The following is a 144179-nucleotide window of genomic DNA, read 5'->3' as shown; positions in this document are numbered from 1 at the left end:
TCATTTATAATTCATTTTGGAGAAGTTCGAACAGAATAACAATAATCATAGTAAACTATGCATGTATATTTCATAGTTTCATAGTGTATATGCTACGTAATTTAATTGCCATACGATATTTTCAAACTGCAGAACTTTCCACAACAAATGACCTACATATTCTCTACTACACCTGTCTGAAGATAAGAAAAACATTATTGAACTTGAAATTTTAAATTCAACCGTTAGTTTCCAAGTTGAAAGAAAGATAAGATATAAAAGCGATAAGCGTTTTGTATTATCAATTGCAATAGAAATTATGTATATCGTGTATTAGTTAGACAAAGAGTTGTTGACAAAGTAGTATAACAAAATAACCAAGTCCGAAAATAAAACAGTAAAGAATTGACCAACTGCCATATCATATCACAAAAATGGGCATACGCTCAGTTTTGACTATAGCTCTTATTGCGAGCATTAGCGTTGTTGAAATCACACAAGCTGCTAAAATTCTTTCCATATTTCCATATTCTGGACCATCACAATACATTTTTATATCTCCACTGCTAAAAGCCTTGGCTGAAAAGGGCCATGAGGTGACGTCCATATCAACATTTCCTCAAAAACAACCCCTGAAGAATTTTCGAGATGTTCCAGTTATGGAAAACAGTAACAGTTTTGATGGTAAGTTTTTTTTAGGAAAAATTATTTTTTTTATTTCCTTAATTTAAAAAGTGTTTCCTTTTTAGAAATAATGACTGAAACAACATCCAGTGAAGGCAAAACAAAATCATTTTTCCAAGAATACGTTGAATTCACTGCTCTGGGTGTGGATATATCGTCAAATGTTCTGGAAAATTCAGAAGTGAAAAAATTATTTCAAAATGAAAAATTTGATTTGCTGATTATCGAAGTTATGAGCACCGAATCTTTGTTGGGTTTAGGTGAATACCTACAAGCACCAATGATTGCAGTCTCCACTTTCGGGACAATCAGCTTTATTGATTATTTGTCTGGAAATCCGTCACCGCCTTCCTACCTGCCACACATCAGTTTGCCTTATGACAATCACATGTCTCTATGGGAAAGGACTGTTAATGTATTGGCCTACCTTCTTGATGATTTGTGTTTGAATTATCTCATATTACCTCGTCAAGAGGCAGTCTACAAGAAATATTTCCCCAATGCCAAGCTGAGTTTGGATGAAGCCCGCAAAAACGTGTCCTTGGTGTTATTGAATGACCACTTCACTCTACGTGCACCACGTCCCTATGTTCCCAATATGATTGAAGTTGGTGGTTTACATATCAAACAAAATCCCGAACCACTGGAAGAAGATTTACAAAAGTTTTTAGATACCTCTCCAGAGGGAGTAATTTACTTTTCAATGGGTTCCAATGTCAAGAGCAAAGATTTACCCCCTGAAACCCTAAAGGCAATAATTGAAACATTCGAAGAACTGAAAATTAAGATTTTGTGGAAATTTGAATTGGAAGAATTGCCCAACAAACCCGATAATGTTATCATACGCAAATGGTTTAATCAACCCGGAATTTTGTCACATCCCAATGTTAAGCTATTCATTTCTCATGGTGGCTATTTGAGTACCACGGAAACCATATTTTATGGCAAACCTATTTTGGGTATACCAGTAATGGGCGATCAATTTATGAATGTTAAAAATGCAGTCAGGGCTGGTTTCGCATTACAACTTGATCTAAAATCTCTTACAAAGGAATTATTTAAGGAGAAAATTCAAGAGCTGTGGTCTAATCCTCGTTATACAAATGCAGTGAGAACGTTGTCTAAACGTTTTAAAGATCAGCCTTTAACACCACTGGAAACAGCCATCTATTGGGTGGAGTATGTCCTAAGGCATGAAGGGGCACCTCACATTCGTAACGCTGGTCAAGATTTGTCATTTATCCAATACCACAATATTGATGTTTATTTCATTTTAACTGGCTGTATTGTTGTTGTGTTATCATTATTTATTGGTTTATTATGTGTTGTAAAGAGAATTGTGTGTGGAAGTAGGAAACAAAGTAGAAAATCTCAAAACTCCAAAATAAAGAAAAATTAATGTGATAACAGCAGTGCAAATTACCGATATATTTAGACTTTTCGACATTTTTTCTTCAAAATTATTTCCTGTAACACGGATGAATGAAATTTTGCCTATTAATCACTAAACTAACGTTTATTACATTAAAATATAAAAAGTTCACGCACAAATCGATTTAAATTTTTTTGTTTTTGAACAAATGTATGAAATAAAAACAAGTAAGGCAAGGCTATAGTCGGACGGGGCCGACCCTGCAATACCCTACACCTTTACCCTTGGGAATTAGCTTTCCACATATCAACATTTCTAACAAAATAATTGTTTCGCTTTATTGCAATTTTCATCAGGGGGAAGATCAGTAGTTCTATTTTCATATGTAGTATACTTTGCCGGTATATGCCCTCCAGGAAATAAAATATAGACCAAAAATATTTTTTTTTGTATTTTTCATACATTTCACCCGCTAAATAATATAAGATCATCATCCAAAATTATAGGCATCTCCCTTTACCTAACTCCCAACCTCGTGCAAAATTTCGTGATTATTGGGCTATAGTTGCGACATCTAGTGTGTTTATCATTACACTACAAACAAATAACAGGGTATATTAGGCTGTAACTCTGTTATCTTATAATGGACACATCTCAAAATCGCTTTATCTCGCCGAGATATGAAGATTGGTATACCACATTGGGGGTCTCCGACGAATATTTCGCGGTGTTACATGAATTTTTACCAAAACAAACTTATAATACCCTTTCCACATTGTGGTGTAGGGTATAAAAATATCAAAAATTATATCCTGTTGCACAAATGAAAAAACTTAAGCCTACTAATAACTAAAATAACGTTTATTCCACTCAAATATTGAAAAAGGGCATGTACCAACCATTTTGAAAATTTTTTGTATTTTTTTTTTTTTAAGTCTGGAGTATTACCCCAATGGCTTAAACCTCATCATTACTTTCTGTTACAGAAAGTAAGGTTTTTCAAAACAAACAGACAGTGTTGGAAAATTTTACTGATCGCTACCAATATCATGGCTTCATCCCGGCGAAGGGAATTATCAATTGGCTTTTCGGTTTTTTGAAGTGATGACTTTTTTAGAGAAACCCCGAACTCTTAAGGTGCCTAGTATTCTGAAATACTCGTAAGTGAGAATCACACTCACTTTTCGGCTTTCCCAAAAAACATCAGAACAAAAATATTTGCAAACAACTATCAGCACGTACAAATTATATCTTTGAAAAAAAAAAACGCTTACTATATTTTTATTATTTTCAGAATTAAAGTAAATTAATGAGAAACAAATGTTATGTCAGTTAGGTTATCTCATGTGGAACCAACTTCACAAAATTGCCCATAATTCCGATAAATTCAAATTTTAAAATCATTTTGTGCGTGAGGTTTTTTTTTACCGAATTACCTTATAATTAAGATTTTATGTAATCTTATGTAGAAACTTATGTAGAAACACACTATGAAACAGGGTTATGATGTATTAAAAAAGTCATAACCATAATGTGCACAATAATACTACATAGTTGTTGTCCTCTCAGCCTTTACCTTAAAACTACATCTTTTTCACACAATATGAAGCCGGCTTAGCTATGTCCATCAGTCCTATCTGGCTGGCTGGTGCGCACGACAGCGATCGACAAATGAACCACGGCGCTCTTGAAGCAACTTTCAGTAAAAGGTTCTTACAACTGGGAAGTTTTTGCGGATTCTGAAACTACAATGTTCATATATGAGAAAAATCAAAAAACAAAAAAATCGCCGGAGCGCCTTTTAAATATATCGCGATTCAAGTTGGCACATTTAGGGGCTTTTTTAGGTTTTCACGATTTTGCTTGGAAACCGCAAGTCCTATCGAAATGGGACTAAAGAAAATATTGTAGCTATGAAAATTCTCTACGATAGTGACCTTTATGGTACTTACGTAGATTTTACCGTTATTGAGATTTAGAAGTTCAAATTGGGACAATGCACTGACTTTATCACTACCTTATAATACAATGTCATACATAGTGCGCCTTAACTAACATTAAGTGAAAACCGCTTACACCTGTAAAGTTTTTGTGGATTTTGAAACAGCAATGTTCATAGGTGAGAAAAATTCAAAAACAAGAAAAAGTCGCTGGAGGGATTTTTAAATAAATCGCGGTCCAAATTCACATTTTAGGTTTATTTTAGGTTTTCGCGATTTTGCTTGGAAACCGCATGTCTTATCGAAACGGGGCTAAAAAAATTTTGTAGCTGTGAAAATTCTCTAAAGGATTGACCATTATGATTTATTCCTATGTTTTACCATTTTTGAGATATATAGATGTTCACGTCATATGTTCAGTTTTTTTGTTGGGTTTTCACGATTTGCTTGACAAGGGTAAGTCTTATCGAAATGGGACTAGAGAGAATCTTTTAGCTTTACAAATTCTCTAAAAGATTGGCTTTTGTAATTTTTTTCTTAGGTTGTAGCATTTTCAAGATATATAAGTTTAAGTTGGCAAATTGCAGTCATCACATTGTTTTATAAGGAGGCGATACAGTCAATGCATAGTCCCAATTTGTACTTCTATATCTCAATAACGGTAAAACTTACGAAATTATAATAAAGGTCACTATTGTAGACAATTTTCATAGCTACAATATATTCTTTAGTCTTATTTCGATAGGACTTGCGGTTTCCAAACAAATTTTCGAAAACCTAAAAACCCCTAAAAATGTCAACTTGAATCGCGATTTATTAAAAAAGCGCTGTGGCGATTTGTTTGTTTTGAATCCGCAAAAACTTCCCAGGTGTAAGCACCTTCCATTTAAAGTTGCTTCAAGAGCACCGTGGAACCAATGTTGATCATGTTATCCTGACGGCCCCTGTTACGATGGTAAAATATTTTCGGAGCCACGTTTATACATGCTTCCAATGCTCTAAAATCACCAACTAAAATGACTGAAGAACACGATAACAAAGGAATTGAGTATCCGATTTGGATAAAAATATGCAGAGATGGGTGAGGATTTTTTGACTTTTTTCTCAAAAATTGTTTATTGCTGAATGAAATTTTAGTTACAAATGACTGAAATAAATTTCATTCTATTTAAATGTATACCAAATACCCTCCGCCATAAAATAATGAACCTCAAAGAAATAATATTTCACCGCCGATGCCTAAATTAGGTAAGACAAGTAAGAACGGCGTTAAGTTCGGCCAGGCCGAACTTGTTATATACGAGTTGTACTGAAGTTTAATGGAACAATTACTTTCCTTCCGTTTATGAAGAAGACTAAATATGAAATTTCAGCAAGTTAGGTAAAACAATGTGTGTCCTTCAAAATGCCGAAATTCGGGAGGAACCGTTTAATGGGGGCTCTATCAAAACGCCGATCTATATCTACAAATTTCTGGCGCAATATTTTTAGACTCAAAGAAAACTAAATACCGATATTTCGGTAAAACCTTCAAAATAGCGAAAATCAAGAGATACCCTTCTATGGGGGATATAGGAACCCGCGGACCTTACTGATAATAACAAATGTCAGTTTTCGGTGGGATATTGACGTCACAACCTTCAAAATTACGAAAATCGGGAGGTAACGTCCTATGGGGGCTATATCGAAACGTGAACTTATACAGACGATCTTCAGTCAGAAAGGCTTTTACCTCCAACAAACACTAAATACCAAATTTCAAGCATTTCGTGGGTTGCTGTGGCCACAACCTTCAAAATACCGAAAATCGGGAGGTACCGTTCTATGGAGGCTATATGAAGGCGTGGACCTATACCGAAAAATTTCTGAGAGAAAGTTTTATACCCCCAACGCAGACTTAGTACCAAATTTCAGCCATTTCCAAAAATGTCAGCCATTTCTTAGGAATATTGGGGCCACAACCTTCAAAACACCGGAAATCGGGAGGTACGTTCCACGGGCACGTGGACCTATACCGACAAATGTCATACGGAACATTTAAGAAAAATGCCAAATTTCAGCCATTTCGGTGAATTATTGTGGCCACAATCTTCAAAATACCGAAACCGAAAATATCGAAAATCTATGGGGGCTATATGAAGGCGTGGACCTATACCGACAATTTTCTGGGAGAAAGTTGTATAACCCCAACGAATACTAAGTACCAAATTTCAGCCATTTCGGTGTCATAATATATAATATAATTGTTCCACAAACATCCCAGATGGGACAAGGGAGACTTCTCTCATATCAATGAGTGCACGCCGATTCATATTGGCTCAATGATATGGGACCTACTTTTTATTGCCGAGTCCGAACGGCGTGTCTTACGACACCACTTGTAGAGAAGTTTTTTATGGCTTAAATACTCAGGAAATGTCGCCAGCATTACTGAGGGGGAATTTTGTCATCGTTGAAAATTTGATGTTGCTTGGCCTGGGATTCGAACCGCAGACCTTCTGAGTGCAAGGCGGACGTGCTAACCATTGCACCACGGTGTCATAATGAGACTAAAACCTTCAAAATACCGAAATTCGGGAGGTACCGTTCTGTGGGGGCTATATGAAGGCGTGGACCTATACCTACAAAATTCGAATGAAAAGTTTTATACTCCAACGAAGACTAAGTACCGTTCAATGGGGGCTATATCGGAACGTGGGCCGATATAGCCCATTAGCAATACCAAACATCCTAGGAGAAATAGAAACTTCTGTACCAAATTACAAAGCATTATCTTAAAAATTGCGGGCTGTATCTTGATTTCAACAGACGGACGGACAGACGAACATGGTTATATCGACTTAGAATTTTACCCTGATCAAGAATATATATACTTTTTGGGGTCTCCGATGAATATTTCGATGTGTTACACACGGAATGACAAATTCTATTATACCCTCCATATTATGGCGGAGGGTATAAAAATGTATAATGTATTCCACCGGGCTGAACTTAAATATGGGGGCTATATCAAAGTGCGGACCTACGTTGAAAATTTTTGGTGGACACGTTTTGGACCACTAGGAATCTTAAATTTCGTTTAAAAAAATTGCTAAAATTCGCAAAAGAAAAAAGTCGGGAGGTACCGCGTAATGGGGCTATACCAAAACATGGACCTACCGATTCCACGTATTTTGAAGCAAACTCGTGATACAAAATCAATATATTTTATTACAGTGTTTTATTTAACTTGCTTTGGTGTTTTGAGGATTTTGTCTTCATTTTTAGTCCGAATTGGCAGTAACTTGGCATTTCGAGTTCCCAATTGTGCAGAAACTTCCCCACCAAAAAAATTGTGTACATGGGTCAGATTTTGGTGTAGTCCCCATATAACGATACAACCCGATTTCAGCCAATTTAAAGTTTTTTATTTAATTTGGCTATGGACTTCTCAGTGGTCAAAAAGTTTATTTACTAAAAAGTTAAAAATAAAAAATAATTCAAAAATTTAGTTTCAGTGTTTTACTTATAAATGCACTTAAAACTAGAAAATAATTTGTCACTTAGTCTCAATAAGTATATTCTTCCACATGATGGAATATCTCAAATAAAACGCTTGCATTTAAATTAAAAATGGTGGCAAAATGAAACGGAAAGCTTTTTTTGAGAGAGAGATTTCATCATGTGGAAAAATATACCTATTGAGGCTAAGCGAAAAATTAGTTTCTAGTTTGAAGTGCATTTATAAATAAAACACTGAAACTTAATTTTTTAATTATCTTTTAAATACGGCATAATTATTGTATTTGCTTCTTTTTTTTTGACAGAGGTTGAGGAAATATCTCTGTTAGCACCGCTGACTGATACTTTCATATTGTTGATGGAGAAGTTTTGTGACCACTGGGAATTGCAAATGTCAAATTACGGGTAGTTCAGTCACAAACTTAGCTAAAACCCTAAAAGTACCTAAGACCAGGAAGTACCATTATATGGGGACTATACCAAAACATGAACCTATTTTGATAACACTGTGCAGCAGCATTTTTGGGGGGTGGAAAATTTCATTTGGAGATGAAAGCCCTTGATGAGTATACTAAGAACCCAAAAGGAAATTTTCGCCATAGGTCAAGTTAAGAATATACAGAAAAACAAAACATAGTTTAATTCTGAAGCAAGTCCGAATAAATGTCAAAAATGGCAATGAAAACGGGACAAAATCGATTAGTTGTCAAAGAGAACCGTACCTAAAATCTTCTGAGCAACATTTTTGTAGAATATTTGGATGCTGAAAAACCTCATCTTGTGGTACTTTCGCTACGGTTTAAGAAATAAAGGACGAAAAGGACATGAAATGCATTAAATTAGAAGAATGAAATCTTCTACTAAAAAAATCGCCAATAGATTTGACTGAAGGCATGTCATCGCAAAACGAAGCTACAACAACGCCAAACTGAGATATGGAGCTATTTTCCCAAGTATTATAGGGAAAAAATCAAAAACTTCATCGCGCGATATCTCAGACTTGACCTATGGCGAAAATTTCCTTTTCGGTTCATAGTATACTCATCAAGGGCTTTCATCTCCAAAAGAAAATTTCCACCCCCAGACTTTGAATTCCATTTTATGTCACAGTGTAATTTGTGATGCAGAAGTTTTGTGGCCACAAATATCACACAATAAGTAGTTTAGTCAATAAATGTACCTAACATTTTCTTCCTTCTTATATTGCAAGAATACCACTTGGGTGGGACTTTGGGAATATTTGGTCCATTATTGAGAGAAAGACCCCAAATACAACAAAATCTTAGTGTGAAAGGTGTATGAAAAGTAGTCCTAACTCAAAAGGATTATCTTCGCTTAGACTGCTGTGATCACCACGACCACCTGCTATTACCATTTTAACACGAAAAGAGGCCTTACTCTAGATTAAAGTACAAAATTGTTGAAGTTTTGCGGAGAAGGTACCTGAACAAATGGATCGACATAGTCCATAGTGGAACATTATCTAACTTTAGAAATCATACATATAAAGAGTTGACGTGGCAATTAGTCATTTAATTCAGTCACCAAACGATTTGGCATCATTATGTGAGGAAGCATGGACTTTCAACCAAAATCTTTACAACGCTGTAAACAGGATCGTAATAACTATCATTAACGAAAAATGCAAAAAAATCCTGATCAGGCCTTAAGCCACACTTAAACGAAATTTTAGAACTTTTATGAGAAGGTCCAGAGGCGTTCTATAGAGCCCATCTTCGAACTTAATTTAAGTTTGAGAATAACATTTCGATGCGTTAAGGTTAAAACAATACCAGTCACTCCCTTCGATATTTATCGTGTCTAGCAGCCATTTTATTTGGTCAGTTTAGGAATTGTTTGAGATGTAGAAACATTTAGTAAGGAAGTAAAAACTGTATAACACTTTAAACAGGTCCATAAGCAGTTCCTTACCTTCGGTAAAAAATTCTATACAATCCTGAAAACAGTCCTTAAGTTGCACTTGAACGGAAATTTTGAACTTTTGTGAGGGAAACACCAAATTTTGTCTTCAATGAAAATTAATGTACTTTAGGCAGTTGAGTGAATTTTCTGCCAAACCAGTCAAATCGGATACTCATGTCGTAAATCATTTTAGTTGGTTTCGGCAGAGATTAGTAGCGCTAGTGACCTATTTCAGGAAGTATTGACTTTATTTGACCCATTGTACCATCGTGATAGGAGCAGCAAGACAACCTGCTGCGACTTTCGCACTTTTAAGAAAATTTTTGAAATGTTGCCTGGAAGGTACCCAAAGGAGTGGACCTATATAGTCCACATTTGAACCCGATATGCGTCTGGAAGAAATATTTCGATGTGCAAAGTTTGGACTAAATAGGTTGAGGGTTACGTCTGTTCGGTTGATCGTGCGCATCGCGCACAGAGCTAAATAGACACCACATTTTCTGAAAGTTTTATTTCGACGAGGTATATTTTTCAAATCTCTTAAAATGAACCCACATCAACGCGGGCTATAGTCGGACGGGCCGACCATGTGATACCCTACACCACTTGCCCTGAGCATTAGTTTTACACGGAATTTATTTAACATTATTGCGACACGTTATATTTTGTTTTAAAATTTGTACCGCTGCACAGTGGTCCCACTTGTATGGTAAAGTGCGACAAAAACATTTATAATCGTCGGATCAATCTGATTTTTTCAGTATATGCTAAAAATAAGTATAAAATACTGTAGCTAAAAAATCATCAATATGGGTCCAGTTTTTCCTATAGTCCCCATGTAGAATTACCTCCCGATTTCAGGTATTTTGAAGATTTTATCAACATTTTAGGCCCGAATTGGTTGTAATTTGCCATTTGGAGTTCTCAATGATCAAAAACCGTCTGCGCCAAAAATTGTGGTCCTATGTTCAGGTTTCGGTATAGCCCTCATATTACAGTACCTCCCGATTTCAGGTATTTTGAAGATTTTATCAACATTTTCGGCACAAATTGGTTGTAATATGCCATTTGGAAATCTCAATGATCAAAAACCTTCTGCGCCCTCATATTACTGTACCTCCCTATTTCAGTTATTTTGAGGTTTTTATCTACATTTTCGGTTCGAATTGGATGTAATTTGCTATTTGGAGTTCTTATTGGTCAAAAAACGTCTCCGAATGGTATCGTGGACAGGAATGGACACAAATTATTCCGCTTGAGGTCCGAATATTTCATGGTAGGGGATATAATAAAGTTCGGTGCAACCGAACTTTACATTTTTATTGTTTTTCATATTATATGTAGCATCATACATCAAAAAAAAAAAATAATATATGTAAAGAAATGCACTCATAAGTAGATCCCAAAACAAAAATGACTAAAACAAACAAAAAACCAAAACAAACAATTAAAAGACGGCATATTCACTGTAACGACCAGAGGCATCGTCAGTATTTTTAATGTCACACATGGAAATGCAAATATATGCAGCTGGAACCAAATTTTTTGTAAACTGGACACTATTTCGAATATTCTTCAAAAAATTTTCAGAGTGGCGAAGGACGGCAAAGTTAGCAAAACTCAACTTAAATTTTTAGGACTTGGAAAAAAATCCACAAAAAAGTATTATAAAAAATTTGATTTCCAGCACATTTTATGGGAATAATGTGTAAAAATTTTTATGTAAACGTTATTAGAAAACCTTGTACTAACACTACCATTTCGAAAAAAAAATAATTTTATCCTTTCAATTTTGAGTTACTTGCCTTGTAAGAAGTCACAACCTAACTGATGTTTTTAAAGTTTTTAAGATATCATACGTAAATGTCAACTTCTTCTGTTTTGTTTTGTTAAATACCGTTATAAATTACAAAAACAGTGCTGGAATATTAAAATATGATATGTTTAGAGACAATTTGCTGAATTAAAAAAAAAAACTGGGAATTTCGTTATCATGATTTGAAAACTTTTTCAATAATGATTGCGAAATTTTCTAGCATGCGGTAAATGTAGTTATTTGCAAACAAACCAAAACGATAATGTAACCCACTTATATGTGCGACAATAGTAGTTCTGTTATTTAACCGATATATTGCTACAATATGCATCAACGGATAGGTCAAGAATTAGTTTTCAAGTTTCGCGTTCTAATTTGTCGGAACATGCCCCCAAGAATTCAAAATATGGAAAAAGAGCTAAATTTTAATATTTTTCCCACAAAAATTAGGGTCAATTTCACCCGCTATAATATTATTGTACAAGACGATTGACATTCTCCTTGACCAAAATTCGTACCTCGTGCAATTTTTTTTCCAGTATTGAGCTATAACTGCGATATCTAGCGTGATTGTTATTACACTACACAATTAAAACTGTGGGATCCCTGTATAAAATAGGCTGTAACTTTGTTATCTGACCACGTACATCAACATAATTTGAATCAATGGAAAGGTCAAGAGTTCCACTTTCAAATATAACTTACGTGGGTGGAACATGTGTTCCAGCAATAAAAATTATATTAAAAATTTTACCAATTTTCACAGAAAAGTTTTGGTCCATTTAAACCTCTAAATATTATCTGACCATTATCTACAACTGCAGGCATATTCTCTATCGTAAACCTAAACAATTTCCCGCCGATCAGACTACCATTGCGACCAATATAGCCGCTACAAAATTGGATACAAATTTCGTTTTTGGTCCATTTCACCCTCTAAATATTTCACGATCATCGCCAAAAACAAATTGGTTGTAATGTGCCATTTGGAAACCTTAATAATCAAAAACCTTCTGCGCCAAAAATTGTGGTCTTAGGTCCAGGTTTCGGTATAGCCCTCATATTACTGTACCTCCCTATTTCAGTTATTTTGGGGTTTTTATCTACATTTTCGGTTCGAATTGGTTGGAATTTGCTATTTGGAGTTCTTAGTGGTCAAAAAACGTCTCCGAATGGTATCGTGGACAGGAATGGAAACAAATCATTCCACTTGAGGTCCGAATATTTCATGGTAGGGGATATAATAAAGTTCGGTGCAACCGAACTACAAAATTGGATACAAATTTCGTTTTTGGTCCATTTCACCCCCTAAATATTTCTACGACGAATATTTCGCGGTATTACATTAATTTTTCGAAAAACAAACTTATAATACCCTTTCCACATTGCACAGTGGTGGCACTTACATGGGAAGGTGTGACAAAAATACTTCTAGATAACATATCGAAAGCAAATTTTTATCAATGGGTCCTCGTGGCCAAAAAACACTCCAACAAAAATATTGCAGTCCTGCGTCCAAAATTTCGCGTGGTCCCCATGTAACGAATCATCTTGAATTTAAGTATTTTATTGTTACCAAGACATTGTTCAACCAAATTTGCTGTAATCCGGTACCAGGAGTTATTATTGCATAGTAAGGATCCCCACGAAAAATTTTCAGTATTGGTCCATGATTCAGTTTACTCCCCATATGATTTATATCGATTTATTTGGGCATATGTCAACCAAATATTCTAACCGAATAGGTTTTAATAATGAACTCAGAGTTCAGAATACCACCTTATAAAGAAATTTTATATCGGTCCACTTTTGACTACAGCCTCCATATAGGGTTGCCATACTTTTTCGGTACTTTATAAACTTTAATCACCTTTTTCTGCAGCATTACTTGTAATAATGTATTTTTAGTCCTCAGTGCAGGGAAAATCTCCACGTTTTGGCGTGGCTCAACATTAGGGTGTCCCAAAAAAGAAAAATTATTTTGTTGAAGCGCGCACGCCCAAAACTTTGTCTTTTACTTTCACGAGTTTTTAATGCGGCTCTAAGCTACCATGACAATAGAAATCTCCAACAGCACAAAAACATTATATTGAACATAAATATAAGAAAGGATAATAAAAATAATTTAAAAAATGCAAACAATATAAATTCAGCAACTAAAAAAGGGAGTTAAACTTTTGGCCATAACTGCCAAAACCGCAAATTTGCGCAAAAAGTCTATACAGTTTTGAAATCAACAGGCGCTAGGCTACAATTTGGCACTAGTGGTCATTTGTTCGAATTTGTTGAAAGTGACTAAAAGTTTAAGGAAATCCATACATCTATTTAATATAGAATTTCATTTTTACCAATATTATAACCAAAATATTTGGCAACCCTTGCGAGCTAGAGGAATTTTCATAACTAGAAAAATGAAGCTTAGGCAATTTACTAAATGAGTCATCTTAAGTTAAGGCGTTAAAAATAGTCCTTTGTTTCATAAATTCGCTTAGAATATAAGAATTTTTTCTCATTTTTAAATACATATTTTTCTTCAAAATTAGTCATGTTCATGAGGAGTTTTCTCCTTAAGAACCGCGAAAAATGGAAAAAATAAGTTGAGTTTCGAAAAATTTGGAATGTTTTGAAGCTATTTGCATTTTTAAATTTTTGAAACGACGACATGAATTTTTTGATTTTTGTCGTTGGGCTCATCCACTGTGCATTGTGGTGTAAGGTATAAAAAATGTTAACGACAGCTACACCCAGTACATTTTGCAAAAAGTTGCTAAGCTACCCCATGCTGCAATATATGTATAAAAATCCAATTGGACAATTAATACACTGAGACTCCACGTAATTTGCAATAATGCCAAATCTGGGAATTTATCTGTCATGATAGAGACAGTTTGTAGCATGGGAGAAAACTGTGGTTCTCTACAAAAAACCCACTATATATTAGGGAGTAGGCCCATTATTTAGCAGACACATTATCGCAATTTGCATCAGGGGAAGCGTCAGTAGCCGGTATATGCCGGTATATGCACTCCAAGAATTAAAATATGGACGAAAAATAAAATTTTTATATAAAAGTAATAGTCCATTTCACCCGCTAAATAATATCAGATCATCGTCCAAAATTGTAGGCACGCATTACTAATTATTAAGGACATAGGCGTCGGGTGACGTAGGGGATGGAAGATACCAAGCAACGGTCCTGACCGGTTTTAACATGGCAAAGCCCAGTATTTATCTTGGTCCCTCTTTCATCTCAAGTGGACACTGACATCCCCGTGGTGTCACCTGAGGAACTGCCTTTAACACCTGTTAAAGGTAGTGAGCTAACATGTGCCGCGCGTTCTCCCATAAGAACGTTAAAAACTTGGGTTTGGGCGTCGGGTTAGTAACCCTCCCCTAGAAAAAACAGCATACTATGAAAAAACGAAAGAAAAGAAAAACAACCCCCTCTAAAGTTGACGAACCCCGCAAACGTTTTAAGGACCATGATCTGCGAATCTGCACCTGGAATGTTCGGACTCTTTATAGAGAAGGTGCAGTCTTCGCATTGGCAGACGTACTTGAAAAGTACAAGGCCGATATTACTGCCATACAGGAAATACGATGGATTGGGAAAGGCGTCGCAACAACACCTAAAGGTGACGCACTGTATTATAGCTGCCATGACGAAAAGCATGAGTTTGGTTGCGGATTTGTAGTTAGTCGGAGACTAAAACATCTGGTATCCAGCTTCACTCCAGTGAATGAAAGACTTGCTGCAATTCGAATAAAAGCTAAATTCTTCAACATCAGCTTTATTTGCGCTCATGCTCCCACTGAAGAAAAGGACGAACAGACCAAAGATATATTTTACGAGCGCTTAGAAGAAACATATGACAGTTGCCCTGCCCATGACATTAAAATCATTCTAGGCGATTTTAATGCCAAAATTGGAAAGGAGAATATCTTTGGCCCAACAGTCGGGAAATTCAGCCTCCACAGTGAAACATCTGACAAAGGTATGAGGCTGATAGACTTTGCAGCTGCAAAAAACATGGTAGTTAGCAGTACCAGATTTAATCATCTCGATATTCATAAGGGCACCTGGCTGTCTCCAGATCAGAAAACAAGAAATCAAATTGATCATGTTGTGATAGATGGAAGACATTCATCGAGCGTGTTGGATGTACGATCGTTCCGAGGCGCAAACATTGATTCGGACCACTACCTTGTTGCAGCAAAGGTACGCACCCGCTTAAACGTAGCAAACAAAGTACGAACAGACACAACACGAAAGTTAGACATCGGTAAGCTGCAATCACAACAGATAGCCACAGCATATTCCACTCAACTAGCCCAATTGCTTAATCAAAGCACTCCTCATCCCGATAACATATCAGCGCAATGGCAAAGCATTGCCCACTCCATGCAAACAGCCGCAAAATCCATACTTTGATACCAGAGACCTCCACCAAGGAATCCATGGTATGATCCGGATTGCCGTGCTGCCACCGAAGAGAAAAATGCGGCATATAAGGCTACTTTAAAATCCGTAGCAACGCGTAGCGCACGAGAGAGATACAGAGAGAAAAGGAGAGAGGAGAAACGTATTTTCAGCAGGAAAAGAGAGAGATGGAAAAGCGGGAGGCTGAAAAAATCGAGATGTACAGGAGCCAGAATGAAGTCCGAAAATTCTACCAAAGAGTCAAGCATCAAACTGATGGCTTTGGTACAGGCACATCCTCCTGTAGAGACCAGCAAGGTAATTTGGTAACTGATACAGATAGTGTACTCAGGATATGGAAAGAACATTTTTCAAAACTGTTGGTATCCAATAGCAGCGAAGACGACGAAGATACCACAGTCCCAATCCCAGAAGATGGTATTGAATGTATACCGCCCAGCCAAGATGAGGTAAAGACAGCAATAAATCGGCTGAAGAATAATAAGGCAGCAGGAGCCGATGGCTTACCAACCGAGCTGTTCAAAACCGGAGGCGACACGCTGATAAGGTGTATTCATCAGCTAGTTAGCACCATTTGGCAGGAAGAACGAGTATCCACAAGAAGGGAGATAAGACTGTATGCTCTAACTATAGGGGCATAAGTCTACTCCCTATTGCCTACAAGATCGTGTCAGGGATATTGTGCGAACGACTAAAGCGTATGGTCAACGAGATAATTGGACCATACCAATGCGGCTTTAGACCTGGCAAGTCCACCATTGACCAGATATTTACCTTGCTGCAAATCCTGGAGAAGACCCAAGAGATGCAGATCGACACCTACCACCTTTTTGTCGATTATAAAGCAGCCTTCGACAGCCCGCTGCGTTCAAAGGTATTCCAAGCCATGTCTGAATTTGGTATTCCCGCAAAGCTCATCCGTCTTTGCAAAATGACTTTAACTGACACGAGGTCCTCTCCGAAGTGTTTAGTACCAAAAGAGGTTTCAGACAAGGAGACAGCCTTTCGTGTGATCTCTTTAACATCCTGCTGGAAAAGGTTATACGAGAGGCAAACGTGAAAAGAAGTGGCACAATCTACACCAATAGTCACATGTTACTTGCTTATGCTGATAATATAGACATCATAGGCCGATCAGTAAAAGAAGTAACTGATACCTTTATGAAGGTCGAAGGAGAATCTGTTAAAGTGGGTCTGGCGGTAAACGGTGAGAAGACCAAGTTGATGGTGTCGACGCGCAATGCGTCCATTGAGCTCGGACCGACTGTGGAAGTTGGTTCCTATAATATTGAGGTAGTAAAAGACTTCGTCTTCCTCGGCACCTCCGTAAACACAACAAACGACATCAGTTGTGAAATAAAAAGAAGAATTATATTGGCCAACAGATGCTACTTTGGTTTAAGTAAGCAGTTCAAAAACAAAGCCACATCTCGTCAAACAAAAATAACGCTCTACAAAACACTGATACTACCCGTGCTGATGTATGGCTCCGAAGCCTGGGTACTTGCGCAAGCAGACATGGCAGTGCTTGGTGTGTTTGAGAGAAAAATTCTTCGAAAGATCTACGGACCAATCTGCGTTGACGGTGAATATCGACGTCGCATGAACCACGAGCTGTATCTGCTGTACAACGACATCAATATTGTTAAACGTATCGAGATGCAGCGATTGCGTTGGCTAGGCCATATCATAAGAATGAGCGATGATGACCCCGCTAAAAAGGTGTATAAACACGGACCGCTTGGCGGTGCACGCAGAATTGGCAGGCCAAGGAATAGATGGCGCAAACAAGTGGATGATGAGATGAAAAGGCGCGGTATTCCAGAAAGCGAAGCAACAAATAGAGAGAATTGGAGATCTTTTCTTATTTCGGCCTATAGAACAAATGTTCTGTAATGGGCCAGGTAAGTAAGTAAGTAAGGACATAGGCGTCAATTTACTTCACCTTAAATGCGCACGACAACTTATAAAGGAGTTCTGAAACAGACATATCCAGAAGTGAGTAACATTTTTGGATATCCCGAGTGGAAATTTCATCACGATTTTATAAACTTTTGTACACTTCGAGTCATCAAAATTTAAATTTTTGAGAAGAAATGGGGATATCCTAAAGGGGCCGCCATATTCTACAGTGGTAAATATTCTCTAAAATGTATGGGAATGACTTATGCGTAAAATATACGACTAAAGGAGACAGCACGCTTCCAAAAATAAACTTGTTGAATGAAAAAAGCAAGCTTTGTTGGGCATACATCAGCACGGGTAGTATTTAAAGAATCCTTGCCAAAGCAGGATATACGGGTGTATCCTTAATCAGGAGGGATATACTTTTACTGAATATTACTGAAAGTACTTCGTTTTGAATATGGAGTGAATATGCATCGATATTATAATACAATCTTTCTGTATTCCCAAGTTTCAAAGGAGGGTTCTATTCAAATGAGCTAAATTTTTTACTTCAATTTTTGACTTTATTTTGTTTTCCTTGCATAGTTCTTACACAAATTGGATTTGAATGCAGATGAATGACTACGTTTACTGCAAACACATGAAGCAAAATATAATAAAACTTAAAAACTTCATATCTTGTATAATTCGGAAAAAATTGAGGTTGAAAAAAATTTTGCAGGGGGGTTCTATTCAAGTGAGCGGCAGTGTATTAAGCTATAATTGCGACCTCTAGCGTCTTTATGATTACGTTGCAAACAAATAACTGGGTATATTATGCTGTAGCTCTGTTATCTGACCTCGTACATCAACATAATTGACATCAATGGAAAGGTCGAGAGATCGTCTTCCAAATGTAACTCACGTGGGCGAAATGTGTCTTCCAGAAATAAAGATTTAAGCTGTACATTAAAAATTTTCTGACCACCATCTCAATTTGCAAGCTTCTTCTTTGATTGATTACAATTTATAATGGACAGACGGACGGAGGGACGGACGGACACACATCTCAAAATTGCTATATCTCGTCGAGATATGAATATTTCGCGGTGTTACATGAACTTTTACCAAAACAAACTTATAATACCCTTTCCACATAGTGGTGTAGGGTATAATAAGCAAACATTTTTCTGTATCCATATAGAACCATTGAAATTCCTTTTACAACATTAAAATCATGAATGCTTTAAAAACTATTAATGAACGATTTGGAAATGAACTAAATAATTTATATTGCTGTTTTAGCTTTTATTAGACAACATCTTGTTATCCTGTTGACGACGTGATTCTCATTATTATTTACGGACGGATGACACTGTTGTGGGATAAAAGCCACACATAGTAGTTATTGCTGCCACCTTGAACTTAATGATTCAGGTATTCCTATTGTTATTTACACAACAGTAAAGCTATACCTATGTTTGTACACATGTTCCTTAATGACCATTACAGATAATTGGCTATTTGGGATTTATTGATGTTATCAATATTTTTATGACAGATTTGTTGTGAATTTCGAAATACATGGTCAGCATAACATTTTTCCGAATTTATGGTTATTAACAAATACGATGCAAATTGAGGGCGGAATTTTGTGGCAAGGAAGAAGTGCAAAAACATTTGTATCAACCTGACGCTGGTTTTGGCCATGGAAAAATTAAGTAATTGCGGGTTAGTTCATTGAGTTATTAGTATACATAAATTATGTTTTATTCTACCTTTTTAACCCATTTCGAGAACATTTTTTTTATTTTCTTTTTAAGAAAAACAAATCAATTTTTTAGGTTAATTTGGACTCAAAAAATTTCAGACTTTTCGTATTTTATCATTTTTAATGAAAAATCTGTTGTTGCTATTGAGTCTTATTTGGGCCTACAAAACTTTTCAGTGATTTAGCTGCATTATCCTATAGAAATGGTTGTAATTTAATACATATTTAGTCTTCTTTGGGGCTACTAAACTTTCCTCCAGAAATTTGTCAGCACTGGTCCGTGTTTTATATAGCCTTAGTATAACGGTGCCTGCCTGCTAAATTTTAGTATTTAGTTTTCTATGGGACTATATTAACTTTTCTCCCTAATTTGTCAGTACAATTCTACGTTTTGATATAACCGCTGACATATAGGATAAGAACCAGTCTTCGAAATTTCGAACAGTCAACTTTGCACATATGTAAAGTCGCGCTTGCGCATGTAAATCATGTTCATTATATTTTGTAAAACGGTTACATATATTGGCAATAATTCCCCATGATTACTTTTTAAATTTCATTTTTTATAATTTTTTAAAATTGATTTAAAAAGTATCCAAAAATATAGGTTTCACAAATATACGCCTACCATCGACGGGGAGTTTTCAAAGGAATATTTTTTATTTGCTGCCAGATGAGACTTAATATACATATATATATATACTAAAAATTGTTTACAATTTTACCTTTTTCATCCATAAATATATATATATATTTTTTTTTTTTTTGAAAAAAAAGTGAGTTTACTGTTCGAAAAATCGAACACCATGTGCGATATGGTTTAATACAATCTTAAAAATAAATAAAAAGTTTCCTAAAACTGTGAGTGACTGTGCAGTACGTATAACCTTCAGTACAATATTTACAGCCGACAATAGTAGTGAAACTACTTTAGTATATAATTAATATTGGACGGAGTTATTTGGTAGTAATAATCACTATATGCTATGACTAATTCCCATCTTTGAGTTATCTGTAAAATTAATTTTATGCTGTCGGAAAATGTTTTAATAATATAAATTTCTAATATAAATTTTTGTTATCAACGCTATTTTGATTCCTTTTTTCTATAATTATTGTTATTATTTACATATTTGAATTTCTACATAACATTTGACCAATAAGCCGAACTAAGAAAAGATTTCCATTCCTCCATATATGTTGCTTTACTTTTCCAATATGGCAAATCGTGTTTTTCGATCTTGTCTTCCACTTGTTTACTCCATCGAAGCCTTGGCATTCCAGTTCTGCGTGTACCTCCATGCGACCCGTATTTATTCATTCTTATATTTAAAGGTGTTAAAAGTACTTCATCATATGACAGAACAGTGAAGCCAGTAACCACTTTGTGACTACGACCCGGACTTTGCGAACTTAAAGCCAATGAAGGCCTATACTTTGTACATTGTATCCCCTACTACTTTCGGTATCTAATAAATAGTATTGGGAATAAAATAATATTCTACCGTAACTGGACAAGAGCCAAGAAATTGGTAATAAAATACAATTTCCAACTCCTCTTCCTATATGTAGTGGGTACATTTAAACATCTAAATGCTATCAAACAAATATCTTCCATAACTGACAAAGTAACATCCATTGTATTTGTGGTTCTCGGTATTTTCCACATACATCCTGCTGTTATGTGGAATTTTACATTGCTAAGAAAAAAACACTCTCTATCAATGTTTTGCAGAATACAAAACGAAAAATACTTCCGGGCTATAAACTTTTAAAAAAGGAAAGAAGAAACAGCCAACACATATGGACGTACAATTCATGTAGTAAATACTATAGAAGGAAGTCAGCTATAGAAATGTATGATATATGAAAAGAAATGCTGGTCGGATTACAATAGGATATGCCGATAAGATGAGTATGGAAAATATTTTTAGAAAATATGTCAATTCCAAATAATAGAACTATACAATTTATATTCATTTAGAAGTTAATACTTCTTATGACACTTGAATACGTTTTTTGTATATTTTGTGTAATATTTTATAGAGCACCCTATTGTAGTCAAATGATATGCACAAGCAAGTACATTGCAAAATATTTTCTTGTATAATGTTGCGTTTCACAACACAATTTCACAATATTCCTTCTATCTTGACAAGGTTAAACGTTTACCAAGTCCATGTCAGCGGAAGTATTTACTACCGCATTTGTAAACTCTAAAATTAAATCTTAAACGAAAGCCAAACTACAAATCTGTGTTTAATATTACAACGTGTTTAACTAATTTCAATGTTATAAATTGTTTTCTTTTTAATAATTGATGTTTCGTTTTGTTATGTATATAACAAGTAAAAAAGTATCAGTCGGTTTGGCCGACAGAGATATACCCTCAGCCTCGGACCTAAGGAAAAGAAGTAACACACAATACTTCTGACGTCTATATAATACGATGTACAACGTTTGGACAAAATCGGTATCTACCCAGTTCAGTTGGTGCTGGCAGGCTTTCTTGAAGATTTTGGGCTATAATCCGGTCGATTGAACTAGATTGGGAACGAACTTGATTTTAACAACTCCAGATGGTAGTGCAACTGAAAGAGGGTAAGAATAAATGAAAGAAGTGTGTTCGCCAAGCCATGATAGATTTTTGGTACATTTAAACTGTGTAATGGGATCTATATATTGTTACGGAATTAAGTTTAACTTAACTCCGTTTAAATAAAGTAAATGCTTAATAAAAATTCAAGCTAGACATCAAATTATTCTCAAATTAGCGGAAATGAAATCCACCAGTTACTTTCATAACAATATGATAAGAAGGTGAGAGTACCTGTCATATATCTACCCAGTCATCAGTGTCTTCTTCTGTGCCGCAATGTAGATACTCAGCATTTTCTATGTCTTCTGGATCTCCACATAATCTACAGTAGTCGACACCACTATCAGCCCTAACTCATATAGTGAGAGTAGAACATGTTTCAGAAATCAGATATATTGGAATATCGAGGTAGTACGAGGGCGGTTCGGAAACTTCTTAGCCTATCAATGAAAGAGAATAGTTAGTTTTTCAAAAATATTTTTATTTTCAATATAATCTCCTGAAACTTCAATACACTTAGTCTAGGTGCTAGCACACAGGCAAATTGTGAAAACGTACTCTTAGTTTTTTGTGAACAATAAACAATTAAAAGTTTATGCAATTTTTTATTTATATTTTTTTAATAATTTGCATTGTGGACGATTTTAGACAACATTAATGTTTCAAAAATATAGAAATAAGCAATGAAATATCAAGAATAATTCAAATTAATTCTCCCTTAAATTTGCCTCTCTCTCGATTTTGCTCAGCTATGACTTAGTCCAACGATTTTCTAGCAATCCCTTGATATCCCTTGATTAAAATAGTTTTCCTCAAGGTCTTCAAAATAGTGGTTTACAACTGTAATTGCATCTTTATTTGAGGTAAAACGCTTGCCAGCAAGGAATTTTTTAGATTTGGGAACAAGTAAAAGTCACTGGGAGCTAAATCAGGAGAATAAGGTGGGTGGTCAAGCAACTCGTACTTTAATTCGTTGATTTTAGCCATTGTTAAAACATTCTTGTGCGTTGTCTTGATGAAAAATTATTTTTTGTGTTGTAAGCCAGGGCGTTTTTCTCGAATTTGTACATTTAATTGATCCAAAAGGTTGCAATAGTGCTCTGAATTTATTGTTTTACCCTTTTGCAGATAGTCAATCAATAAAATACCTTTGAAGTCCCAAAAAACCGTTGCCATAACCTTAACAGCCGTTTGAATTGTTTTTGCCTTCTTTGGGGCACTTCCTCCAGCTTCAGTCCATTGTTTGGATTGTTCTTTTGTCTCTGGAGTATAGTGGTGGATCCATTTCTCATCAACAGTTATGAAACGACGCTTAAAATCCATTTTATTTCGCTTAAAACGATCCAAACAAGCTTGAGAAATGTTCATTCTTATGCGTTTTTGATCGACTGTTAACAAATGCGGCACCTATCTTGCAGAAAACTTTTTCATCTGTAGTTCTTCATGCAAAATTAAATGGACTCGATCATTTGAGATGGCCATGATATTAGCAATTTCACGCACTTTTATTCGTCGATCATTTAATACCATATAATGCACTTTGGCTACAATTTCTGTTGTTGTTGCTGTTTTTGGACGTCCACTACGTGGTTCATCTTCAATGCTTGTACGACCACGTTTAAATTCAGCAACCCAATTTTTTACTGTTGCATATGAAGGAGCACTTTCACCTAACACATTCACCATATCAATATGAATTTCTTGTCCCGATAAACCTTTTTTATGTAAATATTTAATGACAGCACGCATTTCTAATTTTTCCATTGTAAAAAAATTGCGGATGCGTCTTTTTTGAACACCTGTTTCTATATGAAGGAGTTTCCAGATCGAAACAAAATTTAACATGTGTTCATAACAGAGATGGAAGTTTCCAAAACACTTAACTTTTTTCTGTTTATACCGCGCTTTTTGTGCTAGGCTAAGAAGTTTCCGAACTGCCCTTGTACTTTAGGTAATTTGCTCTGCAAATAAATGTGCCAAATTATATTGAAATTAGTTCAGATTTTTATAAAGCTCCCATATATATTTTCGGACGAGTTCATAAAATAAATAATATATAATTTTAATATTTCATATAATTAATTAAGTATATCATTTCTTATTCATTATTTATTGCGGAGACTTCGAAGCCAATATCCTCAAACTTAAGATACTTAAACTTAGTGTTATTCCGAATTTAATTCTTATAGTCGGAAAAGATGTATCTTCTGCAACATACATAAATACCATCTCAGTGATCACAAGTTCCATACTCTGAACTTAACGGCTAGAGAACGCTTTAACATCAAATGTATCTACTTGGAATAGTTACGGAAGGTAAATCGAACCTAAAAGCTCAAGTTGGCTGTCATTAAAGTTCAAAGCATTCGCATGTTCAATGTGTGAAATTCGCCAAGGTTGTAAGATCACGTTCAAACTAGATTATGGGTGCTTTTTATTATACCCTCAACCTTTAGGCTAGAAAGGGTATATACACTTTGATACGACGAAAAATGTGCCTCATCGAAATAACGGTTTTAGACCCCAAGTATGTTTGGACGAAATTCATTTCAGACAATTTGAAGTCGATTCAGCCATGTCCGTCCGTCTGTCTGGGTGCGCACGATAACAATCGAAAGTATCAACCGATTCAAACCAATTATCGTAATATCTTGTCCAAACTTAGTTTAAGTTCGAAGATGGGCCTTATCGGTCCACTCCTTCCGTTTCCTCCCCCACAAAAGCTCAAAATTTGTCTGTAAAATCGTGTGAACGATAACTCTCAAAGGGAGCAATCGATTTGGTCCAAACTTAGCACATCGTATTATTCCTTCCAGATATATATCGGGTTCGAATATGGACTATATCGGTCCACTCCTTTGGGTACCTCCCACACAAAATTCGCATAAAGTGAAGTTTAACAGCTCCTCTCGGATCGTTTTGAAATTTTTTTCAGTAAGATGTCCTCGCGGCTCCCTTCACGACGGTACAATTTATTTCTTCCGCAAGTCTATACTTCCTGAGATATTGATCTATAAGCTGAAAGATGGTCTATAAGCTCAAAGATGATAATCAAGAATGGCAAATCCGCAAGATAATTCTCGCAGGGAGTTTATGACTGGTGCAGGCTTTGAACATCATATTATTTCATCCAGACATGTATCCGGTTGAAATATGGATTGTATCGGTTCACTCCTTCGGGACCTCCCACACAAAATCCGGATAAAGTGAAGTTTAAGAGCTCCTCTCGTATCATTTTGAATTTTTTTTCCAGTAAGTTTTCCATGCTGCTCCCTTTACAACGGTACAACTTTTTTCTTGAGCAACGTAATTTAATATTTCGAGTCCTTTATGAAGAAGTTTGGTTACTAAAAATATTTGGTATATGTCAACGATTTGGTAAAGCCCCACATTACGGCACATACATATTTTAAAGCAAACTCGTGATACAAAAGCAATCTATACTTATAAAAGAGTTGAGTAACGATGACTCACTGATTCACTGATTCACTCACTCACTGACTGACTGATAATCAACGCCCAGCCTAAACCACTAGAGCTAGAATCTTAAAAATTTTGGGTGAGGGTGACTCTTGGTCCGAATAGATCGGATAAGGCTGGGTTTTTTGAAATTCGAACTAGAACGGTACGAAAAGTACTAAATATGGTACCATTTGTATTTGGCGAACCGGTAGAGCTAGAATTTTGAAATTCGGAATGAGGGTCACTGATGGAGAGTAATCGTACGAAATGTACTAAAAGTTACTAAATTTAGTACAAATTGTATATTTTGAAAGGATATAGCAAGAATCTTGAATCTTGGAATAAAGGATGGGAAGTTATAGTGACATAAGAAATGGTTTTGGAAATTGGTTCTTATGTTTACGAAAAGTACTAAATGGTACTAAATTTGGTACAATTTTGAATCGGATGAACGGATAGAGCTATAAATCTGAAATTTGAATTTAAGATTACTGTCGGAGTGTCTGTTCGAGATATGGAGGCGGTTTTGGGAATTCGTACATATGGGTACGAAAAGTACTAAATGGTACTAAATGTGGTACAATTTGGATTTGGGTGAACGAATAGAGCTAGAATCCTAAAATTTCGAATTAAGATTAATGTTTCAGTGTAGGATTGAAGTAGTTTTGGAAATTTGTACTTATGGGTATGAAAAGTACTAAATGCTACTGAATTTAACAGAATTTGGATTTGAGTGAACGAACAGAGCAGGAATCCTGAGATTTAAAATGAATATTAATGTTGGAGTGTAGGAATGAAGAAGTTTTAGAAATTCGTATTTATGGGTACGAAGAGTACTAAATGGTACAAAATTTGGTACAATTTGGATTTAGGTGCTGGAATCCTGAAATTTGGAATTAAGATTACTGTTGGAGTGTAGAATTGAGATATAGAGGCAGTTTTGGAAATTCGCACATATGGGTACGAAAAGTACTAAATTGTACCAAATTTGGATTTGGGTAAACGAACGGAGCTGGAATCCTGAGATTTGAAATTCAGATTACTATAGGATTGAAGTAGTTTTGGAAATTCGTACTTATGGGTGCGAAAAGTACTAAATGGTACCAAAATTTTTATAATTTGTGTTTGGGTAAATGGATGGAGCTGGAATCCTGAGATTTGGAATTAAGATAACAGTTGGAGTTTAGGATTGCAGTAGTCTAAATGGTACCAAATTCGGTACTATTTGGTCTTAGGTGATCGAATACATTTAGAATCATGAGATTTGGAACAAAGAATGCTTTTGGAGTGAAGGATTGAGATAGTTCGCCTAATTGTACCAAATTTTGGTACAATGTGGATTTGGGTGATCGGATACAGCTATAATAATGAAAATTGGAAATAAGATTACTGTGGAGTGTATGACTGAGGTAGTTATGGAAATTCGTACTTATGGGTAAAAAATTACTAAATGGTACCAAATTTGGTACAAGTCGGATTTGGGTAAACGGATAGAGCTGGAAACCATGAGATTTGGAATAAAAATTGCGTTTGCAGTGTAGGATTGAGATATTGAGGTAGTTTTGGAAATTCGTACATATAGGTCAGAAAATTGCTAAGCGGTACTAAATTTGGTACAATTTGGATTTGGGTGAACGAACAGAGCTGGAATCTAGGGATTTGGAATTAAGATAACTGTTGGAGTTTATGATTGAGACAGTTTTAGAAATGCGTATTAATGGGTACGATGAGTACTAAATGATACCAAATTCGGTGCATTTGGGTGTTAGGTGATCGGATACATTTAGAATCCTGAAATTTGGAATTAAGATTTAATTTTAATTGATCCAAAAGGTTGCAATAGTACTCTGAATTTATTGTTTTACCCTTTTGCAGATAGTCAATCAATAAAATACCTTTGAAGTCCAAAAAACCGTTGCCATAACCTTACCAGCCGATTGAATTATTTTTGCCTTCTTTGGGGCACTTCCTCCAGCTTCAGCCCATTGTTTGGATTGTTCTTTTGTCTCTGGAGTATAGTGGTGGATCCATGCCTCATCAACAGTTATGAAACGACGCTTAAAATCCATTTTATTTCGCTTAAAACGATCCAAACAAGCTTGAGAAATGTTCATTCTTATGCGTTTTTGATCGACTGTTAACAAATGCGGCAAGAAGATTTTTACCCCTTGATAAATTGAAATACCTCAAAAATGAATACCTCAAACATTTTTTGAATAAAGATTTTCTACCCTGTCAAACCACAAATTCCGAAGGTTGGGTGTTCGGAAATTCTTATTGGAAGGGTACGAAAAGTACCAAATTCTTTGAAAGGATAAAACAAGTAAAGAAGTATCAGTCAGCTTTGCCGACAGAGATATACCCTCAGCCTGTGTATATTGAAACAATTTTTTCCCAAAAACGTATGTATTTAGGGGGTTTTAAAAATTTTGGATGTATGAACCGACAAAAATGTTTATTAGAACTAAAGATCATTAAAGAGGAGAAACTTAAAGGAATGGATCGACATTGACCATTATGGAAGTGGATCTCCAGCCAGTATATATGGTGCCATAGGGGGTTTTTGCACCCTTCGTGCTGTTTGCTCAAGAGGTATGGACTTGCCCCTGAACTACGGTTTTCGTAAAAAACTTAATACCCTAGACAGACGGCAGCGTTAATTTGCATTAACTGCCTTAATTCAAATTAATTCGTGCATTATCCACATTCTTAATGCACAAAATCAAAGGAAATTTAAACTGAATTTAGCAATTTCAATATGGCAATGCTGTTGAAAATCAATTGTCTTTAGTCAAATTTCCATGTTTAAGAAAATAAAAAGGGAAAGCAAATCAGCAATTTTCGCGTTTCTTCAAAATAAGTAGTAGTCTTTCGCGAGTAGAATTACAGCTAATCGTTTTTCACGCCTTCTAACAAATCACTTTTTCAAATATTTATTTTCACAAAAAATTTCATTACCCACCACAAAGACATAAAATATAACAAGATGGGACATTTACATTGCTACTATACATCGGCGGATGGCGCTGGAGGTCTAACATACTGTTATGTTCCAATATGGTGACATAAAATTATGTTATACTTGTTTTTGTTGCCGTCGTGTTCTGTTAGTTGTCTGTTATACACAAACACCCTCTATGGTTTAATAGTAAAATTGAACTGCATTATGCACTATGTCCAATCTTTACAGTTCTATGTCTTTGCCCACCATACCAATTCTATCGAAAATGATATCTTCCTCAAATGTTTTTTTAAAGTTTTGAAATATTTTTATAATATTAAAAATACTCAAAAACATCACGAATAAATTAAATTTATTTTTGCTTCATAGTGGTGAAAAGATCAAAGGTAGAAAGTGTATTTGTTTCGCATATTTTGGCGAACTTTTGTTTGTACCATTTCTGACCATTTCTGCTGGGTACAAACAAACAACACAAACAGCTGTTTCATAAATGCAGATACTATCGTCTGTCAGGGTGAAAAATTAATTCAAATTAGGACATTTTTAATGCAAATTAACTCTGCCGTCTGTCTAGGGTATAAAACTCGATTTTCGGTTAGTCGATTATTTGAGAATGTACTAAAAGTCTACTTTCGATTATTCCTTAACCGCCGAAAACCGATTATAATCGACCATTTCCATTGATTTCCAAACGCGGTTTTAGCACACCCAATAGTTAACTACGACTAATAGTCGTCCACGTTTAATAGTCGACTACGAATAACAATAGACTACGACTAATGGTCGACTACGAATAATAGTTGACTCCGTCTTTCGAAAGTCGATTAAGAATAATCGATTATCGATTTTACGTATCCCTACCCTGAAAAAAATTTACCTTCGTAATTGAGGCAGCGAATGCAAGTTGCTTCAACAAAAATCAAAGTGATTCGATAGCAGGTCTTAAAGTGAACTTATCCGAAAATTTGTATGGGAGGAACCGGATGGAGTGGACAAATATAGTTCATATTTGAACCTGATCTATATCTAGTAGATATATTAGGATGTGTAAAGTATGGACCAATTCGGCCACTCCCTTCAACAGTTACCGTACGAACAATTTTTCCGAATATTTTTGAACTTTTGTGGGGGAGGTAACTGAAGGAGTGGACCGATATGGCTTATCTTCGAACTTAAACTATGTTTGGACAAAATATTACTAAGGCCAAATTTTGAACCGAATAGGCAGATCCGTTCGAGAGTTATCTTGCGCTCCAACCACCTCACACGGTGTCATAGGGGTTCTTTTTTGCAACTTTCAGGCTATTTTCTCAGGAAGTGTGGACTTGCCCCTGATGAAATGTGTACCGTCGTGTGGGGGGCAGTGAATACAAGTTGCTGAAACAAAAATCGAAGCGGTTCGAGAGCAGGTCCTAAACTGAACTTATCCCAAATTTTGTGTGGGAGGTACCCGAAGGAGTGGACCGATTGAGTCCATATTTAAACCTCGTCTAAGTCTGTTAGACATTACACGATTTGCAAAGTATGGACCAAATCGGTTACTCGCTTTAAGAGTTATCGTACGTACAAAATTTCCGAACATTTTCGAACTTTTGTGGGGGAGGTACCGGAAGGAGTGGACCGATATAACCCATCTTCGAACTTAAACTAAGTTTGGGCAAAATATTACGAAAGCCAAATTTTGGATAGAATCGGTTGATCCGTTCGAGAGTTATCTTGCGCTCCAGCCAGCCAGACAGACAGACGGACGAACATTGCTCAATCGACTTCAAATTGTATGAAACACATTTCGTCCAAACATACTTGGGGTCTAAAACCATTATTTCGATGAGGCACTATAGCACTAAATTTTGGCCTTTGGCAGTGGATTACTGTGATGCTGTCTGGGCTACATAGTCAATATTCATATCAAATTATGCATAATCGCGAGTACTTTGATACTATTATATGTTTTCTGAAATACCCTAATGCGCGTCGCTGTTAGACCAAAAATACAAAAACCACCTAAAATCTGGCTTCAAGATGTCAGCATCCATAAAAGGTGGATGTAGTGGAGATTTTGAAATGTGATACATTAGAAGTGTAATGTTCATTTTGTATTCTTTTACTTTTAGTTTGGACAGATATCCGTAATTTAAACGGTTTAACCGCCAATCGATTAACAACGTAAAAAAACTCGTTTGCTTCAACGCGTTTTTATCTATTTTTATTCATTTACGCGGTCATCGCTTCCGCGCAAATTAACTTTTTTAGCCACATTTTTCAGCTTTGGTTAAAAACACTACGTTTGATTCAACTATGGTCATGTTTCGTGGTACACTGTAATATTTCGCAATTTATAACAGTGCAAACCTTGGCTTCATCAATGTTAATTTTTTTTTTGACTTTTCGTCATATACCCTCATTAGCATAAATGCTGAGGGTATAACCAGAATTCTGAAATTTTCAACGTAAATCACTGTAGGTATGTATCTCTGAAAAAAGGTCGTACTTTTGGAAATTCGAAGTAAAAGGGAATTAAATACTGTGCGATTTTTAGAGAATGGATAAAGCAATAAATCAGAAATTTAAGATTTGGGCGCTGATGGTGTGTAGTGGTTACATACTACGATTTCTTGGAAATCCAACTAAAGTTGAACGAACATTACTTAAATGAAATGAAATAGAAATTAAAATAACTATTAGTATACAAAAATTCCGCGTTCATCATCAGTGTTCTCTAATTGTATTTTATTCCCTTTCCGCATACGAAGTAGCGGGTACTTTGATAGTATATTTTATATACGGCATAATTATTGTGTTTGGTTCTGTTGTTGTTTTGTTTTTTGTCTGTGGCTGAGGGTATATCTCCGACAGCCCAGCTAACTGATACTTTCTTACTTGTTGCAGAAGATTTTAGATTTAAATTGTTATTGTTATGTTGTCATTGTCCTTTTTATACCTTCCATCATAGTATGGTATTAGTACCGCCCGGCAATAGCAACACCGAATTAGCAATAATTTTATACTTAGAGTTATATATTATCTATCTGAATTTTCTGAAATTTGGAATTGAGAGTACAATGTAGTAAAAGGAACATCTCCACCAACAAATGTATGTCTATGTAGCATTTAGTAGGATTCCCAGTGATCAAAAAAGTATCCGCCAAAAGTTATGGACATAGATAATCGTTTTGGAATAGCCGCCATAAAATTGGACCGCCCGATTAAATGTACTTGGATGTCATTTGGCATTTAGGGTTCAAAGTGTAGTAAAGTTCTACCGATAGCAACAGTGTTGTCAACTTTTATTTAAACTTTTCCGTCATAATTTTGCGTTTTAATGTTACCGTTTTTTGTTGGTAACTCAAAAAACAAGTAAGAAAGGGCTACATCCCTGGGCCGACCATGCGATACCCTACACCATTTTACCCTGAGAATTAGTTTTCCACTGAATTTATTTTATATCATTGTGACACGTTATATGTTGTTGTAATATTGTTATAAAAAATCAAAAGCATTTAGAAATAGCTCTAGGTGATTTTTTATCGAATTGACCAAAGAACAAATAAGTACCCTCAGCCTCTGACCAAAAAAAGAAACAAACACCATAATTTTTACGTATGTATATAAAATATATTGATTTTTGTATCACAAGTTTGCTTCAAAATAGTAGGTAGCTTAATGTAGGGCTATATCAAATCACCGACAAATACCAACACATTTATGTTTTGTTGTTATTTCTAAATGTTAGTATCCAGCATGGCATAATCATTACAAGGTAGGACAAAAACCATTGTTGTAGGCTAATTGCATTTCTATCACCTTAAATATGGAAATGAGGTACATATGTCTTACTCCATGCTGACGTCAGTTTTCGTTGTAGGAGATGAATTAAAACTTAATTATTATCCGTAACAAGAAATTTACTTTACAGTACTTTATTCAAATGATCTCGTGATTTGCGACAAAAGTGTATAAAAAAGCATTTTATAAAAAAAGATGAAAGCGTTTTAAAAATAGAAAAAAAATTTATATTTCCAATTGAATGTAAATAAACCATGACAATAAATATTTCAAATAAAATAACTTGTTGCTTTTGTTATTAGTCATTTGATGTTATAAGCAAACCGGCATCAGAGTTGTTTTTTATAATTTTATGAACCTGACCAACGTTCTAATAATTGAACCATGGTTAGTATCAACAATTATTTAAACATTTTACATTTTATGATAGGTGGTTTAAAACATATAGTATTTACGCGGACTTTTATCTTCGAGAGTTGGAGGGAGAAGGAAGAAATAATACTGATACTGCAGATTACAGAAAATACTGGAGTTGAATTGAATTTGCCAAAGATAATTGAGAATTGCGGTGGAACAAATGCTGAATAAAAGCAAGGCACGCCTACCAACACAGTTTATTCTTTGTTGGAAAATACTTAGAAAAATAAGTATAACAACATTTATTGTACATAAAATTGAATTAATTTTTTTACGTATATATTTTTGTTAAAATGAATGAATAATGATTGTCTAAGTCTGGAGTATTCCCCCATTGGCTTAACTTCATCACTTTCCTCTTTGCAGAGAAAAATGTTTACAAAACGCACTGACAGCTTGCAAAATTTACTGATCGCTACCAATATCATGATTTCATCCCGGCGAAGGGAATTATCAATTGGCTTTTCAGTTTTTGAAATGATGATTTTTTAGTGAAAACCTGAACTCTTTAAGCATCGAGTATTCTCATGTTAATGAGAATGATGCTCACTTTTCGGCTTTCCCAAAAAACACCAGAACAAAATATTTGCAAGCTGACGGCACGATTCAACTAAGAAATCATCGATTTCTGTTAAGTTGAAATATGAATATGATGTTATTTGCAAGCTGTCAGTGCGTATTGTAAACATTTTTCTCTGCAAAGAGGAAAGTGATGAAGTTAAGCCAATGGGGGAATACTCCAGACTTAGACAATCATATGATTGAATCTTCAACTAAAACAGAACAAACAAAAAACAGCGAAGGCATGCGCAAAACGGAATTTTGTAAATAAAATTCCAAAAACACACTCACAGGTAACTGTGCTGATGTTATTTCAACTTAACAGAAATCGATGATTTCTTAGTTGAATCGTGCCGTCAGCTTGCAAATATTTTGTTCTGTTGTTTTTTTGGAAAGCCGAAAAGTGAGCATCATTCTCATTAACATGAGAATACTCGATGCTTAAAGAGTTCAGGTTTTCACTAAAAAATCATCATTTCAAAAACTGAAAAGCCAATTGATAATCCCCTTCGCCGGGATGAAATCATGATATTGGTAGCGATCAGTAAATTTTGCAAGCTGTCAGTGCGTTTTGTAAACATTTTTCTCTGCAAAGAGGAAAGTGATGAAGTTAAGCCAATGGGGGAATACTTCAGACTTAGACAATGAATGAATAATTTAAAAAAAAATTGATATTTTGTTTTTACATTGTTTTTTTATTTAAAATCTTTTTTGACAAACTTTTAAAGCCACTGTAAGCAGTATAAGCAATGTCATTGCCGTTTTGTTTCATCATATCATTTCAGATATATCATTTTATATCATATATAATGATACTTCATATATCATATCAATTAAAAGTGGTTTGTGCGGAACCTTTTTCAATATTTAAATGGAATAAATGGCCATAATAGGCCAAGAAGAATTTTTCATTTCATTGTATTTAAAAAATTTCAAAGTGGTTTGTGCGTGACCTTTTTTAATACATAAATAGAATAGACGTTATTTTAGTCATTAATAGGCACAGGAAATCATTTTTGAGAAACAATGTCAAAAAGTCATAATCCTTGTGAACATATGTATATAGTTGGTCTTATAGCTCATTTATTAAAATGTTAAATAAATTCAAAGATTTCTTAGGATAAATATTCGAATTCATTGCTTTATCATTTAAATCCAATTTTACCTTTACAAACAGAAATAGCTACAAACAAAATAGAATAACAAGGCAAAAATATATTAAAGTACTATTTAAACACAAATATTGTATGTCGATAACATTCGCTAACCATTTTTGAGAAAAGTAAATAAACCACGTTTATTTCTTTATTAGCAGCATAATTAATTCATAGTTCATGTAGGTTTGTGCAAAAATTTATGCAAATGATTATGATGCTGTTCAACGGCAGTGTGATAACAATGTGTGAAAGTAAATATTGATATTTGAATTCCAAATAGTAGCTGAATTTAGGCAAATAGAGAATTAATTTGTTATCTCAAATAGAGGCGATAACATCACATGTAGGATTTTTGAAAGCTTTTTCTTTACAATGGTGTTATGTGAACCAAAAGGGTGTTATTTCAACGCGAACAAAATTCACAAAATATTAAAATGGCCATGAAACGAAAGGGCATATGTATCACTTTAGTATCTTCCTAAAATACATGTTGAACCTCGAAAAATGTATGCACAGGGATTATGGTGTAGCGTATCAAATGGTCGGGTCTCCCGATTATTGCCGTTGCTTACTTACTTAAAGATATATATTTTTTTTATTGATCGGCCCACGATGTCGTCATCGGCATAACCAAGTATCATGTCTCGGAATATCTTTGAACGTATATAGCCCTCGACAGCCGTGTGGTTTAAAATCGATAAAATACACAAGATTAATTTCTGGTCAACGGTGGATTTTTCAGAGCAACTTTCTTCTGATAATTTCAATAATGCAATTCATGGCAAGTTTTAACATAGGGCACTCTCTGTTAACGAGAAATTACAGGAATCCTTGGACAAGCACATTATTGACGTTCTGTGCCGCCTCCAAAATATTCAGGAACCCCTAATAAGTCACATGAAGGATTTTTAAATGGTCTGATAAATGGGTCCATACCATAATAGGTCTAATTACCTTCTTGTAAATTAGTAGCTTAATGTTGTTACTAAGACCGGCCATTGTAGCAATATACATTGTAGTTAACCTAAATCACGTTAGTCCTATTCAAGATAAAGTCGAAAGACTTAAAATTGGGCTATATGGAATAATTCACTTTCACAATGTTTGTCAAATTACAGGTAGTTCGGTCAATAAATGTAGCTTAAATCGGGAGATACTATTATATGGGTGTCGAACTGAAACATGGACGCATGTCTACAATTTTTGGTGGAGAAGTTTCGTAACTGCAGGGATCCTCAAATGTCGTTTTACGGTGATAAATAATTGTTCTACAAATATCCCATACGGGAAAAGGGTGACTTCTCTCATATCATATTAGCTCAATGACAAGGGACGTACTGTTTATTGCCGAGTCCGAACGGCGTGTCCTAAGACACCACTTGCAGAGAAGTTGTACATGGCTGAAATACTCAGGAAAAGTCGCCAACATTACTGAGAGGTATTTTGCCACCGTTGAAATTTTTGATGTTGCTTGGCCTGGGAATCGAACCCACGATATTTAGTGTGCAAGGCGGGTGTGCATACCATTACACAACGGTCAGTGCAGTCAGAACATGCAGCTAAAACCCTCAAAATACCGAAAATATGGAGGTACTGTTATATGGGGGCTATACCTAAACATGGACGTATGTTTACAATTTTCTGTGGAGACGTTTCGTGAACATCAAATTACGGGTAGTACAGGCAAAAGATTTAGGCCAAACCTTCGAAATACCGAAAATCGGGAGATACTGTTATGTGGGAGCTATACCTAAACTAGTTATATGTGGGCTATAACTAAACATGGACCTAGCTGAAAATTTTTGGTGTAGAAGTTTTGTGACTGCAGGGAACCGCAAATGCTATATTTCGGCCAGTTCAGTCAAAAAATTCAGCTAAACCCCTCAAAATAAAGAACATCGGGAAGTAACGTTATATGGTGGAATACCTTAACGTGGACCTATATTAACAATTTCCTGTGGAGACGTTTCTTAACTGCATGGAACATCAAATATCAAATTTCGGGTAGTTCAGTCAAAAAATGTAGCTAAAACCCTCCAAATACGGAAAATCGGGAAGTACCGTTGTGAGGGCCTACCTTCGAACTTGACCTGCCTATAAAAAAGGAACTCGGGTACAAAATGTATCGCTCTAGCTCAATTTTTGCGGGCCTAGAGTAATTACATCAGACGGACATGACTAGATCGACTTAGAAGAGGGTATCAAATGATTATTTCAATGCGTTACAAATGGAAAAAGAAATAACCCACTTAGCGCCGAGAATTTATTTTTTTTTTGCGAGAAAACTTAAAATTGTTTATGAAAATTATATGTATTTCTGAGATTTTTTAATCATTTAAAAAATAACGTTTTTCTAAAACCTATAGATTTCCTGCAATCGGACCTTCTTTTAAAAGTGCCAAAAATTTTGGACGGTAATATAGGTGTATCCCTATATGCCAATCCCTTGGTTTTTTTATTGAGAAAATTACTTACTTACGTAGCTGGCCCATTACAGAACATTTGTTCCATAGACCGAACTAAGAAAAGATCTCCAATCCTCTTTGTTTTTCGCTTCGCTTTTTGGAATACAGCGCCTTTTTATTTGTTCATCCACTTGTATGCTCCATCGAAGCTTAGGCCTGCCGATTCTGCAGGCACCGCCATGTGGCATGTACTCATACGCCTTTTTAGCGGCTTCATCATCGCTCATTCTTATGATATGGCCTAGCCGAGGCAATCGTTTTATCTCGATACGTTTAACTATACTCATGTCTTTATATAGCTGATATAGCTCGTGGTTCATACGACGTCGTTATTCACCGTCAACGCAAATCGGCCCGTAGATCTTTCGAAGAATTTTCCTCGCAAACACACCAAGCAGTGCCTTATCTGCTTGCGCAAGTACCCATGCTTCGGAGCCATACGTTAGCATGGGTAGTATCAGCGTTCTGTATAGTGTTATTTTTGGTTGACGAGATGTGGCTTTGTTTTTTAATTGCTTACTTAAACCATAGTAGCATCTGTTGGCCAATACAATTCTTTTTCTTATTTCACAACTGATGTTGTTTGTTGTGTCTATGGCAGTGCCGTCTTTAACTACCTCAAAATTATAGGTACCAACTTTCACAGTTGGCCCGAGCTCTATGGACGCTTTGCGCGTCGACCCCGTCAATTTGGATTTTTGTTCGATGAAAATTTTAAATGAAAAATATTTCCTTTATAATTTTTTCCATTTGCCAGTTTTCTCCTTTATAAAAGTTTTTATTTCACATTTTCACAGAAACAGAATTAATCCCCAGCTTATGTACACAGGCCTTTAACCCTGCGTTTACACATGACAGGACAGTTGAGTTCATGTACTGATTGTCAAAAACCCAAAATTTGACTGTGTGACGTAGGCGTCCAGACAACTGCAAAAACAGTTGTAAAATTATGAATAAAAATCGTCGATTTCTTTTTGTTTTCCGTTCACATATTTTGGTTTTGTTCATGTTCTTTTGTTTTCAACGCATTTTAATTATCATTTCAATTTTCACAAAATGTCAAAAATTTGTTAACCCGACTGTCTATGACAAAATTATGGACAGCTGGAAGACAGCCGACAGACAGTCTGTCTTGTGTAAACGCCTAGTAAGCATCTACAGGTTTTATAGTTTTTACCCTTTTCTTTTCCTTTCTAACCCCCTGTTTTTGTAACTATTTTTTGTTCGTTCGTCTATATTCGTAATAATTTGGGCATCCATGGCTCAGCCCCTAGATGACATACAGACCTAATTCTTCGTATACTCGTTCTATATATAGTTAAGAATTCCTCATTCAAAAATCAGCGTTCCACATTTGCGCTAAGGCGAGTAAATCGATCTACAAAATTTGACAATTCGTGTGAGGACAAAAAAAAAATTGTTAGAAAAACAGGGGGTAAATTTGAAAGGAGTGATTGTGCATTTTTTTGTCAAATTTCAATTTAAAAAAATATGGAAAAAATCCAAATTTGCGTTATCGGTTCGGGCAATTTGTACGTTATTTGCTATTCAATTTCAAACAAAAACCCATTAAAAGTTTTCCCTTTTTTTGTTTTAAAAAGGGGCACCGCTTTGGGCAAAATATTGGCTGAAAATGCACCCTCTTTGGATGACGTTGAAGAACGTGTAAATATGTTTGTCTACGATGAACTTTTCGAGGGTGTTCGGCTCAGTGAATTGATCAATACGCACCACATAAATGCGAAATATTTACCACAACTTCAATTACCATCGAACCTGGTGGCCTGTACAGATTTGGTGGAGACGGCGAAATATGCCGAAATCATTGTTTTTGCAATGCCAAAACAATTCATTGAGGACTTTTGTAAAACACTACTGGGCAAAATAAAGCCAAATGCCATGGCAATTTCGGTTATCAAGGGGTTTGTGGACAAGAATTTGGATGCTGGTGGTAATGGTGGCATTGAATTGATTTCACAAACCATTATGAAATATTTGAAGGTATGAACGAGTTTCAAAGAAAGGTAAAGAAAAACTTTTGTTTATTTGAAATTTGCATTTCTTTTGAAACAACAAAAACAAAAGATTCCATGTGCCGTATTGATGGCTGTTAATTTGGCCAGTGAATTGACATTGAATCGTTATTGTGAAGCCACTTTGGGTTGCCGGGATATGAAACATTCCAAACTTTTAAGGGATCTCTTTAGCACGGCAAACTTTCGTGTAACTGTTATTGACGATGCTGATTGTGTTGAAGTTTGTGGTTATTTAAAGGTTGGTCTTCCTTTCCCGTTTTTTGTGTGCCAATGTTCAAATATGTACATATGTATAATGGATATCTTTATTTATTCCGTTTATTTGTTTTGGTTTTTTAGCATTTAATTGCCTTTGCTTCGGGTATTTTGGATGGCCTGCAGTCGAATGAAAATACCAAATCCGCTTGCATTAGATTTTGTCTCATTGAAATGTTACGCTTCATTGATGTCTTCTATCCGGGCTGTAAATTGTCGACTTTATTTGAAAGTTGCGGCATTGCTGATGTTTTGACAGTTTGTGCTGGTAGTCGCAACAGGCGTTTAGCAGAGGCATTTGTTAAATCCGAAAAGAGTATTGAACAACTGGAGGCGAGTTTAATGGGTGGTGAGCAATTGTTGGGTCCACTGACAGCAAAATCTGTTTATTTTATGCTTCAACAAAAGGGTCTGCAAGAGAGGTGAGATGATTTAAAAAAAGTTTTTAAACCCTCAGCCTTTAGCCTTATACACACTTTCTTACACCCAAAATGTGCTTTATCGAAATAATTGTTTTAGGTTCCAAGTATGTTTGGACGAAATCCGTTTCAGACAATTTGGAGCAGATTTAGCCATGTCCGTCCGTCTGGCTTGAGCGCACAATAACTCGAGAACGGAACACCAGATTGGCCAGAAATGTTGGCCTCGTAATATTTTATCCAAACTTAGTTTATGTTCGAAAATGCTCCATATGGGTCCGTTCCTACCGTTACCCCTCCCCCCCCCCCCCAAAGTTTCCAAATTGTTCGCTAAAATTGTGTGCACCATAACTCTCGAAGTGCTTAACTGACTTGGTCCATACTCTGCACTGCGTAATATTTTTACCAGACATAGATCATGTTCGGATGTGGACTACTCCTTTGGGTACCTCCCACATAAAATTTTAAAATTTTTGCCTGCGGTCTCTTTGACGACAGTAACATTTTTTCGGCGGCAAGTTTATATTTCCTGGGATAATGAAACAAAAGCTCCTTCAGACACGAACTAAAATAACTGATGAGCACCATAACTCACGAATTGAGTGTTCAATTAGACGACGATTGTGCCAATCGTGGAATTTCTTCTAAACCTACATCAAGTTCCAAGTTATTGGACAACTTCATCAGGTACCTTCCTCACAAAAGCTCAACATTTTCACCTAAGTACCGTTTACGGGGTGTTCAAAAATCCTTTGGAAAAATTTACTTAAGATATTATGTGTTTGGTGGGGAAGTCCATACTTCCTGACATAATAGTCCAAAAGCTCTAAAGCCTACGGTGATCAACTCATATGGCTGGTGAACCCGAGCTATCGAAAGGAATGCCCACAAAATGGTCTATGGCAAACCATTTCTACATATGCATACTCCGCAAAGTTCAAGAATTCTGCACTTTAACACAAATCAACATTTATTCTATACGTCCACGGATTTAATACCCGGTAAAGGTAGTGAACAAACATTTTCCGTGCGTTCACCCATAAGAACGAAGAAAACTTGGGTTGATAGTTGGCGTGTGAACCTGAACCTGTAGTGAGATTCTCTAAGGTATTTTTTTAGTTACCGACAAAAAACGTTAAGACCTCCACCAAGGAACCTATGGTATGATCAGGGGTGTCGTGCTGCTACCGAAGATAATAATTCGGCATATATGGCTACTTTACAGTCAGTAGCAACGCATAGCGCACGAGAGAGGTATCGGGAGACATGGGGGGAGAAATGTCTTTCCGTAGGAAAAAGAGGGAGATGGAAAAGTGAGAGTGTGAAAAATAGAGATGTTCAGGAGCCAGAATGAAGTCCGAAAATTCTACCAAAGAGTTAAGGCCTGCGTACATAAGCTGCCTTGCCTGCTTACCTTGCTTACTTCTGATAAAAGAATAAAAAAGAAAAGGGCAACCCAGTTCGAAATTTCCTCGGCCTTCTTTATTCTTTTATTTTTATTATGTCAAAAAATGAAGCAGGAAAGCAAGGCAAACAGGCAGAGCAGCTTATGTACGCAGGCCTTCAAACATCAAACTGATGGCTTTGGAAATTTGGTGTGTGCTCAGGGTAGGGAAAGAGCATTTTTCCAAATTGTTTGTATCCAATAGTAGGGAAGACGACGAAGATACCACAGATCCAATCCCAGGAGATGGTATTGAATGTATACCGCCCAGCCAAGATGAGGTAAAGTCAGCAATAAACCGGCTAAAGAATAATACGGCAGCAGGAGCCGATGGCTTACCAGCCAAGCTGGAGGCGACACGTTGATAAAGTGTTTTCATCAGGTAGTTAGCACCATCTTGCAGGAAGTACGAGTACCGACGATTGGAACCGGATTATCCTGTGTCCCGTCCACAAGAAAGGTGATAAAACTGTATGCTCCCTATTGTCTACAAAATAGTGTCAGGGATATTGTGCGAACGACTAAAGCCTATGGTCAACGAAATAATTGAGCCATAACAATGCGGCTTTAGATCTGGCAAGTCCACCATTGACCAGATCTTTACCCTACGGCAAATTCTGAAGAAGACCCAAGAGATGCAAATCGACAGTGGTAGGTGTCGATTTGCATCTTTTTGTCGATTATAAGGCAGCCCTCGACAGCCAAATGGTGATACTAGGTCCTCAGTTAAAATAGGAAAGAACATCTCCGAACAATTCAGTACCAAAAGATGTTTAAGACAAAAAGACAAAATAGTAAAAGACTTCGTATACCTCGGCACCGTCGTAAACACAACAAACGACATCAGTTGTGAAATAAAAATAAGAATTGTATTGGCCAACAGATGCTACTGTGGCTTAAGTAAGCAGTTTAAAACAAGGCCACATCTCGTCAAACAAAAACAACGCTTTACAAAACACTGATACTACCTGTGCTAATGTATGGTTCCGAAGCTTGGGAAATTGCGCAAGCAGATAAGGCAGTGCTTGGCGTGTTTGAAAGAAAAATGATTCGAAAGATCTACGGACCAATCAGCGTTGACGGTGAACATCGGCGTCGTATGAGCCACGAGCTGTATCTGCTATACAACGAAATCAATATAGTTAAACGTATCGAGATGCAGCGATTGCGTTGGCTAGGCCACACAATTAGAATGAGCGATGATGAACACGCTAAAAAAGCGTATAAATACGGGCCACATGGCGGTGCATGCAGAATTGGCAGGCCATAGAATATATGGCGCAAACAAGTGGATGAAGAGATGACAAGGCGTGGTATTCCAGAAAGCGAAGCACGAATCTTTTCTTAGTTCGGTCTATGGAACAAATGTTCTGTAATGGGCCAGCTAAGTAAGTGAGTAGGACAGCCTGTCGTGTGACCTGTTCAACATCCTGCTGGAAAAGTTTATACGAGATGCAAATGTCAATAGAAATGCCACAATCTACAGCAATAGCAAAATTTTACTTGCATATGCTGATGACATTGACATCATGAGACGTGCCGTAAAGGAAGTAACAGATACCTTTAAGAAGGTCGAAGGAGGATTAGCAAAAGTGGGTCTGGCGTCAACCGGCGAAAAGACAAAGTTGATGGTGTTGACGCACAATGCGTTCACAGATCTCGGACCAACAGTCGAAGTTGGTTCCTATAATTTTGAGGTAGTAAAAGACTTTGTCTACCTCGGCACAGCCATAAACACAGCAAACAATATCAGTTGTGAAATAAAGAGAAGAATTATATTGGCCAACAGATGCAGTTTTAAACAAAACCAAATATCTTCAAATGAAAATAATACATACTTTACAAAACACTGATATTACCCATGCTAATGTATTCCTCCGAAGTCTGGGTACCTGCGCAGATAAGGCAGTGCTTGCTGTGTTTGAGGGAAAAATTCTTCGGATTTAGGTATCAATATGTGGGGCTTCACCCTGGCTACCTTGGTACACAGGCTGAGGCTATATGGTAAAAACCAAATTTCTTTTGCAATTCCATTTGAAAATTTAACAAGTGGGAAAAGCGTTAAGTTCGGTCGGGCCGAACTTTTTATACTCTCCACCACAAATTTCAGCCATTTCGGTGGATTAATGTGGTCACAACCTTCAAAATACCGAAAATCGGAAGTTACCGATCTATGAGGGATACGATGGCGCGGACCTATACCTACAAATTTCTTGGGGGGAAGTTTTATATCCCCAACGAAGACTAAATACCAAATTTCAGCCATCTCGGTGTGATAATGAGGCTAAAACCTTCAAAATACCGAAAATCGGGAGATATCGTCCTATGGGGGCTATATCAAAACATGGACCTATATAAACATTTTATGGTAGAAATGTTTCTTAGCCTCTGGAAACACAAAATACAAAGTTGCAACTGATTCTGTTGTCAAATGGGACTAATACATTCAAAATATATTAAAATGACGCGTAATTTTTATGGGGCGTTATATGGGGGATATACCAAAACGTGGACCTATATAAACCAACTTTCGTAGGAATGTTTTTTGATCTCTGGAGACACAAAATACCAAATTACAACCAATTTGGTGGTAAAATGGGACAAATATCTTAAAAATTCCTTAAAACGACGACGCGTCATTTTGTATGGGGGCTATACGAAAGCGTGGACCTACATAGCCCACTTTCAATACCAAAAGTCCTACGTACAAATAATAGATTTTCCCAAAATTCCATTCACCTACGTCAATCCGTTCGGACGCTAGAGTGATTTCCACAGACGGACAGACGGACGGACATGGCTATATCGATGTAGAATTGCACGCTGATCAAGAATATATATAGTTTGTGGGGTCTACAATTATTATTTCGAGTTGTTACAAACGTAGTGACAAACTTAATATACCCCCATCCTATGGTGGAGGGTATAAAAATTTTTTTTGCAAACACATTTACGACATTTGGTATAGATGTTAAAGAAAATATGGTGGTTTCAAAAAATTGGGCGATGCGCGCAAAAGTTATAGCGGTTTTAATTCCCATATAAAGGAAAAACATTTAAAAATTTCGTTATTTGCTTTTATTAGAAAATGTATGCATAAATCGTTTACAGCATTCCATATCTATTCGTAGATGTTTAAGAATTTATAACATTTATTTTTTTGGCAGAAAATCAATAAATAATAAAACAAATCTTAATGTAAATGCAAATTATCCTTACAAAGCTTAAAAAATAAATTAAAAATATCTACAGAACCTAGACAATGCGTAAAAAATTATGAAACCAAATTCATAGAAATTGGGTATATAAGTCGCATATTATAGCAAAAACAAAAGAGAACAACTTATTGTTGGAATATTGTTCCAAATATATTTTTTGGTTTGATTAGAAAAATTAGAAAAAACATATTTGGGAGTTCTCCAACTATTTCACTTAAATCCCATACAATAATGAATGTATTCTACTAAAACTTCACCAAGAAATATAGTATACAATCACGAAGGCTTACAGTCAGTTTCACTATGTCGAACGAAAATGAAAACGAAAGAAAAACAACTGAAGTCGTATATGATTTTTAGTTGTTGTAAAGCAAACACAAATCAATATAGCCATGAAAACCAAAGTTTAGGTGTTTTTCGTTCGCCATCATTTTCTTTCGACATAGTGAAACAGGCCCTTAGTTGCTTAACGTTTAACGTCGTTTTTGCAGATTACTATCTTATTAAGACTCTCCAGATATTCCGCCACAGCAATAAATCTAGACTAGTACGACTTAAATAAGTTTTCACAAAGTGAGAAAATGTCGAATAACCCAGCCTTTCTATTACAACATAAGTTGCTGTCCTATAGAAATGTCGGTAATGGAAAAATTGAAAATGTTCAAAAACTCAATAAGAAAGGTCAAAAACAACGTATCCAAATAGGGTGATAGTTTCTACTCGGCCAAAATTGTCTAGCAGAAAAAGAATGGAGCTAGAGTTAATCATCGCAATTTTTGTTTAGATAAAAGCGCAATTTTTTCTAGTTTTGGAAAATGGGAAAATGTAATAGAGTACAATTTAGGGTTTCAGGTTCTGGAATATAACTATTATTATAAGTATTCGTTTTGAATAGCCACATATTAGATTTGAATATATTTTATAGTTCTTAGTCCTTCATTCAGTGTATACATACATAAATTGGCAATTTTTGTTCTCTGTGGTCGAAAAGCTTCTGTGTAAAAGTGCTCTAAATGCCACTTTAATAACCACAGAATTGGGAAAGGTTCACTCCTCGGCGAAAAATAATGGATTATTCTTATATCCATGACGAATATTCGGAAAAAATGCAATCATTACTAAACGACAGAGTTACATATAAAACAATTCGAACGGACCCAACAGAAAAACTACAAAAGGCAAACAATAATATAATAACAGATTTACAAAAGTGCAATTACATAACCAAAAACGAAAAATTTCGAATGACATGTCACTCTGCTGAAGTCCCTTCATTATACGGACTACCAAAAATACACAAGGAAAGTGTACCCCTCAGACCCATATCGTCCTCAAATAAAGTCCCTTGCTACAACTTATCGCAATACATAGGTAAAATTCTAAAAAACATTATCTCCGAGAAATACAATATAAAAAACTCGATGGAACTTAAGGATAAATTAAACACATTAAGTTTGGATAAAAACGACATATTTGTCTCTTTTGACGTGGTATCATTGTTTACCAATATACCTATACACTTAGCAATAAAAAACATTCTTGACAAATGGGAAACCTTGCAACAATTTACGACGATTCCAAAAAGAAGATTCCTGGGTCTATTGCAATTTTGTCTCATTGACAACAACTATTTCAAATACGACGAGAAAATTTACACACAAACATACGGCATGCCTATGGGCAATCCATTGTCACCAACAATAGCCGATATTGTTTTGGACGCCCTTTTAGATGACGTGATCCAAGAACTAGAAACTAATAATATAAAAATCAAACTAATGTCTAAATATGTAGATGACATATTTGCCATCATAGACAAGCAACACGTAGACACAACCCTTACACTTCTAAATGCTTATCACAAAAGGTTACAATTTACGGTGGAATTCGAACAGGACAAAAAAATACCATATCTTGACATGACCATTTCAAGAGAAAACTCCATCATAAAAACAAACTGGTATACAAAACCAACTTCTTCGGGAAGAATGATAAATTATTATTCTAATCAACCCAAATCTATGAAAATTAACACGGCTAACAATCTAATACAAAAAATATTTTGTCTCAGTGATATGGAAAATACAAAAGAAAACACAAATAAAATCAAAACAATATTGCTAAAAAACAATTATCCATTACCCATGATTAACAATCTAATAAAAAAACATTTTGAACGGATGATAATCAAACAAGTAAAACGCAAAGATACAGAAGAGAAACTCTTTCTGAGTATACCATACATACCAAAGCTTACTGACAACAGTACCATTAGAACAATAGCAACAACACAACAGAACAAAGTAGCAATAGCATACAAATCCAACCACACATTGCAGAGAGTATTTACTAAGAAAAGAAAAACCGAAAAACTCAAACAATGTGACGTCGTATATGAAATAACTTGCAAGGGGAAGCAAGGGGAGACGTGCAATAAGGTGTACGTCGGAACAACAAAAAGGATGCTGAGCATAAGAATAAACGAGCATGAAGCCGATGTAAAGAAAGGCAAAGAAAATACAGCTCTAGCTCAACACATTAAAGAATTCGGACACAATGCAGATTTTACGAATATAAAAATATTAGACAAGGAAAACAAAGAGAATAAAAGATACACTCTTGAGAGTTTGAGGATCCAAGAGAGATTATACAAATCAATAAACACTAAAGAAGATAAAGACAACACCAAACTTCTATATTCAGTTGCGATTATTTAAACAACGACGGCTCTGTGATGTAGATTAAGGATTTTTTTGCTGCAATATTTTTTATATATTTTTAGTAATTATTTTTAAAATTATACAAATTTCTGTGGTGTGATGTCCAGTTTTTTATATAATTTAAGAAATAATTCTAACAATGGTATTGAAAACTAATTGTAAGTAAACAAAAAACGATAATCTGAAAAATGTATTTGAACAACAATGTAATTTTGTCGTAGGATTTTCTAATAAAAAAACTCCTGAAGAAGTTGGAAAAAGACCAACGAAACGTTGAGTTAAATATGAAATAAATTAGTTTTTATTTATTCCATAAAAATAACTGACCGAATCAGCCCGGTGGAAACACTTTTTATTAAATGAAAATATAATATACGGTCATAACAATCAAAAATCAAGCAAAATGATTAGTGTAAATGACATCACTTAGAAAAACCACACAACAGCGTGGTAGTGGTAAAGAAATCAAAACCTTCGAATTGTCTTTAACATGGCAAAACCACTCACGTATTTCTGCTGGAAAAGCATTTGGAATGCTAAAAAATATAGTTTCAAAAAGGTTTCTACGTGACCTTTTTATATTTAAAAAGAATAAACGTTATTTTAGTAAATAATATTCAAAAGTTCATTCATTCCTTCTACAGGAAAACAATTTTGATAACACAGTCGAAAAGTCATAACCCTTTTGTATACTCAATTAATTAATTTATGACACATTAGTCTTGTGGTATGGGATATAAATAAATATATTAAGAGAAATATTCGCCACAGTCTCGTCATTAAAGTTACACCTGAAAGGCAAAGATTTCAAAGAATCTTAATTTCCAAAAATATGAAATTTCACACCTGTCCCCTGTTTTGCTTACATCCTGATGAAAACTTTAAAAGCGTCATATTAAGTGCGTACGATAACTTTCCCAGCAATAATTACTCAGAAAGTTCCAGCAACTTCTGTCAATGAATTTTACTACCTCAAGCAAGAAATTGCAGAAAGTTATCGAACAACATTTTGCAAAAACTTTCAAGAAAGTCAGCTGTTTCCGAAAATGTATGAAAATTGTTTTTGTTTCTTTTGATATTTTAAACCAAATGGAACAAAAACATAAATTTTAAAATTGCATTTGACTTATTTAAAGCAGTAATCCTATCCACAACGCTTTAAAATCTAAAAAAATGTGAAATTTTCTTGGTCACAAATGGTAGCATTTCAAGTTGTTTACATTTAACAGCTGATTAAAAGTCAGCTGGCCGAACTTACAAATTTTTACGGGAGAAATTTTCCCCGCAAAATTTGTAAGTTCTCAGTCACAAAACTCTCCAAAAATCTCTCCAAACTCGCTCTCTTTTGCTGGATAATTTTGTTATCGAACAGCATTCAGTAAACATTTGTTATAATTTGTACAAATTTTGGGGTTATCGTACAGACTTATTTTAAGCTCTTCTTTCACAATCTGATGGCTTTTTCTGTAATTTGCGAATGCCATTAAAAATGTCCGGATTGTCGAGTAGAAAAATCCCACTATTTTTTACACGTAGAGCGGTTCGGTTTTACCAATTACAATTTAAACCAGTAAGGAAAGGATCAAAGTCGGGCGGGGCCGACTATATGATACCCTACACCACTGTGAATATGTAAAATATAAATCGGAGCTATATGCAGATCTTAACAGATTTCGATATAGTTTGGCACATTTATTTCCAGACCGAATTCAGTCATACGTTCCTAATTTCATCGAAATCGGAACTATGTAGCGTGTTTGGTACAGAAAATACGTGAAATCGGCCGAAAATATATATGGAATCTATATCCAAATCTGAACCGATTTCGATATTATTTGGGACACTTATTTCTAGACCGAATTCAGTCAAACATTCCAAATTTCATCAAAATCGGACGTATATAGCGTGTTTGGTGCAGCAAATACGTGAAATCGGGCGAAAATATATATGGGAGCTATATCCAAATCAGAACCGATTTCGATATAAGTTGGCACATTTATTTCTAGACCGAATTCAGTCACACATTCCAAATTTCATCGAAATCGGACATATATAGGGTATGTGGTACAAAAGATACGTGAAATCGGCCGAAAACATATATGGGAGCTATATCCAAATCTGAACCGATTTCGATATAATTTGGCACACTTATTTGTAGACCGAATTCAGTTACACAAGCAAAATTTTATCAAAATTGGACGTATATAGCGTGTTTGGTGCATCAAATTCGCCAAATCGGGCGAAAATATATATGAGAGCTATATCCAAATCTGAACTCATTTTCACCAAAAGCAATAGCGTTCTTCCTATTGCTAAAAAAATTGTAGTCCCCAATTTTCAGCCGAATCGGACAAAAAATGCGACCTCTAGGCTGCGAACAAAAATACATGGACAGACAGACGGACGGACATGCATAAATCGACTCAGAAAGTGATTCTATGTATATCCCTCAAAGGAACTATATGTCTATCTCGCTTCCTTGTGCACGTTACATACAAATACCAAAAAAAAAAACAAAAAAATCGCCGGAGCGTTTTTTAAATAAATCGCGATTCAAGTTGAAATTTTTATGGGTTTTTAGGTTTTCGCGATTTTGCTTGGAAACCGCAAGTCCTGTCGAAATGGGACTTAAGAAAATGTATTGTAGCTACGAAAATTCTCTACATGATGGACCTTATAAAAATTTCGTAGGTTTTACCGTTACTGAAATACAGAAGTTCAAATTTGGACAGTGCATTGACTGGTTCGCTCCTTATGAAACAATGTCGTGAGGGGACGTTCATTTTGGAAGTTAAACTAAATTTGGTTGCCCCTTCAAGAGATATCTTACATACCATTTAAGTGACATTTGTTTAATTTTGTGGGGAAGTACCTGTAGTTGTGAACAGGTATTGGCCATCTTCGAACTAAATATGACGAAGGTCATACACTACATATGGTACCATAGGGGGCCTTTCAGGCTGCTTTCTCAAGAAGTATACTTTTACCGTCGTAATTGAGGCAGTGATTGCAAGTTGCTTCAACAAAAGTCAAAGTTTTTTTTTTTTTTTTTTGCGAAGGTCATTTTTAGTGATATTTGAATTCATTCTTTTTCGAGTTGAGCTATTTTGACCTAAGAGGTATATTGAAAAATTAGGAATCCACCGAAGCCCCACACATTCAACCACTATGCTACGTTTCACGGGTGGTTAGACCGATCATCAGGCATATTGAATGGTGTTTTAGAGGGTGGACGAAGGCTAAGCATGGAAACTAGCATTTATATCACAAATCATTCGAAATTTGTATATTCGAATTATTTATTTTATTTTAATATTATTCATTTAGGTACAAACCTTTCCTATAGTCCGACTTGGCTGGTAACCCTATTTTTCAATGCTTTATTACAAATACTAAGGCAGCTTTTTTCCACCTTTATTTTATTTGTCCTTCTGTATCAGAAGATTTTGAACATCAATATTTGTCAAAGTCAAAGTAAATCGAGAGAATGTCCTAAAATCAACTATTCCGAAATTTTTTTTTGGGATGTACCCGAATCGGTAGACCGATTGAGTCCATATTAGAACCTCATCTAAGTCTGGTAGAAGTTTTACGATGTGCAAATTATGGACCAAATCGGTTACTCTCTTCAAGAGTTATCGTTCGCACAAATTGTACGAATATTTTCGAACTTTTGTGGGGGAGGTACCAGAAGAAGTGGACCGATATAACCTATCTTCGAACTTAAAGTGAGTTTGGACAAAATATTCGCCAAATGTTGGACCGAATAGGCAGATCCGTTCGGGAGTTACCTTGCGCTCCGACCACTACACACGGTGTCATAGGGGTTTTTTTTACACCTTTCAAGCTATTTTCTCAGGAAGTATGAACACGCCCCTTATGAAACTTGTACCAACGTATAGGAGACAGTGAATACAAGTTGCTGCAACAAAAATCAAAGCTATTCGAGAGCAGGTCCTAAAGTTAACTTTTCCGAAATTTTGTGTGGGAGGTAACCGAAGGAGTGCACCGATAGAGTCCATATTGAAACCTCATCTAAGTTTGGTAGAAATTTCACGATGTGCAAAGTATGGACCAAATCGGTTAATCCCTTCAAGATTTATAGTGCGAACAAATTTTCCAAAAATTTTGGGACTTTTGTGGGGGAGATACCAGAAGGAGTGGACCGATATGATGCCAACACAGCTTCCACGTAAATTAATTTTAATGGTCAACATTACGGGATCCCTCCTAAAACACTTCATTTTAAAGAATTACAGTCATACTATACATAATATCTTAACTGTCCGCGAATGGTTTTTAACAAATATGTGTATATCTGTCGACAAATCGTCTGATACGTTTTTTACTTGTTACAGATTTCCTTTGTTTTCAATCATACATAAAATATGTGAGCGGGAAGAAAGCCCCGAGGTGTTACTTACTTGTATAACAAACATACCAAATATTATGTAAGTCAAGACGCTTTTATTATCTTGCATTTACAATTACATTTGTTATTTTTTTAACAGTTACCATCCTACACAATTATTTCCACTTTAACACCAAATTGATGTTAAGTCTAATTAATATTCATTGAATTAGACACAAGAGGATACAACCAACTTGGCTTCAACAGTAAGCAAATTCATGGAACCGTTTTAGCAAAAGATAAAATTCAAATTTGACTTATTGATATACAGATATTGGCTTTAATAAATCAACATGTTACTCGAATTACTTGCTACTTTGTCATAAAAGCACACAACGTACCGCAAAAAACACCTAACCTAACAGGCCTAACGCACACAGCCTACACCAATTATTATATCAAATTATTTTTAAACTGCAGTATTAAAAGCCAAGTTTGTGTGGTATATATGAATGCTTCTTATCGCTAATGCTAAAAAATTAAAATTTTCATAAGCCATATGTTCGGTAGTCAATTTCAATGGTGTTTTATGGTTGTTGTTTTATTATTTTTTTATATCAAAATGTAATTTATATGTTAATCGAAAAAGATATTCTACAAAGCTATAACCCGAAAGCGTACAATCATAAAAATGCTTAGCTTAAATATCATAGCAACGTGGTGTGTGCCATCTGGAAGAGAGGATTTAAGATAACAAACAAATTATTGCTTAGCATTCTCAACCTGTCAACAAATTCAAATACATTTGACATCTATCACTTGTACGGAAGTCGACGAAAACCTTCCTTTGATATATAAAAACTCAAAGGATTTTTATGATGAAGATTATTTTCTTCAGTGGAAAATATTGTTTTTTTTTTAAGAAACAAATCACTGAAAATGAAAATTTCGAAAATGTGAACATTTAAATATTGTAAATATTGTTACCGAATTAGGGTTTAACTTAATCCCGTGTAGACATTGTTTTATTCCCAGATACGTTATTCGTTATTCGCTTATTCATGTAAGACTTTATTTCGTTACTAAGCGTAAAACTTAACACTAGGATGCATACAACTTTATTCAGATTACTCTTTATTAAGTTTACACTGGCGGTTGAAAATTGCGGTCTGAATTGCAACTCAATCGTCCAATCGTTAGGCATCGTTCATCTGGGAGGTTCTCAAATGTTCAAACCAGATCCAGATGTACATTCCAGTGTTGCCTAATTTCACGATTTATCGTCATTTTGACGATTTTTTGACCCAAAAAACAAAGAGACGATTTGAGGATTTTACCCCTTTATTTTTGGCCTAAAAAAAATAAACTATATATTGCCTATTTACACTTAAATCTCACCACGAGTACGTACATTATTCGAATTTATCTCGATTAACAAGATTTTTCTATAAAAGTGTGTTGCATAAAAAACAATAAAACAGTTTCTTGCAGTATAAACGTGTATTCATACTAATATGAATGGTGGACGTATGTCGCCCCCATTTAAGTATGGTTACATGTAAGTGTTTACGACACCTTTTGCAGTAATTGCAATGTTATTTGTTTACATTTCATTCATCTCATAGTAACGTATTAGCTGGCCGCAGCCGAAAAATTCAACTGAGAAAAGTAGAGTTTCTACGGAATTGTGAAGAAAGGTTTTAAATAAAAGAAAGCTTGTGCTGAAAACATCACAGGAAACAGAAATATGTATAGATATTTAAAAAAACCACGTAAGTTTTGATGGTATGAACAACAAATGTTTTGCTAAAATCTCAAAAAAAATATTTCTTCAGAAAACACAGCAGCAGTTGGTAAATCAAGTAAAACCTTATGACAAAAATCAATATAAAGGGGTAAGCGAAGGAAAATCAAAACCATGGGCTGAAAAAAGAGAGGATTCTGTGTATTGAACTGTCTGCAACGTCGTGTTAAAAGTTTCGTCAGGAAAAGCAGCAAAAACGTAAAACATTGTTCAATAATGTACACTCAGTACAAATAGCACTCTTCATCTTCAACACATCATCGCATGTTCTTCTGCTGATCCTTTGGTGAAATTATGCCAAAATATATGTACGGACTCAGTGGTGGCATCCTCGATGGCAATGGGTAGAACCAAAGCAAATGTCATTATTCGGAATGTTGTTGGGAAACATCAGTTTTCCACTATACGAAGTCTTATGGAGAAAAATTAATTTTCTTTATGTGTAGATTTTCGGATTACTGCCTATTGTTAAAAGTGATGCCCTAAGGGCCATTATCATATCTTTCCTTTTGCTAAAAGTTAGGTTAGAATTTTTGTGTCTTTAAAATACAAATTTCACATAAAACATTAATGATACAAATGTCCTCCATCAAATTTAATGTTCACTTTTAATTTTAGGGTAACCAGAAAGCTAGAAATCTGTTCGTTAAATCGAAAAAATAACAAAAGACCAGTTGTAATAATGGGGGTAAGTCTGAATAACTCGATTGTGGAATACTTTAAACGACTATAAAACAATCGTGTATGTTTTGCAGCCGATGGAGATGACGTGGTGATCGGAAAGAAGCACTCAGTTGCCCAACTCTTAAAAAAAGATTGCACACATCTATTCGTTATAAAATGTATTTGCCATTCGTTAGCCTTATGCTCATCATATGCATGTGAAAAGCTGCTAACTGAAGTAGAATCTTTAGTAAAAGATATGTATAATTACTTAGGAGGAAGTCCTTAAAGGAGCAAATGAGCTGAATGCAGATTTAATTTGTTTTAAAAATTAAACCTAAGAGCATTAGAAGCATTGGTAATCCGTTTACTAAACTTATTTGAACCATTAGAAACGTACTTTTCCAAAGAAGCTAGTAATGAAAATCAAAAAACAACTAAACGAATTTTGAAAAATTTAAATGAGACCAACAAAATTTATTTATTTTTTTTAAAGTACATACTAACAACGTTAATAGAATTTTTCAAAGCGAAAGTACTACAATACACATTTTGTATTACGAGATTTTGAAAATTATTATGAGCAATTTCATAAAAAACAAGTAAAAAAGTATCAGTCGGCTTTGCCGACAGAGATATACCCTCAGCCTGTGCAAATTAAAACATTTTGGTCGTATGTTCTAAAGAAGTATGGACTTGCCCCTGAAACAACTTTTACCATCGTAATTGAGGCAGCGAATGTAAGTTGCTTCAACAAAAATCAAAGTGATTCAATGGCAGGTCTTAAAGTGAAGTTATCCAAAATTTCGTGTGGGAGGTACGGGATGGAGTGGACAAATATAGTCCATATTCGAACCTGATCTATATCTGGTAGATATTATGAGAATATCGGTCACTCCCATCAAGAGTTATCGTGCGCACAATTTTTCCGAATATTTTTGAACTTTTGTGGGGTAGGTACCTGAAGGAGTGGACCGATATGGCTTATCTACGAACTTAAAGTAAGTTTGGAAACAATATTCGAAGGCCAAATTTTGTCCGGAATCGGCATTTCCGTTCGAGAATTATCTTGCGCTTCCACCCATAAACATGGTGTCATACGGTTTGTTTTTCAACTTTCAGGCTATTTTTTCAGGAAGTATGGACTTGCCCCTGAGGAAACTTGTACCTTCGTATAGGGGACAATATGTTACAACAAAAACCAAGGCAATTCGAGAGCATGTCCTAAACTAAACTTTTCCGAAATGTTGTGTGGGAGGTACCCGAAGGAGTGGACCTATTAAGTCCATATTGGAACCTCATCTAAGTTTGGTAGAAATTACACGATGTGCAAAGTATGGACCAAATCGGTTATTCCCTACAAGAGTTATCGTACGCACAAATTTTGCGAACATTTTAGAACTTTTGTGGGGGAGGTACCGGAAGGAGTGGACCGATATAATCCATCTTTGAACTTGAACTAAGTTTTGACAAAATATTACGAAAGCCAAATTTTGGATCGAATCGGCAGATCCGTTCGAGAGTTATCTTGCGTTCCAACCACTACACACGGTGTCATAGGGGTTTTTGTAACTTTCAGGCTATTTCCTCAGGAAGTATGGACTTGCCCCTAATGAAACTTACAGCGTCGTTTAGACGACAACGAATACAACTTGCGTAAACAAAAATCAAAGCGATTCGAGACCAGGTCCTAATCTGAACTTTTCCGAAATGTTGTGTGGGAGGTACCCGAAGGAGTAGACCAATTGAGTCCATATTGGAAACTCATCTAAGTTTGGTAGAAATTACACGATGTGCAAAGTATGGACCAAATCGGTTATTCCCTACAAGAGTTATCGTGCGCACAAGTTTTGCGACAATTTTTGAACATTTGTGGGGGAGGTACCTGAAGGAGTGGACCTATATGGCCCATCTTCGAACTTAAATCGAATCTGGACAAAATATTTCGATACCCAAAATTTGAACCGAATCGATTGATCCGTTCGAGAGTTATCGTGCGCACCAGCCTGCCAGACAGACAGACAGACGGACGGACATTGCTAGATCTACTCAAAACATACTTGGGGTCTAAAACCATTATTTCGATGAGGCACATTTTTGGTCGTATCAAAGTGTAAATACTCTCTTTAGCCTAAATGCTGAGGTATAATGAATCAATAAAAAATAGTTGTTTTAGTGTAACAAAATTTAGAAATTCTTCAAATTAGCTCAATTCTACTGAAGTCTTTTTGGGTATTTATGTTAATAAAATGTTGGAGACAACACATATCCCTCCGGAAAATATGAATGAAATAATTACAAATTGTATTAACTTTTATGTAAAATTTTGCGATCAACTTTTGATAAGATTTAAACGTGATAAACACTTCAAGGCTTTATCTGCAAAAAACCCACACCTTATAATAAGTGCAGAAGTGGAAACGTTTCATGATATTGTTAAAGAATATGAATGCCTAATAGATCAGGATGAAAAACAGAAGCTAGATTCTGAAATCAGCGAACTTAAAAATTTTAATTTTTGAAGTTTATTTGGGACAAACTATGTAGATTTGGTATTTTTTTGGAAAACCTTTTCCCAGTATTTAACAAATTTATTGGAAAAATGTTTACCTTACCTCATTCATCTGCTAATATTGAGAGAATATTCAGACAAGTTAATTTGAAATCTAAAGTAGGAAAAACATTAGAAAATACTAAAGATTTTTTAGAATTACATGAGACCACTTGTGTTTATGCCACTATTGAAAATAAAAGATGTGTAAGTTTTTTAGAATTAAAAGATTAAAATAATTTTATTGCAAGCACTGCCTTTATGTATGTTTACATACAATTTAAAAGTACAAACAAATGCAAGTGCAAAATGTTTTAAGCCATAATTTTAGATTGCAGTAAACTTGTAGTAGTTGTTGTTGCAAAAACTGATACAAATAGACTAAATGCTTAATCATTAACATTTCAAAATCATAAATGAGCAGAAATTCATATAAATTTACTTAAATCTACCGGTTACATGCGTAACAATATAAACGAATTGTCCCACAAATGTCTTCGTACTCCCATAGCATTTTCCTTTATTGAAAAAATCGAGATGAACAGCAGCCAGAATGAAGTCCGAAAGTTCTACCAACGAGTGAAAAATCAAACTGCTTTGGTACAGGCACATCCTCCTGTAGACACCAGCAAGGTAATTTCGTAACTGATACAGATAGTGTGCTCAGGATATGGAAAGAACATTTTTCCAAACTGTTGGTATCCGATAGTAGCGAAGACGGCGAAGATAACACAGATCCAATCCCAGAAGATGGTATTGAACGTATACGGCCAATCCAAGATGAGGTAAAAGCAGAAATAACCCGGCTGAAGAATAATAAGACAGCAGGCGTCGATGGCTTATCAGCCGAGCTGTTCAAAACCGGAGGCGACACGCTGATAAGGTGTATTCATCAGCTAGTTAGCACCATCTGGCAGGAAGAACGAGTACTGTCAACAAGAAAGGAGATAAGACTTTATGTTCCACCTATAGGGGCATAAGTCTTCTCCCTATTGCCTACAAGATAGTGTCAGGGATATTATGCGAACAACAAAGGCCTATGGTCAACGAAATAATCAGGCCATACCGTTGACCAGATATTTACCCTGCGGCAAATCCTGGAGAAGACCCAAGAGATGCAGATCGACACCTACCACATTTTTGTCGATTATAAAGCAGCCTTCGACAGCCCCCTACGTTCAAAAGTATTTCAAGCCATGACTGAATTTGGTTTCACTGCAAGCTCATTCGGCTTTGTAGAATGGCATTAACTGATACTCGGTCCTCAGCTAAAATAGGAAAGAACCTCTCCGAAGAGTTTTGTACCAAAAGTGACTTCAGACGTGGAGACGGCCTCTCGTGTGACTTATTATTCAACATTCTGCTGGAAAAAGTTATACGAGATGCGAAGGTCAAAAGAAGTGGCACAATATATACAAACAGCCATATGTAACTTGCTTATGCATACGACATTGACATCATGGATCGATCGGTTAAGGAAGTAACTGATACCTTTGCAAAAGTTGAAAGGGAATCTGCTAAAGTGGGTCTGGCGGTAAACGGCGAGTGGACTAAGTTGATGGTGTCGATGTGCAATGCGTTCATAGAAATCGGACCAACTGTTGACGTTGATTCCTATAATTTTGAGGTAGTAAAAGACTTCGTCTACCTCGGTACCGCCGTAAACACAACACACAACATCAGTTGCGAAATAAAAAGAAGAATATATTGGCCAACAGATGCTACTTTGGCTTATGTAAGCAGTTTAAGTACAAAGCCACATCTCGTCAAACATAACAACGCTTTTCAAAACACGGATACTACTCGTGCTGATGTATGGTTCCGAAGTCTGGGTACTTGCGCAAGCAGACAAGGCAGTGCTTCGTGTGTTTGAAAGAAAAATTCTTCGAAAGATCTATGGACCAATCTGCGTTGACGGTGAATATCGACGTCGTATGAACCACGAGCTGTATCTGCTATACAACGACATCCTCATAGATAAACGTATCGAGATGCAACTATTGCGTTGGCTAGGCCATGCCATAAGAATGAACGATGACGAACCCGCTAAAAAGGCGTATAAATACGTGCCATATGGCGCTGGCTAAGACGCATTAGCTTAGATGGAGCAAACAAGTGGGTGAAGAGATGAAAAGGCGCGGTATTGCAGAAAACGAAGCAGCAAACAGAAAGAATTGGAGATCTTTTCTTAGTTCGGTTTATGGAACAAATGTTCTATAATGGGTCAGCTATGTAAGTAAGTAAGAGTCTAAAACTGTTATTCTAATCATTGACGGAGCTTTGTATAATTTAATTTCATCCACCAATATAGAGACTGTGCCGGTTCCAATCATCCTTTAAAAGATTCAGAGATTTTGGTTCTTAAAATGTTCGGGTATGTTTTCTACTTGTAAAATTGCACATGAGAGTGAGTAATAATTCAATTTTTGTAATTAATTTTATACAATAGAAGTATATCACTATCATTTCTGGAATCTTGACTTTGAATATAATCCAATGACATTTAAATTTTTCATATGACTGCGTTGATAAAGAAAACGGTTTAAAGTATTAAAGTACCTGCATAAATTTCAACAATTTCGGTAAATTGGTTATTATTTTTTTGTAAATTATTTTTTAATTTAAGCCTTAATACGACTTGCACATAACTTGTGAAGGCTTATGGTTCCTAGAAAGAAAATATTTCTTCAGTCAACTAAACTAATTTAGATATGGTAGCAATTCTCCTGTGCGAAGTTGCTCAAGGAAAAATAAAACAATTTACCAAATACATTCATTGAAACGTTGCGCATAAGGCGAATTGTTTACCTTTGTTTTTTTTTTTAGTTGATATCCCAGACATCACTGACTACCAGTGATAATGACAGCTGGCAGTCACTACTACTAAACCCACGTTTTTGACTTTTTTGTGGTGAAAAGAAATCGGCATGCAGACGGTAAACCACGTGTCTCCAATAAAATTTTATAAAAATGGTTAAGTTAAATGTTTTGTGATACACGCTTTTTATCGAATTTAAAGCTAGCTTTAAAAATTGTTTGCATACTCCTACACAGTAGAGTTGGTTTTTTATTCTTCATAGACACATGCGAAAGAATTACATCATTCGACGATACCTGAATCGATTTTCTCCGACTTGAAAGCCCAAGGGTTTAAAGCTATTACGGCTGTAATAAACTTCAATGGAAAACGAGAAAACCACAAAATATGTTTAGAGTGGAATTCGAACCTACTGAAGATGTTAAACGAATATATGAAATCGATAATGTTCTGGATATGAAGGTCAAAGTTGAACCAGTGAAGCAGGAGAAATTACTACCCCAATGCAGGAAATGTTTGTCTTTTGGACACACAAAAAATTACTGCAATAAACAACCCCGTTGTGTAAAATGTGCGGGAAAACATAGTGCTTTAGAATGCAAACAGGAAATAAGCCAACCGAAATGCTCCAATTGTGATGGACCTCATCCAGCAACTTATCGAGGTTGTATTGTAGCAAAAGAGTTACTAAAATTGCGAAATACTTCTCTCAAGTCGCGTAACATTATTAGAAAAGAAACTGGTACGCCAAGACCAGAAACTAATGTAACTAAAGGACCTCAACATAGGAGGACAATCTACGAGCCAATTAATCAAAACGGAAATAGAATCCAAGTAAATGAGTCTGGGTCAAATACTTACGCAAACGTTTTAAAACCACAAAAAAATGAAAATCCAAACAATGATGTTTTGTCGCAAATTCTAATAAGACTAAACAAACAAGAAGATTTTTTCAAATCGATAGATTATCGATTAACCCAACTAGAACAGATAACACAACAATATTAGAACAACATGGCTCTAAAAATAATGTTATGGAACGCCAATGGCTTGAAAAAGAGTCAGAGAGAATTAGAAGCTGTTCTAAACAGTGAAAAAATATATGTGTGTCTCATATCGGAAACCCATTTTACGAGGGAATCCTTTATAAGATTCAAAAACTATGAAATGTATCATACTATCCATCCACAAAACACAGCCAGAGGAGGAAGTGCTGTGATAATAAAAAAGAAAATTAAACACTATGAAGAAGATAAGTTGAGTACTGAAGAATTTCAGGCTACTACCGTTAAACTGATATCAGGCTCACAGAACCTTTTATTGACTTCCGTCTACAGTCCGCCGAGGCATACAATCAAATCCAGTGAGTATAAGAAACTTATAAACAGACATACATCAAGATTTATTATGGGTGGGGACTTCAACGCCAAAAATACATTCTGGGGATTGAGATTAAACAACTCAAAAGGAAATGAGCTCTATAAGGCAATTATAGAAACCGGATGCGATGTTGCGTCCACAGGGCATCCAACATACTGGCCCACAGATACAAGTAAAATAGCTGATCTTATTGATTTTTTTATAATTAATAAAATACAGAAGTCTAATATAAAGGTAACAAATGGATTTGATCTAAACTCCGATCATTCGCCAGTATTTATGACTATTTTTGAGAAGACTACCGATATAGCAGAATCACCATTTCTAACAAATAAATATACTGATTGGCAATATTTTAAGTATGTGCTTCAAACTTCTACCATACCTAATCACGAGCCGAATACACCTGATGAAATCGATGAAGATGTTGAATTGGTCACCAACTTAATACAAAAAGCTGCTTGGCAGAGTACTCCAAATATTCACAAGAAAGAATCTTTCATTTCATACCCGGCACATATCAAAGAAATGATAACCAAGAAAAGAAAACTGAGAAAGATATGGCAACAATCAAGATTTCCAGCAGACAAAACGAGGCTTAATAGAATATCGTATGAGTTAAGCTTAGAAATTCAAAAATATAAAAATCAGAGCCTTAGCAAATATTTACAGGGTTTGGATAGTGGCAAAACTTCCGATTACTCTCTGTGGAAGGCAACAAAGAAACTAAAAAGACCAGTGAATCAAATATATCCGATATATATGGCAGACGGTAACTGGGCTAAAACTAATGCACAAAAAGCTGAATTGTTCTCTACCCATCTTGCAAATGTCTTCTCTCACGATACAAGTGATCACAATGTTAGAACCCAAATCGATACAATTATTGATGATGATGACGATGACATAGTTATTCCAGAGGTGACGCCAAATGAAGTTCTAGAACAAATTCATAAGGAACTGAAATTGAAAAAATGTCCCGGTTTTGACCTAATAACGACCGAAGTCCTTAGACATATGCCAATAGAATAATAATAAAGATAACGCAAATTTTTAATGCCACGTTTAAAATCATGTATGTACCGTCATTCTGGAAAGTTGCTGAAGTTATAATGATTCCGAAACCTGGAAAACCACCTACTGAAGTTAAATCATATAGACCCATTTCACTTCTGCCCATTTTATCAAATTTATTTGAAAAGCTTTTACATGCTCGGATAAAACCCATAATAGAACAAAAAAACATTATTCCTAAGCATCAATTTGGTTTTAGAAATGCGCATTCGACAATCGATCAGGTTCACCGTATTACTGATGTTATTGAAAGGTCTCTAGAAGAAAAAAACGTATGTTCTGCAGTATTCTTGGATGTATCGCAAGCGTTTGATAAAGTCTGTCATACTGGTCTTCTTGAAAAAATTCGAAAACAACTACCAACGAAGTATTGCACCTTGCTAAAATCATATATTCAAAACCGACAATTTCGCGTTAAGTACGAAGACGAATATTCTCAACTGAAACTGATACAAACAGGAGTCCCTCAAGGAAGCATTTTGGGTCCACTTCTGTATTTATTATACACAAGCGACGTACCAGAACTTGATGGTACAACAATGGCGACATTTGCAGATGACACAGCCATCTTAGCAGTAGCCAGAACGGAACGTGAAGCAAAACAAAAACTCCAAGTATCCCTTAACTCAGTAGTAGATTGGACCAAAAAATGGAGCATCAAGCTAAATAGTTCTAAATCTACACATATTGATTTTACAAACAAGGCAGTGGCGTGTAGCCCAATATTTATAGATGGTACACAAGTCCCCTATGCAAATACAGCTAAGTATCTTGGTATGACATTGGATGCAAAATTACGCTGGAGCGAGCACGTAAAAATTAAGGTTATTGAATTACAGCTTAAGTGGAAGAAATTGAACTGGTTGATTGGAAGAAAATCCAAGCTCTCAATAGAAAATAAGCTCATGATATATAATCAAACTCTAAAACCCGTATGGACTTATGGTGCACAACTGTGGGGGTGCACAAGCAAGAATAATATTAATATAATACAACGCTTTCAAAACAAGGTTCTTAGGTGCATAGTAAATGCACCATGGTATATCCGTATGGAGGACTTACATCGAGATCTTGGAATAAAGACTGTTATACAAGAGATCGAAAATATTGCCATAAAGCACAACAGCCGATTGAGAAGACATGTCAACAGTGAAGCATCGAACCTTGCTAATCCTGTTGGTGTAGAACGCAGACTGAAAAGAAGAAAGCCTTGCGACCTAGTTGCAGCTTAAATTCATCCAGAAAATTGATGATAATAAATTAATGAAAATCATTTGTATATATTAATATAAGTTTTGTTGTAAATTGCTTGTTAGTTGATTATAACTAGTTGCAGTATTTATAAATAAATAAAAAAAAATGCGGAAGAAGTCAGACATTCTCTTTACGCCATTAAAAACACACATCCCCACACACACGCACACAAACTTAACCATGTTATGTGTAATCTCTTGACACTTCCCAGCAAACCAAATGTCGGATGTCCGACACATCTGAACAATTTCGGAAGCAAAATCGTTCAGATTTCGTTCCGATTTCTATACGATTTTTCGTAGGGGAATTCGCTCAGATTTCGTTTCGATTTCGGAGAGAATGTCGGAAATAAATTTCCCTTCGAATATACCAATGTTTTTCTTCCGATTTTGTATATATCTAACTCCTTGCTGTTAGATATAAATAAAAGGTGGTTGGTTTCATTTCAGTTTGTTGTCGAAAAGCAAAATGGCTGGTTATAAAATTCGGATATACAATTTTTAAATATTTTAAATATATGTAAATGCAACATGAACTGCCTGTTCCAGAACCTGCAAGAAGCTACTATATTTTACTATGTTATCGGAAAAAATAGTAAAAATTAGTAGATTCTTGCAGTTCTGGAACAGACCAATAATAACACTATGCAACACGAAAATTATTAACCATATTCTGACACCGCAGCGTGAATTTGGGTTTACTCGTGGAAGCAACGTTGTATCTCTCGTCTTAAAGAATAATAATTGTGAACATATAAATCCATTCAACCTCATCTTCAAGGTCAAAATCGTCAAGCTTAAATTTCCTCTATAATTTTTTCTCGGATTTTAGCCTACCGATATCAAACCGAGCAGAATTGAAGCAAACCACCATCTGCAAAAATGTACCTTAGGTCTCAATAAACAATTTTCTAGAACATACGACCTCTGTAGAAACGGTTCTTAATGGCCAAAATAGCAATACAATTGCGATTTTTATCCTCTTTTATCAGTTTATTAAGTTTTGTCCCACAAAACTTCATTCTAGATAGAAGACGTCAAAGACAAAAATATTCTCCATAAAATTTCAATATAACTCACCGAATAAATGAAATATGTATTTACAATATATATCAAGAAAATATATACATCAAATTTGCTTCTTCAAATTTTGTTCTTTTTTCGGGTTGATGCATGAAAGTAACATGAACTTTAGTTGTAGACGAAAGTTGTTAAAAAGAGAAATATCCTACACAAAATTTCACTATAAGTTCCAGAACAAACTATATATCTAAGTAAAACACTTTGTTAAGAAAATGACGTTACAAAATTAGATATTATAGGTAGAAATTATTTGTTAAACTTTTAGACTCTTAATTAAAGTGTATTCCATACTGAGTCAAAATCTCCTTCTTCTTTTAACAACTTTCGTCTAAAACTAAATTTCATGTTGCTTTCATGCATCAATCCGAAAAAAGAACAAAACTAATTTATTCAAAAAATATTTGGGTGTTTTGTTGGCAAATTTGATGTATATATTTTCTTGATATATATTGTAAATACATATTTCATTTATTCGGTGAGTTATATTTGATGGAGAATATTTTTGTCTTTGACGCCTTCTATCTAGAATGAAGTTTTGTGGGACAAAACTTAATAAACTCAGATAAAGCACAACATTAACCCTAAAACGTGATTTTACTTTTGGCAGATTCCTGGCCTTTAGGTACAATTTAGAGTTTTGGTGTATTCGGGGACCTATAGTAAAATTTTATGACAAATAATTTTGTAGAATATTTTGATACCATCTCATTTTAAAGGACTTTTTAAACGTTTTAGAAGAAATGGACCAAAAAGACCCCTTTAGTGACTCGCATGATGGTTAATTTTTTTCATAAGAAGATACCCCGCATTGTTGCCAGTAATATTGCCAAAGACACTTTATACCTAAGATGCAAGGATTCCAAGGAATCTGATGTCAAATATTTCAAAACCTGTAGAAATGGGCGAAACTTGCCACGCCTATTTAGGTTACTTCTCGACGTAAACTTTCAAAACGCCGGTACACGTGTCTTCTTTTTTTCGGTCCTCTTTCATAATCTGGCCGAATTATATTGTAATTATTTTTTGTGTTGTACAGTGAAATAAACTGTTTAAAACTCAAGGAAATTTGAAAGGTTTGTTATTTACGGACCTGATCAGGAAAGAATGATTTAAAATGGTCGAATTTTGAGCTTGAAGGACCGTTCATTCATATGTTCTAGGAAGTTGTTTATTGAGATCTTAGGTATATTTTTGTAGTTGATTGTACTCTTAATTTTTGAGCGGTTCGCTATCTGTGGACCAGAATCGGGGAAAAAATATAAAAATCAAATATTTTCAAAAGTTTTTCGCCATTTTCGCCAATAAGGAGCATTCAAGACAGTTCGTATGTTTCAGAAAGTTGTTTACTGATATGTTTGCTACACTAATGTGGTTAATTCTTTTCTTCAATTTTCAAGGGTTTAGTATCGATGGAGCAGAAACAGATAAAAGAGGATAAAAATCGCAATTGTATTGCGATTTTGGCCATTTAGAACCGTTTCTACAAAGTTTGTATGTTGTAGAAAGTTGTTTATTGAGGCCCAAGGTAAATTTTTGTAGGTTGTTGTTTGCTTAAATTCTGATCGGTTTGATACCTATAGCTTAAAATCCGAGAAAAAATTATAAGGGAAATTTGACCTTGATGATTTTGACCTTGAAGATAAGGTTATATGTGTAGGTTTATAGGTAGGTTTTATGTGTTCAAAATTGTTATTCTTTAAGACGAGAGCTACAACGTTGCTTCCACGAGTAAACCCAAATTCTCAGTAATTTAGAAGATATGAGCCCCACAAAAATGATCCCTTTTGACATCAATGCCTCAGGTCTTTGTGGGCCCATAACCGCGAAAGTTGAAGTGATAGGAAAAATCGCCGGGACACGTGTCTTCTTATTTTTGGTCTTCTATCACACTGCGGTGTCAGAATATGGTTAATAAACCATGACTCAAAAAAATGACACACAGTGTAATTCATGCTAGTGATGATAGACTCAACATATTCGTACACAAAGTTTACATTGTTCTACTATAACTACAAAATAATAACAACAGTGAAAAAATTCCCCTTCCGAATTTCCCAAGGATTTTCTTCCGATTCCGTTCCGAATTCTGACCGAAATCTATCCGATTACGCTCCGACATTTCGTTCCGAAATTATGTCAACCACTTCATAAAATTTTCGTTAAGATTTCGTTACGATTTCGGATCCGACATCGGACGTAGCGTCCGAATTTTGTTTCGATTTCGTTACGATGTCGGTACGATTGGTTTGCTGGGTTGTTTCTTATGGTTTTATTCCTGTGCCACATATTGTAGGAGAGAAATCTGTGAAAGGGACTTGTGAGGATGGAAATTATATCAATAAAAATGGAAATTTATTCTAATTTTTGACATCCTCAACATTCAAAATATGCGCCACAGCAGTAGGTATTAAATTTCAACACATAACAAACAACAATGGGGTATATAATTAATTATCCACTGAAGAAAGTAGTGAAAGAAACCAATAGAGACAGAAGAAACGCCATAACGACGAGTTTCAAATTGGTTTTTGGGATAAAACCAACCTTTGCATTTCACTTCAATTACCCTTTCCATCGTTGGTAGCTACTTGAAACTTTTTTAAAGCACGTGAAAATAAACAGACAGATATTAGGATAATGAATTCATTCATCCATAAAATTGTGAAAATTTGTTGGTGGGGGATTTATAAAGTTGTTGCTAATAGATTAACAGATTTACTTAACAAACACCAGACAGTCTATTATAAATAAAGACTTTCGTAAAAATATTATTATCAACGTACTCCATTAAAGCATAAAGTTAAAGTAAATAAAAAGATTTTTAGCTACGCAAAGTCGGGACCGTGGAGACGTTATCAAGCCTTTCGTTCGTGAACGTATTAACGGCTAGTTTCCCAAAAGGTAAGGTCACTTTAGGCAAATATTTGCTCCAGCGACCGGCAGTGTGCGCTTATTGAGAGCAAGTGAGCATAAATTTCCATGCATTATTTACCCTCACTTGCTCTCAGTAAGCGCACATTTCCGGCACATTTCGAATTTAAATTCGTTCGAATTACAACCAAAATCCTGTTACTGAACACATTTTTTTTTAATAAAAACAAGTGAGCAGTGTCTATAGTCGGAACGGAGCCGACTATGGTCTATTGCTGGTCTTCTTGATTAGCATTTTACATGCTCTAAATTCACCAAATAGAATCAAAGGTATTTTATTAAAACTTAAAAATTTTTTGGGTCTCCGACAACTGAGTGTCAAGGTTGCCGGCGTCTTAGCGTTCTGAGCCACCATCAACTTGTCAAAACCATGGAGCAAGAAAGAAGGTGATACAACAATACCAACTGATGTCTTCATTTGCTGTCAAACAATTTTTTAATCAAAAATAAATAACAATATTTTCACTTCTATCAAGAATTTGTGTTTACAACATCATTATTTAAGCTTAATGAAGAATATTTTGCCGTTTTCTTCTAAGTTTTGGGGATATTTCGCGCAAAAAAATTTGACAGTAAATGAATACTACAGCCTGAATTCGCCTATTGGATCACCTTGTTAAATTCGCCTTGGTCAAAACTTTAGTAAACAATAATTGATGATCAAAAATCTTCTGATATATGAGAGCAATTACTAATGACGTGGGAATAAAAAACTTACCATAGTATTTGTAAACATTGAAAAATGGGAATACCAAGCAGGACTATAGGAAAAGTTTGGAGTTTCAATTAACTGACATAATTTCGCATATGCATTTATCTAATGAAGTGCGATATATATATGTACTAGTTCCCAAGCTTTGGCTTCGTCTGCCACAAAAACAACATTCAATTCGCCTGAAGATCGGCTTAACCACCCGTGAAACGTAGCGTAATGGTTGAATGCGTGGGACTTCGGTAGACTCCTAATTTTTCAATGTATATAATAGGTCTAATAAGCTCAACTCGAAAGATAATTAATTAAATATCACTATAATTGACCTTCGCCTTAATAAGGCAAAAATAAAAAAATTAAAAATTTTAAATTGGGATAGCTTAGCGTATTTTGCAATAACGCAATATTAAATTGAAGCTCAGATGGTCGCCTTGGAATATGTCCAACAGAAGCAGAATTATCCGCCATAGAAATAACATTTCACAAACTAATAATTGGGTAACTGGTCGCCTTTTTCTTATCTTATCTTCTTCCATTGATGGGGTTTCCTCTTTGAATACTCTTACTAGAAGCGGAGATATTCACATAAGAATAAAACGTTGAATTTTCTTTACATAAGTTTTTTTCCTATTCCGACCTCTGAACATTACCCGACCATCTCTGGGACCCCCATTAAGCCCCAACATTTCGTGACGATCTGATCAAAATTGCGACCAGTATCGTGATTAAACAAATGGAAAAATGGGATGTATTACCGACTATTGTGATATCTCAGTTATTTGGCCACCTACGCCAACGTACTTTGCATCATTGCTCGATGGGGCCAATGGCAGGTTTTTGAGGCAAAAAGTAATTTTTTCAAGACAGCGATTGAAATCAAATAACAACGGAATTATATTCTTAACAATTTCAAACCTACAAAACCAAAAAATTATAATCTGGCAACGACCCACGGCGACATGCCAAGCTGTCAAAGATGTCATAATTATGATTCCGTTTATTTCTGACATTCAGTCGTAATTAAACAATTTAAGTATTTTGGCGCCAAAACCTGATCTGTTGATATTATCTATTTTTTAAAAATGGAAAATACGGGTAACGGTATATAAATTAAGATTATTATTAAAAGTGTAAATGTAATATTAGATGTGGTTAATAATTTGTTGTGTCAGTAAATGATGTTTTTTGATGTAGTCTGTGGTATCGTCCATGTGTTCTTTGGAGTAGAACTTTCGGCTTCAGGGTGCTTTCTCGTAAAAATATGTATCTGGTGAAAGGTGACAATGTCGGCTAACAGATTTTGAAAACAATTTTTGCGTATACTTGCGAATAAAAAAATTATCAACTTCCAGATTTCGTAAAACTTAAAAATTTGGATATTTTTTTTATTTTTGGTTGGAAAATCAGCGAAAACCTAAACACCTTATAGAATGGATTTCTGCAAAATTTAATCGAGGTGTCAAAGACAACTTAATGACGGAAGTTAAAAATGTGATTCATGCCGCCTCTGTTTCGGCCAATTTGTCAAAAGAAAGATATTTAAACTATGTTCTGAAGGAAGTTCGGTATCAACCAACTAAACTGAGAAAACAATTAACGTCGACAGAGAAAAATTATGATCGATATATCCAAATCTGAACAGATTTCAATATGATGTCTCAATAATGTTTTCTAGACCAAATTTCGTCACACACTTTAAATTTCATCACAATTGGACATATATAGCGTGATTGCTGCGCGAAATATCTAAAATCGGGTGAAAATTTATATGGGAGCTATATCCAAATCTGAACCGATTTCGATATAATTTGGCATACTTTTTTTCTAGACGTAATTTCGTCACGCATTTTAAATTTCATCGAAATTGGACAGAATTTGCGTGTTTGTTGCACCAAATACCTAAAATCGGATGAAAATATATATGGGAGCTATATCCAAATCTGAACCGATTTCAATATAATTTGGCAAACATATTTCTAGACTGAATCCTGTCACACGTTTCAAATTTCATTGAAATTGGACAAAAATTGCGTGTTTGTTGCACCAAATACCTCAAATCGGGGGAAAATATATATGGGAGCTATATCCAAATCTGAACCGATTTCAAAATAACTTGGCAAACTTATTTCCAGTCCGAATTCCGCCACATATCCCAAATATCATCATAATTGGACAGCATTTTCGTGTTTGGTCCATTAATTACTCAAAATCGGGCGAACATATATATGAGAGCTATATATATATATGAACCGATATCAACCAAATTTGACAGATTAGTGTCTAGTCCGATTATAAACATCTGCACGAAATTTTGAAGGTCTAGCTAGCTCCTGCGATTTTTTGCCTCAAAAACCTCTCATCGGCCCCATCGTGCATTGTAAAGATGGGAATTTCTATTTTCATAGTCACGCGTTGCTTTTGGAAGGACCCCAACCAAAGCTGTGATATAAGTTATTATAATTAAAATCGAAAAAATTAAAAGTTGGGTTTCGTTAGCGACTATTGCAATATATTCACTGTTTGATCACCTACGACAACCTATTGTACATCGTTAGAAAGGTACAATTTTCTACTTTCATCGCCAGTTTTCTACTTTACGCCTTACAGACGCTGAGATATTTTCTTTAGAATAAATTTAAATACGTTTTTTGCCCATTCCAACCCCTGAATAGTATCCGGCTATCACCAAAATCAGTAATCTTTTCCTCTCCGGGACTCCCATTATCCATAAAAGTTTGTTGACGATACGATTAAAATTGCGACCTGTAGCGTGATTTCAACAAAAATGTAAAAATGGGATGTACTACCGACTATTGCGGTATCTCCGTTATTTGGTCACCTACGCCAACCTACTTTACATCATTGTAAAGCTGGGATTTTCTACTTTCATAGCCAGGCTTTGATTTTGGAAAGTCCTCAACCAAAGCTGTGATATACGTTATTAAAATAAAAATCGCAAAAATGAAAAGTTGGGTTTGCGACCATTATGATATCTTCGTTGTTTTACCACCTACGGCAACCGATTGTACAGCGTTAGAAAGGTGATATTCTAATAATAACACTTAAAAAAAAAAAAACAGAAGTTTTGTAGTAGATCGAACGAATTTGAATTTCTTTTCGGCAACGTCAAGGCATACTTCTAGAAGAAGTGGACTATGCTAACTGAAAACTTTCTGGCCTAGGCAACACGCAGTCGCCAGGCGTCATTTGTCATTTTTTTTTTTTTTTTTTTTTTTGGAAAATTTGATAGTTTTTAGCCTAAACGTCTCAGGACAGTTTGTCAGCTGTTACAGTTTTGACAGTTTTGAGCTGTTTACAGTGGCTTGATTGAGACATCTCCAAAACATGGTTTTTGAACGCTTTTTTCCTTGATGTACTGGAATCAAATGCAGTCATTGGATTCCCAGTCAGGGTTGTACTGCGCATGACCCATCAATTCCACGTTTTGTCCGGTCAAACAGAACGTTTCGTCTTCTCTTGTTCGTTTTTCGAATTTCCCAGAAAATTTCAAAACATCCAAAAAGAATCATCATTAACACTGCAAAAAACCTCATATTTAGAATCCTATCATTAAGCGATGATGAATTTCACAAAGAAAATAAAACCAAAATTAAGAACATATTATACAACAACAATTTTCCAACAAATATAATAAATTCACTAATCAAATATATATATAACAATACAACAAAAAACAATAACGAAAGCAACATCAAAAGCGAGAAAATCTATAAATCGATGGTTTATGTTCCTAATATATCGGAGAGGTTCGAAAAGTCAAACATATACAATAACAGCAAATGCACAATAGCACATAAGTGCAACAACACATTAAAAAAACTGTTCACAAATACAAAAACACAATTAGACAAAAATGAAAAAACGAATGTTGTATACCAGATACCATGTTGTGGAAACGACAAAGAATCATGTCAAGAAGTTTACGTTGGTACGACCAAAAACAAACTAAAAACAAGAATATCAGCTCACAAGTCAGATATCAAATTAAGGCAACAGCATGACAAACCCAGAACTGCACTTGTGAGCCACTGTGCAAGCAAAACTCACCATCCCGACTTTGAGAGAGTGAGAGTGTTGGAGAGTGAATCACATTACAACAAACGTTACACGATGGAAATGCTGCATATACTCAACGTGCCAACAACAAAAAGAATGAATTTTAAATCAGACGTCGACAACAGCGCTTTAAGCTACAGAGGTTTAATTAGCAAAGCCAAAAATATAAACAGATCGCAATATGAACAGAAACAACAGTGCAATATTTTTAACTGATGACGATGGTAGTGAGTCTACTGTAGTTCTAAGAAAATATAAATGTATGTTTTACGTGTTTTTGCGAATCTTTTTATATTCCTTTTTGTGCGTGTTTTATAACCTCTGTGGTAAAGCAATAAAATTGTATTTATTTATTATTTGTAGATTATCCTGAGGATGCAATTCATGAAAATTGCGAAATATTGATTATGAATAAATAAATATACAAATCAAAAACATGACCTCGAGCTTGAATTAATTTATCAATTGACATAGCAAACAAATTGTTGTGTAACACTCAGAATTAAGCGTTCTACATTTCTCAAGCCGTATAGTCGCCACACGGTCAGCCGAAGAAACAGGCGACTATTTGTTTCGTAGGTTTCTTCCATGAACAACTTTCGTTTGATTTGTCTCGCTTTCGAAGACTGAAACGGTTGATTCCTGTTTTTTCGGGCTCCTAAGCACAGATCCAAGATTCGTCTGTGACGATCTTACAAATATCGTTTGAAGCACCGTGATTGTTTATACCCTCAGGATTTATGCTAACGAGGGTATATCAGCAAAAATGTCTAAAATTGTCTTTTCCATTTCAAAAAAATCAAAAAAATTTTTTGATACTACATCAATGATTTTTGGTCCATAGATTAAGAAAAAAATCGTCATTCCAAATCTGTTTTCGTTACCAACTTTGATTGTTGCGCGCAAAAGATATGACCGTTTTAATTATGCTAATTAGATAAAATGCTAAAAAAAATCGCGGCTTAATATAGTAAGCTGTTATATCCTATTATCGTTAACTGAATTCGTACCCTTTTCGATGATGCAAAAATAAATTTGAAAAGTCTCAATGGATTCGCGAAAAATTAAATTTGTTAAATAATTTCACGTATTTACAAACATATTTTGAAACAATAGCGCTTATACTTACAAAAAAATATATATAAAAATTATAGCAGCATCCAGACTTTGTGAGGAATAAAATGAAGTTTGGAACTACAGTATTCATTTTATTTGCAAAAATACAAAGAAAATATGACGAAAAAAAAAATAAAAATATGTTATTCTAATTTTATTTATTTGTGGTTTTATAGGAAAGGTTGAAGAAAAAATGTTTGAGTTCTTCGTCATTTTCGTCCAAATATCACGCAATAATGAAGATATTCCATTGCAAAAAATTGTTCCCTTATAGTTTTCCTATTGGCGAATATTTTTAGAACATTATATTAAATCACAAGGAATTCCAATTGTGGCATAACATTAAAATAATGTTATATTGAATATTACAACATTTGAAACGCATATAAACCGCGTAATAGTGAAAATGACATGATGCGCATCCGATTTTCCAAAACAGCGAATCAATCCATTTTATTTGGTGTACAGTTTGTGAAATTTCATTTGGCGACCACGATGTAGCATCAGTTGCATGTTAGGGTGCAAAAAACAGTAAAATGCCCATAATTTCCACGAAGTACATTTGCATTTTATGCGCATCCGATTTCAATGATCACCATTAAAAAATACATCATCCTATGTCATTTCAATGCGATCCATCAAGAACCGTGGATGTAGCATCGCACTCAGTTTTTAGAAGAAATCTATTATATCTCCGGATTCGCGAAAGTTTTTGAATATCTGTTTTCGCACATTTTAAATATGCGTTTCGCTCTATTTATCTAAGTAGGAATAACACATCTGAAACGCGTCTAAATACGCGATATTTTCAAAAACATTTTTTTGCAGATTTTCGAAATTTGAGGGGTATCATATCCGCCGATCTAGTAGATGGATTTAGACGCGCAATGGCTTGTTGGATTCAGAACGTAAAAAAACTAAATCGAATGGCATTTGTAAATTTTGAATCCAAAAAACTGGTATTTTAGAAAAGTTTACGCACAAAAATTTCGACTTTAAGCTGAGATTGTTGTGAACCTTTTAAGGCTACACGCCCGAGTTATACATCAAAAAATGCGTAATCGCGAGTACTACAATCTCATAATCAGTTTTTAAACGTGTACAGTTGCGCGTCCCTGTTAGAGCAAAAATTCAAAAAACCCAATTTTTCAGTCTTCAAAATGTCAGCATCCGTTTGAGGTTGATGCATTGGTTATATTAAAAAATCATACATTAGAAACTTCATCTCTGAAGTGTATTCTTTAACTTCTTCTTTGGACATTATACTCCACATTGTATTGTAAAGCCACTAATTGAAAATTGACTTAAAAAAAATCGTTTCCCTCAACGATTTTTTCCTATTTTTTTACATTAAAACGACCACAGCTTCCGCTCAAATTTATATTTTAAGAAACCCATCGGTGAATCGGGCTAAAACAGTTTATTTTACCTGAATGCGTCCAAAAGTTATGGTATAGTACAACTGTTCGCGAGTTACAATACCCCATACCTCAGTTTCAACATAAGTAAATTTTCTACAAAAAGGCCGATATACACTTTCATACGGGCAAAGTGTGTGGTTTTAGACCCCAAGTATGTTTGGACGAAATGTGTTTCAGACAATTTGGTGTCGATTTAGCAATGTCCGTCTTTCTGTCTGTCTGGCTGGCTGGTGCGCACGATATCTCTCGAACGGATGAACCAATTTGGTCCAAAATTTGGCTTTCCCAATATTTTGTCCAAACTTAGTTTAAGTTCGAAGATGGGTTCCGGTACCTCCCCCACAAAAGTTCGAAAATGTTCTGAAAATTTAGTCAATACTTTGCACATCGTGAAATTTCTACCAAACTTAGATGAGATTTCAATATGGACTCAATCGGTCCACGCCTTCGGGTACGTCTCACACAAAATTTCGGAAAAAGTTCAGTTTAGGACCTGCTCTCGAATCGTCGAATCGAATTTTTGTTGTAACAACTTGTATTCATTCCTAATATAGATCAAGTTTGAATATGGATTATATTTGTCCATTCCTTCGGGTACCTCCCACACAACATTTCGGATAAGTTCACTTTAACACCTGATCTTGACTAACTTTGATTTCTGTTGAAGCAACTTACAATCGCTGTCTCAGATACGACGGTAAAAGTTTTTTCAGTGGCAAGTCCATACATCTTGGGAAAACAGCCCGAAATTTGTTAAAAACCCCTATTTCACCATATGGAGAGCGCAATAACTCTCGAACTGATAAACCGATTTGGTCCAAAATTTGGCCTTCGTCATATTTTGTCCAAACTTAGTTTAACTTCAAAAATGGCCCATATCGATCCCCTCCTTAAGTTATCTCCCCCACAAAAGTTCAACATTTGTGTTCAAGTGCAGTTTAGTGTCTGTTCGGAGATCCTTTGGAAATTTATATGGCGATTTTTTATTTCTGGCGATTTTGCATTGGCCGTTCACACACGGCTTAATTTTTTTCTGGCACAACGGAAATTTTTTCAACGACCCTCACGACCTTCGTTGTTTGGAGAGTGTCAGTCACGATTGAATTCATTTAACCTATTTTTTTATAGTACTATATGATGGTCTTTTATCGACACACAAAGATTTAATTTGATCGATGCACTCTTACAGTTTATCCACGTTGAAAGTTGTGAATTTTTCACTACAAGTAAATTCCATTTTTTTTGCAAAGAGATTTTTTCAATTCACTGTAAACACTGTAAACCCAACAAACACATGGTTGTATGTCAAACTGTCCTGAGTACGCTAAGATTAAAAACTGTTAAACTTTCCAAAAAATTTTGATTTAATTTTGTTTTTTTTTTCGCTGGTAATTGAAAATTTGCAAATTTGCAGTTGTGTGGTATTTTTGCAGCCTTTTTACTATCAAGTCAACGTAGTGTCTCTGGTCTTCCTACCAACGAAATGATCGATATGAGCATATCGGTTGGATGTGCGTGGACTTCGCTAGATATCACTTTGTCAATACAAAACTCCTTAGGTCATGATAGCTCAATTAATTCAAATTAATAAAACTCTCACAAATAAATTATCTAATAAGGCAATAATTAAATAAAAATTCATAGCATGAGCCCAGCTGAGGTTTGAACGTCTTAGCGTTCTAAGCCACTGCCAACCTATCAAACTTCCGAACTGGAAGGCATTACAATTCATGAAGAAAAACCTCTTCGATTTGCTATGTGTGTGCATTAAAGAAGGATTGTGGGAAGACCAGAGACACTAGGTTGACTCGATAGTAAAAAGGCTTCAAAAATACCATTACAATTCATGAAGAAAAACCTCTTCGATTTGTTATGTGTGTGCATTGAAGAAGGATTGAAGAGACCAGAGACACCAGGTTGAATTGATAGTAAAAAAGGCTTCAAAAATACCTCACAACTGAAAATTTTGCGATAAGTTTAGTATATATACAAGTTTTCAAACTCAGCCTTTATCTAGCACCACATATAAATATGCTGAATTAAACCACCAGCGAAACGATCGTAGCATATTGGGTGGATGTGTGTGGACTTCGCTAGACACAATTTTTTTTATTCGATACTCCTTAGGTCATGATAGCTCAATTAATTCAATTAAATAAAACTCTCACAAATAAATTATCTTCGTCCTTATAAGACAACAATTAAATAAAAATTTCCAAAACAATGTTAAATAATGCCTGGCGACACTGCGTGTTGATTAGGTCAGAAAGTTTTGTAATTCCCATCGTATCACCTTCATGTAAAAATGTTTAGTACCAATGCGACATCGATGTTTTCTACCCATTCAGAATCCGAAATACCATTTTACGGTCCATTCAATTTGGCCGTCCCCGGTACCTTTATATTGGGTGTATAACAACAATTTAATTTCAACATAAAGAATTCCTAGCCATTGATGATCTGAAAAACCAAGTTACAGTCACTACAGTAGACAGTAACAGTAACACATCGAAATATTCATCGGAGACCCCATAAAGTATATATATATATATATATATATATATATATATATATATATATATATATATATATATATATATATATATATATATATATATTCTTGATCAGGGTAAAATTCTAAGTCAATATAACCATGTCCGTCTGTCCGTCTGTCCGTCCGTCCGGCTGTTGAAATCAAGATACAGTTCGCAATATTTAAGATAGAACTCCTAGGATGTTTGGTATTGCAAATGGGCTATATAGGTCCACGTTTTGATATAGCCCCCATAGAATGTACCTACTGATTTTCTGTGTTTTGAAGTTTGCGGCCTCAATATTCGTAAGACATGGGGGACATTTGGTATTTGGTCTTCATTTGGGGTATTAAACGCTCCATATAAAATTTGTCGGTATAGGACCACGGTACCTCCCCATTTCCGCTATTTTGAAGGTCGTGGCCTCAATATCACTGTGCAACATTTTTAAGGTGATCTTGTGCAAACAATTCGAACTGAGGATTTGTTGAAAGTACAGACCCAAACGACAAGAAACCCTAGTTGGGTTTTATTTTATCAGATCCAGCTCGGATTTTATGGCCAAATCTAAACATGGTTAAATATTGAGTTTTTAAAGAAATTCGGGGCTATATCTCTGAGACCAATTCGAATTTTCTTCTGGCCTCTGAGTCAAATTTGTAGATAAGGATATGAATAAAATATTTGGAGAAATAATGCCTCAAATTTCAAAATATGTGCAAAAATTCCACCATTTTTATACATTTCGCACCATATCTCCAAAACCGTTAATTTTTTCTGAACATTTTCTTTTGGAAAAATATTCCCTGGAATGTAATACACAACTCTTCAGAACATGTCATTGTTGTAAAATGCCTCTATGCCGTTGTTTTCAGTACATTTTTCAACGACGATTTAATAAAAATGTCAATAATGTAGTGAAATCCGAAATGCGAGAATAAACTGTTGGTGTGAACTGTGTTTGAAATACGTGATGTAAAAGATATGATGCAAAATACCGCTGAAGCAACATGAAGTAAGCTTTTTAGAGTTTCAGAATGTTCTAAAGAATTGTTGAGAACTTTATTTGGAAGATTTTTGCATAAGGTTATTTGGTTCAACTCCCAATAGTTTAGCTGATACGGACCAGAATTTCAGCAATTATGTAAAATTTTCTATATTTCATAGATTTTGATGCCCTAGATGGAGTTTCTTATGTGGTTTTTTCAAAAGATAAGTTCTACTGGTTTAGGGCTACAATATTTCTAAAGACAGCATGGACAAATTCCTATTCGTTTCTAAGATAAAGGCCTGATAAATGCAAAAAAGTGTAGATTTATCCCGGTTTAGATGAGGCCATAAAATCCGAACTGGATCTGACAGGACAAAACCCTACTAGGGTTTTTGGCTGAAATTTGGTACTTAGTCTTCGCTGGCGGTATAAAACTTTCTCCCAGATATTTGTCGGTGTAGGTCCACATCCTCTCATATCCTCCGTAGAACGGTACCTCCCGATTTTCGGTATTTTGAAAGTTGTGGTCACAGCAATGGCTGAAATTTGGTATTTAGTCTTTGTTTGAGGTAATAGGTCCACGTTTCGATATAGCCCCATAGAACGGTACCTCCAGATTTTCGTAATTCTGAGGGTTGTGACGTCAATATCCCACCGAAATGACTGACATTTTTTAATTAGTCTTCCATGGGGTTATAAAATATTCCAGAAAAGAATTATCACTATAGGTCCACGTCTTCCCCCATAGAAACATCTTGATTTTCGGTATTTTGAAGGTGTTAGCCACATTTTCTTACCGAAATATCGGAAGTTTAGTATTTAGTCTTCTTTGAGTCCAAAAACTTTCCGCCAGAAATTTGTCGGTATAGATCGAAGTTTTGATATAGCCCCATAGAACGGTACCTCCCAAATTGCAGTGTTTTAAATTGCTGAAATTTGGTATTTAGTGTTCTTCATAAACGAAAGGAAACTAGTTGTTCCATTTTACTTCAATACAACTTGTGGTGGAGGGTATAACAAGTTCGGCTCGACCAAACTTAACGCCGCACGGTGGTCGAAAGCACTGATCTAGCGGCGCGAAATTAATAACTTGCAAACGAATTGAGATACGTCACTGAAATTTCGCACAAACTCAGCTCGTACCTGTGGGTAATAATGGGCCAAATATGAACAATATCGGCTGATGTTTCGGTATAGCCCCCATATAACGGTACCTTAAGATTTTCGGTATTTTGAGGATTTAAGCCACAATTTCGTAGCAAATTACCTGTAATTTGGTACTTAGGGTTCCTAGTGGTCATAATAATTTTTCACCAGAAATTATGGACATAGGTGCCCGTTTTGTTATAGCTCCCATGTAACCGTACCTCCCAATTTAAGGTATTTTGAATATTATGACCACATTTTTAAACCAACTTGGATGTAATTTTGCATTACGTGTTCTCACTGCGTATAAAATCTTCTTACAAAATATATTCAACATGAATATATGTTTCGATGTAGCCCCTTGTATGGTACCCCCGATTCGTTGAATTTTTACTTGTTATCCCATATTTAATAACATATTTAGCTTTGCCAGTTGGGTGCCACCGTGGTGCAATGGTATGCACACCCGCCTTGCACGCTTGCATCAAACACTTTTCAACGGTGGCAAAATACCCCTCAGTAATGTTGGCGACATTTTCTGAGTATTTCAGCCTTGTACAACTTCTCTACAAATAGTGTCTTAGACACGCCGTTCGGACTCGGCGATAAACAGTAGGTCCCATATCATTGAGCTAATATGAATCGGGGTGCACTCATTGATATGAGAGAAGTCTCCCCTGTCCCGCCTGGGATGTGTGTGCAACAATTATAATATTTAGCTATAATGTGGTATTATAGTGTCTCCGGGGGTAGAAATCCTCCTTGCAAACATTTCTCAAGATAGGTCCATATTTCGATTTAGCTCCCATACAAATGCACAGCTAAATTTGTATGAATTTCATGCAAAATCCCTTATTTTAAAAGTGCAGTAATCAAAAGATTTACAAATATTTGCAGTCCTAATGTGGTTGTTCCGTATCCAGAGAGTCCAATTTCATTCCCCAAAAAATAATCGGCGGAGTTTACAAGATGCGCTCTATGGAACAAGCGCGTACAACCCATAAAACACAAACAATTGAATTTTTTGAAAAGTTATTGCTATATAACTAAGTACCTCCAGACCCCAAACTAATTTTTATAATTTAAATCTCACCCTCTGCTATTAATTGAATATAAATCTTGTCCAGTTTCAATACGAATGCATTTAACATTTAAACAAATATGAAGTTAATTTTTTTGCAAAACATTTTTAAAATCTGATGCAACAAAAACACTTGTATTTGATAGTGAATAACTGAGTGAATATTTACAACAACAAAAATTAAAAAACAAAATTTTTGTCTGCAAAGTGTCTGTAATCGATACAATGGAAAATATTTCGCAATTTTATAGTTGGACTTTTTGACTTTCGCGCCGCTAGATCAGTGGTTTCGACCAGTGTGCGCCGTTCTTATTTGTTATTATATGTAATTTTAGTCTTAGATCGCAATATCTCTAGAATGGTAACTCCTTTGTAAAAATCAAACGAACCATTCTTGTAGTTTTACGTTAGGCAATTTTTGATACGTTTAAGAAATCCCCCAAAAAACTGCATAAGACCTCTAAAAAATAAGCTTTGACGCCTGTTAAGTCAGATTTTGCTTATGCCATTTCAGTGGATTGTTGTGGCCACAACCTTCAAAATACCGAAATTCGGGAGGTACCGTTGCAAAAATTGCGTATCTTGATCTTATATCGACTTTGATCGATATAAGCAAATGACTGCTGTTAATATTTAGCACGGATCTGAACACCAATCGACAACTGAATTCTTGTCCAAAACGATAATAAAGGTTTGCAAAATATTAGCCGCCCACACTTTTATGTTATGTTAACAATTCAATATACTACGCATAAAAATCGATTAACCTAACGAATAAATTACGGGCAGCACGTTTTTCTTCTATTTGCATGGCATGAAAATGCAGGTACATTGACTTTATTTTAGCTCAAAAATTATGATGATTAATATTTCCATTGATTAATCAAATTTTAAATTCAAGATACCACCTGCAGTCTTTTGGAGAAATATTCTATTTTATTTAAATTCAAGGTGAATTGCCAACAACATCGGCAGAAAGAACAACAACAATGAAAATTATGGCAAAACTTTAGCTATTTGCCTAACACAACAAACATGACCCTAAGGCGTTTTTATCTCTGAAAAAAAAAACTTTGAAAAATTTTTATGGTTCAGGCTGTGTCACTTTATAGCTGCCGCAATGGAAGCGTTCTATGGTTGTGGATAGATGTTGGTATTCACGTTTACTGGAAAATATTATTTATGAACAAGCCAATAACAACAAGAACAAAGTTTTGCATATATTATATTATAATTGACATTTTTTCTCGTTCTGGTTTTTTTCATTTAAAAACTTTTAATCGATTTAATCAAACTTTGTTGTAACAAAATTAAAATATTAATAAATATTAATAATAACATAACATGTAACTTTGGTTTATTTGTGTATGTCAAAATGCAGTTAAAATTGTATATTAAATACAAACATGTGTGTTTGAAAGTTTAAACTAAAAAGTTCAACGTTCTGTTTTTAAACAAAAATGTCTTCTTTTACGTAACCACATTTCTACCTTACATAAAACAAACATTTATCAACAACCATGGTAGAAACAATAAAAAAATTATATATTTATTTTTATTTTGTTTAAAAATTATTAGAGTTTCCAGCTTCCCCCAGGGCGGACACTGAGGATGTGCCGTTATCAACATCTTTAAATTATTTCATGAAAATAAAACAGTCATATCTTCCTTCCATTCCATGAACAAGATACAAAAAGTTCAATGTCACCAATGTGTCACGAAGTGATAAGAAATTTTCTTCCCTTCTAAGGAATTTTATGATACGTGTAGACTGTATTTGGAAACATGCATTGTTGTGTCTGTCTACTATTTTCCCGCCTAGAATTTATGGAATTTTTGACACCACTAAAACTCGTCCCCAATGCCATTGGCGGCATAAAATTTAATGGGCAAAGTAGTTAAAATTACTCCACCACAACAACAACAGGGAGTATGTTAGGTAAACTTTAAATTAGAGACATTCCAGAATAGTTTGGCAGGTTTGAAGTGAAACATTATTGAAAGTGATTAATTTATAGGGGGACGGAAATAGAGTTTAACTTAATCCCCTGTAGACGTTGTTTTATTCCCCGCTACGATTTGTGCCATAGAAAACGAGGGTTCCTTTTTGGATTACGATTCTACAATGTTTCATTCACCACTTTCTCATTAGTAGAAAGTTTTTGGGATGCCAGATTTATGTTAAAACTATAAGAGGAGCAGGCATCTAAAGTAATCATCAGCTCTTAGTTGGAATTCGATCGAGTATTTGCTCGTGAATAAAAAAATCGAACAAATTTCCAAAAACATTACATTTTCAACATCCGTGTCAATTCCGTCTTGTTATATGGATGCAAGATATGGAAAGTCACTACATCTATCACATCTAAATTACAAGTATTTCTTAACAAGCATATGAGAAGAATATTTTCTGGCCGCTACAAATTAGTAACCAGAACCTGATGACAATCTGCAATATGAAGCCCCTCTATACCGAAATCAGGCAAAGAAAATGGAAATGGATTGGACATATATTTAGTCCGGTCAAAATAGACATGCGTATAAGGGGGAAATAGCAAAAATTCCCACAAAGCGGTTTTTTGGTGGAGAGCTAGGGTTAACCATTAGAAGCAACGTCCTAAAAGTCCCCATCGATCCCATGTGTGCAAAAGAAGTTATTCGGGGTCAAAGGTCATTTTTGGAGGCATTATTTAGTTTTTTTAATTTTTCTCAAAAACGGTAAGACTTAGCAAAAGCCGGCTAAAATAAAAGTTGTAGATTTAATAATTGTCTACAAGAGTGGTCTTTATGATTTTTAAAAAAGACTTACCATTTTCGAGATATCGCGATCTAAAGGTCAAATAAAAAATTAGCCGCGTAAGTACATTATGAGGCGAACCGGTTAATGTAATGACACTATGTGTTAGATACTTTCATAAGCTTTCAAACGATATCCACTTTGCAGTAATCGGTTCAGTAGAACCGGGTCTAACCCGGTTTTTAAATTTGGCCTTTCGGGTCGAATAGCCGGCGAACCGGATCCGCAGCCGTTGAAAATTATACATTTCCGTAATCAGCGCAACAAACCCTACCTTCTGACAAAACTTGAAAAAAATCGGATTGTTTTCGTTGGGGTCGTTCCCGTTGGGCTTACAATTACAAATGTGGGTTATATGGGCTATTTTCGCATAAAATGACTCTAACATTGAATAACTCTACAAAACACGCTCCGATTTTGTTGGATTTTTTTTAGAAGATAGCTATAATTTCGCTCTTCAAGAAAATATATATTTTTTGGGGGGACAGACCCGATTACTTCGCTTATTATAGCCGGTTCGTCTGAATATGTGCATATTTCCCTTATAAGTGTATAGAAATCATGTGTTTTTTAGAACAGCTATATCTCAAGAATGGTTCCTCCTAGGAAAAAAAATATAAAAGTCAAACTTGTAGATAATTTTCCTGTCTACAATATTTACTTTAGTCACTTTTTGATTAGATCAACCGTTTTCAAAAAATAAATCCGAAAACATAAAAAACCCATAAAATTTGACCTTTGACCCCGAAGAATTTTTTTTGGATCGATGGGGACTTTTAGGACGTTGCTTCTAATGGCAAACCCTAGCTCTCCACCAAAATTCAGCTTTGTGGGAATTTTTGCTATTTCAATGTCTATTTTGACCGGACTAATTACGCTAAAATGAATTTACAATGGAATACACAAGGTAGACGGAACAGGGGCGCCCACTAACAACTTGGAAAAGATCAGTGGAAGCAGAATTCCAATCAAAAGGAAAAACATGGCCCGAAATAAGACGAATGACACGAAATTACATTTCGTAATTTTGTACACCCCATGTAAAAATTCAAAACATCACATATTTTTAACTTTTCATGTAATAGCTAGATGCTCCACTTGCGAGCGATGGTTTTCTTATTATGTACTTTGGAATTAATAAATAAATAAACATCAACTAATACAAACAAAATTTTTATTATCGTTTTTCACTTATTCACGCAAGACTTTATTTCTCTACTAACACATAGATAACTCTAGTAAGCACACAGTTTTACTCTATTCAGGTTACTCTCTTTAGATTACACTGACGGTTTTATGTCGCGGTATGAATTATTATACCAACCCGATACGGTCGCGTATTTATACCCGCTTGTGTATGTATAGACTGTTGTAGCATATTTCATCTGGGAGGCTTTCCAATGTTCAAAATATATCCTGATGCACATACACACATACTCCTATACAAACAGACAAATTAATAGGTCTGCCTGGTTACTCAAAAGTTTGCAACAATTGTTACAGAAAATTGTCTGTTAACTCATTGTTCTCTGTTAACTCTCTGTTCTTCATTAAAAACTTGCAAATTTTTGCTGGAGAATTGTCTTCTAGCAAGAACTTGCAAGTAACCAAACACACATAATGTAAACAACTGGTAGGACAGTGGTAATAAATACGCCTGAACAGAAGGGGTAATAATGAATGACGTCACATTGTAAGCTACAACTGAATGCTCAAAACCTATGAAGAGAGAGAACTGAAAGCGTACAACAACAATAGCAAAACAAACATACAAATTCTATACAGTAATTGCTGTTGTAAATTTGATTTAAATAAACTAAATTCTTAATGAAAATTTACGTTACAATTTAAATTCTTTAATTAACAGAAATTCATTTAAATTAACTTAGATCTATCATTTACTTTCGTAACAGTACAATCAACACAGACAAAATTGGCTAAAACTTTAAAAGACTGAATTCCAAATTTCAACTATTCCGTTGGAACTATGAGGGTAAAACCTTCAAAATACCGATAACACTGTGCAACAAAATGGAGCTCAAAGTCTGGGGGGTGGAAAATTCCTATTGGAGATGAAAGCCCTTGTTGAGTATATACAGAACCCCGAAGGACAGATTCGCCGTGAGTCGAACTTTCGCGATATGGCGTGATGAATATTTTGCTGGAGACCCTAAAAGCCATCTGAAATCAGCGTTATATCTTTGTTCGCTGTTGTTTAAGCTTATATTTAAGATGACATGTCTTCAGTCAAATCAAATGAGGATTTTTTTCGTAGAACATTTCGACCTTCTAACTCGCTTCCTTCAATGTCCTTTTCGTCCTTTATTTCAAGAACCGTAATAAAAGTGGTACAAGATGACATTTTTCCGCTTCGAAATATTCTACAAAAATGTGGCTCGGAAGATTTTAGGTACGGTTCCCAAAGACATAAAATCGATAAAATCTTGTTTAAGCGGTTGTTTTTCACTTTTACCCGAATCTTGCTCAGACAGCCCTATATCTATTTATTTCAATTAGGGTGTCCAAAACCGAAACCGGTTAACCGGTTACCCGGTTTTGAGTTACAAAACCGAAACCGGTTTTCACCAAAAACGTCATTTTCGGTTAACCGAAAAACCGGTTATTTGTGTCGGTTAACCGGTTTTAAAAAAAATAGTAATATTTATAATATTTATTTAAAATTGTATTCTTGAAAGTAAACTAAACTTAACTAACTCTTATGTTACAAGCTAAAACTTTCATACGAAACTTTCCCATTATTTTGGCGTTCATAGAGTTCCATACAAAAGTAATTTTATGAAATTACTGTAATGGGAAACTCGGCCTAAGAACGCCAAAATAATGGGAAAGTTTCGTATGAAAGTTTCAGCGTGTGGCTTAAGAGTTACACAAGGTACGAGACAAGTTGTAAATGTCAGATACCTTTAAATTTGAAAAATATTTTGTGTAAAATGTATGGTTGTGGCAATCTAGTTCAACTGAACGATCTAGGAAACAACTGCGCACACGTAATATCACAAGGTACTTTGAATGACGTTACTCATACGTTTTTTAATTAGTAAAGTAAACGAAGAAATTCCCCGCAGTAATGTTGGCGACATTTCCGGAGTATTTCAGCCATGTAAAACTTCTCTACAAAAGTGGTGTCTTAGATAAGCCGTTCGAATTCGGCGATAAACTGTAGGTCCCATATCATTGAGCTAATATGAATCGGTGTACACTCATTGATATGAGAGAAGTCTCCCATGTCCCTTATGGGACGTTTGTGGAACAAATATTATAAGGGTTTTTACTATTCTTAGAGCACAATTTCAGTCTAAATTTTTCTGTCCCCACTTCGATGTTGAATATCAAATAACGTGGATATTATGAGATAATTATATAATAACGAAGTCGTTATACTTAATTTTCCCCTTTCCGCACATTTTTAATCAAATATTTACCAATTATGATAAATTTTCTACCTCTTTTGCAAAACCGGTTAAAACCGATTAACCGGTTTTGAAAAATTTTGAAAACCGAAAACCGGTTTTTGGAAAAGTTGAAAATTTCGGTTAACCGAAAACCGTTTTGTTTGATAAAACCGGTTTTTTGGACACCCTAATTTCAATATATTATTGTTAACCTATTGGTGACCGAGAAAGTTACGTAATACAGGGACATAGACCCATTTTCAATACCTCCATAGACCCATACCAATACAAAACTTTCTAGGAGTAATAAAAACTTCATTTTCTATTAATGCTAAAGTTGGAAGGGGAATATATCTTTGACCGTACGGTCGGCAAGTTCAGCCTTCATGAGCCGTTTTTGCAGCGGCAAAACATGATAGTGAAACACTTTGCAATCTTGAGTGGAAAACACCTGAAGGAGTGTACCGATATGGCACATTTGGCAACGTAAATTAAGATTGGCCAAATTTTGGATCCAATCGGTTAATCCGTTCGAGAGTTATAATGTTATCCAACAAGCCAAACAAAAAATAAATAAATAAATAAATAAAAAGAACCAGGCTGACAAACAGGGCTAAATCACATCCAATTTGTTTGAAACGAATTTCATCCTAACATACAACTTCCCAGCAAAAATTCGGATAGGTTAGTCATTACGTAACCCATTACATTACTAAGTTATGAGTACGGTGCACAGAGCGTTTAAACAACCCTTAATGTTCCTACCATGACCTAGTGTTTAGTGTGTTCCGCTACAAATCAGAAGTCCACATGATCAAATCCCATAGAGAGCAAAATAAAATAAAATATGAAGTCAACATACTCCATTAATTAAAACAAATTCCAACCTTAACGGTTTTAAAAATAGAAAGACATATGTACATTAGGGATATAACTTTTTGCACTTTTTTGCAAATATCAAAAATACCACCACATAGCCGTGTAGAACATGAAAAACTATTATGAAATACGGTGTCAATTTTTCTCTACCGCGAAAAAAGTTTCCGCACCAAATGCATTGAAGTTCTGTAATGCATTTTTTAATTTTATCTGTCATAACAACATATTTGCTTTTCATTAAAATTTTTATTTTTTTGTAATCTAATTTAAAATCATTATCAAAGCGTTCTGGTCCAATTTGTTCTCAAATCGCGCCATTTCGCACCATATTAGGATTTTTTGACACTATTGCAATTTTTGGTTTTTCTTTATAAACTCTTGAATTTTATGTTTATATTTTTTTAACCTATCGGACAAAATAATATGGGGTCATTTGCAACGAATTCGCGAAAGTTACTGGCTGTTTTTGTTGACTTTGCCTGTGAGAATTGTATTTTTTTCTATAAATATTTATTGAAACAAAGCAAATTTAAAATTATAAGTAGAAAAAGCATCAAAAGGGTTTTAGTAATCAATGTTGGTGCGGAGACATTTTTCACCGAATCGATCTTAGAAACGCGTTTTCATTATTAGGACAAAATTCCCCACATGGTACTGGTGTTGTATTTTTGTAGAAAACAAATACGATTCTCACAAGCAAAGTCAACAAAAACAGCCTGTAACTTTCGCGAATTCGTTGCAAATGACCCCATATTCTCTTGTCCGATAGGTTAAACAAATATAAACATAAAATTCACGAGTTTATAAAGAAAAACCAAAAATTGCAATAGTGTCAAAAAATCCTAATATGGTCCAAAATGGCGCGATTTGAGAACAAATTGGTCCAGAACGCTTTGATAATGATTTTAAATTAGATTACAAAAAAATAAAAATTTTAGTGAAAAGCAAATATGTTGTTATGACAGATAAAAATAAAAAATGCATTACAGAACTTCAATGCATTTGGTGCGGAAACTTTTTTCGCGGTAGAGAAAAATTGACACCGTATTTCATAAGAGTTTTTCATGGTCTACACGGCTATGTGGTGGTATTTTTTTTGGTTATAGCCCTAATGTACATATGATTTTTAGCTTATTTTTATACCCTCCAACATAATATGGTAGGTATAATTAAATTTGTCGTTCCGTTTGAAACACATCGAAATATTCATCGGAAACCCTATAAAGTATATATATTAGGCCGGGGCGATTTGAAAACCTTAATGAGCCCTTCGCGTTTCTGATTCCTGGGATTAAACTGAGCAAAAAAGTCCATAGGTCTACCGCGAAAATCGAGCCTCCCGATTTTGACTTTAAGTTTTTTATCCACGTTTTTTGGACATTTTAGCATATAACGGCCAAAACATTGAGATTTTCGATCCAATACAAAAACAAAAATTGTAGCAGTAGACAGTGATTAAGAACTCTCTAATACATCGCAAAAGCATTGGAACGCGCCTTCAGGCAGTTTTGTCCTTGAGAAGGTGGAAACTATTCGGAAAATATCGATAAATGGCATTGTGCTACAAAAGTTGAGCAGAAAAATATTCAAGCGTTTTAATGCAAAATTTTATCGTGTTGGGATCCATGGACAACGTAAGTGCCTTTAGTTCGTTTGGGTCACTTCGTTTCATTTTTTATAATGGTAAAAGTAGTGAAAATCTGGGTTTCTTATATTTGCAAATTTAAACGGGCATATCTTATTTTATCCACAACAGATTCCTTTTGATCCTTCTTCCTTTTAAAGGGATGAATAATATCTTTCGAACAAGTTATTATTTTTTTAATCGGTTCACAAATGGCTATGTTATAGTGGTTTCTGTCTGAAAACCCCCCTAAAACTATAACTGAATTTCTCATAATTTTCAAAAATATAATGTTTTTTTGTTTTGTTCAATATTTATTTTGAAAATTGTGAGAAATTTAGTTATAGTTTTTTTGTGGGGGTTTTCAGACTTAAGCCACTATAACTTAGCCATTTGTTAACCGATTTAAAAAAATAATAACTTGTTCGAAAGATATTATTCGCCCCTTTAAAAGAAAGAAGGATCAATAGATGTCTTTTGTGAAAAAAAGAAAATATGTCCGTTTAAATTTGAAAATGTAAGAAACCCAGATTTTCACTACTTTTACCGTTATAAAAAAATAAAACGAAGTGACCCAAACGAACTAAAGACATTGTCGTTGTCCATGGATCCCAACACGATATAATTTTGCTTCAGAACGCTTGAATATTTTTCTGCTCAACTTTTGTAGCACAGTACCATTTATCGAAATTTTTCGAAAAGTACCTTCTCAAGGCCAAAAGTGCCTAAAGTAGCGTTCCAATCCTTTTACGATATATTAGAGAGTTCTTAATCACTGTCTTGGCTACAATTTTTGTTTTTTGTTTTTTATTGGATCGAAAATCTCAATGGTTTGGCCGTTATATGCTAAAATATCCAAAAAACGTGGATAAAAAACTTAAAGTCCAAATCGGGAGGCTCGATTTTCGCGGTAGTTTTAAGGTTTTTTTCCTTCCATACAAATCGCACCGCCCTAATATATATTCTTGATCAGGGTATAATTCGATATAACAATGCCCGTCTGTCCGTCTGTCCGTCCGTCTGTTGAAATCAAGATACAGCTCGCAATTTTTAAGATAGAGCTTTGTAATTAGGTATAGAACTTTCTATTACTCCTAGGATGTTTGGTATTGCAAATGGGCTATATCAGTTCACGTTTTGATATAGCCCCCATAGAACGGTGCCACCCGATTTTCGGTAATTTGAAGGTTTTAGCCCCATTATCACGCCGAAATGGCACCACCCCATGTTCGGTATTTTGAAGGTTTTAGTCTCATCATCTCACTGAAATGCCTAAAATTTGGTACTTAGTCTTCGTTGGGGGTGTAAAACTTCCTCCCAGAAATTTGCCGGTGTAGGTCCACGCCTTCAGATAGCCCCCTATAGAACGGTACCACCCGATTTTCGGTATTTTGAAGGTTTTATTCTCATCATCACGCTGAAATGCCTGAAATTTGTTATTTAGTCTTTGTTGGGGGTGTAAAACTTTCTCCCAGAAATTTGTCGGTATAGGTACACGCCTTCATATAGCCCCCATAGAACAGTACCTCCAGATTTTCGGTATTTTGAAGGGTTTGCTCTCATCATCACGCTGAAATGCCTGAAATTTTGTACTTAGTCTTTGTTGGAGGCATAAAACTTTTCCCCAGAAACTTGTCGGTACAGGTTCACACCTTAGTATAGCCCCATAGAACAGTACCTCCCTACTTCCGGTATTTTGAAGGTTTTGGCCTCAATATTCCACCGAAATGGCTGAAATTTGGTATTTGGTATTCATTTAGGGTATTAAATGTTCCATATGAAATTTGTCGGTAAAGGTCCACGCCTTAATACAGCCCCAATAGAACGTACCTCCCGATTTTCGGTGTTTTGAAGGTTGTGGCCTCAATATTTCTCAGAAATGGCTGCAATTTGGTATTTAGTCTTCGTTTGGGGCAGAAAACTTTCGGTACAGGTTCACACTTTAGTATAGCCCCATAGAACAGTTCCTCCCTATTTCCGGTATTTTGAAGGTTGTGGCGTCAATATTCCACCGAAATGGCTGAAATTTGGTATTTGGTATTCATTTAGGGTATTAAATGTTCCATAGGAAACTGGTCGGTATAGGTCCACGCCGCACAGAGGGGAAATTTGTGTTAAAAGTTTATCAAAAGTCCTAGAAAGCTCATTTATACTTCGATTGATATAATATTTTGCACAAAGCATATCTTCTGCACAAGGATTAATCCTATAGAAAATAATGAAAATCGGTCCAGATTTGGATGCAGCTTCCATATATATTCGCATCTGATATGAGATAAAAATGCACCAAAATCACTGAAATTTGACACATGCAACCTGAACTAGCCTTAAAAAACATTGAGCCAATTTTCAAACAAATCAGTACAGATGTATATATAGTCCCATATACATATATTTCATTCCAAATTTTATTTTTTGAAATTTACTTAAATTAAATTTTTCTCAATTCACATGACAAAAAGCCGTGAATGTTTCTGAATAATGCAAACATATTTGATAGGTGTTGGTTTAGTCTGATAAATTAAAGCCCCGGTTATAACGCGGAGCAAAATTTAGTGTGAGTAAACCTTTCAATTGGATATAAAAATATTTCATATTTTAGTTGAGAAAAATTAAATTTTTTCGGAATGGCGCAAATATGCGCAATTTTTTATGATTGAATCTGATATTTGAGGCTCAATCGCATAAAACATTATAAGAAACTATGGTCGGGAAACGACGGGGAAATAGACTTTTTCACTATTGAAATTGTAGTAATCTTAAAAATGAGCATAAACAATTTTCATAAAGAGAATATGTATTACCATTATTAAAGAGCAAAGATGTAAAATCAATCTGAAAATTTTAAATGCTAATCTTGTTCGGAGACTGTACAAAAACAATAAATCGTGAAAAATATAAGTTTTCGCGAAAATAATGTCATTTTAATGTTCACCTAATTTCTTAGTTTTCGAAAATTTACTTTTTGTTTTCAGTAAGGCAGAGTTCAATCGACTGCTGCATTGGATTGGTTAATCTTACAAAGTCGAGGATGGTTATAGCAAATGTAGAAAAGAGTCTGGTTGCCGTTTATCAACATTTTTTCATAAAAAAACGATTTTCATATTTTGAGTTTTGAGCAACTTTATGCCTATGTTTCCCCTCTGTGCGCCGTGGTATATGTCCCATAGAACTGCCTATCTCCGGTATTTTGAAGGTTGTGGCCTCAATATTCCACCGAAATTGCCGAAATTTGGCACTTGTCGGTATGGGTCCACGCCTTCCTATAGCTCCCGTAGAACGGTACCACCCGATTTTGGAGGTTTTAGCCTCATTATCACACTGACATTTGGTACATAGTCTTCTTTGGGGGTATAAAACTTTCTGCCAGAAATTTGTCGGTGTAGGTCCACGTCTTCATATAGCCCCCATAGAACGATACCTCCCGATTTTCGGCATTTTGAAGTTTGTGGCCACAGCAACCCACAGAAATGGCTGGAATTTGGTATTTAGTCTTTGTTGAAGGTAAATGCTTTTCTGACTGAAATTCGTCTGTATAGGTCCACGTTTCTATATAGCACACATAGAACGGTAGCTCTGGATTTTCGTAATTCTGAAGGTTGTGAAGTCAATATCCCAACGAAAGACTGAAATTTGTTATTTAGTCTTCCGTGGGGTTATAAAATATTCCAGAAGAGAATTATCAGTATGGGCCCACGGGATCCTATATCACCAATAGAAGCGTATCTCTTGATTTTCTGTATTTTGAAGGTTTTACCGAAATATCGGAAATTTGGTATTTAGGTATAGATCGACGTTTTGGTATAGCCCGCCATGGAACGGTACCTCTCGAATTTCGGTATTTTGAAGGTTAGCCACATTTTTTACCGAACTTGCTGAAATTTGGAATTTATTCATAATTGAAAAGAAACTAATTGTTGCATTTTACTTCAATACAACTCGTGATGGAGGTTATAACAAGTTCGGTCTGGCCGAATTTAACGCCGTTCTTACTTGTTGAAATTAAAATTGAACGAACGTTTAGGTTACCTGTCCAACACAAACATATTTTAAAAATTCTCTAGCTGGATGTTGCATTTGGTATAAAACGAATTGTGTCAGAATCGTTTTTCTTCGCTGTAAATTGAGGTCCCTTATTATTGACATAAAATTCGGAGATTAGAATTGTGCCAATTAAACTATATTGAACGACCTAATTCACTGCGACAAACTGTGTATACGTAATAGCACACGTTAGTTTGTATGTCGTTTCTCATTCGCTTTCGGAGAAATTCGTAGAAAATAGTTTTTCATGAGTATGGGCTCTTAATATAAGCTCCATGTCTGAACAGCGTCGATCTATACAATAGTCACTAAATGTTCATAAAATTAAAATATGAACTTTCCCAGCTCCTTGTTTAGATTTTTGTGTTACAACACATGGTCAACATCCTTTCTTCTGAATATCATCCCTTCTTCTTAACTCAATTTCTATGCCGATTTCTGACGCAATATAGGTATTTCAATTCCAAAGTTTGTCCTTGGCTCAAAATGTGTAACCTTAAAAGGTCACAGGCAATCTACCGGATATTGGTCACGCTATTGACCATGACCCTTACTTAATTATTTTGAGTAAAATGTGTAAATATAACACAATTGGTCACTGTATTTCATTTCCTCATAAATAATTCATGGGACAACGTACAAAAATGCCACACATTTCATCTTAACTTTTCCTCTTGACTCGCTCGTATTAGGAATTATAATGAAATACACCATACAAATTTGTAAGAACACAAAATAATAACAACAACAAGGTGTGAAGTATACTTCATAAAAACGCACACACATACGGGCAAATCAAAATACCCCAACGGATTAAAACTTTTAATATCTCACATCAAGTTTTATGGCCAAGCCATGTAATTTTGATGAGGCGAAGATGTCTTCAACAGCTCATATGTATCTAATTACCACAATAATATACAGTTTGTTATGATAGTCTGTCATGTTTAATAAAACTATAATACTTGTCATATCCATTATACTAAAATAGGAAAAATTACATGGTAACTATTTATGAAAATATGTATTTACATATGTGTGTGTACATGCCTCCATATAACAATGATGTCTGCTATTTGTACCATCATAAATTTCATAAGGTTCTGCTGCAGAAAAACTTTGCCACATGCCGCCATCACATCATCAGCAACAAAAAAGAAATCAACGAACTTTTCTTTTTTTCTTTCTTTTTTCAATTTTTTTATTTTCACTTAATTGTATGACAGGCAGGCAATGATAATGGACCCCCATACTATTTGAGTAATTTGTTTTTCTTGTTGTGCTTATCGTTTTTATACAAATTTCTTGTTAAGAATCTTAACGCCAATAAAAGAAAAAAAACCGAAACCCAACAATTAGGTGTTAATATGGCCTCTTATCAGCGTTAATCAAAAATACCGTCGTACCACAACAAGATAAATAACAACTAATCGTCAAAGAAAAGTGAAAATACGATAAAAAAAGAGAGATAACACGAATAAGATAAAAAAATAAACTTTAAGAAGAAGTTTGCTACACATGTGCCGGTTTGTTTACGAATATCTGGATAAAAACATAGACTTAACGAGGAGAATATTATTTTTGGCGCATGCCAAATGGAAAAATGTTAACGTCACTGTAAAATGTTAGCAAAATATAAGAGAAATTAATAAAAAGCAATCTTAACATAACGTACATTAATAGAAATGTACATAATATGTAATGTAAATTTAAATATGTTAACTTAAAATGCAGAAACTGTAAAAACATAGAAAATGTTGTTCAGTAGTGGGTTTTTCTAACACATTTTTTGAATTACCCACACAAAATCGGTAAGATTAAAACGCAAAATTATGAATGAAAGGTTCAAAAAAAAAGTGGACAACACTGTTGCGATCGGTAGAACTTTTCGACTATTTTTTTATTGGTCGCTAACTTACCAAACAACATCGTTAATTGTCGAAATTATAAGCATTTTATGTATTTGAAAATTTTGCCTACTAATGCACAGTGGATCCACTTTTATGGAGAAAGTGGCCAAAAATATTTAGACTGTAAAAATTAAGTCAATGCCAAAATGACATATCTTACGATGCAAAAATAGGCTTGGGGAAACAAAACAATTTCCAAAACAACATAAAATGCAACCAATTTAGCGGATTAAAAAATCAATATTTTTGTCTGAAAATTGGTAAAATTTTTAATACAGATATTATAGCGTTCTTCCTGAAAGGCACGTACCGCCAATGTAAGACTAATTTAGAAGAAGATTTCTTCATCTTGCCACTGATGCCATTTATGTTAATGTACGTGGTCAGATAACAGAGTTATACGCTAATATATCCATAGAAAGCCTATTCTAGGGCAGCTTTAGTCAGCGACCCACCATTTATAGTCTGGCACTAGATGGCAGCTGATTTTAATACTGAATAATCTTAAACCCATGACCTACTTTGGAAAATTATTCCCTAGGTGTGCTTGGTGGGCATCATGACTAAAACCTTAGGTCAAATTTGAGTATATAATAGAATTAGCATTACAAAATACACTAAGAAAATATGCAGCTAACTAGAATTCCGCAATACGCTAAAACACTATTTAAATTAAATTAATCTATTACCTCCTCCTTCAAAATCCACTATAATATTTTGCAATACGTATTAGTTTTGCGATATTTTGAATATATTTACTTGCACTTAAAACATAGGTTGTACTCACAACCAAAATATTAGCTATTCTTAAGATGATCGCGTTCGAATGAAACAAAAACTAATGCATTTTTAAAAATGTCCATGTCATAGCTGTCAGAGTTGCCAGATGTTGTACCAAAATTTTGACAATCATTTTTTTATTTTTGGCCAATGTGCAGTGTGAAGATAATTTTCAATATTAATTTTAATTAATTTCTCGTTGGAGTCGAGCCTAATGACCGATGATTTTTGCAGTGAAAAAGGAAAGCCGAAGATTCAAACCCACACAACCACCACTATGTTGTGACATGTTTTGACTTTGGTAAGTGCTCTTGAACCAACTTTAAATGAAAGAAGCTTACACCTGGGAAGTTTTTGTGGATTCTGAAACTACAATGTTCTTAGATGAGAAAAATTAAAAAACCAAAAAAAAATCGCCGGAGCGCTTTTTAAATAAATCGCCGTCAAAGTTCACATTTTTAGGTTTTCGCGATATTACTGGGAAATGGCATGACCTAACAAAATGAAACTAAAACAAAATGATGTAGCAGTTAAAATTTTCTGCAAGATTGTCCTTTATAATATATCATAAAGGATAATCTTTCAGATTTTACCTTTTTGGAGATGTAGAAGTTCAAATTATTATAAAACAATGTAATGACTGCAGTTTCCCAACTTGAACTTATATATGTATATCAGAAACCGGTAACACCTACGATAATATCATAAAGTCAATCTTGTAGAGAATTTTCACTGCTACAACATTTTCTTTAATCCCATTTCGATAGTACTTGCGGTTTCCCAGCAAAATCGTGAAAACCTAAAAAAACCCTATAATGTGAACTTTGACCGCGATTTATTTAAAAAGCGTTCCCAATTACTTTTTCGGTCACAAATTTTTATTACCCTCTGTCCTCACTTCCCCCTTAAACAAAAACAATAAAAAGCAGCCTCGATGACGACTACAGCAAGGGCCATGTTGTTAGCCACGTAATTTACACTCGTTCAACTCTTGGCCTGAGACGGGCAAGTTCGATAGGAAATTTCCCGAAGTGGAGAGCGTTTCCATCCAATCTAACGGAACTGAAAGGGAGATCTCAGCTTTATATCTCTCTCAACACTATAGATAAAATCCTCAAAATGCCGAAAATCTGGAGGTACCGTTATATGGGGGCTAAACAAGGACTGTCAGTCAAAAAATTTAGCTAAAACACTCAAAATACCGAAAATCTGTAGGTACCACTACATTGGGGCTATACGGCAGGGACGTACGCAGGGGGGGGGGCACGGGGGGCCCGGGTCCCCCCGAAATGGTTTGGTCGAACAAAATTTTTTAAGCTACTGTAACTAGTTATTATATTTTTTTCTCATAAAAATGTTTGTATATTTGAAGATTTCAAATTAAAACTTATATTTTCTTAAGTTTCTGAACAGAAAATGTACATCATTAACAAGTTTTGTAAGAAAATATTTTAAAAATTGTTGTTTGTAAGCTGTTTTTGAGAGAAACTTCCAATAAAATCTGAAATCTGTGTAGAGCTTTCGAGGCTTAAAACTCATCCGGTTATAACAAAAATAACGAGTTCAGTATTATGGGAATGATAATATATAAAAAAAAATCTATTGAATAAAATGTATGAAGGGTCGGTCCTTCGTGGACTACATATTGAAAGCCAATTAGAAATTTGTTTTACTGCCATCGCCAAAATTTTGTTGTTCTGTTTTAGACAAATTTGCTGCTAAACAGTATGAGAAAATAATGAAGACAAATGCATTTTTGTGCGTCACTTGATTTTTACTTATCATTACCGAATTATAATTATAACCTCAGACTTTAGATTCCGAGATTATATACACTAGGATTGTATAGATTTCATCAAGATAATGATTTAAGACTTCACATATGTTTGGACGATATTCGTTTCAGCCAAGATGGAAGTACTTACCACCGTCCGTCCGTCTGTATCTCTGTTTGTCTGGCAGGTTGGAACTCATGATAACTCTCGGTCCAAGTTATGGATCTCGTAATGTTTTGTCCAAATTAAATTTAAGTCATATCGGTACCTCCGCCATAAAAGTTCAAAAATGTTCACTAAAATGGTCGAAAGGACTAACCGATTCGGTCTAAAATCGAACCTAATATGGCTCGCAAGATTACTTCCAAAAGTACATCAAGGTCCAAGAGAATATGTTTGGACAACATCTTCAGGTCTCTTATACAAATCTAACATAACTGCAGCTTAAAGACTGTTCGATGATTCTTTGGACATTTTGTAGTCTTGTTTACAGCGATATCCTACTTTTCGTGGACAAGTTTATGCTTCCTGACAAAGCTCTAAATACTACGGTGGCCAACTAAAAAGCTTATGGGCGCAGTAACTATCGAGAGGAGTGTCTCTCAAATAATTATTAGTGAATAATTATGTGGGGTTCGATAGTTATTTGTCAAAACTATATAGAACCAAGTCCATCAAAGAGTTTGTCATCGAGTCCAAAAACTTCTAACCGTACAATTAAGAAAACAAATTATAACGCTTCTTTTGTAACATAATATTAAAAGTAAAAATAATCCTGGTATCAGAATCTATCTCTTTCGGTAAATAACACTGTGCAACATTTTTAAGGTAATCTTGTGCAAATAATTTGAAGTGAGGATTTTTTGAAAGTACAGACCCAAAGTACAAAAGCCCTAGTTCCGTTTTGTTGAGTCAGATACAGTTTGGATTTTATGACCCCATCTAAACATTGTTAAATATCGACTTTTTAAACAACTCGGGGCTATATCTCTGAAACCAATGCAAATCTTCATCTGACCTTTGCAGCAAATTTGTAGATAAGGGCCAAAATAAAATATTTGGAGAAATAAAAAAAATACATTTTATAATATATCTAAAAATTCCATAATTTGTATACATTTCGCACGATATCTCCAAAACTGTTAAATTTTTCTTAATGTTTTCATTTGGAAACATATCAACGACAACGACAGCCGATATTAGGCTAAGATCATCGAAATAGTGAAAATCTTGCTATAGCAAAGACAACGGCAATTCTTTGTTGTTGTAAAATTCTGCGATAAACCATAATGTGGACCTGTATGATTAAAAACTTCAATATACTTCAATAAATTTTACATGGCGACATTACCGAACATGGCCCGATATTGTCTATTTTCAATTCTAAATATCCTACTCTGTAAATATTTAAAATTGTATCCTTAGTCCCAATTTACATTAAGCGATTTTTCTTGCGGCAATTTTTCTCGTTCTCTTTTAAACTTGCCTTTTGCGTTTATACAGGCAATTCTGTTTCTGCAAGTTTTGTTTTCAAAACAATGAAAATAATGTCAAAAACGAAAAATATAAAAGGAATTGCCTGAAAATTGCCGGAACGAGCAATTTTTTTCCACTTCCATACCCCTTACTTGTCTCTCCTACAAACTGAGACTTGCCGCAAGTAAACTCGCCTAATGTAAATTGGGACTAAATATTATGAATTCTTTCTATTGAATTTATATACTTTGTACCATTATTTCATATAAAATATGGAATAGAATATAGAATAGAATATGTGCCAAAATTTCCAGTCCATCGGACAAAAATTTACCGAGATATGAGCTTTCGAAAGGAAACATTTATTGTGTTTTGTATGTAGCATAGAAACTAAAAACGTCTTTTCCTCGAAGTGGCACTTTATATGTTTTTGTGGGACTATTGTACACATAAATCATGTGCTTAACCGAGAGAGTCTTAAAAAAAACTGCTGACGGAGTCAGAAAAAATATCAATTGTGTACGGTGTTTTGTTTTTGTTAAAATCGATATTCTGATTTTAACTGTTCAAAATTTTTAAAAATTGATTTTTTTAATTCCTTTTCGATAATGGACAAGATTATTAGGTACGTAATGATCCCACAAAAATATATGCTGATCGGTTTATTCTTTTTCAAACTACAGTGGGTACCGCAAACTGCTTTAGTAAAAACAGTGCTTTATAAGCGGGCATTTGAATGTAAAATTTTCAAAAAAAAAATATAAGGTAACTTAAGGTTTAATATATTTTTTATAAAAAAATCATGAAAATTGCTTTTCTCATGCTTATAAGTGGCCATAACCCTTTAAAATAGCTTTACGTAACGCTACACAACATTTGAATTTTTCATGATTTTTGGTCAAGTTGTGCCCCCCCCGAAATGAAATCCTGCGTACGTCCCTGCTATACGGTAACATGAGCCTATAAAATTTTTGGTATAGAATTATTGTTACCACTAAATTACAGGTAGCTCTGGTAAAAAATACTCAAAATCGGACTATATTCGAAAACATGGACTTATATTAAAAATTTTTTTAACAATTTCTGTTGAGGAAATTTCGTGCCTACATGGAACCCTCAGGGAGGGCTATAACAAAATATGGACCTACATTGACAATTATTGGTGGAGAAGTTTCGTGATAGCAGGAACCTCAAATGTCAAATTACGGGTAGATCAGAAAAAAATAGCTAAAGTGTCGTGACCCCCAATAACCTTAAATGTTATATCTAAACATGGACCTATGATAAAAAAAATTAGCTAAAACCCTCAAAATACAGAAAATCGGGAGTTACCGTTATATGGGGACTATACCAAAACATGGACCTATGTTGAAAATTGGAGAAGTTTCGTGACCGCAGGGAATCTCAAATGTCAAATTACGAGAAGTTACAGGCAATTACGTCAAAAAATGTAGCTAAACCCCTCCAATACCGAGAATCGGAGAGTGCCGTTATAAGGGGCTATACCTAAATATGGATCTGTGCTGACAATTTTTGGCGGAGAAGTTTTGTGACTGCAGGGAACCTTAAATCCCAAATCACCCGTAGAAATAAAGCTAAAATCCTCAAAATACCGAAAATCGGAAGGTACCGTTATAGGGGGGCTATACCAAAACAGGGACCTATGCTCACACTTTTGTTGGAGAAGTTTTGTGACTGCACGGAACCTTAAATTCCAAATTACCGGTAGAAATGAAGCTATAACAAAACATGGACGTATGTTGAAAATTTTTGGTGGAGAAGTTTTGTGATTGCAGGAACCTCAAATGTCAAATTACGGGTAGTTCAGGAAACAAATTTGGCTAAAATCCTCAAAATACCGAAAATCGGCAGGTAACGCTAAATGGGGCTATAACAAAACCTGGACATATTTTGACGATTTTGGTGAATTGGTGACCCCCAAGATCCTTAAATATAAAATTACAGTTAGTTCAGACAAAAAATGTAGCTAAAACCCTCCCGAAAATCGGCAGATACCGTTATATGGGTGTTATACCTAAACATGGACCTATGTTGACGATTTTTCGTGGAGAGACTACAGTGAACATAAAATGTAAAATTACGGAAAGTTCAGTAAAAAAATAGCTAAAACCCTCAAAATACCGAAAATCGGGAACTACCGTTATATGGGTGCTATACCAAAATATGGGCCCATACTGGCAAGTTTCGTGGCTGCAGGGAATCCCAAATGTCAAATTACGAAAAGATCAGTAAAAAAATTTAGCTAAAATCTTTAAAATACCGAAACTCGTGAGATACCGTTATGTTGACAATTGAAGAAGTGTTGTGACCCAAAAAACCGCAAATATCAAATTACAGTTATGTAGTTCGGTTAAAAATTTTAGCTAAAATCCTTAAAGTACCGAAAAATAGGAAGGCAGCGTTATGTTAGAGCTATACCAAAACGTGGGCCGATAGAGATAGAAAAAATACACTCGGATGCAAAAGACTCTATCTATCTATCTATCTATCTATCTATCTATCTATCTATCTATCTATCTATCTATCTATCTATCTATCTATCTATCTATCTATCTATCTATCTATCTATCTATCTATCTATCTATCTATCTATCTATCTATCTATCTATCTATCTATCTATTTATCTATCTATCTATCTATCTATCTATCTATCTATCTATCTATCTATCTATCTATCTATCTATCTATCTATTGTGGACGCTAGAGTGATTACAACAGACGGACGTGGCTAGGTCGACTCAGATCAAGAATAGTGTCGTAAATTATTATTTCACTGTAGTACAAACGAAAAGTCAAATTTAATATTCCCTCAATAATATTTTGGAAAAAATAAATAAATAAAAAGTATCTGTCGACATTGCCGGCATCGATTACCCTCAGCCTGTGTGAATTGTGACTTTAATCCATGGACAGATCGAATACCGACCACACAGTCAAGATCAGTTTCCCTAATAACTGTGTATTTAGGGGGTTTCAGAAGTTTGTGGTACCTGAGGGAATAGATCCTATTCTATTTTTTGGAAGTGAATTTTATTTTGGGAGTCATTCCTTTCGATAGATATCGCGTTCAGTCGTTTCTGTTGATCCATTATATATGGAAACTGGACTTGTCCACGAAAAACATAATGTCTTTGTATACTGGACCACAAGGAGTACTTTCGGAAAAAATATTTACAGGATCCTCGAACAGACTTTTAGGGGAAATTTTTGAACTTTTGTTGGGTGGGAGTTGCCCATTTTCGAACTCGATCTAAGTTTAGGCAAATTATTACGAGGGTAAAATTTTGGACTGGATTAACCCTTGAAGAGTTATCCGCAAACCATTATTTCGATGAAACACATTTTGGTCGTATGAAAGTGTATATTAGGGTTATGTCTTTTTTACAATTTGATTTGACGAATTATAAGGATATGCAATTTGTTTTCAAAAATAGTCGACATTCGCGGATTAATTCGAAGTCAAAGTCAAAATTTCGAAGGCAAAATAAAAAATATTAAAACTCAGAGTAGAGTTTAAACGCGGTTTGTAAAAGTTTGGTAATGATCAAATCAGAGTTTCGGAGTCGAGGTATTTTTGGGTCGATACAAAACAATACAAAACATAAGGACTAGATGCGATAGAACTTATAAGCAGTTCATGACCAGGTTTTAAAATGGAAGTAAGCCAACATTTAAGAGTGCTTTGAGAGCCTTAAGGGGTGACATCCAGTTGAAAGCCAAATAAAACCCATTTTCATGATTTTTGTCAAGAAAACATTTGTGACCGATGTTTTCTTCATCAAAGAGGCAAAACGTAATCTGATTTCTGAATTTTTTGTTGAAAAATATTATGAAGTTTTGTGGCAAATGACCGACAATGAAACCCTGTTTGTATACCCTCCACCATAATATGGAGGGTATAATTAACTTTGTCATTCCGTTTGTAACACCCTATAAAGTATATATATTCTTGATCAGCATAAAATTCTAAGTCGATTTAACAATGTCCGTCTGTTGAAATCAAGATACAGCTCGCAAATTTTAAGATAGGGATCTATAATTTGGTACAGAAGTTTTCAGAAAACTAAATATTAAATTTTTGACTAAATTAATTTATTCCATAGCTAAATATACCTGCATATGTTTGCATAAAATTAAATATATAGTTATATTTGACTAAGGAATAAATGTACTTAGTCAAAAATTATTATATTTACTTTCCTGAAAAAAGTTTCCATTGATATGTCCAGCACTGTACATGATATTCAGAAGAAAGGTCGTAGTGTGTACTTTCTGTTCTAAAATATAATTTTCATTAACATGTTTATTATTGTGTAAAAAATTGGCATATAGAAAACAAACTACGACATTTTTTGTTACAAAATTATAGTTTTTATATTCTGAAATTCTGCCATCAGAAATATCTTCAGAAAAGGGTGCTGAAACAACTACACGATTTTTTGCGTTTTTTGAGTTATATCACTTTTTTGAAGGTGTCCTCCTTGCAGAAAAAAAAAATTAATTTTTAATTTGGTGAAGAGATAGAGATATTTTCATAATTCTTTTTTTTTTTTTTTGTTAAACAGATAACACAATCAGCTTTCAGATGAATTATAAGCGGTCAAATTCGGTGTGGTAGTTGCAGAGAAATTCAAGGTCAAAGTTAAACTTCTGAGTTTTTTTAATATTTTTCATCAAAATATCAGTGTTTTTGTGTTTTTTATTTCTTCCAATATATTAAAGATGATCAAATGCCAATAAATAAACTATAAAACACCGAAAAACTAAAAAAAAATCGAAAAAAAAATTCACAATTTTTAGAAAAAAAAATTAAAAATTTTTAATTTTTTTCAAAATTAAAAAAAAACAAGTAAGCCAAGGCTATAGTCGGACAGGGCCTACACCTTTACCCCTGGGTATTAGCTTTCCACAAATCAAAACTTCTTAATGGAACAAATAAACTTATTGTAAGAAACAACTTAACTTATCACACCAAGCTTAAATAATAATATAATAATTGTTTCACAAACATCCCAATGAGTCATGTTTGCTCAATGATATGGGACCCACAGCTTATCTCCGAGTCCGAAAGGCGTGTCCTAAGACACCACTGTAATATACTCTTACCTTACTTAAAATTTCGAGGTGATCGCACTATTATTGCGACCTACAGATTAGCTACAAAATTGGACAAACATTATGTGTTTGGTCCATTTCACCCGCAAAATATTTCACGATCATCACCAATAAAAATAGGGATCTATTCTGGTCTTAACCCGACCTCCATACACAATTTCGTGACGATCGGTCTATAATAGCGGCTTGGAGTTTGATTACAATTTATAATGGACAGACGGACGGACACACATCTCAAAATCGCTTTATCTCGTCTAGATATGAAGATTGGTATACCACATTGGGGGTCTCCGACGAATATTTCGCGGTGTTACATTAATTTTTACCAAAACAAACTTATAACACCCTTTCCACATAGTGGTGTAGGGTATAAATATCCCTTGGGTTTTCACAAAACTTATATATCTTTTATAAAAACTCTTATACATAAAAAAATGTCCGTTTGTGTAAAAAAGTTGTAATTCATATAAAGGTATGGAAAAAAACACACACTTTTACCCATATAATTTCAATAAATTTAAAAAAGTGTTAAACGGACGCAACGGGACGGGCACAAAAGTATATATGGACTGAAAGAGGAGACTCTCGGAATTTTTTCTGTGAAAACAAAACATTGTTCCATGTTGTTCCAGAAAAGTTCTAGTCCACTTATTTTGCAATTCCATAAAATTTAGTACCTGAGGAAAAATAAAATAGATCATGTAGTGTAAACGCTACGGTAATTTATTAAAATGATTTTTAAAGGCCACAATCCTACCTACCTTACGAAAAGAACACGGAATACAATATCTGTTATAGTTTCCGAGTAATAGATACTTCCTTCTCCAGAAATTTGCAAAAATTATATATTTCCCAAAATTGGGAAAAAGTGTTCGTCTTTAGAGGCACACCACGCCTACACCTTCCAATATTTTGACCTAATTTGTTGGTTTCCTTAGTTTTAATATGTTTACTATCGAATCCGATATAGAAATTAAATATCTTTGACAAAACAAGACTTTGATTTTTGGCCAGGAAAATCAATTTCTGAACCACCGTGAGCATGTCCATACTTCTTGAGATAATTGCCTAAAGGCTCCAAGCAACCCTGAGGACGCCAACCAAAATAGTAAATCCGCATGATAATTCTCGCAGGGAATTTTTGATTGGTCCAAACTTTGCACATCTTATTATTTCATCCAATCATGTATCTGGTTGGAATATCTTTCATTCCTTCGTGTATCTCCCACTCAAAATTCGAAAAAAAAGTGAAGTTTAAGAGCTCCTCTCGGATTGTTTTGATTCTTTTTTCAGTAAGTTGTGTTAGCGGGCCCATTTACAAAGATACAATTTTTTTCCAGAGTGTAAGTCCATTCTTTCTGAGATAATGTCCCAAAAGCTCCAAAAATCCTGCCGGTACATACTAAAATGGTTATTGTGCAAGATAACTCCCAAACTTTTTCAAAAATTTCTTTAAACACGTATTTTGAAGCAAACTCGTGGAACAAAATCAATATATTTTATTTTTTTATCGTGTTCGCTTTTTTTGCCAATGGCGGAGGATATATCTTCGTCAGCACAGCTGACTGATACTTTCTTACTTGTTTGGATTTAAGTATTCCACATGTTCCCTTTAATTGAAAATCATTAAGTTGGGATCTTCTTAACATATTGACAACATAAGTTCATGACACATAATTTAATCCTGTGGCATGGTTACGCCTGGCCTATTAGATCTACTTTGAACATTATTTCCATAGATAATTGTTTTCCATAGCTTTAGTCTTACAGATAACAGTATGTTACCATTAAACGCCAACATTTCTTCTTTTACTGGCATTACATTTCATTAACATCAGAGACTCTACTTTGTTATCAACACTGTTATTTAACATTACCTTATGGAAATCATTGACAGCACGACATAGCACACACACTTGGAAAAGAACTTATCACAAATCTTAAGTTTAGTTGGTCGGTAAATGCCAAACTTAACGGTTGCGAATTTTCCACAGTACGGACGGTAAATTGTTACTACATTCCATTAAATTGGTCCACCAACAGCAGCAGTGTAAAGAAATGAAAATTATTTATTTGCGGGAAACATGTTGTTGCCATATAAAAAATCAACAATAACAACAATAAAATAACAACAATTTTAATTCGAAATTATAGCAACAAATAAACCCCATACAGATGTAAACAATTCTTTGGGGTGTTGATGATTTTCTTGTGATCGTTTATTGGGTCGATCTGCTGCCTTAACGCAAAATTAATTGAACGTCAAAACTAATACGTCAAACATGATTGGGCCCACCAACTAAATAGCCAGCTGTAGTAAAAATTTGTGGAGAAATCATAAAAATTATTTTTATTTGCTATTTTTTCTCAGGAAGATAAAAATGTTTGGAAACCGAATTAAATAATGGTTTTGATAAACGAAATAAATTTATTTGTGGTCCAATAAAATCAACCAAATAAATAACAAGAGTCTGGTAAACAAAAAAAAAATCAAGAAAAAAAATGCAATAAGTGTTATGTTTGACCGAATACAAGGTGAAAAACAAGCCAATAAAAGGCTGGTTATTATAACAAAAAATACTACGAATTTTGTGTAAAAAATAAACAAAAACAACAAAATTGAGTGATTTATGTTTTATGTAAAATATCAGCAACAATTGTTTTTCCAATTCCAAAAAACAAAGGGAAAACTCAACAAAGGGAAAACACAGCAATTGTGGCTTTTAAAACCTCAACAAACAACATCAAGTGTTTACATATCAACAACAACTACAGCAACAACTAAAGTGTTTAGCTATTTAGCTTTGTTGTTTGTTCCACAGCAACAACAATAATCAATTAAATTGGCTGAACACATTTTTCATACATTTGTTGAATACTTAAAAATTATTGAATGGCCAATGAATTACTTGGGGCCAGGTGGTGTTGGGAAAAAATAGAAAATGCGGAAAAAATATTTTGAAAATTAAAAGAAAATTATATTAAAATTTATGTGAGAATCGAAAAATACCATAAAATATACAAATATTCAATAATAAAATCCAAATCACTTAACAAATCTTTAAACAAAAAAAGCGAAATAATAAAGGAAAATATATTTCTTTTCATTGCCAACTAAAATTGTGAATAAAAAACCTAATACGAGAAAAAACAAATCGTAAATTAAAAGCAAAAATTAAGTGTGTATTTTATGTGAAGAGGAAAATCTAATTTGAATCAAATACTGTGTAATAAATAAGAATTTAAATGATAATATGGATAATATGTGAAATAAATTGAGAAGAAGGAAAATTCAAAATATTAACAAATTTAATGGAAAGTTTAAAATTTATTTGACAAGCAAAAAATTTTGTATTGGAATATATCAATGAAAAGGATTCATACAAATTTTATTGGCATTAATGGATATCCGAAAATAACAAGGTGAGAACCAAAATTATTCAAATAAATTAAAGAAATTACAAAGTGTTATTTAGTGATAAAAATAATAAATAAAATTATTAGTATAAATCAGCTTAACCAATACGATATTTTATTGAATTTAGATGTACAAAAATGTTTTGTGAAAATTTGAATTTTTCAAAATAGTCAGGCCTGACCCACATACACCTCAAACCTTATTTTATGTATTTACGGGCTCCGCGAAAAGTGGCCCCAATGCAAAATTTCCCCAAAGCAAAAGTGTAAAATGACCCCCAAAAATGTGTACATTACAACAAAACGCAATTTGGGGCAATTTTTCAAAAATTTTTGCACAAAAAATTGGATAGTAATTGCATTTCAATAAAAATGAAACATGACCCCGAACACTAAAAATGCAAAAAGCCCCAAAATTATTGTCTGCTGATGTTTGATCACTAGGTTAAGGATGAAGGATTAAAGAAACGGTTCCCTTAAGAATGTTCCTGTTTAATCCCTCCTAATAACCAGATATAGATTCGATAGTGCACTCTGTCTGCCTGTATCGGTCGGTCTCACCGGCCGGGCACCGTCAAAATGTTGTTTATTGCTGTAGTATGCAATACCAACAAATTAGTTATGTGCTTTTTCGTCGAGAATCGACGAACGCATAGCAGTGGGAAAAATTTGGATTTGTTTGCAAGTGAAGTTGCTAGAGTTTAGGTAGTGCCAAAGAAATTCTCGATCAGAGTGTTTCTTTGCGCACGTATCTATTTGAGCTAGCAATTGACACTTAGGTATAAAAAGTTTCTTGTTGAAAAACAAGAAATAAGGGAACTGATGAAGATCTGTGGCGAGATCTGAAACTATAGTATTCCCTGCCTTACCCCTTGGTAAACATCGCCAATTTTTTTCCCACTAATAAATTAAAGTTGTTTTAATAAAATATTAAAACAACGACTATGGGATTAAGCCTGACTATTGTGAAAAACAAAATAGAAGTCGTCATCCCAAACAAAAAACGCCAACCCTCCAAAGCTCAAAAATTTGGCAAAAAAAATAATTTGCGAGGAAGTTGTGACACGTTGAAGCTAACGAGGTTTTTTGCGTTGCTATTCGATTGCTGGTTAAACTATTCAAATGGCGGACATCTGTCCAAAGTAAAAGTAGAAGAATAAAAAAATGGGGATTGCACTTCTAATATGTATATCACATTTCAAAACTTCCACTGCATTCACCTTTTATGGATGCTGACATTGTGAAGCCGAATTTTAGGTGTTTTTTGTAAAAAAGTATCAGTTGGCTTAGCCGACAGAGATATACCCTCAGCCAGTTGAATTTGAAACACTTTATTCCAAAAAAAACTTCATACGCGCAAAAATGTGGATTAGGATTAAAGCTCAAAAGGATTGCGGAGTAGGTACTTAAATGAATGGACCGACATAGTCCATTATGGAAGTGGATGTTATTTTGGGAGTCATACCTTTTCGATACATATCGCGCATAATATCCCTTAGGAGAAAAAAATTTAGACAAAATATTGGGATATCCAATTTGGTTGTTCCGTTCAAGAGATATCGTTCATACCATTTTAGTGACATTCTTTAAATATTGGGGGAAAGTACCGGAAGTTGTGGACCGGTATTTCCCATCCTCAAACTGAAACTAAGTTTGTACAAAATATGACGAAGGCCAAATTTTGGACCAAATTGGTTGATCAGTTCGAGGGTTATCGTGCTCTCCAGCCACTACATATGGTGCCATAAGGGTTTTGTACACCTTTTGGGCTGTTTCCTCAAGAATTATGGACTTGCCCCTGAAAAAAATTTTACCGTCGTAATTGAGGCAGCGAATGCAAGTTGCTTCAACAAAAATCAAAGTGATTCGAGAGCAGGTCTTATAGGAAACTTATCCGAAATTTTGTGTGGGAGGTACCCGAAGGAATGGACAAATATAGTCCATATTCGAACCTGATATATTAGGTTGTGTAAATTATGGACCGAATCCGTCACTCCCATAAAGAGTTATCGTGCGCACAATCTTTCCGAACATTTTTGAACTTTTGTGGGGGAGGTACCTGAAGGAGTTTACCGATATGGCTTATCTTCGAACTTAAACTTTGTTTGAACAAAATATTACGAAGGCCAAAGTTTAGACCCAATCGACAGTTTCGTTCGAGAGTTATCGTGCGGTCCAACGACTACACACGGTGTCATAGGACTTTTTCCCCACTTTCATGCTATTTTCTCTGCAAGTATGGACTTGCGCCTGATGAAACTTATACCGTCGTATAGGGGATAGTGAATACAAGTTGCTACAACAAAAATTAAAGCGATTCGGGAACAGGTCCTAAACTGAACTTTTCCGAAATTTTATGTGGGAGGTACCCGAAGGAGTGGACCGATTGAGTCCATATTTGAACGTCATCTAAGTCTAGTAGAAATTTCACGATGTGCAAAGTGTGGACCAAATCGGTTACTCCCTTCAAGAGTTATCGTTAGCACAAATTTTCAGAACATTTTCGAACTTTTGTGGGGAAGGTGCCGAAAACTAACTAAGTTTGGACAAACTTAAACTAAGTTTGGACAAAATATTGCGAAAGTGTATATACCCTCGTTAGCATAAATGCTGAGGGCATAAAAAACCAATAGTAGGATTAAATTACTCGCGATTATGCATAATTTGATATGTATATTGACTATGTAGCCAACACAGCATCACAGTAATCTGCTACCAAATGTCAAAATTGATGGCAATATTTTTTCTAAAAAACCTATATTTGGGTACAGTATTTACAATATCCTTTTGACTGTGTTGGCGCCACGCGATATCTTATGATCGACGGTCGGTGGAGAATATCCACAAACAAGAAACAAGGAAACTGATGAGATCCTGTGGCGAGGATCGAAACTAGTCTTCCCTGCCTTAACCCTTTGCGAACAATGCCAAACTTTTTCCACTAATAAATTAGTTGTTTTAAAATATTAAAACAACAAAAATAAGATTAAGGCAGACTATTTTGAAAAAACAAAATTGTATCAACTATCCCACCATAAGTACTACTACTTTAGGGCTACGATATTGCTAAGGACTGCAAAGCAAAATTCTTACTCCTTTCTGAGATAAAGCATAGGTCTGTGCAAAAAAGGTAGTTCTAGTCCGGTTTAGATGAAGCTTTAAAATGCGAACGCGATCTAAAAAAAAAACAAAACCCAGCTAGGGTTTTTGTAGTTGCAATATGTACAATGTACATTCAGAAAATGCCTGCTAGAAGTTGTTTGAATATGCAGTGTTGCACAGTGTGATTCAATGTGATTGTTACCGTTAATATATCTGGTCGCATGGTTACATACACAGTTTGGCGATAGACTGTATTTTACTGTTTGCGTTTACGAGGTCATTTGTTCAAAATCTTTCTTTATTTATCGATATTTCGCAATAATTTAGATTGCATCTTCAGGATATTCTACAATAACTCAATAAATGCATAATAATTAATAATCACAGGTATTTTTACTAGACATGCTACAATTAGGAACATACCAATTTCGCAAATTTAATATTTACTTAAAAGCTAGGGTAGAATCACTACCATCGTCATTGGATGTAAATATTGCACCGTTTTCTTTGGTAATGCGATCTTTGCATATTCTTTGTTTTGCCTATTAAAGTTCCGTAGCTTTGAGCGCTATTGTCTACGTCACTTTTGAAAGTAAAAGTATTTTTTATTATCAATTGCCTGATTAACTGATTTATTTTTCTACGTCATTGTTTTGCGAAACAAAGTGACACAAGCCTGACTATCTATACATATAAAAGAGCTTAGTGATGACTGAGTGAGTGAGTGACTGACTGGCATATCATCGCCCAGACGAAACCGATGAAGCTAGAAAGCTGAAATTTCGACCGTGGGTTGCTGTTGGTATGTAGGGGTGAGATAAGGCTGTGTTTTTAGAAATTCGACCTAGAAGGGTACGAAAAGTACTAAAAGGTACTAAATATGGTACCCTTTGTATTAGGCAAACGGGAAGAGCTAGAATTCTGAAATTTGGAATTAGGGTAACTGACGGAGAAATAGAAAGATGTAATATAGGGGTTTTGGAAATTCGACCTCTAAGTGTACGAAAAGTACTAAAAGTTATAAAATTCAGTACCAGTTGTATGTTTTGAACGGATTTAGCTAGAAACTTGGAATTTGGTATGTAAATGAAGGTTGGGAAGTGGTGTTTATAAAAGGAAATGGTTTAGGAAATTCGTACTCATGTGTACGAAAAGTACTAAATGGTACTAAATTTGGTACAAGGGGCATTTGGGTGAATGGATAGAGTTGGAATCTCGAAATTTGGAATTGAGTTTACTGATGGAGTGTGGGATTGAGGTAGTTTTGGAAATTCGTACTTATGGGAACGAAAAGTACTAAATGATACTAAATTTAGTACAATTTGGATTTGGATGAACGGAAACCTGAAATTTGGAATTAATATTGCTGTTAAAGTGTATTGAGATATGAGGGTAGTTTTGTAAATTCGTACTTATGTGTAAGAAAAGTACTAAATGGTACTAAATCTGGTACAATAGGGATTTGGGGTGAACGGATAGAGTTGGAATCCTGAAATTTGGAATTGAGTTTACTGTTGGAGTGTACGATTGGGGAAGTTTGGAAATTTGTACTTATATGTATGAAAAGTACTAAATGGTACTAAATTTGGTACAATGGGGATTTGGGTGAACGGATAGAGCTCGATTCCTCAAATTTGGACTGAGGGTCACTGATGAAGAGTTAGAGAGATGTACTAAAGGGTTTTTGGCAACTATGAGTGTACGAAAAGTACTAAATGGTACTAAATTTGGTACAATGAGGATTTGGGTGAACGGATAAATCTGGAATCCTGAAATGTGAAATTGTTATTTCTGTTGGAGTGTAGGATTGAAGTAGTTTTGGAAAATCGTACTTATGGGAACGAGAAGTTATAAATAGTACTAAATTTGGTACAATGGGAATTTGGGTGAACGGATAGAGCTGGAAATTTGAAATTGAGATAGCTGTTGGAGTGTAAGATTACGGTACTTATGGATATGAAAAGTATGGTACTAAATTTGGTACGACTTGGATTTGGGTGAATTAATAGAGCTGGAATCCTGAAATTGGGAATTACGATTACAGTCGAAGAGTAGGATTCAGGTAGTTTTGAAAAATCGTGCTTATGAGGACGAAAAGTACTAAATTTTGTAAAATTTGGATTTAGATGATTGGATAGCGGTGGAATCCTGCAATTTGAAATTATGAAATTATTGTAGCCCTGTTGCATTGAGGACGTTTTATAAATTGGTACTTATGGGTACGAAAGTTATAATTTGTTCTAAATTTGTTACAATTTTTATTTGGTTTAACGGATAGAGCTGGAATCCTGAAATTTGGAATTAAGATTACTGTTAAAGTGAAGGAAGGAAGAGTACGAAATAATAATATGTTTGGTACAATTGGAATTGTTCGTCTAATTCGGATACAGCTGGAATCTTGAGATTTAGAATTACGATTACTGTAATTATTTTGTATTAATATCAGTGTATGGTTGAGATATGTCGTCGAAATACGTGCCATAAGTATACGAAAATTACTTAATGGTACTCAGCTTGTTTTTGGGTGTAGGGACAGTGCTGGAATCTGTATTTTTTGGAGTTAGGGTTAATGTGTAAGGGTGAGATACGGCTGATCTTTTTGAAAATCGAACTAAAGGGGTACGTACAGTACTAAAATAAAAACAAGTAAGAAAAGCGTTAAGTAAGCGTTAAGTTCGGTCGGGACGAACTTTTTATACCCTCCACCACAAATTTCAGCCATTTCGGTGGATTAATGTGGCCACAACCTTCAAAATACCGAAATTCGGAAGGTACCGTTCTATGGGGGCTATATGATGGCGTGGACCTATACCTAAAAATTTCTGGGGGAAAGTTTTATACGCCTAAAGAAGACTAAATACCAAATTTTAGCCATCTCGGTGTGATAATGAGGCTAAAACGTTCAAAATATCGAAAATCGGGAGATATTGTATTATGGGGGCTATATCAACACGTGGATCTATATAAACATTTTATGGTAGAAATGTTTCTTAGCCTCTGGAAACACAAAATACAAAGTAACAACCGATTCTTTGGTCAAATGGGTCTAATATATTCAAAATATATTAAAATGACGCGTACTTTATAAGGGGCCTTATGTGGGGGCTATACCAAAACGTGAACCTATATAACCCAACTTTGGTAGGAATGTTTTTTGACCTCTGAAGACACAAAATACCAAATTACAACCAATTCTGTGGTCAAATGGGTCTAATACATTCAAAATATATTTAAATGACGCGTACTTTATATGGGGCCTTATATGGGGGCTATACCAAAACGTGGACCTATATAACCCAACTTTGGTAGGAATATTTTTTGGCCTCTTGAGACACAAAGTACCAAATTACAACCAATTCGGCGGTAAAATGGGCCAAATATCTTAAAAATTCCTTAAAACGACGACGCGTCACGCGTCATTTTGTATGGGGGCTATACGAAATCGTGGACCTACATAGCCCGCTTTTAATACCAAAAGTCCTACGTAAATATAACATATTTTCCCAAAATTTCATCAACCTACGTCAATCCGTTCGGACGCTAGAGTGATTTCCACAGACGGACAGACGGACGGACATGGCTATATCGATGTAGAATTGCACGCTGATCAAGAATATATATACTTTGTGGGGTCTACAATGATTATTTCGAGTAGTTACAAACGTAGTGACAAACTTAATATACCCCCATCCTATGGTGGAGGGTATAATAAATATTGATTAAAATTGGTAAAATTGGTAAAATTGCAATTTCCATATTATATATTGTTTATTTTTTTATATCCTTTTCGCATACGAAGTTGCGGGCACTTTGCTAGTCCTTTATGAGTAAGCAATGAACAATTTCCTGGGAAAACACAGACCTAAAAAACGTTACTTTAAAAATCACATCAATGAAAACGAACTTCATTTCATTTATACCAAAAAATCATCCTTCTTTTAAAAATGAGTGTTAATGGAATTTTACATGGCCGTATTGGGATGTTATTGATACAAGTCCTTTAATTACCAAATAAATTTATTTTCGAATGTTTTAAATAAATTGGTTTTACAAAAACATTTGCAGTATTTATTTTCATTTTATTGCTGCTTTATTGCAGCCAACAAAATCACCATACCACAAAACATATTCAGTGAAATATTAATACAGTCGAAATCGCTTATAACGTCGGTCAAAGGAAATGAGGATAGAGAAAAATGTCTTAAGAATCGTTCAACGGACCATTAATCCCTTGGTCTATGGGTTGTAAAACAGATGTGACATTGGGTGGCAAAAAGTCAAGCTTAATTGACTTGAGACCGCCTACATGGCAGTCGTAATTCAGTTGTCTAACCCCATCTCCTAACATATTGTGCATATGTTTGGTGGTTTGACGCTGTTTGATTTAAAAAAAATATATGTACATACAACGAAATATTGAGAACAATGTTTCTTCCTCGTATGGTTCGACGTTATAACCGATAGCAAAATTCAAATATTTCACAAAAATCCGACGTTACAACCGATATGACGCTATATATAATATAAAGGGCAGAAATTCGGTACTTTTGGATTTCGTTGTTTTATGACGTTATAAGCGATTTCGACTGTAATAATAAAATCAGTTATTCATAACGCCACTATATGAATTTTATATGGAATTTTGTTGTTATTTTTGCATAATATGCAACCAACCAATGTTAAAATAAAATGACATTTTTTTCATATTATTTTCGCTGGAAAATTGTACAAATATTTCAGTCAATTTGTAGAGGAACTTATAGTTATATGAACTTTTAAAATTTAATGTTTAAAAGGCGAAATGTTATACTTTATTCTTAACCGATAGGAGCGAATACATATTACGTGCGTATTTTTTCCTGGTCCAATTGAAAGAGAATTTCTAGTCTTTTCTCGTCCACAGAAGATGGAATATTTCATTTAAATATGAGGCAAAATTTGTAAAATTTCTGACCGATTCCGATAGTCATTTAGAAGTGACAACAATTTTTGACTAATACACATTTTAGTAATCTGGTGGCATTTTTAATGGAAAAGCTGTTGCATTTTTTTTCAAGAGTCTGGCTTAATTCAGTTGTTATTGTTTTAAAATTGTAAAATGACGAAATTATCAATGGAGAAAATTTCCAAGGCGGAGATGACTATAGTTTCGATTGTGGGCACACAATCTCATCAGTTTTGTTTTTTTGTTGGCGGATATTCTCCCCCGAAGTTATTTTTCAATAACTTCTTCAACAAAAATAACATTTTTAACAACTTTCGACGTGGATTATTACAAGAGTGCATACATCAAATTAAATCTTTCAATGTCGATAAAGGACCATCCTATAGCATTATGAACAAGTGAGCAAAGGCTATAGTCGGGACGGGGCCGACCATGTGATACCCTACACCACTACCCCTGTGCATAAGCTTTTCACTATTTAACATTTCTTTTAGGGAATATAATCCACTGGGACCCCCATAAGCAACCAACATTTCGTGACCATCCGATCAAATTTGCGACCTGTAGCGTGATTGCAAAAAAATGGAAGGATTTGATGCATTACTGACTATTGTGGTAACTCTCTTGTTTGACCACCTTCGCCAACCTACTTTACACCAATGTAAGGGTAATATTTGTTTTTCATTGACAGGCTTTGCCGTTGAAATACCCCTACAAGAAACCGATATATTCACAAAGAATAAAACTTTGAATTTGCCTCCACATGAGTTTTTCCCCCATTCCGACCCCTAAATATTATCCGACCATCACCAAGATCAATAGGCTTCTTCATCTGTGGGCCCCCATCAACCCCCAAAATTTCGTGACTATCCGATCAAAATTCCAACCTGTTGCGTGATTACAAAAAATGGAAAAATTGGATATATTTCTGTCTTTTGCGATATCTCGGTTGTTTGCCCACTTTACATCAATATAAAGAAGATCTTTTCTTCTTTCATTGGTGGGCTTTCCTTTTGGAATACTCCTACTAGAAGCGGAGATATTCCATAAGAAAAAAAAACGTTGACTTTTTTCCACATAAGCTTTTTGCTTATTCCGACTCCTGAATGTTATCCGACCATCACCAAACTTAATAGGCTTCTTCCTCTGTGGGACCCGCATCAACTCCCAAAAAAATTCGATCATAATTGCGACCTGTAGCGTGATTACAAAAAAATTGGAAAATGGTATGCATTACCGACTATTGCGATATATCTGTTGTTTGACCACCTACAACAACCTACTTTACATCGTTGTAAATGTGATATTTTCTTCTTTCCTTGCCAGGTTTTGCTTTTGATATAGCTCTTAAAGAAACAGAGATGTTGGCATTGAAAAAAAAACGTTGACATTTCTCCAAATAAGTTTTTACCTATTCCGACCCCTGAATATTATCCGACCATCATCGTGACGATCCGATCAAAATTGCGACCTGTAGCGCGATTTCGAAAAAAAAACTAAAAAATGGGATGTATTCCCGACTATTGCCATCAAAAACCATATTTCGGATGAGTCTCAATCGGAGAGGAAAAAGTGCCTGGACAATTGGTTTGATCGCATGAAAAAGTGTATAAATCATGTTGGAGACTGCTTAAAAAACAATAAAACTATATTTGATGGTAAAAATTCGCGTTTTCATTGTAAGGCTAAAAGTTTTTGTAGTTCCCCTCGTACTTCGTGAGAAATTGCCACAGTAACTCAAAAAAACCCTAAAGGACGTCAGAAGTGTTGTTTTTACTTTTTTTCTTTAGGTTCAAGGCTGAGGGTATCCTCCATAATTAAATTTTGTAATTCCGTTTGTATATATGTATAAATTATTGATCAACATAAAATTCTAAGTCGATATAACCATTTACGTCTGTTCGACTGTCCGCCCGTATGTCTGTGGAAATCAAGATACAGCTTCCAGTATTTAAGATATAGCTTTATAATTTCGTACAGAAGTTTATATTATTTCTATTTCTATCCCTGGATGTTTGGTATAGAAAACAGGCTATATCAGTCTACGTTTTGATAAAGCCCCCATAGAACGCTTCCTCCCGATTTTCATATTTTGAAGTTTTTAGCCACATCTTCTGACCGAAATGGCTGAAATTTGTAATTTAGTCTTCATTGTTGTTACAATCCTTTTGCCTAGAAATTTTTCATTCTAAATTTTTTTAAAGCCCAAACAGTACCTCCCGATTATCGGTATTGGCTTTAGCCACATTATCTCAGCGAATTAGCTAAAATTTGGCATTTAGTTTTCTTTATGGCTATAAAACTTTCCCCCAGAAATTTGTCAGTAAAGGTGTTGACGTAGCCCCCATATAAAGGTACCTCCCGATTTTAGGTATTTTGAAGTTTTTAGCCACATTTTGTGACCGAAGTGGCTGAAATTTGTCATTCAGTGTTCATTGGGGATACAAACCTTTCTCCCAGAAATGTGTCCGTATAGGCCTGAGCTTTGCTATAGCCCTCATAAAACGGTATCTTCCGATTTTTTTACCCTCAGCATTTATGCTAACGAGGGTATATGGTAATATTCAAAAAAGTTTTACAATCGTTGAAGTTGAGGTTCACCATTTAATAAGTCGCGAACTGTTAATATATTTTATAAAATATGAATATATTTATATTAATTGAAGTGTTTTAGCCACGATCTCATAATATGGACCATAACAAATAATTTTTAATGGAAGCTGCGTTGGTGGTAATATAAAAAAATGGGAAAAATGTGTTGAAGTAAACAAGTTTTTTTGTGTTCTTTCTTGATTTCTGGCCAAACCACGCAAAACTCAAACCTGTGCTCAAAGAGAGAACTAAAGAATACCCCTTGGGCAACATGGTTCTAGTGTATGACTTTTCGATATATACACTGCATCCCCCTAAAATCGATGCTGACATTTTGAAGTTTTGATTTCAGTGTTTTTCGAATTTTTCTTATAATTTGATTGTGCAACTAGATAATAATCGAAACTAGTATATAGGATTGTAGAACTCGCGATTCCACGTCGTTCGATGTATATCTCATGAGTGTGCTCCGTACAGCTTCCTAGTAATATGAGTCCAATAGCGAAAATTTGGTGCGTAAATTTTTTGAAAAAACCTATTTTTTAGCTTTAAAATTTACAATTGTCGTACAGGTACACCTGAACCCCGCGTGATTTTAGTTTTTTACGTGCCGGATCTAATAAGCCCTTCCGCGTTCGAATCCATCCACTAAAACGCCGGATATAGATACCCTGAAAGTAGGAAAATCTGCAAAAATATATTTTGACAATTCCGCGAATTGAACCGCGATTTTCTTTGATTATTTTTACAGAAATGTAATCCTTTATACGCGATTATAATATTTGCCAAAAAGGTGTGTCACAAATTACAAAGATTCGGGAGTAATATCCCTATTTATCCCAAAATAGAATGTGGTGGCACATCCGCAGTTCTTGGCGAATCTGCCTAAAATAATTTATATTGACGTATTTTTAATAGGCGGCCATTGAAATCGGATGCACCTTATAATCATATGCACATCGCGTAATTTTTGCCCACTTGAAGGTTTTTTGAATAGTAAGATGCATGCATATTGATAGACATGGACTCCCTGTATCCGAAAATCACGTGCACCTCAACTGATTTAAAAGGATTCGCGAATTATATGGTTTTTAACTTCTATGTTTTTTCTTCGATTGTAATTTCAATATTACTCTCTACTTCTTATTTCTATTGCTTATCACAGAAAGCAAATATACTTTCACGATGACTAATTACTTTTCTTGTAGAAGTTTAAGCAAAATACTTCAGGATTTGTACGGAAATTTAGCGAAATAATAGAATAACTCCCAACATTTTTTTCAAATTTTTCGTATTTAACCAAAAAATATATTTTTGAAATAATTCCCAACAATAAGTTTCCGTTCTCTGTTGTTGCTGTAATATGCAAGTTATAAACAAGATCTTTATAATTTTGGTCTCACATTTTTCTACGCGTTGTCTAGATTATGTACGTATTTTTAAATTATTTGTTTAGAGATTTTTATGGACTCTGAGTTAAAATAAATAAAATTTACTCCATGATTTGTTCATTATTTGTTGATTTTCCGCGAAAATAAAAATAAATTTAACAACTATTTTAGCATCTACGCATAGATATCAAATGCTGTTAACGATTCATATATACATGTTCTTATTACAACACAATAGGAATTTTCAAATATTTTTTCTTTATAAGAGATTAAAACCCTCCATAACTTTTGAGTGCAGCATCCAATTTTGTGAACGCGAACAGATTTGAAACCACAATTTTTTTCGTAACCCATGTACCAAAAATGGCGGATGTGCTCGCCAAAAAAATATTTATATATTTATATATCTTTACGAAACTATTTTTAAATTCAATTAAAGACATACTTTAAAGTCAATATAAATATCTTGAAGACACATATTTGTCAAACACTTGAGATAAAATGTCAAAATATAATAAACAAATTTACACAAATTAATGAAACGTGTTTGTCACAAAACTTAAGTGTTATCTAGTGTGTATTTAAATACTAGACAGGGGATGGTAAAGTTAAATAAATCTTAACTTTTTTATAACTAAAAACATACATACGAGGATTGTTCAAAAAGTATCGCGAATCTTAATTGTTGTCCGGCTACGTGTGTTCGACATTTTTTGTGTTGCATTATGTTGGTACATTTTACATGATCAATTAATTTATAAGTTTTTTAGTCTTTTTGGTTACCCATATATTTTTATTGTAGAAATGCAATTTTGATTAGATTTTTTATAGGTTCAAAGTATCTTTTACCCAGAAAAATACTCATTAGAAAACCCCTTGATAAGGTATTATTTTAAAATTGGCATGTCACTCAAATTACGTGGTTATTTTTTTGGCCACTAAAATTAGTACAGTCGAAATCGTTAACACTAAAATTAATAGTAGTTAATAAAAGTCGTAACTATTTATATTAGTGGCAATTGGCATTTGGGTGACGTAGGGGATGGAAGATACCAAGCAACGGTCCTGACCGGTTTTAACATGGCAAAGCCCAGGATTTATCTTGGTCCCTCTTTCATCTCAAGTGGACACTGACCTCCACGTGGTGTCAACTGGGGAACTGCCTTTAACACCCGTTAAAGGTAGTGAGCTAACATGTGCCGCGCGTTCTCCCATAAGAACGTTAAAAACTTGGGTTTGGGCGTCGGGTTAGTAACCCTCCCCTAGAAAAAACAGCATACTATGAAAAACGAAAGAAAAGAAAAACAACCCCCTCTAAAGTTGACGAACCCCGCAAACGTTTTAAGGACCATGATCTGCGAATCTGCACCTGGAATGTTCGCACTCTTTATAGAGAAGGTGCAGTCTTCGCATTGGCAGACGTACTTGAAAAGTACAAGGCCGATATTACTGCCATACAGGAAATACGATGGATTGGGAAAGGCGTCACAACAACACCTAAAGGTGACGCACTGTATTTTAGCTGCCATGACGTAAAGCATGAGTTTGGTTGCGGATTTGTAGTTAGTCGGAGACTAAAACATCTGGTATCCAGCTTCACTCCAGTGAATGAAAGACTTGCTGCAATTCGAATAAAAGCTAAATTCTTCAACATCAGCATTATTTGCGCTCATGCTCCCACTGAAGAAAAGGACGAACAGACCAAAGATATATTTTACGAGCGCTTAGAAGAAACATATGACCGTTGCCCAGCCCATGACATTAAAATCATCCTAGGCGATTTTAATGCCAAAATTGGAAAGGAGAATATCTTTGGCCCAACAGTCGGGAAATTCAGTCTCCACAGTGAAACATCTGACAATGGTATGAGGCTGATAGACCTTGCAGCTGCAAAAAACATGGTAGTTAGCAGTACCAGATTTAATCATCTCGATATTCATAAGGGCACCTGGCTGTCTCCAGATCAGAAAACAAGAAATCAAATTGATCATGTTGTGATAGATGGAAGACATTCATCGAGCGTGTTGGATGTACGATCGTTTGGAGGCGCAAACATTGATTCGGACCACTACCTTGTTGCAGCAAAGGTACGCAACCGTTTAAACGTGGCAAATAAAGCACGAACAGACACAACGCGGAAGTTGGACATCGATAGGCTGCAAACACAACAGATAGCCACAGCATATTCCACTCAACTAGCCCAATTGCTTAACGCGAGCACTCCTTGTCCCGATAACATAACAGCACAATGGCAACATATTGCCCACTCCATGCAAACAGCCGCAAAATCCATACTTGGATTCCAGAGACCTCCACAAAGGAATTCATGGTATGACCAGGAGTGTCGTGCTGCTAAAGAAGAGAAAAATGCGGCATATAGAGCTACTTTACAATCAGTAGCAACGCGTAGCGCACGAGAGAGATATCGGGAGAAAAGGAGAGAAGAGAAACGTCTTTTCCGCAAGAAAAAGAGAGAAATGGAAAAGCGGGAGTGTGAAAAAATCGAGATGTACAGGAGCCAGAATGAAGTCCGAAAATTCTACCAAAGAGTGAAACATCAAACAGATGGCTTTGGTACAGGCACATCCTCCTGTAGAGACCAGCAAGGTAATCTGGTAACAGATACAGACATCGTGCTCAGGATATGGAAGGAACATTTCTCCAATCTGCTGGTATCCAATAGTAGCGAAGACGATGATACCACAGATCCAATCCCAGAAGATGGTATAGAATGTATACCGCCCGTCCAAGATGAGGTAAAAACAGCAAACAACCGGCTGAAGAATAATAAAGCAGCAGGAGCCGATGGCTTACCAGCCGAGCTGTTTAAAACCGGAGGCGACGCGCTGATAAGGTGTATGCATAGCTAGTAAGCACCATCTGGCAGGAAGAACGCGTACCCGACGATTGGAACCTGAGCATCCTATGTCCCGTCCACAAGAAAGGAGATAAGACTGTATGCTCTAACTATAGGGGAATAAGTCTACTCCCTATTGCCTACAAGATCGTGTCAGGGAACGAACGACTAAAGCCTATGGTCAACGAGATAATTGGACCATACCAATGCGGCTTTAGACCTGGCAAGTCCACCATTGACCAGATATTTACCCTGCGGCAAATCCTGGAGAAGACCCAAGAGATGCAGATCGACACCTACCACCTTTTTGTCGATTATAAAGCAGCCTTCGACAGCCCGCTGCGATCAAAGGTATTCCAAGCCATGTCTGAATTTGGTATCCCCGCAAAGCTCATCCGGCTTTGCGAAATACGAGGTCCTCAGTTAAAATAGGAAAGAACCTCTCCGAAGAGTTTGGTACCAAAAGAGGTTTCAGACAAGGAGACAGCCTTTCGTGTGATCTCTTTAACATCCTGCTAGAAAGGGTTATATGAGAGGCAAACGTCAAAAGAAGTGGCACAATCTACACCAATAGTCACATGTTACTTGCTTATGCTGATGATATAGACATCATAGGCCGATCAGTAAAAGAAGTAACTGATACCTTTATGAAGGTCGAAGGAGAATCTGCTAAAGTGGGTCTGGCGGTAAACGGTGAGAAGACCAAGTTGATGGTGTCGACGCGCAATGCGTCCATTGAGCTCGGACCGACTGTGGAAGTTGGTTCCTATAATATTGAGGTAGTAAAAGACTTCGTCTACCTCGGCACCTCCGTAAACACAACAAACGACATCAGTTGTGAAATAAAAAGAAGAATTGTATTGGCCAACAGATGCTACTTTGGTTTAAGTAAGCAGTTTAAAAACAAAGCCACATCTCGTCAAACAAAAATAACGCTCTACAAAACACTGATACTACCCGTGCTGATGTATGGCTCCGAAGCCTGGGTACTTTCGCAGGCAGACATGGCTGTGCTTTGTGTGTTTGAGAGACAAATTCTTCGAACGATCTACGGACCAATCTGCGTTGACGGTGAATATCGACGTCGCATGAACCACGAGCTGTATCTGCTGTACAACGACATCAATATTGTTAAACGTATCGAGATGCAGCGATTGCGTTGGCTAGGCCATATCATAAGAATGAGCGATGATGACCCCGCTAAAAAGGCGTATAAACACGGACCGCTTGGCGGTGCACGCAGAATTGGCAGGCCAAGGAATAGATGGTGCAAACAAGTGGATGATGAGATGAAAAGGCGCGGTATTCCAGAAAGCGAAGCAACAAATAGAGGGAATTGGTGATCTTTTCTTAGTTCGGCCTATAGAACAAATGTTCTGTAATGGGCCATCTAAGTAAGTAAGTAGGCAAGTACAAATACATTTTATTCGTGTTACAATAATGGGTTAGTAAGGGGTTTTGCAATGAGTATTTTTGCAGGGTAAAAGATACAATTGAAGATAAACAGATCATTTAACAAAAACATATATTTTTACAGAAAAATGTTTCTTATTGAAGACCACAAGGTTTTCATATAGAAGATCGACAGTGAAAAAAATTGATTCGATATGGTAGAATGTTCAAAATGGCTAGATTTGAAAAATACTAACGAAATAGGGTACTCAAAAGTTGCCAAAAACTTCGCAGCCAGCAACAAAAATAAGGACCATAAACTTTATAACTTTTATCTACTAAGACTTGCGCCTTACTAACGCTACCTTCTACAGTTGTAAAAATATTTTCAAAAACTTACGTCATTGCATGTTAGCGATAATAAGCAATGAATATAAATATGTTTATAACTGTTACTATTAAAAAAATCTCATATTCAGTACATAAAATATTTTTTTTTTTTTGGAAATCATAAAAACGCTTAAAACAAGCTCTCTATGAATAATAAAATCGTCTTATCTCCAAATACTGCTTGTTCACACAATCGTTAAAATGCACGAAAAACTACATACATATGGTAAAAACAAAAAATGTTTTACAATCGATGAATCCAAGTTTCACCCATTCAGAATTTGCGAACTGTTAACATATTCTAGAACAGAACTGAACTGTCTGAAAAGTATCCAAGACTGGACAGGCTGCCAAGATGAAAGAAGTGTGATTTCGGCTGCAAAAAATAGAGAGCTGTTTATGCCTGAATAATCATTATAATATAAATATAAACTATATTAACACATTTATAATTCTATTGTATAATCGCTTATATCCTTATAACGGATTTGCAAATAAAGAAGAAGAACATATTCTATATAGTATGACCAAAATTATTTAAAATGAATTGTTTCAGGGGGTATCCCATAATGCCGACCAGTAAAATTAATATTCGTGGAAGCTGTGTTGGCATCAATGTAGAAAAATGAATAAAAGTGCGTTGAAGCCAACACGTTTTTTTATGTTCCCTTCCAATTTCTGGCTTAACCTTACATTTTATAGACCTATGCCCAAAGAAAGAATCACGGAATATTCCATGGGCAACATGATACCATTGCATGATTTTTCGATATATCCATTGCATCCAACTAAAATTAATGCTGACAATTTGAAGCCGAAATTTCGTTGTTTTTTTTTTTTGATTTTTTAATAATCCGGACGCGCAACAAGATAATATTCCAAACTCATAATAGGATTAAAGAACTTGTGTTTTTACGTCGTTTAATGTATATCTCTTGAGTGTGCTCCTTACAGTTACTGATATATGCATACATTTTCTCAATAAAACAATTATAAAAAAATTTAAAATATTTTTTCTTTACAGGAGAATAAAAACCGCTATAACTTTTGCGCGCATCTGCCAATATTGTGAACGCGAACAGATTTTAAACCAGAATTTTTTCCTTAACCTCTATACGAAAAATGGAATTTTCATATGGAATTATAAAGAAAATTTGGTTTTTACCATATGTATGTTGGAAACTTACAAGTATGCCACTATAGTCACCAAGAAATTGAAGTTTCTTTAAGAATCAAACGCACAAACGAATGTTGGAATGGTTCTAACCATAATAAGTAATTTATTATTTATTTATTTTAATATTCATTACAATTTAAAATTATAATAAATTTAAAGCTAAAAAGCACTAGGTACTATGGCTATCGGCCTGTAACAAGTAAAAAATCTTTAAATTCGGTTATAGGGCGACCCTTACATGTAAAGCCCAATTAAAGCCATTTTTCATTAACTTTTTTCCAAGAAAACTATTAAACTGTTTCAGTAGATGTTTTTTTTTTGCATCTGAAAGAGCATATCTTAATCTACTTTCTGAATTTTTCTTGTGAAAAATATTGCGTAGTTTTGTTGGCAATTGACCGTCTACCATTAAATCGTTTTGCGGGGCAAACTCTAGCTCAATGTTCATAGATGAAAAAAATCAAAAAACAAAAAAAAAAAACGCCGTAGCGTTTTTTAAAAATAATCGCGATTCAAGTTGAGATTTTTAGTAGTTGTTTTGTTTTTCACGATTTTGCTAAGAAACCGCAAGTCCTATCAAAATGAGACTGAAGAAGATGTTGTAGCTACGAAAATTCTCTACAAGATTGGCCTTTTGCGATATTTTCGTAGGTTTTACCATTTTTAATATATATAGAGGTAAATCGCGGTCAAAATTCACATTTTTAGGTGTTTTTAAGGTTTTCACGATTTGGCTTGGAAACCGCAAGTCCAATCGAAATGGAGCTTAAGAAAATGTTGTAGCTGTGAAAATTCTCTACAGGATTGACGTTTATGATTTGTTCTCAGGCTGTACCATTTTAGATAAAGAAGCTCAGTTTACATTTTTAGGTTTTTTTTTTATTAGGGTTTCGCGATTTTGCTTGAATACGGCAAGTCTTATCGGGATGGGACCTGAGAAAATCGTATGTGTGGGAAAATTCTCTACAAGACTGGCTTATATAATTTTTCCTAGGTTGTACCATTTTTATACCCTACACCACTATGTGGGGAGGGTATTATAAGTTGGTTTTGGCCAAAAAGTTTGTAACGCATCGAAATAATGGTCGTAGACCCATACTTATATATACCAAAATGAATGTCTCGACGAGCTGAGTCGATCTGGCTATGTGTGTCCTTCCGTCAGTCAGTCAGTCCGTCCGTCCGTCCGTCTGTCCATCTAAACCTTGTAATCACGCTAGAGGTCGCAATTTTGATCGGATCGTCACGAAATTTTGGATGTTGATAAGGGGTCCCGGAGGGGAAGAAGTCTATTGATTTTGGTGATGGTCGGATAATATTTAGGTGTCGGAATGGGCAAAAAACTTATGTGGATAAAAAGAAAACGTTTTTTTCCAAAGCGAATATCTCAGCTTCAATACGGGGTATACCAAAAGCAAAACCTGACAATAAAAGTAGAAAATATCGCCTTTCTAATGATGTAAAGTGGGTTCTCGTATGTGATCAAACAACGAATATATCGCAATAGTCGCTAATAGAACCCAACTTTTTATTTTTGCGATTTTAATTATAATGACGAATATCACAGCTTTGGTTCTGGATTTTCCAAAATCAAAGCTCGGCTATGAAAGTAGAAGATCCCATCTTTACAATGATGTAAACTAGGTTGGCGTAGCTGACCAAATAACGGAGATATCGTAATAGTCGGTAATACATCCCATTTTTCCACTTTTTTGGAAATCACGCTACAGGTCTCAATTTTGATCGGATCGTCACGAAATTTTGAGGGTTAATGGGGTCACACAGATGAAGAGGCCTATTGATTTTGGTGATGGTCGGATAATATTTAGGGGTCGTAATGGGCAAAAAACTTATTTGGAGAAAAAGACAACGTTTTTTTCCTATGCGAATATCTCAGCTTCAATATGGGGTATACCAAAAGCAAAACCTGGCCATGAAAGTAGAAAATATCGCCTTTCTAATGATGTAAAGTGGGTACTCGTAGGTGATCAAACAACGAATATATCGCAATAGTCGCTAATAGAACCCAACTTTTTATTTTTGCGATTTTAATAATAATGACGAATATCACAGCTTCGGTTGGGGATCTTTCAAAAACAAAGTCTGACTATGAAAGTAGAAAATCCCATCTTTACAGTGATGCAAAGTAGGTTGGCGTAGGTGGCCACATAACGGAGATATCACAATAGTCGACAATACATTACATTTGTTAATTTTTTTTGTAATCACGCTACAGGTCGCAATTTTGATCGGAAATTTTGGGGGCTAATGGGGATCCTACAGAGAAAGAAGCCTATTGATTTTGGTGATGGTCGGATAATATTCAGGGGTCGGAATGGGCAAAAAAACTTATTTGGAGAAAAAGTCAACGTTTTATTTCAAAGCGAATTTCTCCGCTTCTAAAAGGGGTATATCAAAAGCAAAACCTGCTAATGAAAGTAGAAAATATAACCTTTGCAACGATGTGAAGTAAGTTGTAATAGGTGGTCAAACAACAGAGATATCGCAATAGCCGGTAATGCATCCCTTTTTCCATTTTTGTGCAATCACACTACGAAATTTTGATCGGATCCTCATGAAATTTTGGGGGTTCATGGGGGTCTAACAGAGAAAGAAGCCTATTGATGGTTGGCATACATCCCCTTTTTCCATTTTTTATTTGGGTTGTACTGTCGATGCACTTAAATGCGTTTCAAAAAAATTGACCTGTGTTAATGAAGACATTCAGAGCAAAGGCGCTAAGCTATCCCAATTTTAATATTTTGAATTTTCATAGTCAAAAGGTTATGAACAGGGGTAGTGGTGTAGGGTATCACATAGTCGGCCCCGACCCGACTATAGCCTTGGCTCACTTGTTTTAGATATATAAGTTTGAGTTGGGAAATTGTAGTCATGACATTGTTTTAAAAGGAGACTTCTATATCTCATAAGTTGTAAAATCTACGAAAATATCATTAAGGTCAATCTTGTAGAAAATTTTGATAGCTACAACATTTTCTTTACTCCCATTTTGATAAGACTTGCAGTTTCCAAGCAAAATCGCAAAAACCTAAGCAACCTCTAAAAATGTCAACTTGAATCGAGATTTATTTAAAAAGCGCTCCTGCGATTTTTTTTTTTTGATTTTTCTCATCTATGAACATTGTAGTTTCAGAATCCGCAAAAACTTCCCAGGTGTAAGCACCTTCCATTTAAATTTGATTCAAGAGCACTGTGAAGATCTACTTCTTCATCGATCGATTTGTTTAAAAATATTTGATTTACGAAAAATGTGAAACCAAAAATCAAAAATTTTTTTTTAATAAAATCGATCGATGATGCTCTAGTTTTTGATGTTCTTGATACCCCACAAAATTATATGGCAATTGGTTTATTAGTTGTTGAGTGTTCAAAATGTTTGATTGAGAAAAAGACGTTTTATGTTTCTACGCTACATACAAATCACAATAAATATTTCTTCCAACACTCAAATCTGAGTCAATTTTGTTCCGATCTACTTGAAGGTAAAACTTTCTATTTTATGCTACTTATACTTCAAAATGGGCCAATAATATTTTTTAGATTTTCTGAAATTTACAAGCGGAGGTCACTCCTTAAACCGAAATAAAATATTATGAACTAAAAAGAAGAAATAATTAGTTCAATTTCCTGCCCATAATTTGCCTAAATTAAGCAAACTAAACTAACTAAATTTAAATGAAAAGTGCTTACACCTGGGAACTTTTGCGGATTCTGAAACTACAATGTTCATAGATCAGAAAAATAAAAAAAGATCGCCGGAGGGATTTTCAAAGTTCACATTTTAGAGTTTTTTTATGTTTTCATGGTTTTACTTGGAAGACGCAAGGCCCAACGTAATGGGACTAAAGAAAATGTTGTAGCATGATTGAACTTAATGGTAATTTCGTAGGTTTTACCATTTTTGGGATATAGAAGTTCCAATTGGAACAATGCACTGACTGTATCCCCTCCATTTAATGAAAATGTTGAATTCGAACGAATTTGTATTCGATTCGTCTTAGTGAAACAGGCCATATATATATAAAAAAAAATAATTAATTAATTTTCAATCCATATATAGATCCGTGATTTGATTTATCATTACTGGCATAATATCTTTCTATAATTTCACTATTCTTTAGAATAGTCGAGTATTATCTTTCAAACAAGTCATATATTTTTTAAATCGGTTAACAAATGGCTAAATTATTGTGGTTGGCCCGTAGATCTTTCGAAGAATTGTTGTCTCAATCACAACAAGCACTACCATATCTGGTTGCGCAAGTACCCAAGCTTCGGAACCATACATCAGCACGGGTAGCAACATTGTTTTGTAAAGCGTTATTTTTGTTTGACGAGATGTGGCTTTGTTTTTAAACTGCTTACTTAAACCAAAGTAGCATATGTTGGCCAATACAGTTCTTCTTCTTATTTCACAACTGATGTTGTTTGTTGTGTTTACGGCAGTGTCGAGGTAGACGAAGTCTTTTACTACCTCAAAATTATAGGAAGCCACTATGGACGCATTGCGCGTTGAAACCATCAACTTGGTCTTCTCGCCGTTTACTGCTAGACCCACTTTAGCTGATTTTCCTTTAACCTTCTTAAAGGTCTCAGTTGGTGCTTTCGTCAGCATAAGCAAGTAACATGTGGCTGTTGCTGTAGATTGTGCCATTACTTTTTATACCCTCAGCATTTATGCTAACGAGGGTATATACACTTTCATACGGGCAAAATGTGCCTCATCGAAATAATGGTTTTAGAACTCAAGTATATTTGGACTAAATCCGTTTCAGACAATTTGGAGTTGATTTAGCCATCTCCGTCCGTTTGTCTGTCTGTCTGGATCGGAACGGAACGGAATCAACCGATTCGGTCCAAAATTTGGCTTTCGTAATATTTTGTCCAAACTTAATTTAAGTTCGAAGATGTGTTATATCGTTCCACTCCTTCCGGTACCTCCCCCATAAAAGTTAGAAAAAGTTTGGAAAATTTGTGCGTACGATAACTCTTGAAGGGAGTAACCGATTTGATCCATACTTTGCACATCGTGAAATGTCTACTAGACTGAGGTTCCAATATGGAATTAATAGGTCCATTCATTCGGGTACCTCCCACACAAAATTTCGGATAAATTCAGTTTAGGACCTGCTCTCGAATTGCTTTGATTTTTGTTGTTACAACTTGTACTCACTGCTTCCCTTACGGCGGTGAAAGTTTTATCAGGGGCATGTCCATACTTCCTGAAAAAATAGCCTGAAATTTGCAAAAAAAAAACCCTATGACACCGTGTGTAGTGTTTGGAGAGCGAGATATCTATTGAACGGATCTGCTGATTCGGTCCAAAATGGGGCCTTCGTAATACTTTTTCAAACTTAGTTTCAGTTCGAAGATAAGCCCTATCTGCCTACTCCTTCAGGTACCTCCCCCACAAAAGTTCAACATTTGTGTCTAAGTGCAGTTTAGGGACTGTTCGAAGATCCTTTGGAAATGTATACCGATGCTGCTTGTTGTGGTCTTGTTTACAGCGATATTATGTTTTCGTGGACAAGTCCATACTTCCTGGCATACTGGTCCAAGAGTTATACGATGACCCACTGAAATGACTGAAATGACTAGTGGTCCACTTCCAAAATAGACAAAATTCAGAAAAGACTCTAAATGCATTCGACCTGTCCGTAGATGAAAGTTTCAATTCATATAGGCTGAGGGTATATATCTGAAGGCAAAGCCGAGTGATACTTTTTTATTTGTTATATGCTATATATATAACCTTTTCCAGAAGAATATTGAACAGGTCACACGAAATGCTGTCTCGTTGTTTGAAACCTCCTTTGGAGGTTTGAACTGCTCGGATCTTTCCTATTTTAACCTAGGGCCGATTATCAGTCAATGTCATTCTACAAAACCGAATGAGTTTTGCAGGGATACCAAATTCAGACCTGGCTTGGAATACCTTTGAACGTATGGGGCTGTGGAAGGCTGCTTTGTAATCGACAAGAAGGTGGTAGGTGTCGGTCTGCATCTCTTGGGTCTTCTCCAGGATTTGCCGCAAGGCAAATATCTGGTCAATGATGAACTTGCCAAGTCTAAAACCTCATTGGTATGGCCCAATTATTTCGTTCACCATATGCTTTAGTCGTTCGAACAATATCCCTAAGCCCATATAGTTGGAGCATACAGTCATGTCTCCTTTCTTGTGGACGGGACATAGGATGCTCAGGTTCCAATCGTCGTGCACGCATTCTTCCTGCCAGATGGTGCTTATGTATACAACTTATCAGCGTGTCGCCTCCGGTTTTGAACAGCTCGGCTGGTAGGCCATCGGCTCTTGCTGCCTTATTATTCTTCAGGCGGTGGCATAAATAGAATACTCTCCCACCTGGCGGAAAAATCTGGAAAAATTACCACAGGTAGATCTTGTTGTCCTGATCACAAATATATAAACTTTTCCGGGGGGAAGTCCATACTTCCCGAGATATGAGTCTCTTAAGTTTCGAAAATTCCCTTGTTAAAGTAAGAAAAAATTTTAAATTAAAAAAAATTTTGTTTTCATGCCCTAAATTGGCTCCTGTCCATAGGAGAAAGTCTTAAATCCCCGGCCGAAGGCCGGCTACTTAGGAAAAACTTACAATTTAAAAAAAATGTTCAAATTTTTTCCGTCTGGTGGTAGAGAATTCAATTTGTTCCCAGGCGGTTTATTTCTGTCTTTACCTCATCTTGGCCGGGTGGTATACATTCAATACCATCTTCTGGGATTGGATCTGTGGTATTCTCGTCGCCTTCGCTACTATTTGAGACCAACAGTTTTGACAAGTGCTCTTTCCCTATCCTTCGCATACTGTCTGTATCAGTTACCAAATTACCTTGCTGGTATGGAGGATGTGCCTGTACCAAAGCCATGGGTTTTATGTTCCACTTGTTGTTAGAATTTTCAGACTTCTTTCTGGCTCCAGAACATCTCGATTTTTCACACTCCCACTTTTCCATTTCTCTCTTTTTGCTGCGAAAAGACGTTTCTCCTCTGGCATTTTATCCCGATACCTCTCTTGTGCGCTACGCACAGAACATCTCGATTTTTCACACTCCCGCTTTTCCATTTCTCTCTTTTTGCTGCGAAAAGACGTTTCTCCTCTGGCATTTTATCCCGATGCCTCTCTTGTGCGCTACGCGTTGATACTGATTGTAGTAGCCCTATATGCCGCATTTTCTTAGGTAGAAGCACGACACTCCAGGTCATACCATGGATTGTTTAGTGGAGGTCCCTGGTATCCAAGTACTGATTTTGCGGCTGTTTGCATGGAGTGGGCAGTATTTTGCCATTGTGCTGATATGTTATCTTGACGAGGAGTGCCTTGATTAAGCAATTGCGCCAATAGAGTGGAATATGCTGTGGCTATCTGTTGTGATTGCATCTTACCGATGTTAAACTTCCGTGTTGTGTCTGTTCGTACTTTATTCGCTATTTTTAACCGAGTCTATGTTTGCTTTTCGAAACGAACGTACATCGAACACGCTCGATGAATGTCTTCCATCTATCACAACATGATCAATTTGGTTTCTTGTTGTTTGGTCTGGAAACAGCCAGATGCCCTTATGAATGTCAAGAAGCTTAAATCTGGTACAGCTAACTACCATGTTTTTTTGCCTCTGCGAAGTTTATCAGCCTCATTCCATTGTCAGATGTTTCACTGTGGAGACTGTATTTCCCGATTGTCGGGTCAACGATATTCTACTTTTCAATTAATATTGGCACTCGTCTAAAACTATTTAAAAATTTTTGCTTTTAATAAGTCTTTCATTCACTGGGGTTAATCTGAAGACCAGATGTTTTAACCTCCGGCCAACTATAAATCCGCAACCAAACTTACGCTGTATGTCATGACAGCTGTAACACAGTGCGTCACTTTTAGTTGTTGTTCTGGCACCTTTCCCAATTCATCGTATTTCCTGTATAGCAGTAATAACGGTCTTGTATTTTCCAAGTTCATCTGCCGGTGCGTAAACTGCACCTTCTCTATAAATGGTGCGAATATTACAGGAGCAGATTCACAGATCATGGTCCTAAACACGTTTGCGGAGGTCGTAAACTTTTGAGGGGTTGTTTTTTTTCTTTTTCGTTGTTTTTTTCATTGTGTGTTGTTTTTTAGATAACTACCTTTAACGAGTGTTAAAGGTGACACCACGGGGAGGTCACAGTGCCCACTTGAGATTAGAGAGGGACCAAGATAAGCCCTGGGCTTTGCCATGTTAAACCCGATCAGGACTGTTGCTTGGCATCTTTCATCCTCAACGTCACCCTCCGATCTAGCATTCCATAATGAACAGCATAAGCAATTGAACTTGTCCAATTAAAACAACTTACTCACCCATTTTGCTTTACTCACACATTTTCAACCCTATTCTGTGGGCGTTATTTTTGAATCAGGTTAATATAATTGTACACCATTGGTAGCTATTACAAAAACAAAAACTATAGCAATAGTAGTACTTTTCTAAAGTTTAATAATTTCCGAAAGTATAATTTCCCGTCCTATCATTTGCATAACAATTTTCCTTAAATTCTACATTAAAAAAAAGCCCTCAAGCATTTGAAGTTACCAATTTTTTTCTTTTTTCACTTTTCCTTTCAAAGTTGTAGCATAAAACTTAGTCTATAAATAAAATGGAAATATCTCTGGTAAATACCAATCACAGTTATTACTGAAATATGTTACATATCGAAGGCAACACAAAACTCACTTTCATTTTGGAATTTACAAACAAATTCTTGACATAGAAATATCAATTTCCTGCCAAAAATATTTTGCACAACCAAACGGAATGCCAGTGGTAACATTCGTATCTAATTGTGCCTTGCTAAAAATAACAGTTATGAAAAGCCGAATTAATTGGATTTTTAAGTGGAGTGGGTTGGTAGATTCACAGCAACTGACTTAGATTGGTTGGTGGGTGGGTGGTGGTAGAGGCAGCAAGTACTCCATTAAATCACAACGCAATGGGGTGCAGGATTGTGCTTTGATGAGAATAAGACATACGAGTATGAGCGTAATATGCCAGGGGTATTCAAAGGCAATTGGTTCTTCCGTGGATTAACAAATGTTTTGTTGTTATACTCCCAAAGGCATTTTAATTAATTGAAAATATCAATTGATGTGATTGTAAATAAAACTTATTACGTAAATACAATTAATAAATGTGTTTAATTATTTTAATTTATTTATTTAATACTAGCAGCCCCCTTTGCTGACCCGTCGTATGAATTTTAACCCTCTCATCCCCAAAATTTTTTCCAATAAGTATTTTGAAAACATATGATTAAAGTATATGTCAAAACAAAGTTATTTCGGAGCGTTACTCCGCCTGAAGATACAGTACATTATTTCTGAAATTTATTTGGTAATTATTTTGTTGAATTGTGTAAACAAAAATGTTTTAATCGTTCAGGAGGGTTCTTTTGGTCTTACTTTTGAAGTACCAAAACTAAAATTTAACATAAAGCTGATATATTTTGATTTAGAGAAGAATATATTAATTTGTACACAACGAATTTTAATTTTTACTGGAGTTCTAGACTTCACACTGAATAATGCACCGTAGCTATGTTGATCGAGACACATCCGATATTTTTATACCCTCCACCATAGTATGGAGGGTATATTAAGTTTGTCATTCCGTTTGTAACACATCGAACTAATCATTTGCGACCCTATAAAGTATATATATTATTGATCAGGATAAAATTCTAAGACGATCTAGCCATGTCCGTCTGTCCGTCCGTCCGTCTGTCCGTCCGTGTGTCCGTCTGTTGTAATCACTCTAGCGTCCGCAATAATTGATATAGAAAGCAGAAATTTAGCACGCGAGGGTGTTTTTTCCATAGGCAGGTCAAGTTCGAAGATGGGCTATATAGGTCCACTCTTTGGTATAGCCCCCATATAACGGTACCTCCGGCTTTGAGGTATTTTGACGTTCTTCGCCACATTTGCAGACCGAATTAGCTATAATTTGGCACTTAGGGTTCCTAGTGATCAACAAACTTATATCCCAAAGGATATGGGCACAGGTTCATGTTTTGGTATAGTCCTCATATAACGGTAACTCCCGATTTTCGGTATTTTGAGAATTTTAGCCACAATTTTTAACCGAACTATCTGCAATTTGACATTTGAGGTTCTCAGTGGTCACGAAATATCTCCACGAAACATCGTCAATATAGTTCCATGTTTTGGTATAGCCCCCATATATCGGTACCTCCCGATTTTCGGTATTTTGAGAATTTTAGCTACAATTATAAACCGAACTAGCTGTAATTTGCCATTTGAGTTCCTCAGTGGTCATGAAATATCTCCACCAAACATCGTCAACATAGGTCCATGTTTTGGTATAGCCCCCATATAACGGTACCTCCCGATTTTCGGTATTTTGAGAATTTTAGCCACAATTTGTAACCGAACTATCTGCAATTTGACATTTGAGGTTTTCAGTGGTCATGAAACATCTCCACGAAACATCGTCAATATAGGTCCATGTTTTCGTATAGCCCCCATATATCGGTACCTCCCGATTTTCGGTATTTTGAGAATTTTAGCTACAATTTTTAACCGAACTAGCTGTAATTTGCCATTTGAGGTTCTCAGTGGTCATAAAACATCTCCAACGATATATCGTCAACATAGGTCCATGTTTTGGTATAGCCCCCATATAACGGTACCTCCCGATTTTCGGTATTTTGAGCATTTTAGTTACAATTTTTAACCTAACTAGCTGCAATTTGCCATTTGAGGTTCTCAGTGGTCATGAAATATCTCCACCAAATATCGTCAACATTGGTCCATGTTTTGGTATATCCCCCCATATAACGATACCTCCCGATTTTCGGTATTTTGAGATTTTTAGCCACAATTTGTAACCAAACTATCTGCAATTTGACATTTGAGGTTCTTAGTGGTCATGAAACATCTCCACGAAACATCGTCAATATAGGTCCATGTTTTCGTATAGCCCCCATATATCGGTACCTCCCGATTTTCGGTATTTTGAGAATTTTAGCTACAATTTTTAACCGAACTAGCTGTAATTTGCCATTTGAGGTTCTCAGTGGTCATAAAACATCTCCAACGATACATCGTCAACATAGGTCCATGTTTTGGTATAGCCCCCATATAACGGTACCTCCCGATTTTCGGTATTTTGAGAATTTTAGCTACAGTTTTTAACCGAAATAGCTGTAATTTGACATTTAAAGATCTCAGTGGACATAAAACATCTCCAACGAAACATCTTCAACATAGCGGTATCTCCCGATTTTCGGTATTTTGAGAATTTTAGCTGCAATTTTTAAGCCAACTATCTGTAATGATCGGTATTTTGAGAATTTTAGCTACAATTTTGTCTATTCAAAAATAATCTTTAATATAGGTCCATGTTTTGGTATATCCCCCCATATAACTTTACCTTCCGATTTTCGGGAATTTTCAGTGGTCACGAAATTTCTTCGCTAAAATTCGTCAACATGGGTCCATTGCTGAGGGTCTACATTGTTTTGATGAAAGTACCCTCAATTTGACTCTTGAAGTTCTTGAAGTTGACTCTTTGATATAGCCCCGTAGGTGGTACTTTTCACCTAGCTGAACACATTTTTTAGATTAGATAACGCTGTGCAACAAAATGGAGGTGAAAGTCTGGGGCACGAAAAATTTCTCTTGGGGAAGAAAGACCTTGGTGAGTATATTATGAACCCCGAAAGACAGATCCGCCGTGAGTCGAACTTCCGCGTTATGGCGTGATGAAATTTTTGTTAGAGACCCTGTGGGCCATCAGGAATTATCGTTATATATTTGTTCACTGTTGCTTAAGTGCTCTACAAAAACAACAAACAAAGATATAATGCTAATTAATGATGGCTTACAGGGTCTCTTGCAAAAACTTCATCACGCCATAACGCGGAAGTTCGACTCACGGCGCATCTGTCCATCAGGGTTTTTAATATACTCACCATTGTCGAAAAGTTGTTACACCTTAAATTGTGAAAGGACCATAATTATTCCATTTTAATTAAGACTTTTTTATGGTGGAGGGTATAAAAAGTTCGGCCCGGCCGAACTTAACGACTTTTTACTTGTTTTATTGTAACAAGGTTAAACATCCTCCTGAGTATACTATTGAGAAAAATTCAAAGCAGAATATGTAAAATAGCGGTACTTAGACGCTCATAAAGGCAATGTTGCATATATGCAACATCGGGGATGAGAGGGTTAATGACAACTTTATATGGACTTTATGCTTGACACTTCTTTGGTCCATTGTCAAACCGAGGATGATTTTTAAATTTATTAACATAAAAACTGTAACCTTTCTTTTCTCTTACGAACTTTGTCGGAATTTTTCGTCCATTGATGATGTTTAGGATTTATTATCGTCCATGTCCTCAATCTTTATCCTCAAGCGATCTAATTATAAAAGTTAAAAAAATGGTTATGTCGAATTCTCCCGCTTATTGAGACTTATATGTTTTAGATTTTCATGGCTGATGGTTCGTTGAACCTCACCATTTAAGAAAATTTTTAATTATATCATTTCTATTGATCGGGTGCGCAGCCACCGTGGTCTCGAAAATTAATTTGCAGGCCGATGCACTGATAAGTTTAGCAAATATAGCGATTATAAAACAATAGGCTCCCGAAATTCATCTACAAATATATAGCTCTTTGGACCACGGGATATTCCTGAACATTTTTGGAAATATAATGTGTTGAAAAAAGTGGGCATTGAAATAAGTTTTCTAGATATAACATATTAAAAAATTCGGCGTGGTCCGGTATTTTGGCTCCAAATATGTAATATGTAACATTTGAAAAAAGCAGGCGTGGTCGTGTCTTTAGGTCTTAGAGATAAATTACAATGTAGATTAATCCGTAAATTGTTAAACCGATACATGCGTAATTTTTGCAAATATAGCGTTTTTTTAAAAATATCACATAGGGGAGGTACCCCGCCCCCTCTGGAGTTCAATAAAATATGTATCCTGTTTTCGGGGCCATCCCTGTACATTCCTGACAATTTTAGGAAAATCGATTCTGTAGTTCTGGCAGAAAAACTTTAAATTGAAATGAAATTTGAAAAAATTAGGCACGGTAAAATTTTCTTTCCATAAAAACCTAAGTTGGGTTATGACGGCATTTGATTTTTATTCATAAAGTTATCGAAATTCAAGAAAATATGCATCCTATTTCCACTAGAGGCCATCCCTGTACATTCCCTGAACATTTCAGGAAAATCGGTTCAGTAGTTTTGTAGATGCAACATATTTTAAAAAGTGGGTATTTGGGACCTAAAAAGGTAGGTACATTCAGAGACACAACCACAATTGTCTCACAAAATAATTTCCGAACCGATACATTCTTAATTATTTTAAATATAGCATTTAAAACAAGTAAGAACGGCGTTAAGTTCGGCCGGGCCGAACTTGTTATACCCTCAACACAAATTGTATTGAAGTAAAATAAAACAAGTAAAAATTTATCAGTCGGCTTTGCCGACAGAGATATACCCTCAGCTTGTGTAGATTGAAATACTTTTTTCCCAAAAAAAAAGTATTATATATTTAGAGGGGTTTTCAAAATGTTGGGAGTATGAACCGACAAAAGTATGGATAGGATTAAAGCTCAAAAATTTGCGGGGATAACGATAGATGGGGCTTTTTTTTATCACACTGGCCTACGAAAAGCATAATATCGCTGTAAACAGAGCCACTAGGAAAACCTTCGGTAGAAATGTCCGAAGGATCCTCGAACAGACCCTTAGCCACACAAAAATGTTGAACATTTGTGTGGGTGGTACCACAAGAATTGGTCAGAGAGGGCCCAAATTTGAACATAAACTAAGTTTCGACAATATTTAGAGATCCAAATTTTGGACCAAATCGGTTGCTACGTCTATGAGAAATCGCGCGTACCAGTTTAGCGAATATTTTTGCAATTTTGTGAGGGAAGTACCGGAAGGAGTGGACCTATAAGCACTACCTTCGATTTTCATCTAATATTCGAAGAAATATTATAATATCGAAGTGTGGACGAACGCAGTATTCGGTTCGAGCTCTCCAGCCACTACATTTGGTGCCGTAGGTGTTTTTTTACAACTTTCGGGCTGTTTTCCCAAGAAATATGGACTTGCCCTTGAAAAAACTTTTACCATCGTAATGGAGGTAGCGAATGCAAATCGCTTTAACGAAAATCAAAGTTATTCGAGAGCAGGTCTTAAAGTGAACTTATCCGAAATTTTGTGTGGTAGGTACCCGAAGGAGTGGACAAATATAGTCCATATTCGAACCTGACCTATATCTGGTAGATATATTAGGAAGTGCAAAGTATGGGTTACATCATTCACTCTCTTCAAGAGTTATCGTGCGCACAATTTTTCCGAACATTTTTGAACTTTTGTGGGGGAGGTACCTGAAGGAGTGGACCGATATGGCTTATCTTCGAATTTAAACTATGTTTGGACAAAATATTACGAAAGCCAAATTTTGGAATCGAATCGGCAGATCTGTTCGAGAGTTATCTTGCGCTACAACCACTACACACGGTGTCATAGGGGCTTTTTGCAACTTTCAGGCTATTTTCTCAAGAAGTATGGACTTGCCCCTGATGAAACTTGTACGGTTTTATGGGGGGCAGTGAATACAAGTTGTTGTAACAAAAATCAAAGCGATTCGAGAGCAGGTCCTAAACTGATTTTTTTCCGAAATTTTGTGTGGGAGGTACTCGAAGGAGTTTACCGATTGAGTCGATATTGGAACCTCATCTAAGTCTGGTACACATTTCACGATGGGCAAAGTACCAAATCGGACCAAATCGGTTACTCCCTTCAAGAGCTATCGTGCGCACAAATTTTCCGAACATTATCGAACTTTTGTGGGGGAGGTACCTGAAGGAGTGGACCGATATAGCCCATCTTCGAACTTAAACTAAGTTTGGGTAAAATACTACGAAAGCCAAAATTTGAACCGAATCGGTTCATCCGTTCGAGAGTTATCGTGCGCTCCAGCCAGCCAGACAGACAGACAGACGGACGGACATTGCTCAATCGACTTCAAATTGTCTGAAACACATTTTGTCCAAACATACTTGGGGTCTAAAACCATTATTTCGATGAGACACATTTTGCCCGTATGAAAGTGTATATACCCTCGTTAGCATAAATGCTGAGGGTATAATAACACTGTGATACAAATGTTGACAAAAATTTTTTGCAGGGGTTCTGATGCATAGATTCGGTTTCGTGGGAGTCCATAGAAGACGAAAATACCTTTGGTTTCTTTGGGTCACTTCGGGTTTTGATTTTATAACGGTAAATGCAGTGAAAAATGGGCTTTCTTGGATTTTCAACTTTAAACGAACATTACTTCTTTTTTCCACAACCGATTTGCACACCGTATTTTTATTGGAAACGGTAGAATAATGTCTTTCGGACAAGCCCTAGATTTTTAAAATCGGTTAACAAATGGCTAAGTAATAGTGGTTTAAGTGTGACAAAAACGCATTAATAACAGTAAAATGTTTTTCCTTGTGCTCTAGGCTGCGTAAACGATACCTAATGGTACAATTATTTACTGTTAACAAGTAGGAAATTTAGTTGGCTTTCCAAAATGGGAAAAACCAAAGAAATCGGTTGAAAAATGAAAGCGTTGTGGCATTTTTTGTATTTTAACTTTTTGGTTTTTTTCATATTTCCCTTTATAAAAGATTGGAACTTTAGCATGTATGATTTTAATTGTGATTATCTTGCTTTACAATTATGCACAAGGTACTAATCTTTTATAAAGGAAAATATGAAAAAATCCAAAAAGTTAAAACACAAAAAATACCATAACGCATTCATTTTTCAACCGATTTCGTTGGTTTTTCCCATTTTGGAAAGCCAACTAAATTTCCTACTTGCTAACAGTAAATAATAGTGCTGTTAGGTGTCGTTTACGCAGCCTAGAGCACAAGGAAATATATTTTACTGTTTTTTAATGCGTTTTTGTCACACTTAAACCACTATTACTTAGCCATTTGTTAACCGATTTTTAAAATCTATGGCTTCTTCGAAAGACATTATTCTCCCGTTTCCAATATAAAATAGGGTGTGCAAATCGGTTGTGGAAAAAAGAAGTAATGTTCGTTTAGAGTTGAAAATCCAAGAAAGTCAATTTTTCACTACATTTACCGTTATAAGATCAAAAACCGAAGTGACCCAAAGAAACCAAAGGTATTTTCGTCTTCTATGGACTCCCACGAAACCGAATTTATGCATCAGAACCCCTGCAAATTTTCACTGTAGCACAGTGTAATTAGTTTCCTTTCGTGTATGAATAAGACTTAATGCTAAATTTCAACAATTTCGGTAAAACAATGCGAGGCACCGTTCTATGGGGGCTATTTCAAAACGTCGATCTATACCGACAAATTTCTGACGATCTATACCGACAAATTTAGACTCAAAGAAGACTAAATACCAAATTTTCTATATTTCGGTAAGAGAATGTGGCTAAAACTTAACAAATACCAAAAATCAAGAAGTACGCTTCTATGGCATAGCCGACCAAGAAGAGCGAGCGCTTAAATTGTTTATGTGTGGGTAAAATTACACTGACAGAACAGAACAGGGTGATGATTTTCATATTGAGTATGAAATAAAAAACACAGGAAAAAAGTTGTCACGACGTGTTAGCGTTCAGAGCCAAACATAGTGGTGGGTGTGTGGGTTCGAATCGTTGGTTTTCCTTTTTCATTTGCATTATAGATCATAAAAAAGCTCGATTAATAAATTTAAAAAAAAAAAAATAATACTAATAATGATCTTTGCCTAAAAAGGCAAAATTTTCAAATAGAAAAAATATATTGCTGGCGCGTTCGCTTTGTATGACTAAAATTAAAAATAATATACAGTGAATCACAGTCAAAAGTATCCACTTCAGTTTCTTTTATTAAAACTGCGATTGCTAAGAGTTGATTAATGATAGCGATTTCGTTCTTTTTTATATTTGTACATTAGGGTCTTAACTTAAATATAATAAAATAAAATTAACGAAATTCGGGTAAATTTAGATAAAAAAATAAAAATTGTTAAACAACATCAATTTCTACCTCACAGTGAAAATTATCCACTCATATTATTTTTTTCGCACATTTCCCGTCATTAAATTATATTTTGTATGCGTATTATAATGACGCCTAAGGTAAGATGGTACATTTTTTATTGTTGCATTGCAGACGAGGCATTCTGCGTCATTAGAAATATTAATACAAAACAAAAAATCATTTTCAAATTTTTCCCTCCACATATTTTCTGTACAACTGCAAAATCTTTTCAGTGTACACAAAAAAAAACAAATAAAGCGGCATCAACCTGCTTGCATGACATTCAGTACAAAACTGAAGTAAAACAAGTAAAAAAGCATTAAGTTCGGCCGGGCCGAACTTTTCATACCCTCCACCATAAAATATTCATTCCTGTCCCCAACTTTAAGTGAGTACGTTAAAATGTCAGATAATGTACATAAAATGCTTCATTCGGGAGGCCCTTTTTATGGTGCCTTTATCTAACTGTTGACAATTTTTGGTGGGCTAGAAATCAGGAGGTACTGTTATATAGGGGTTATAATAAAACATGGCCCTATGTTGACAGTTTTTGATGGGAGCCTTTAATGTCAAATAACTCCTAATTCGGTTAAAAAATTTAGCTAGAATCCTCAAAATATCGAAAATCGGTACATAACGTGGGAACTTCAAATGTCATTAACAGCTAGTTCGGAGGTATCTGGGCTATACGAAAATATGAACTTAAATGAACAATTTTCGTTGCAGAATTTTTGTTGACTTTTAAATTTCAAATTACAGAAAGTTCGTCCAAAAAATAAAGCTAAGGTACGGAAAAATGGGAGGTTTGTTTTGGGGCTATACAAAAACATGGACCTACGTTCGGTTAAACATTTTAAGTAAAATCCTCAAAGTACCGAAAATAGGGAAGTATCGTTATATTGGGGCTATGTTGAAAATTGTTGATGCAGATGTGTGGTGACCACTACAACCTTCAAATGTCAAATTACAGTTAGTTCTGTTAAAAATTGTAGCTAAAATTGCCAAATTACTGAAAATTGGGAGGTACCGTTACATGGGAGCTATATCCGAGCATGGACCTATGTTGACAATTTTTGATGGAGAGGTGTTGTGACCACTAAAAACTTCAAATGTCAAATTACTGCTTGTTCGGTTTAATATTGTAGCTAAAATCATCAAATTACTGAAAATCGGGAGGTACCGTTATATGGGGGCTTTCTTGACAATTTTTGGTGGAGAGGTGTGGTGACCACTAAGAATTTCAAATGTCAAATGTTCAAATTACAGATAATTCGGTTAAAACTTGTTGGTAAAATTCTCAAAATACCTGAAATCGGGCGGTAACGTTATATGGGGGCTATTCCAAAACATGGACCTATGTCCACTAGTTATATAAGTTTATTGACATTTAAGAACCCTAAATGTCAATTGATAGCTAAATCGGTCTGAAAATGTAGATAAAAACTTCAAAATGCCGTAAATCGGGGGTACCGTTATATGGGGCTATACCAAAACTTGGACCTAGGTCCACAACTTTTGTTATATAAGTTTAGTTACACTTAAGAACCCTAAATGTCAAATTATAGCTATATCGGTCTGAAAATGTAGCTTAAAACGTCAAAATACCGTAAATCGGGGGGTACCGTTATATGGAGCTATACCAAAACGTGGACCTATGTCCACAAGTTTTGTCACATAAGTTTATTGACATTTAAGAACTTCAAATGTCAAATTATAGCTAAATCGGTCTGAAAATGTAGCTAAACCCGTCAAAATACCGTAAATCGGGGGTACCGTTATATGGGGGCTATACCAATACGTAGACCTATGTCCACAACTTTTGTTATATAAGTTTATTGACTTTTAAGAACCCTAAATGTCAAATTATAGCTAAATCAGTCTGAAAATGTAGCTAAACCCGTCAAAATACCGTAAATCGGGGGGTACCGTTATATGGGGGCTATACCAATACGTGGACCTATGTCCACAACTTTTGTTATATAAGTTTATTGACTTTTAAGAACCCCAAATGTCAAATTATAGCTACATCGGTCTAAAATGTAGCTAAAAACATCAAAATACCGCAAATCGGGGGGTACCGTTATATGGGGGCTATACCAAAACGTGGACCTATGTGCACAACTTCTAATTTATAAGTTTATTAACACTTAAGAA

General features: G+C 35.2%; 2 protein-coding genes across 2 annotated transcripts; both read left to right on the top strand.

Annotated features, from left to right (window-relative positions):
• The first annotated feature begins 309 nt into the window (after positions 1 to 309).
• Positions 310 to 2082, top strand: LOC141391281 (UDP-glycosyltransferase UGT5-like). Its single transcript, XM_073964192.1, has 2 exons — positions 310 to 663; positions 729 to 2082. The coding sequence occupies exons 1-2, from the start codon at positions 414 to 416 to the stop codon at positions 2060 to 2062; spliced, it is 1584 nt and encodes a 527-aa protein (XP_073820293.1). The 5' UTR covers positions 310 to 413; the 3' UTR covers positions 2063 to 2082.
• Positions 2083 to 37957: 35875 nt separating this feature from the next.
• LOC141391928 (glycerol-3-phosphate dehydrogenase [NAD(+)], cytoplasmic-like) lies at positions 37958 to 124794 on the top strand. The gene is made up of 7 exons (XM_073964668.1): positions 37958 to 38255; positions 38325 to 38724; positions 38809 to 38997; positions 39099 to 39436; positions 51174 to 51266; positions 53589 to 53658; positions 124747 to 124794. The coding sequence occupies exons 1-7, from the start codon at positions 38215 to 38217 to the stop codon at positions 124792 to 124794; spliced, it is 1179 nt and encodes a 392-aa protein (XP_073820769.1). The 5' UTR covers positions 37958 to 38214.
• The last annotated feature ends 19385 nt before the right edge of the window (positions 124795 to 144179 follow it).

The sequence above is a fragment of the Musca autumnalis genome, unplaced genomic scaffold, assembly GCF_047663935.1.
Source record: "Musca autumnalis isolate F117 unplaced genomic scaffold, ASM4766393v1 scaffold_1, whole genome shotgun sequence".
NCBI lineage: Eukaryota > Metazoa > Arthropoda > Insecta > Diptera > Muscidae > Musca > Musca autumnalis.
This window is presented reverse-complemented; position numbering and strand designations above follow the sequence as displayed.

Bases quoted from the DNA above. Each gene is read 5' to 3' on its own strand.
- LOC141391928 (XM_073964668.1), top strand. From the start codon at position 38,215: ATGGAAAAAATCCAAATTTGCGTTATCGGTTCGGGCAATTT. The intron at 38,256-38,324 runs GTACGTTATTTG...TGTTTTAAAAAG, and splicing joins GTTATCGGTTCGGGCAATTT to GGGCACCGCTTTGGGCAAAA. The intron at 53,659-124,746 runs GTAAGTCTGAAT...TTTTCTTTACAG, and splicing joins GACCAGTTGTAATAATGGGG to GAGAATAAAAACCGCTATAA.
- LOC141391281 (XM_073964192.1), top strand. From the start codon at position 414: ATGGGCATACGCTCAGTTTTGACTATAGCTCTTATTGCGAGCATTAGC. The intron at 664-728 runs GTAAGTTTTTTT...TTTCCTTTTTAG, and splicing joins AAACAGTAACAGTTTTGATG to AAATAATGACTGAAACAACA.